The sequence below is a fragment of the Hemicordylus capensis genome, chromosome 1, assembly GCF_027244095.1.
Source record: "Hemicordylus capensis ecotype Gifberg chromosome 1, rHemCap1.1.pri, whole genome shotgun sequence".
Classification (NCBI taxonomy): Eukaryota; Metazoa; Chordata; class Lepidosauria; order Squamata; family Cordylidae; genus Hemicordylus; species Hemicordylus capensis.
In genome coordinates, this window is record NC_069657.1 from 199,613,543 (window position 1) to 199,757,721 (window position 144,179).

General features: G+C 44.5%; 1 long non-coding RNA gene across 2 annotated transcripts; it reads right to left on the bottom strand.

The window, feature by feature from the left end:
• Positions 1-11,428: 11,428 nt before the first annotated feature.
• Positions 11,429-66,732, bottom strand: LOC128340068 (uncharacterized). Of its 2 annotated transcripts, XR_008313441.1 has the most exons (4): positions 66,664-66,732; positions 14,867-14,981; positions 13,632-13,993; positions 11,429-11,732 (listed from the first exon to the last, which is right to left on the bottom strand). It is a non-coding gene; the product is annotated as an uncharacterized LOC128340068 (long non-coding RNA). The 2 variants fall into 2 exon arrangements; XR_008313440.1 differs by lacking the exon at positions 66,664-66,732 and having other exon boundaries at positions 14,867-15,657.
• Between the last annotated feature and the right edge of the window lie 77,447 nt (positions 66,733-144,179).

The following is a 144,179-nucleotide window of genomic DNA, read 5'->3' on the forward strand; positions in this document are numbered from 1 at the left end:
GGAGGGACCTTTCTTCAATTTTTGTCCTAGCCCCACCCCCGACCCACCCCCACACACCTTGCTACATTCCTGCAAAAGTCCTGGGATGTTTTTCCCTTGAGACATCACCAAAGTGAGCATGTACAGCCGCCCTGAGCAGCTGGGCCGTGGGGATCAGAAGCACTGAAGCAGCACTCCTGATCTGAATACTGAGTGACCTGGAAGAGCTCCTCCTCCATGCTTCCTAATTCCATCCTGACAACTCCTTCTCCAAGGCCTTCTGCTTTGTTTTACATGACTTCTTAAGGCTATTTACATCTTCCACTACTGTTGCTCTGATGTGGCCGGCATGGAAGGCAGAATTGCAAGCAGGGCCAGGTTTTAGGAGACTTCAGCAAGCAAACTGCCCTTGAGCCAACAAAAATCCCCTAAAATATAAGCTGTACCCAGCTTATTTGTTTCTCCTTGCCAACAGCAAGGGTGGGACAACATACAGATCAGTGCACTCCTGTTTGGCAGTCATGTCCACTCTAAAATCAAGGTAGGAGGATGGGAGAACAATCATGTGTGAGATGGGAGCTATGCAAATTATCTCCCCAGCATTTTACCAAAGGTGAAGGAAAAACCTGCCCTACCTGGATCCTGCTTTGCACATGATCACTCTCCCATCCTCCCACCTTGATTTTATCCTCCCACCTTGATTTTAGGGTTCACACGGGTGAACGTCTCTCTTACCAGGATTTCAGTCATGTAAACTAGCCTATTATGTTGTACGAGAGTATGGATGTCTGTACACAGGTACATGTTTTTGTGAGAATGACTATATCTGTGTTCATGTTGAATGTAAATCTGGGTGCAGGCTCCTCAAATGCATGGTGCAGATTGAAAGTGTACTGCTGTACCTGTGTTCATGTGAATAACTATACCCGTGTACAGCTCTGTACCTCTGCACACTACACACTCGTCGTACGAGTGTTGAACACAGTGTATGGACAGAGGTTTTTTCTTTCTTTTCCAAAACCCAGTTGCATGGGTGATGCAAGTTAGAGCAGAGGGAGCATGGTAATGAGAGAGGGACTCTAAACCTTTCGACCGAATGCTGAGCTCCTTATCCAGATCAACCCTGAAGATGTTTTTTGCCATGGAGAAAAACTCTTACTAGCTAATAGCACTCAGCTGGGTTGTGATTTGGATCTGGACTGTGGTGTGTGATCAAAATGTTACTCCCTGCACCCCAATACCAATACAACACCCCCCTGCGGCTTTTTGATAAGGAGTTCTGATGACATAACTCCCCCACTTAAGCCTAGTTTGTCCCTTCCATACAGCTGTGTACACACACGCCCATGCAAAACAGGAATGGCACTGGTCAGCTGCTTGGTGGAAAGAGGGACCAAATCTAGCCCTACCACTCCACTGATGAGCACAATTCCTGCTTTTAAAAGAGGGCTCCACTCCATAGGCATACAGCCCTAGCCGCAGGGCGATAGAAGTGGACCATGTGCACAGCGTCCATTTGTACATATGGTTCTTCATCCAGCTAGGAATGCTCATGTAGAAACTTGCCAATCTGGATCTATATCTGCATATCTTTATCCCTTTAGAGTATTTCAGCTGTTTGGGGACAGTTTAGAGTTAAAGGCTGCATGACAGAGGCATCGTTGCCCGTGGCGTATACACTCATCCCACCATTGCCTCCGGTAAACAAATTTTGCAGGGATTTGTATTGCTCCCAAATCCTGCAAACTCATTTTGACTAGAAGCTACAGTGAGACAAAAAATATGTGTGTGCATCACATGGAAAGTGATGCTCCATTGTGACACATTCTCTTAAAAACAAGCATCTATTTCCAGTCTATTATTCAGATACAGCCACTAGCAGAAAAATTCAAAGCACAGACAGTTCCTATACATTCACAAGGCTATTTTGTTGCTATTCATCAACTTCCATAATGCTGGGCTGCATCTCACAAATACATATAAATTGCAGTAGTTCCTTTAATCTCAATGTGACTGTAGTATACAGTCGTTTCTCGCCAATCACGGTTTTCCCAATTGCAGATTTGAGTATGCATGACTGGGAAATTGTGACCACCCTCGCCAACCATGACCTCAGTATCCGCGGTTTGGCGATTTAATTTTGGGGGGATAGTTTTGGGGGCTAGGGGGAGTCATTTCTGGGGTCAAAGGGTCATTTCTGGGGGTCAGGGGTTATTTTTGGATCTTGTGGTGATTTGGGGGGGTCATTTCCAGAGGTCAGGGGTCATTTTCAGGGGTCAGCGGGTAGTTTTTCAATTTTTAAACTGTTTTATTCAGTCTATTTGTGACCACAACCCCCCTAACCCCATTTCCCATTGCTTTCTATGCCTTGTCTACTGCAAATTCACCAACTGTGAGGGTTTCCATGAACAGAACCCTCGCGGTTGGTGAGGGACGACTGTATATCGGCCGCACTCCTCTTGTTTGGTATTCTTTCATCCCTCCGCCAACCCTTTTCCATTATTCTTTTTGGACTTCAACAGTGGGACCCAAAACTGTTGGAGACCTCCTAACATGGGCACAACTACCATATTCTTCTTGCCTTGGCTCTATGAAGTTCTTTAAAAGAGGATGTAAAATGGAAAGATGGCAGTGATAAAGAGAAATAAGACGAAAGCATGGGGTGGGGATGCAAGCAGGAGGACAGACATAGGTCGTAAAAAATTAAAAGTGGGTCCCATGTAGCAGCTTGGAGTTAAAGGTGGGCCCCTGTCTAAAAAGGTGGGACAACTGCTGTGCTGTAAACAACCTATTTCCCCCACTTCTGGACTATCTAGCTGTAGCTCTATAGGGTTTAGTGCCATCTACAGCATACTACTTAGAAAACAGAAAAGGAATTGGGCTGAGGACAAGAAATTACAGCCTTTCCTTTCTCATCTCTTTTGTCTGCTTCTGTCCCTTTGCAGTGATTGCTTTTGCCTGGTTCTTGGTGGCACCAGCAAAGAAGCATCAGCAATGAATTTAGTATGTCTGATGAGATTACATTAGAGCCCAGCAGCAGCAGCAGCAGGAGCAGAAGCCATCTTCAACAGAGCCTTGACAGTGCTAACCCTTAATGCAGGCATTTCTGCTTGTTCAGCACCCCCACCTCCGCCGCCCTGCCCCCACTGTGTTTTATTTTCTCCTCTCAAAATGGACGGCCTCCTTTCACAAGTACCCTGATGGCTTGGTGCTCTGAGATTTGACTCAACCAGATCTGACCCAAACAGCAATGCTGACAATTAGACTGCAGTCTCCTGAGTGCATTAAGATCTACAACCTACTGTAGCTCCATTAGTCTGTTGAACCACAAGAGTAGCCCTGATTGAAATTACCATTTTGATGCTCTGACCTTCACATCTATTAATAAAATAGAAAACTACCTATCCAGTTGTCCTCTTTTCCTGCTGCAGTGAAACAATGTGTTGTCCAACTGCTGGGAAATACAATGTGACCCATAGGGGCGCCAGAGCAAAATACCAGATAAAATACAAAAAAGACAGAATCTGGCAGAACAGATCTAATTTGCCAGACACAAATACACCAGCATACAAGCTTGGTGTATAGTAGCATTGTCTTAATCAAGGAATGAGTGTGCACTCCAGCCCAGAACAGAGCTTGTCAGATAAAGAGAATTTAGTTTTAATTATTTGTTATAGTGTTAGTAATGTAATACATTTATGAGGACCAACTAAAACATCGCAAAGGAGTGAGCAAGCTTCTTCATCTATTTACTACATTTATATTCCATTCTTCCTCCAAGGAGCCCAGAGCACTGTACATGGTTATGTTTATTATTCTCACAACAGGGAGCTGTGAGCTAGGTTAGGCTGAGAGAGAAGTGACTGGCCTAGAGTCACCCAGTGAGTTTCATGGCTGAATGGGGATTTGAACTCAAGTCTTCCTGGTCCTAGACTAGCACTCCAATCATTACACCACACTGGCTCAGGCGGGATGTTAAACAAAAAGTACCCCAGCTTTCAGAGGGGAGGCAGATGGTGCTGGGAGCTATACACGTAAGAATATAAGAACAGCCCTGCTGGATCAGGCTCAAGGCCCATCTAGGCACTTTCCTGATTATATGCTACAACAGTGTCACTTCAATCCATTAGGTGTGCTTCCGTACTGCCTGGGTTTCGGCATTGTAGTTCCCGCGCTGTCAGCAAGGTGCCGTTCACATTTCTGATGCCGCCTTTTGGATTTTATCCTTCTTTTTTCATCCTACAATGTTGCATGTGCATCGTAAAAAAATAGATGTGTTTTCCCATTGCAGGAGGGTTGCTCAAGCTATTTAAGTTTTCAAAATGATCTCGCCAAGCCAACACGTTTTACTGCTGAACAGCATGTAATCTGGGAAGCGCCCTAGTCCAGCATCCTGTTTCACACAGTAGCTCTGTCTTCAAGAAGCTCACAGGCAGGGGGTGAGGGCTTGCCCCCTCTCTTGCCATTGCTCCCCTGCCATTTAGTGGCATCTTGCCTCTCTGAGGCTGGAGGGGCCCTCTAGCCACCAGACTAGTAGCCACTGCCTTCTTAGCCATGACACTCAACCTTTGGTATGACCTCCCCAGAGAAATTTGTTGGACACCATAGCCCTTGTCACACATTATGTTCAACACTCATGCAGTCTCTGTATACAGTGTAAACAGGTATAGATCTGTATGCAGATATAGTAATTCACACATTATGTGTGGCCATGGTTACCCATGCCTTAGTCACGTCGCGGCTGGATTACTGTAATGTGCTCTACATGGGGCTGCCCTTGAAGAATATCCAGAAACTGCAGCTAGTGCAAAACGCGGCAGCGAGGGTGCTAGCCAGTACACAGATAAATTCAAATAGCAAAGTATGACTCCTACAGAGACAGTGAGGTCATTCACACAAGCGAAAACTGTATTCTACCCAGATTTGGAAGTTGTGTGTCATCCCTATTTTTGGTTGTGTGGGTGAAAACAACTAGGAAGGAGGAGGGAGAAGTGATTGTGTGGAAGCAAGATAGGAGGAGAAGCAACCCTGGTTTTCCTTCTACCTTGCTTCCACACAATCGCGTCTCTCTCCTCCTACCTAGTTGTTTGCACCCACACAACCAAAAATTGGGTACACACAGAGCTCCCAAACCTGGGTAGAACACAGTTTTTGCTTGTGTGAATGACCTCATAGAATAGTGCACTGGAATATATAAAGAGGAACGTCTACATGGGCTCTATACTTCCAAATACCACTATTTGCATTAAGGTAGGATAATGGCATTTCAAGAGAGGCCAGCCTATGCACCTTGTATAAACTGTTGCTGTAACTACCCCAGCCCTGTTTTAGATATGTGTACATTGATTTCGCTTCATTAGAATTAGCCCCGGGCTACAATTTGGGCCATAATTACTGGACTAAATTACTGGATTATTGCACACTAACATAGTTACGTGTATCTGTGAAGTGATTTACATCCAACTTCCTGTTTCATCGTCTGTTGAATAGGTTGTTCTGTGAAACTCCTTTAAGCCGTGTTTATAAAGCCTTTTATCAGTATTAGCCTATATATTATGTGCATGGATCCATTCACAGTATCACAGCACAGCGGCAGCTCAATGTGCACAACTTTTAAGTCTCAAATCCCAAGTGAATTTCCATCATGTATAAAAAGCACCAATATTTGGCACTCACTATTGCAGAAGTACCTGACTGCGTGCAGGATTATTCACAATTTAACAAGTTCTGGTTCTGCCACCTTTATGGTAGCTTAGTACATATGATTAAATATAGACGTATCATCTTCAATTATCTCACCATTTGTAGTTGGACCTTTTGAAAGCCTGATCAGGAATAGAGACAGAGAGCAACAGAGACCCCCTTCTCATTGTGTGTCTATGCTGACTGGCAGTGGCTCTTGGGATCTTAGGCTGAGATCTTTTCCAGTCCTGCCATGTGGAAGCTAATGGCTAACACTACATCTTGCGGTCATAAATCCCATATAACTAATACCAATGGGTCCACTGGCACTGCAATTCAGTTTGCCCAAGTCTCCGTGACACACACACTGCTCTACATGCAGTATCAAATTAAGCTTCATAAAGTGCTTCATAAAGTGCCTCCTCTCTGTGGATGGAGGCAAGGCTGGAGTCTCTGGAACAAGGTAACTCAGCTTCAAGTCTCAGAAACATGGGTGTAGCATCTATTGGACGAGGGGGTGCAAATGTCCCTGGGCCCAGAGGGTCAAGGGGCCCCCTAAGGGCCCTGCCCCCCTGCCCTCCATGCCACCACCTCACTGCCATTTCCCATTTACCCTTGTTGTTGGTTGTGGTGGTGATGGCAGTGGCAGGTGGGCTTCTCACCCTCCCTGGCCTCTCCCCCCCTTCCCAGCTTGTGCGCAGGCCTCCCATCCTCTGGCCGGTTCATAGGCCTCCCCTTTCCCTGGCTGGCATGCTGGCTTCTCTTGCACCTGTGCACGGGCCTCCCCACTGAGTAGGGAGAGCGTCACGTGCCGTGACATCATGGTGTGCAATGGCATGGCATGCGACACTCTCCCTACTCAATGGGGAGGCCCACATGCAGGTGCAAAAGAAGCTGGTGCACTGGCCAGGGAATGGGGAGGCCCATGCGCCAGCTTCTCAGGCCAGAGTGCTGAGAAACCCACCCACCTGCCAGTGCCACAGGTAAATAGAGGGGAAAGCGTGGCGGCAGGGCTGGAAGGTAGGGTGTGTGGCTTCAGTGCTGGTTGTATGGGGAGCTCCCAAAACAACATTGTGCCCTGGCCGCTGGGAGTCTCCTATGCCCCTAATGAGAAACTTGGTTTTCTTAAAGGACAAGGCCCAGGGGGCACGCTCATGAGAACCAAACCATCCCTCTCGTGGCTAGTGGCAAGTAACTGGGATAGACACCCAAGTCTATTTCTCCATGTCAGTGTTATCAGAAGAAGGCATAACCTCTGTAAATGTCTGCCTGGAGGCAGTGATGGGCTAGATGAGGGATCACAAACTGAGACGGAATCCAAATAAGATGGAGATACTTATTGTGTGGGGTCAGGAGACAATATTGATCAGCTGGTTCTGGATGGGGTCACACTTCCTCTGAAGGAACAGGTATGCAGTCTGGGGGTGCTTCTGGATCGAAACCTCTCCCTAGTGTCCCAGTTTGAGGCAGTGGCCAGAAGTGCCTTCTATCAGCTTCGGCTGATATGCCAGCTATGTCTATATCTTAAGATAATCAAGCAGTGGTATATATGTTGGTAACCTTTGGACTTGACTACAGCAATGTGCTCTATGTGGGGCTGCCTTTGTATCTAATCTGGAGACTGCAGTTGGTACATAATGTGGCAGCCAGGTTGGTCTCTGGGTCTTCTCGGAGAAACCATATTACTCCTATACTAAAAGAACTACACTGGCTATCAATACATTTCCAGGCAAAATACAAGGTGCTGGTTATAATCTATAAAGCCCTAAACAGCTGAGGCCCTGGGTATTTAAGAGAACATCTTCGCCATGAGCCCCATTGCCCATTGAGATCATCCAGCTTGTCTGGTGGCTGAATAGGGAGAGGCCTTCTCTGTTGCTGCCCCGCGGCTCTGGAATGCACTTCCTACTGAAATAAGAGCCTCTCTATCTCTGACAACTTTAATTATGGTTTTAAATTGTCTTAAGATTTTCATTTTCGTTTTGTTTTATGTTGCTGTTAACTGCCAAGAGGCAGACATTTGGGGCGGCCTACAAGAAAGGAAGGAAGGAAGGAAGGACAAAAAGCCTACTTTTTACTGAGGCATGCTGGGATACCGGATCCTGCAGTAGTCGGTTCCATTTTCTTACTTGGCAAAAGCTCACACATGCTAGAGCTCATCTCACGATCAGTGAGAAAACTTTGCAGACTGTCTGTCAAAGAGAAGGAGGGTTAAGACGATCTGTCGACGCTCGGTTGTCAGTCCCTGGGCAGGCAGATCCCGCTGCAGCTCCCTGGGTCTGGGTGCCAGGACATGTCACCCTGCCCCCCAGAGCCCCAATAATGCACCACGTAAGAGGTGCACCCCCAGAGCCCCAATAATGCACAGGGAACCCCCCCCGAGTGTGCCAGCCAAGGCTGCAAGCAGCCGTGGCTGAGACACACAATTTAAAAAATGCAGTTAAGGGCGTGCTCACTCCCTTAACCTCATTTTAGAGGGTTAACTTGCTTTGGCAGGTTTGCTGCCACGTAGCCACTGGGATCGGGTGCAATCCCAGCGGTTCACATCAGTGTGCCAAACCGGGCTGGGCTCCTTTAGACTGGTTTTGCATACTCATATGAATAGCCTCACTAAATCCTTGTGTGAAAGCTGACATTACTGTGCCATTCATGTTCTGTTACGCAATCAGCATCTTCCTATATCACTGCTGCCTGATATAGGTGTTAGGTGGTGAAGAAAGAAAGAAAGAAAGAAAGGGTGAGTAAAACCTTCCAGGAAGAAACAGGGAAATGCAGACACACTTGCCAAGGCCCGTGCCACTTGGGTATATGTTACCTTTTGTAGCTGAGAGCCTCTCTCATTATAATCTGTGTGGGACCAGTGTTGGTTTTCTCTGGCAGGTTTTGTACATAACAGCAAGTTCCTGGACCTTGTTAGTTCAGGGCAAAAAGTCATGCATTGGTGCAGTTGCCCCAGCAGGACAATAAAAGATGATGGTTGGTAATTACATCGGTTTTGCACTGCTGAGCAGATGTTCTTGCAGATAGATTTTGGCTGGCATTTTACAGAACATCACTAGTGAATCTCATGGTACTGTTGGAGTGCTGTTGCTACCAGCCCACTAGATAGAAAGATTATAAACGAGCAGTGGAAATATCCAGTGAAAACGGCACTGCCCTCTCAAAGCAATGTAAGTACTTCACTGCATTTGAAAAGATTATGAAAGAGGTTAGTAAAAAGCATGCATACTTTGATTTATCTAGGTTTTTATAAGTGGGTGCTGCTTTAGAAAAAATAAACAGAGAGAGACTGAGGCAAAGCTTAGGCAACGTTATAAACCACACAAAATGCATATTTTGAAATGATCCCAAACACCCAGTATTCAATATTTATGGGAAGGAAGACGTTGAAAGGATGCCTTGGTAAGTTTATGGATTTTTTTTTTAACCTTTCAGTTGAATTAAAATAATACTTTGGATGTTCTTGGAACTTTGCAAAGGAAGCTTTAACTGGAATTCTGAAAATCTAGCTTCAGTTAGGAGATGTTATTTTCAACTGGGTGGATTCTCACAATGTTTTTAATCCTTGGAAAAATCTCACTAGCAAAATACATGTAAAAATATGTCAGAATATGGAACTGAAAGTGATTTTGCAGGAAAAAGTCGGGAGAAGAGTAGGGACAGATTCTGACATACAATTAGTTTAGCACAGAGTTATACCTGTGGAAGAACACATATGATCAGTTTTACATCAGTATGCAATGGCCCAGAAGACCCACTAGTGATAAACTGTCTCTTGCCTTTTTAAGAAGTAAGTCTAGAAAGCCTCAGGACAAGAAGACTAAGGGTGCCTTAGTGGTTAGAGTGCTGGACTAGGACCGGGGAGACCCGAGTTCAAATCCCCATTCAGCCATGATATTTGCTGGGTGACTCTGGGGCAGTCACTTCTTTCTCAGCCTAACCTACTTCACAGGGTTGTTGTGAAAGAGAAACTCAAGTATGTAGTACACTGCTCTGGGCTCCTTGTAGGAAGAACGGGATATAAATGTTTTTTTAAAAATGCAGGTTCAACTGAATTGAACCCCAGCGTGCTCCCAGACGATAACTATCTACAGTCTGGAAGACTGCAAAGGGGGCAGAACTGGCTGTATGGGCTTCCTCCAATCCAGGATGGAAAGCCACACCAGCCAATTGAGTTTAAGCAGTGGGAGGAGCTTTCTCTCTCCAGTTTGGGTGAGTTGCCCCAACCAGACGATGCAGCCTCTGGACCCTCGGTTTGGTATGTGTACCTTATTTCAAACCAAGGGTTCATCCAGAGGTTGGAGGGAGGAATCAGAACAGTGGCTGAGTCCTACAACCATGGTTCCAATAATATGCATGTCATGCAGAGCCAACCTGAGGTGGTTTTACCTCAGGTTCCATGTGATGTGGGTGAACAGGAAGAAACTGATTTAGTTTTACAGCAGACGTCTGTGTGAGTGTTTGGGCCTATCACTCACACATTGATGAAGAGTTCTAGCTCCAGATGTCTAGAAACTAGAGACAGTCACCCAGAAAGAAGTCTTCCTTCCTTCCTTCCCTTCCTTCCTATATCTGCTGCAGAGACACTAAGAGTCCAGAATAAATCACCACGAACCACTTTATACATTCACCTATAAAATGGCTTTGTCACCCACTTTACACAATATACCATAGAAGAATAGCTAAACAATATGATATCCATTTGACTTCCTGATGCAACAGAAAGTTGTTTCTTCTCAGCATGCCGGTGTGTGTTTAAAATTATTATTCCTGCTCCAGCCTCTTGTCCTGACTCTGTCCTTGTACTCTCCTCCCTTGTCTGTGATATCCTGGCTCTCAACCCATGGTGCTTTCTAATCTCAGTTACAGGCTGTTCTTCAATTTTGATTAACGTTTTCTCATCTGGCTCCTGGCCAATATAGCACTGAGCTTGGCTTACACCCAGCAATGTTTACTGTCCTATCAGCCTCTTGGTTGGATCCTGAAACTAGTTCAAAATGTCTTTGGTTTTGCGTAGACATTTTGACACCTTCTAACAGGAAGTATTCCTAACAAGAACAGTTATGTTTCCCACAGGTACTTCACAACACTTAGCCATTGACTCCTTTCTCTCACCAGTTCTCGGCTGCAACCCAACACATCTCTTAACCATCACACAACTCAGGCAACAATCTCCTGGAAGCGCTGCTGAGCTCTACTTCCCCTTGTCAAAGGACTGGATTTCTATCCAGCTGAGTTATGGTTCCATGGATGCAGATGAATGTTTCATGAGTTCTGTGATGTGGTTGAGAGATCCCCTGATTTGTAGCAGAGAATATGGGGGAGCCAAAAGGAGGGGAGGAATTTGTTGGCAAGGTTATGTGCAGTGACTGTGAAAACCTTAATAGTATTCCCCTTCCTGTTGGTGTTTGGCTTAAGGGTATGCATAGCAACCTTAAAACTAAGGTGCTCGAAGTGGTGGGGGTTTTGTGTGTTTTTAGTGAATGCAATTTGCTTCCTGCACATGTAGCTGGTGTTCAAATATCAGCCCCTTTCTGACTGAACCAATCCCCTCACTTTCTGGTCCTATAAATAAACTCTGGTTCTCCTCTCCTCAACATGTTGAGGCTTGTAAACAATGCCTTGTCATAGCATCAGTGCTTGACTTCTCTTTTGTCTGCACCACGAGCAATCAGTATGCCATGTGAATGAAGGAATCTATTGACAAGGAACATTTTAAAAAACCAATACATTTGCAATTAGATTAGAATCTAGCCCACTTTATTTTAGCTGCTTGTGAAAATGCTGACTTGGGGAAAAAAAGCTCACCTTCTTTACTGGGCGACTGTTTTTAATAAAAGACACAAGTCCATCCAAATTGGCAGGACTTGCTTGCTGGAGAAAAGCTTGCTTGATGTGTTGATCTTGCAGATTACTTTCCAAAACAGGAATGTAGAACGATGCAGAATGGCTGCTCACCTGTATCTAGGGCTGGAGGTAGATGATAGTCTCCCTTGTGTCACTATCTGGATTGAAAGTCCCTGTGTGCTCATTCCTTGAAAAGCACAATGTACATGGAGGGCACTATATAACTAAATAATAACAAACAATAATGTCACAACATGGGTAGGTAAGGTCAGAGGAGAAGCAGGAGAAAACAGCAAAGGTATTCAATTTTCCATGGCAATCCTATGTTGAGAGTAACATGTAGTTCTACACTAAGCTACCTGGATGCTAGCCTGCCTGTGAAGCATATATTCACAGGCAGTCCTGTGAATATATTAGACTACTTTTATTATTAGACCACTTTTGAAGAAACCCGCATTGGATCCCTCAGAGTTAACTAATTACAGACCTGTTTCCAATCTTCCATGGTTGGGCAAGGTGATTGAGCTGGTGGTGGCCTCTCAGCTCCAGGCAGTTTTGGATGATGCAGATTATCTAGACTCATTTCAAACTGGCTTCCATGTGGGCTATGGGGCTGAGACTGCCATGGTTGGCCTGATGGATGATCTCCAACTGGCTATCGATAGAGGGAGTGTAACTGCTGATCCTTTTAGATTTCTTTGTGGCTTTTGATACCATCAACCATGGTCTGGACCGCCTGAGGGAGGTGGGATTGGGTGGCACTGTCTTACAGTGGTTCCATTCCTACCTCTTTGGTAGATTCCAGATGGTGTCACTTGGAAACTGTTGTTCTGCAAGGCGAGAACTGAAATGTGGAGTTCCACAAGGCTCCATACTATCTCCAATGCTTTTAAACATATACATGAAACTGCTAGGAGAGATTATCAGGAGGTTTGGTGCTGGATGTTATCAATATGCTGATGACATTAGATCTATTTATCCATGTCAACCTCATCAAGAAATGGCATATCTTCTCTAAATGCCTGCTTGGAGGTGGTATTGGGCTGGATGGGGTATAACAAACTGAAGTTGAATCCAAATAAAATGGAGGTATTGACTGGGGCGGGGGATCAGGACCCAAGAGATGGTTTAGATCTGCCTGTTCTGGATGGGGTTACACTCCCCCTGAAAGATCAGGTATGTAGCTTGGGAGTGCTCCTGGACCCAAAAGTCTCCCTAGTTGAGGTAGTGGCCAGGAGCACTTTTTTCAGCTGATACGACAGCTATGTCCATTTCTGGAGGTGAATGACCTTAAAATAGTGGTACATATGCTGGTACCTCCAGGCTTGATTACTGTAATGCACTCTCTGTGGGGCTACCTTTATATGTAGTCTGGAAACTACAATTGGTACAGAATGCGGAAGCCAGATTGGTCTCTGAGACAACTCGAAGTGACCACATAACACCAGTTTTGAGGGAACTGCACTGGGTGCCGATATGTTTCCAGGTGAAATACAGAGTGCTGGTTCTTACCTATAAAGCCTTTAATAGCTTGGGTCCAGGTTATTTAAGAGAGCACCACCTTTGTCATGAACCCTGCCATCTGTTACAATCTTCTGGAGAGATCTGGTTATGGTTGCCACCAGCTCCTTTGGTGATGACCCAGGACTGGGCTTTCTCTGTGGCTGCCCCAGGGCTTTGGAATATGCTCCCTGCTGAAATAAGAGCATCTCCTTTTCTGTTTTCAGAACTTACCTGTTCTTACAGGCTTTTAATTAGAATTAATTTTAATAATTTCTTTTAATAATTGTTGTATGCTACTGTTTTTATTTCTGTTTTATGCTACAATTAATTGTTTCATGGATTTTAATCTGTGCTGATTTTTAAATATTGTTTTAAATTTTGTACACTGCTTAGAGATGTATATATCAGGTGGTATAAAAATATAAGTAAGTAAGTAAGTAAGTAAGTAAGTAAGTAAGTAAAAATATAAGTCACTGTCAGCTCTTCAGGGAAAGAGCAGAGTATAATGAAGAAACAAATGTAGGCATGATGTCAGGGAAAGATCAGAGGAGACTAACAACCTTGGGAAGACAATTGACTTTCCTAAGGATCTTATACAGGTTTTGACTCTGCTGACTTACCTTGATATCCATTAAAGCAAAATAAAATAGTTTGCATGGCTTGCTGCATTGACTTCATCAAGCCAGTGCCCATCTAGCCTAAGACTATCTGCTCTTACTGGAAACAGTTCTCCAAGATCTCAGCTAGAGCCTTTTCTTCCTCTTCCTTTTCAGATGGGGGATGCCTGAGTTTGACTGAAGGCTTTATGTATGCAAAGAATGCACTCTGTGACTAAGTGGTGGCCTTCTCTGCAATCACAAAAGCATAGATTGGGGCTGGAAAGAAGAGCAGTTGACCACAAGCAGAGTGGTGGTGTGCATCAGCCCTGCTAGAGTGATCCAGCCTTCTTTGTGGGTTGCAGCCTCTGAGTCCTTGTTACAGTCTGCAGAGTAATGACAGAAAAACAAATGCCACTTATTTAGATATTGACGTTTACTGGTTAAGTGATTAAACAAGAATCATTTGTATGATTAAATGCTGGAAGTAAAGTGCTTTCCCTATGAACCTATAGCACAGATCTCATTACCCAGAAGTGTTGCATATTAGTTGAGCAAATTAACATTCAAACATTATCTGGAGTGGCTGCTAATCACAAGCTGTTAATTACTGTCATTAGGTTCCACTGCTGAGGAGACTAACCGAGGAATCATCCTCATGATCTTGGTATTTGAAAGTGATCTTCACCAATAATAAAAACACACGTCAGACATACAGAAATTGCAGATTACCGAATCTGCTGATGCAGTTGAAAATTCCGCTGACTATAAATAGTGTAGTGATGGATGCATTCTTGACACAGTTTCAGTGTTTGGACTTAGGAAATAATGAGTATCAATGTCCTAGCAAGGGAATATGCAAAGATGAAGGAGCTCTTTGTATCTTTAATTAAGGAAAGTAGTAGCACAGCCTGTTCATAGATAAGTGACCGTACATAATAATCATGTATTTATGTAAAGGACTGCTATGCTGTACTACCGTAGTAGCAATTAAGCTTTCACAAAGTAGAGTTAATAAAGGATGTACTAAAAGAAGAAGAAAAAAGGCACCCAATTACCCTGTAGATTAATTGTGAAGGGAAACAATTTAAAATATTTACAGTATTGAGAGTCTGGGTCTTAAAACTGTCCACAGATCTTTTTCATTCCAGTGGGCCCTGTGCAGATGGAGTGCTCTTTAAGTCGGACTTGAAGGGTGAATTTATACGATAAGCTTCTCATGTGTAAGGTGTATGATTAGTGTGTGACAAAAAGACTACCTGTGAGCTCCAACATGTGATGGAAATGGCAAATGATCTGGCTGTGGGATGTTGATTGCAGTCTTGGTATAAAATACCATAGGTTCATGAATCAATCCCAAATGCAGAAGTATGGCTGAAGAAAGAAAAGAACTGTAGATTAGAAAGAGAGCATCCTTAAATTCATTTTATACACTCCTGAGGTCTGTGTTGGCTGCAAACAGTCAGGAAAGTGACTGGATCACACTAGAAAGCCCAAGGAAAACGTTACCTTAGTATACTGCAGCAATGGAAAAGACATAATCAGTATTAGGGATCTTTAGGAAGGGAGTTGGAAAATAGAACAGAAAGTGTCATAGGCTTTGTACTGTTCTGATAACAGGGCTCCTTCTCCATGTTAACAATTGAAGCATATCTAGTGGGAGGGGACAGGCTCCACCTTCTGATGTGTTAATACAATCTGCAATGTGCCTAAATGTGTACGCTTGTAAGTACATTCACAGCTAGGGGTGTGCACGAATTGATTTTTTCATTTTGATTTGTACCCCAATCAAAACACCCCTGATTTGTTTTGGAACCAAACCTGACCCCTCTGAATCACTCCTTATTTGATTTGTACCTGAATTTTCTGAATCCAAATAGATTCAGATTAAAAAAGGGTCACTGGGCCAAAAGAGTGTGGGTGGGTGGTAGTGCCCAATGAGTGGAAGCCACCACCCAAATTTCAAAGAAATTGGGCAAAGAGGTGATTTTTAAAGAATTTTTGAAGTTGGCATGTCTTTAAGCTTTTTCCCATAGGGAATAATGGGGATTTCAGCAGCCTTAGTTATAACGCCCCATGGGGGTGGCACCAGGGTGGCCCAGGGTGGGTTGTGGTGGGTGGTAGTGCCCCAATGCATGCAAAGAAGCTATCACCCAGATTTCAAAGGAATTGGGCAAAGGGCTGATTTTTAAAGAATTTTTGAAGTTGGCATGTCTTTGGGGCAGATTAGGGGGCATAAAGGGGGTTTTGGGGGCAGAAGAGTGGGTCAGGTGGTAGTGACCCAATGGGTACCTGCTACCATCCATATTTCAAAAGAATTGGGCAAAGGGGTGATTTTAAAAGAATTCTTGAAGTTTGTGCGTCTTTAAGCTCCCCCCACATAGGGAATAATGGGGTTTCAGCAGCCCCATAACTCCACTTGGGGTTCACAGGGGTGGCGCAAAGCAAGTGGTGGTGTAGTGCACATAAGGTGCCAACTACCCCCATACCCACAAGCCCTTGGGGTACTGGTTTTTGTTGTTTCTGAGGTATTCTGAGTGTAGATTCTCTGGTAGCAAATGACAGTGGATTCATTTTCAATAACAAACATTGATTTTTTTTAAAAAAACCACAAGACTATGCTACCCTTCTAACCCACCTACTAGTACTAGCTAACAGGGATCCTTCCCACAGACAGAACCCCTATTTAAACCCCTATTTAAACTTCTAAATAAAATTCAGTTGCAACCCAAAACCTCCCTCCAGAATACACAATTCCAGAGACATGTGTGGGAGTGTGTGTGTGTGCGTGTGTGTGTGTGTGCGCGCATGTGTTAATCTGGGGCGGGGGGGGTGGCTGGCTGGCCAGGTGGCCAGTGGCTGCAGGTGCTCCGGGTCTGGTGGCTGGCACAGGTGGCAGGTAGTGATTCTCTCAGCAGCAGGAAGGGGTGAAAAAAAGAATCAGATGGAATTCTCTTTTTCCCCCTCTAGAATTCCCTGTTTCTCTACAAAAAGCAATTAATACAGGAGAGAATCCACCACAGGATGGCACAGACACTAGCAGGCTGGGTGGCACTGGGCAAGCCAGGCAGTCTGGCAAGGCAGAACAATAGGCAACAAGGCAGAGCAAAGCAAAAAGCAAAGATCCCTCCCTCACTCTCCTCCCACAAGGCAGAAAGGAAGAATGGTGGGCTGCTGCCTCTTTAAATCCCCTTGAAAATCCCTCCGTAAACTGGCCCCCACCCTTGCCCCTTCTTTGACCTTCCCCTGGCCAATGCGGGCTCATTTATCACTTGCAGAGCCAAAAGAGCCAATCAGGAACAAGGAGACAATTGCCAGCAGACCAGACCATACTTTTGCTTACCAATCTGAAGGCTGGAAGGGCGGGAAATTCAAATCGACGTCAAACACAAAATGGAGACTACAGAGTGAGATCGCCACAAAATGGAGGTCCAAACAACAAAACCTTCGGAGCTAACATTCAGGCAATTTGTTTCATCTTCAAAACTTTCGGAACTAGCAATCGGGCAATTTGTTTTGTGCACAAATTGCCCGCAACGGCCTGATTCGGGTACAGATGGTTCTGTACCCTAAACGTTTCGCACATCCCTATTCACAGCACTTCACAGGCTCTGCTTCTTTATAACACCCCTGCTAACCAGGCAAAGAGGCACCTTTTAACGTGGTGATTCTCTTTAGTAAGCAGGGGGAGAGCAACTGGCCCTCTCCATCCCCAGCACAGCAATCCTCCAGTGGCTGTTGTTGGTATCTGCCCTAAGTTGTTGTTTTTTTTTTTTTTAAATTGTGAGTCAATTGGGGACAGGGAGCCATCTGATTTATTTGTTGTTTCTCTGTGTAAACCGCCCTGAGCCATTTTTGGAAGGGCGGTATAGAAATCAAATCAAATCAAATCAATCAATCAATAAGTGCATTCATTATATGCACAGAGAACAATCCTTGTTGTCTCAAGAGCACCATTCGGATAAATGCAAGATTCCTATCCACACATTGGCTGACATACTGCACAACTTTATATTCACCTTGCAATGTTACATTTGCACCGTTTCACAAGAGTGCAATTAGTGCCAGTGCAACAAATATACAACTGGAGTTGCACAACGATTCAGCCACTGGAAATAATGATAATGTCATTGCACAACTTGGCTTGCAATATTTTAACACTTGTGCACATCGTGTTCTTGTGCACCAATGCAAACCCCGTGTTACAAGGTGAATGTAAAGTTGTGCAGTATGTCAACCAACATGTTCAACTCATGTGCAGTACCTTGCAGTTTCTATCTGTACCCTGCATTTGAGGAGGCCTGTTCCCAGGTTCACTTTTAAAGTGAACACATGTACTATCATTCACACAAAAACATGTACAGGTGTACAGAGACTTGTAGCACATCCAACATAATGAGCTCAGTCACAGGAGTTGCCCAGCCCTACCCGGGTAGGGCTGCTTGTGTGGAGTGCCAGGATCAGTTCTGACCCTGGGGCTCTTCACTGGGGTAGCCCGACTTTTTTTACCTGCGCTACCCCAGTGAATAGAAGAGCATGAGCATGCCTTTTCACCCCACTCCCCAGTCGTGTTAATGCTTGGGCTGCACAAAGGTGGGCGGCAAGAGCGCTTGGCAGTGGGGGAATCTCCCAATGCACTGTGCTTCTGGCATGGTGCATTGTGGGATGCCAGAGGACTTCCTCCTCCAGCTCCTGGTTCTGCTGCTTGCCATGGTGCTGCTCATGTGCTGCGGTAAGAGGCAGAGCTGTCAGGGAAGGGTGATCGTGTGCAAGGAGCCAGGTAGGAGCCTCCTCCCCACCTGTCATCACATGTGTTCGTGTAAACTACCTTAATGTCTGTCTGAATAAGGCAAAGGAGAACCCCCATTTGGAATACTGTTGCTGTTCTGTGGATCTCCGCTCAAAGGCTGTGTGTGTGTCATTTCCGGACTGAAGGGTGAGGGAAGTAGAGTTCATTCCATAGCAGCAAAATCATACTCCTCTTTGATTTAGGAGTATGGAGCCTAAATAAATAGTTTAGGAAAAGGGAGGAAGACGTGAGATTTATACCATTGTAAACAGTGTGGGGAGTGAACAGAGAGCAATTGTTTATTCTTCTCGGTTGGTCTCTTTCCCAGAACATTAAGGCTGAGGTCATAAAAGAGTTTCCTCATTTTATGTATTTAAACCTTTTCATGAAGAATTCCAAAATGATTGGCAAAAATAAAAAGCTTAAACACACAAAACCAATTCAGGGAAAAATAATTGGTTGATTAACAGTGGTTTCTGGACAAATATATGTATGTCCTCGTGCAATGCAAACCAAACTTAATAGCTGTCATTGAATCAATGGATGAATTTTGAAAAGTATTAGACAATTATGTGGACCATGACACCCAAAATCTCTAACAAGGTCATATTAAAACAACTTTGTTAAGAACTTGATGCAACAAGCAAAATTCACTTGGACCCTTATACATGCAGTTGACTCTATAAATAACAATACTTTGGAGAGTCCTGCCTTGTCTAGGACACAACAGAATCAAGCTGAACAAATTCAGACTAAATCCACTGTTAATCTTGAATCACATAAGAACAGGCCAGATGGATCAGGCCCAAGGCCTATCTAGTCCAGCGTCCTGTTTCACACACTGGCCCACCATAGATGCCTCTGTGAAGCTCACAGGTAAGAGGTGAGGGCATGCCTTCTTTTTTGCTGTTGCTCCCCTGCAACTGGTATTCAGAGGCATCTTGCCTCAGAGACTGGAGGTGGCCTATAGCCATCAAGACTAGTAGCCACTGATAGATTTGTCCTCCATGAATTTAACTAAGCCCTTCTTAAAGCCATACAGACTGCTGGCTGTCACCACACCTTGTGGCAGAGAATTCTATAGATTAACTATGTACTGTTTGAAAAAGTACTTCCTTTTATCAGTCCTAAATTTCCCGACCCTCAGTTTCATGGATGACTTCGGGTTCTAGTGTTGTGAGAGAGGGAGAAAAAATTATCTCTGTCCACTTTCTCTACTCCATGAATAATTTTATACACCTCTATCATGTCTTCCTGTTGCCTCTTTTCTAAACTAAGGCCCCAGGTGTTGTAGCCTTGTCTCATAAGGAAGGTGTTCCAGGCCTCTGATCATTCCGGTTGCCCTCTTCTGCAACTTTCCCAGTTCTACAATATCCTTCTTAAGATATGGTGACCAGAACTGATAAAATTAAAGATTGATATGATAAAATTAAAGATTGTGCCGTCAACTCCTGGCGACCACAGAGCCATGTGGTTTTCTTGGTAGAATACAGGAGTGGTTTACCATTGCCTTCTCCCATACAGTATGAGATGATGCCTTTTAGCACCTTCCTATATCGCTGCTGCCTGATATAGAAGTTTCTCATATTCTGGGAAACACACCAGCAGGGATTTGAACCAACAGCTTCCTGCTCTCAAGTGGTGTGCATGGTCCGGACGCAGCGTGGTCCGGCACTTGCGGGGGTGTGACTTTAAGGGGGGGGTACTTACCAACCCCCCCCACCGCTCTTCCCCCTCCGGTGCTGGTGCATTTAAGAATCTTCTTGGGACGGCAGAGCTCCTCTCTGCCGCCCCTGTCCCCGTCGTTGTCCATTAATGCCTACAATGCAGAAGAGCTGGCAGAGCACAAGCGCCCTTCGCAGCGGGCGCACTTGTCTGCGCCGCGCGCGCGCACGCCACGTGATGTATTCCTCTAGCAGGGAACCCTGGCTATCCTCAGCAAAGTAATGGAAGGGCGTGAGTTGCTGAAGGAACTCAATCAGTGTCTCGTCCTTGTCCTCACCTGAGTCCATGGACTACAGCCGGGACTGGAGGCGCTGCCCTATGGCATCCACAAACCATAGGGTGCACCGCACTCTCTGCCTTCCCTGGAAAGTGTGGTGGCAGCAGGCACACCTGTATGCTGCATGGTGGATTGAGGTGCCCGTGATGGGCCTTCCACTCCAGAGAAGCTTGGAACCTCTGTTGCCCTAGCCAGGAACGTGGGCACAGCTGTATGAGGTGCCATGGCAGTTGTTGCCCCTGGACCACCAGGATGGGCAGGGGAGGCAGTGACAGTGGCTACAGGGCTGGTGGCTGGCACAGCTCCCTGTGGAAGGGGCCTGTTGCTTCCCTGATTGCTTGTCACTGCCACCAAATTATTTATTTATTTATTTGTTTGTTTGTTTGAAATATTTGTATACCACCCCAAACGTACAATTCTGCTTGCCCTTTGCCTCTTGCCTTGGCAGTGGCCCCGGGAGTAATATTTCTCGTATCCAGGAGGACTGATGCCAGCTGGTCATAGTGGGCCATGCTCCTCGGCTCCACTCCCAACAGCTTGTTACGGGTGGTGACGTCCTTGAATTTTCCCCCTTGCATTGGGCACCGGTGTATTAGAATACCCTCTGTGACATCTGCCAGGATATCCAACTGAATGTGGACTCATTCCTGAACAGGTTCTGTGGTGCAGACTGCACACTAACAGAGGTCTGGAGGTCCATGGACATCCCTGACTCCACATCCGTCCACAACTTGGCATGGACCTTCTTGCCTCCATCCCCAGCCTGGCTGCTCTCGGTGGTTCTGGCAGTGGCAGTGCCAGTAGTGGATGGCAAAGCGGTGGAAGGAAGCTGGGACTTTATGGCTGGTGTCAACTTCCAAAGTAGGATGTTGGAGGAGCGGGGCATGGGACACCAACCTGTTGTCTTCACATGAGGGAGAAGGTGGATGGATGGGGGCATCTCTCGTGTGCACATTTGGCCAACCCAAGGCAGGAGGTATATGGCCAACTAGCTCATGCATGCACAGCAGTTCTGGTGTGGAGACCGGCCCTCAAGGCCTTTTCAGAAGTATCAACTATGCTCTACCTGTGAAAGCCTTATTGAAGATATTGTTCTTACAAGCAGCTGCCAGGCAGGAGACAGCACCAAGATGTATGGACAGTGCTAAAACCGCAGATAGTATAGGATGAGGGAGTTGGGTTGGGCGCAGAACCAGGTGCTGGTTTGAAAACAGGGAAGATATGTGCCACCCACGTGCCTCCTTGAGTTTCCCTAGACAGCTTGCATCACCAGACTAGTCCCCCACAAGACCCCCATTTTTCAAAATGGGATCCAGTGGGGATCCAAGAAACTACAGGCCGGTTACCTTAACTTCAAACCAGGCAAATTGATGGAAAGCATACTTACGAACAAAATTGTTAAACATATAGAAGAACAGGCCTTGCTGAAGGAGAACCAGCATGGTTTCTACAAGGGAAAGTCTTGCCTCACTAACCTTTTGGAGTTCTTTGAGAGTGTCAACAGGCATGTGGATAAAGGGGATCCTGTTGACATAGTATAATTTTTGGAAGTCCAAAGCTTTTGACAAAGTTCCCCACCAAAGGCTCTTGAGTAAACTTAGCAATCATGGGATAAGGGGACAAGTACATGTGTAGATTGGTAATTGGTTGAAGGACAGCAAACAGAGGGTAGGAATAAATGGGCAGTTTTCACAATAGAGGGAAGTAAGATATGGGGTATGCCATGAATCTGTACTGGGACCCGTGCTCTTTAACTTGTTCATAAATGATCTAGAAGTTGGGATTGTTAATGGAACTGCTCCGGGGTGATTGGCGAACACCCCTAAATGCATTTGGGCTTTGTGTGGGGAATTAGCGAGCTGGAGTCCCACATCAGAATAATTCTTGCGCAAAGTTTTGATCATGGGAAAATAAACTGACAGAGAGGTTGAAATTCAAAAACAAAGTAAGGTTTTATTTGGGGTACAGGGGTACAGCAGAATAAGAAAGCTGATTAAAGCAATATTACTCTAAAAAGTTATAAAGATTAACCAAATAACTGCTTAGCTTAGTGTCCGAACTAAAATGACTTCCAGGCTAGCTAGAGAAAAGAAGGCTTCAGAGAAACAGGCTTTTGGATCAAAGAAGAGAGCAGGGATAGGGAGAGCCCAGAGGATGCAGTGATTATCTTACAACCTCGTCGTTCCTGTAGTGAGAATTGAACCCTCGTGGCTCAGGTGCAACCGAAGGACCTCTTTCCTCAGGAGTGGAACCAGGCGATGAAGAACTAAAAGCAGCTTGGGGGTTAGGCAGCAAGGGTAAATAAAAAAGGTGTCTGTTTTTATGTAGCCAGCTTCTAGTAGCAGCAAGGTGAGATAGACAGATTGGGCCAGCAAGGAAGGCCAATCTGGAGGCTGGAAAAGTAAATGGCATGCAGAATAGGAAACAGCCAGGAGTTATGGCAGATGCCAAGTCTAGCGTCCAAGCTGCGGGTGACTCCAAGGTGTAAAAACCAAATGAAGCACACTGGTTCAAGAAACCAGGGGTATTTATATTCCAAAAGGCAACAAGAATGTTGCCCTAACATTCAAGTTGCTCTTCTTTCCTGGCAAGGGCAACTCTGGTGAATCTCAAAGAGATCCATTGTCTGTGTTTGTTGTGCTAGAGTACAGCACAATGATCTGAATGGGTCAAGAACATCCTGTATGTAAATGGACTGAATGAACGTATAAGTATGGTATCTCTCAGGTTGGAAGGACCTGGTAAACCAATCAGTAATTTTAATGAGTGCACCTCTGAGTTCCTATTGCTGACTCAGCACTTTTGTGATGGGAAGGGAATTGCATTTGCAGTAATAACTTTTCTGCTGAGGTGATTATGGTTAGCTTGGTTGAGGCAACTGCAGAGGAGGGGAAGTAAAGGGTCAGTCTTCAGACAGAAAAACCTTGAGAGGAAGCTAACAAGTTAGACCCCAGAGTCTACTTAGACATTTCCAAACATAAGGGAAAGTGTGAGACTAATCCCCTTTCAATTCGCTTGGCAGCTGTCGAATTTGAGGGTGACTGTCCCACTGCCTGCTAAGTGACTTGTCCCCAATATGCCAGCCAATGGGGAACCCATGATCTTGTGAGACTCCTGAGCATGTTGAGAGTGAGAACCACAAAACTGTGGTCTCAGACATAAGCAGAGAGGCTTCTGGGAGCCTGCAGAATAGCAGTGCTAGCAACAGGGTAAGAGCAAGTGGCCAAATTTGCAGGTGACACTAAACTATTTAGGATAGTGAGATCCAAAGCTGATTGTGAGGAGCTCCAAAAGGATCTCTTCAAAGTGGGGATTGGCTGGCAAAATGATGAATGCAGTTCAATGTTGGCAAGTGTAAAGTGATGTACATTGGGACAAAAAACTCCAACTTCACATATTGGGGTCTGAGCTGTCAGTGACTGACCAGGAGCCTTGGGATTGTGGTGGACAACTCATTGAAAGCGTCAACTCAGTGTGTGGCAGCTGCAAAAAAGGCAAATTCCATTCTAGGAATCATTAGGAAGGGGATTGAAAATAAAAATGGTAATATATGTGTAAATATGTTTCATGGTGGACTCAGCCTTCCATCCTTCCGAGGTCGGTAAAATGAGTACCGAGAATGTTGGGGGCAATATGCTAAATCATTGTAAACCGCTTAGAGAGCTCCGGCTATAAAGCAGTATATAAATGTAAGTGCTATTGCTATTGTTATTGCTATGGTGATCAAAACTAATAATCCATTTGGGCTTTACTTATTATAAAAGCATCTTAGGTGCTTTTATACTGACCTATGTATCTATTTTAAAAACCACTTTAGAATTCAAAGATGTAGACGGTTTAGAACAGAAGTAATGCAAATAGTTGTAAGACCTGTTTTTGTTATTGTGAAATCAGATTAAGCAAACTCACAACCTAAACCTAAATATATTTACTTGGAAATTAGTTTTATGACATTTCAAGTAAGAGAACTTAAGATCAGAACCTAAGCTCTGTTACAAAAGAGGTCAGTCTCTCATCGAGGTATTCCCACAGTAATATACACAGAATAAGGCTTAACGGTCTGGGCCCTGGATATCTCAGGGACTGCCTGTTCCCCAGGGTTTCTGCCCACTTGACAAGGTCATTGGAGGGGGATCTGCTCAGTGTGCCAACAATGAGGGGGGCTCGGCTGTCATGCACACAGGACAGGGCCTCCCTAGTTATTGCCCCCAGACTTTGGAATGTTTTTCCGGTGTACATCTACAATTCAGTTTCCATCCGTTTTTAGAAAGCAAGTGAAATCTTGGCCTTTTACCCAGGCTTTTTTTAAATGAATGTTGTTTTTGTTGCTGCTGCTCTATATTTTATGGTCTTATTGTATATGTTTTTTAAACTTTTGATTAGATTTGTATTTTTATATTCTAATTTAATATTTTTTATTGTGTAACTGTTTTATAATCTTATATTATTTTAAATGTTTTGTAAACCGCCTTGAGATTGTTTTAATGAAAAGTGGTATAAATTTTTTTTAAAAAACAAACAAAGAACAATTGGAATATAAGCATTCCAAAGAAGAAAGTCTATTTAGAGAAACAATTATCAGAGAATATGATAATGTATTGTGATTATGCTGTATTATTTTGGGGAATAACTAAATGCCTCAAATGAATTCGAAGATCTAAATCTTGAACACACAGCTCTCACTTTATCCATAATTAACTAAATACCCTATCTGTACTATAATTGATCCAAGGCTTCTTCAAAGAGCTTTGAAGTGAATTATCTACTTCCACAAGGTAGCAAATCCACACCTCCTCCTACATGTGTTCTATCTAAAACTGTTGAGCTTACAAGTTGAAGACATGGACTGCATTCTCATGTAATATGGAACCGCGGGTCCAATGGACCTGCGGTTCTTCTCCCCCTCCCCCCACTCTCCCATCCAAATTTCTATGTTACGGAGAGCAATCTCACTGAAATCAATAAGACTGCAAAGAAGAGTGGGAGCTGGCTGTGTGGGCTTCCTTCCTGACTGAAGGATGGCCTGTACAGCCAATCATACCAGAGTTGAGGGAGGAGCTTCCTCCCTCAATTCTGGATCCAGGGGAAGCAGCCTGCAGTTCCGAATTTGGATGTACCTCAGGCTGCCTGGAGCCTTGGGTTGCAGTGATGAAACTCATTACAACCTTAGGGTTCAGATTGGAGTTCCAAATCTGAAACCTCAGTTTCATCACCGTGCCTAACCCCATTTGCCTGCATTCGGATGTAATGTCTGCGGAACCACTGGCCCATTAAACTGCGGTTCTGCATTACGTGCGAATGCAGCCATAAGCTTAATTTCCCCCACTTGAGAATAGGAAAGATGATACATATTTCAGTGGAGTAAGATCGGGAGATACTGTCAGGACTTGACACTGAACTTGATGTGCTTTAGATAAGAAATTGTATGTATATCTCTTGCACAGGGGTATCAAATATAGCAAATGTGGATAATAGTTAATATCTGTCTTGTTTGCTTTTCCTATAAGAGTGTTTTGAGCATGATTTGACATATCCATTCAGAATTATTTACTGCATAAGCCACAGATGGTTCTACAGATCTAACATTTGTTGTTGTTGTTATTGTAGAAATGGATTCACGGTTATGTTAAGAGTGGCCAGCACTTTCTGATAGACTCTTTTGGAAGATCAGGGTGTAGCTGCTCTCTGGACCATGATATGTGAGGCTAGTTTATTTTCTCAAGTGGTGATTTGTATATTTTATTATTATTATTTTTAAAAAATATTTATATCCCGCTCTTCCTCCAAGGAGCCCAGAGCGGTGTACTACATACTTGAGTTTCTCTTTCACAACAACCCTGTGAAGTAGGTTAGGCTGAGAGAGAAGTGACTGGCCCAAAGTCCCCCAGCTACTATCATGGCTGAATAGGGATTTGAACTCGGGTCTCCATGGTCCTAGTCCAGCACTCTAGCCACTACACCACGCTGGCTACGTCATCATAGATCTACACACCACAGACAGAACTTTCATATCACCTCAAGCACAATACAGAGGCAGTTCAGACATTCAATTATGAGTCTTCAAGGGCTGAGTAGTCAAAGTAATGAAAAACAATGAAATAATGTGCATCCATGTGTGAACTAGACCATAGAATAGATATATCTTCTAATGGACCAACTCTAGCTGTGAAAGACATTCAGCTAGCTTTTAAATGAGACCGGTTTAATCTGCACATATAATACTTTTGAAATGAGTGGAATTTCACTTAATTGTACTCAGGCCACACTTCATCTTAGGTTTCTATGATGTGGAATGCTACTTTTTCTTGCTGTGTTAAAGGTTCTGGGGTGATGGGTAGCATGTCTAGGGAATAGCATGGCATTCTCCTCCGTATTTGTACTCATATTATTTTACTCATTGCCCATCATGGGAAGTGCTGAAAGTGGAGCAGCTTCCTGCATCACTGGGATGCTGGGATCACTGAAATTCTCTTCCCAATTCTATGTCACTTCTGTCATCAACTCTATTCTGGGAGCAATTATCATGTAATTGGCTTTCAGGCAGATGATGATGGTGTTCAAATGGCTACACCACTTATCAAGCATTAAGTGCATGGATTGATCCCAGTGCATATGCTCTATTCCTTTCTTCATGTTCCTGTCCAATTTCATATTCTAAACGATAAGCTAATCTTTTCATATACCCGACCCAAATAAGTGTCTGGTAATTCACAGTGTTGTCAGGCTCCAGGTCCACTGCATCAAGGAAGCAGAACTAGATTGCTGATGAGACACATCCTTGGTTCTTATATATCTTAACACAACTAATTGTCATTCTGAGAAAGATTCTCAGAGGTCATTCACACAATCAAAAACTGTGTTTTACCCAGGGTTGGGAGCTGTGTGTGCTCCCAATTTTTGGTTGTGTGGAAGCACGGTAAGAGGAAAACCTGGTTAGAAGTGATTGTGTAGGAGGAAAGCTACCCAGATTTTCCTCCTACCTTGCTTCCACAGAACAAAAAATTGGGAGCACATACAGCTCCCAAACCCAGGTAGAACACAGATGGGCTATTCACACAACTGCACAGGCGGGCAATGGAGTGGGTGGATTGGGGGGAAGGCTGCAAAAATTTTACCTTCCCCAGACGCAGGGGCGGAGGGAGACCAGTGGCAGCCTGAGTTCAGCCCATTGCTGCGCCCCCTAGCCCCGCCCCCTGCATCAGACATAAGCGTCTGACATCAGATGCAGAGTGTGTAGTTAAGCCACGCCCCCTGCATCTCAGACCTGCTCTCCTCCTTGTTAAAGGGGCTGTGGAAGCCTTTGTTTTGAAAAGGATTGTGCCAGCGATTCAGACACCGAATCGTGTTTTGGCACATCCCCAGTTTGGTATGCACAGTTTTTCTGTATTTATAGTATTTCTGTTGTATGATTGCCATCTAATATTTACTCTTTAGGTTATCTCATTCTTCTAGGGAGATAACAGGGGTGGGGTGGGGGGGGACATAAGGCCATCCCAATTATTTCTTATGGTCATATTTCTTTCCATTAGCAAGTTGATGAGTGAGGAAGCTAATCTGGGAAGGTGATACAAATGTTCTCCCCATCGAACCTTTCTACACTCCTGTTCTTGATCTAGTCCCCAACACACACACACACACACACACACACACACACACACACACACACACGTCTCTATTAGGGGTTGACATGTTAGAAATCAGAGTTCTAGGAAGCTTAGATAATATTTCCCTCCCTTTCCTCAGGTTCACCACCACCACTACTACCACCACTACCACTACCTCAGTTTCCTGCTCACAAAGACAGGTTATAATGGCCATTCTTTCTTCTGAGCATGGAGTGCAAGTGTCAACAACCCATAATGACAATATTTAGTCAGGCCACAGGAGCGCTCACTCTTACAGCATCTCTTTGTCCTTGTGTCTTTCACAAGCTAATGCCCAGAAATTGAAAACTGACCCCAAATCAATTTGTATTTTTAGACAAACACCACCACCTCTGAGCATCTATGGGCTTCTGCAATGAATTGCATTCAGACTCATAGCTGAGTGAGTTCTTGCACTACTTTTCTCCACTATTTTCTGTTCACACCAATGTTTGAGTGTTGGGGAGCATTGCAGGTCGGGGTCCCTCCTCTGTCTCTCCCACTGAAGTTAATGTTTAAAAATTTAAATATTGTTGTTGCATACTTCCAGTTTACCAAACCTTTGCAGCACCCCCACCTGTGCATCCAACTACTTCTGCTGAGGCTCAAGGAGCCTACAATGAAAGCAACCATGTTTCTTGTGGTTTTCAGTGTATTTTGGTTCACTGGACGTCATTGCTTATCATTGTCCAAACCCCCGCCCCCCCATAAATCCCTCTGGGTTATTTTTTCATCCTTTCCCAATTGTTCCCCTTCAATGACTTGGATTTTATCCTATGCACAATTTCCTGGGAATAAGCCCCATGGAACTTATTGGGATTTAAGATGCTTACTTCAGAGTAAGCATGCATCTATTGTGCTGTTTCAACCACAATTTCCTTCTTTTTAAAATGAAACGCTGGAGAGCCAGCGTGGTGTAGTGGTTAGAGTGCTGGACTAGGACCGGGAAGACCCGAGTTCAAATCCCCATTCATCCATGAAACTAGCTGGGTGACTCTGGGCCTGTCACTTCTCTCTCAGCCTAACCTACTTCACAGGGTTGTTGTGAGAAGAAACTCAAGTATGTAGTACACCGCTCTGGGCTCCTTGGAGGAAGAGCGGGATATAAATGTAATAAAATAAATAAATAAATAAATAAATAAGAATGTGAAATTGTTGCTCTTTCACTCTTTTATTTACTGGGAGGAAGCAAGCAATATAGTGCAAATACTATCTATCTATCTATCTATCTATCTATCTATCTATCTATCTATCTATCTATCTTCACTGTGGTTGTTTCAATTTATGTAACCCGCCTTGAGTCTAAGGTAGTCAGGCAGTCAATGAATCTGCTAAATAAATAAAATACTGTTTGGGGTTTTTTTAAACAATATGGGAAGGAACACTGCTTGTTTTTTCCTTAAACACACACACACACACACACACACACACACACGGTGCAGAGGAAGGTAAATCAATTAGTTGCAGCAGTCTGAAAAGGAGGCTGCTGCTGTTACATTTGGCAGCCCTTGCCTCATTTCTTGATGCTTGCGCTACAGCTGTAATGGCAAATCACTCAAATGCTTATAACTATTTTGTTTCTTGTCAGAGTGGGATGAAAATTTCATGCATAATAGAGCCTTATGAGGTCATTCTATCATCCCAATTTTATGCAAAGATGTGCTGTGGTTTCTGTGCATGCACAAAACTTTAAAGTTTAAAGTCAAGAGGCTTAGCCTTTGCCACTTACATTCCCATAACATTGGAGCTGTCAGGACAGAAACAATGTTCCTAATGCCCTTTGACATGATTTAGAGTGGTTCCTGATTCTCTGCAATATTGAATAAAGAGGAGCAACAAACATTTGGAGGGCACAGAGAGAGAGGCAGGGGAGGGGAAGATCTAAGGACTTTCCCTAATGGCTAAATAAAAAGAAAAAGAACTAATATCATAGGAAGAGCAAAACCCCCAAAAGAAAGAAAAGAAACAAAAGGTCAATATATCATTTTTAAAAAGAAAAAGAGCTCAATACATTTTAAAAAAAAGAATAGGGGACTGAAACATTGCAATATTGGTCAAGCTGGCCTTCATTAAAAGCAAAAAGAAGTGCACAATGTGAGAACTCAAAGAAAAGTGTCCTCAGTTGTGGAAGTGAGAAGATGTGCAGGCAGAGGTGGATTACTGCATAGGCAATAGAAGCAATTGCCTATGGAGGCAAATCTTGGAGAGTGGCAAATCTTGGGGGAGGGGAGGGAAAGAAATCATTTTCTCCCCACTTTTAAAACTGCCGCTGCCGGTGGCAGCACAGCAGGGATGGTGGCGAGACTCCACCCGCCTCCCAAACCATGACAGGTGAGGTCAGACACTGGAGGCGGCAGAGGCAGTGAAAGCTCTCACACCAGCTGCCTTCTTCCCAAATGACACAGATCGGATGATTTCAGCCCATTTGAGGCCTCTGGGCATGTGTGCACATGCCCAGAGGCTTGAAATTGGCCCGATCTGTGTCATTTGGGAAGAAGACGGGCCCGTGGGAGGAGGTCTCGCTGCCGTCTCTGCCATCCGGGTGGTAGAGATGGCGGTGAAAGAGCTCCTCACATGAGGAAGTCAGACCGGGCTGATTTCAGCCCTCTGTGTACGTGCTCAGAGACCCCAAATGGGCCGAGGTTGCCCCATTTGTGTCATTTAGAAGGAAGGTGGCCCATGTGAGGAGCTCTTTTGCTGTCTGTGCCACCTCCAGAGCCCAACCTCACCTGTCATGGTTTGGGAGGCAAGCAAAGCTCTCGCCACCATCTCCGCTGCACTGCTGCTGCACAGCAGCAGTTTTAAAAGAGAAAAAAAGATTTAACTCCCCCCCCCCCCACCAGCCCTTTACTTGTAAAGGGGAACCCTTGCCCCTGAGGTGACAAATCTTTGGCTGCCTATGGGTGGCAAAACGCTTAATCCTCCCCTGTGTGCAAGAGGAAATCCTTTGGAGGAAATCCCCAAGTGCATTGCCACCTACACAGATAAGCAGCACTCGTCTTCAAGCTGCGCTGTGCTCCATCTACAGCTTTCCTTGCGTGCACGATGTATCCACCTTCCATTATCAAGTTGTAATAAAGACACTGTATCTTCCATTATCACATTGTAATAATGTGATGTCCAGAATGTCATCTGGAACACCCACAAACCCACCTGTAAGCATCAGTGGGCATGTTGGAATAAGCCACCATCTGGAAAGACACCATGACTACAAAAACAGGCTATAAGTGTAGCTTGTATTAGTGAGGCTGTACTTTCCTTTCCCTCACCAGATTCCAATTTCGCTTTGGATCTTGCATTTCTCATGATTTTTCTACCATTATTATGATTCTCATCTCTTTATAGCCCCACCCTCCGCTACTATTCAAACTCTCAGGCTTTCAGCAGTTTATATGGTGACATGTTCCATTTCTAATAGCCAAGGTGTGGAGCATTCCTCATATTGTGCCCTGCATGCCTGTGGCACTGAGCAAGCCCATGTCTGATAACTGAATCTGTCCTGATCTTGGCAATTGTATGCTATTGGAATGCTTATCCCTGCTCGAGTTGCCCAGCTACTGCAAAAGCTACTTGAAATGATTCATGGGTCTGACAGATGTCTGGTGCAGCTGGATGTGTCCTTGATTATCCCAAAAGTCTGGACAGCACTGTCATTCACCATTGCCCAAATTATCTCTGTATTGACTGCAGAACCCTCTGTGACAGTACTGTAATGGCTAATTACCCAGGATACCTTTGGTACTTACTTTATAATGGTCTAGAAGGGTTCGCGGGGGGGGATAGCATGGAAGAGAAATAGAGGAAAAACACACCAATAAAAGTCCCATCTTGTTTCCTTTGAAAAAAAGGATAGATGCTCTCTTGGTCTTTTTTTTTTTTTTAAAGCACTGCGTATGCATATCAGATCCAAAGACCTCCTTTTAAAAGAGACAGATTTCCAGTGCAATAGATAAGGAAGAAATAAAATATGAAGAAGCCTGACATTGATAAATTGTGGACAATAGAAGGAGCTATTAGCTGGGAGAGTATTGTCTGTATAACATACTTGGAATAAAAGCATGATGGACAGCCATTTGCCTGCTTCATATATTGCGGAAATAAAGGAATTCATACTGTTTGGCAAACAATGCCGGAAAAGAGCAAAGAGAGGCGGGGGTGGGGGGTGGGGCGAGGGAAGGAGGTCTTGAAATTCTAAACATTTGTCTTTTTTAAAGATTTAAAATTAGAAGAGAAGGCTCAAGTGCAGCGTTTTCATCCCCCGCCCCTCCACAATGATATAAATTAGTACATTTTGACAAATGTAGTTTCAATGAAGTGGATATGTATTAGGAATAAAGGTGAGGAAAGAGAGGGTACCAAACCCCATTTTGACTTTTAGTGAAGATGATGAGTTCCCAGGAGAGCAGATGAAGCAGAGTTAAGAGCAGCCTTTTTACACAGAGAATACAGTAATTTGCCACATCCTGTCCAAGCTGCGTTCGAATGTCATTCCTGCCTTAATTACCTAGACTAACAAAGCTCCTCTCTATTATACTAGGCTGACTCCAGCATCATTTCTCAGCTATAAGAGAGCAGCGTTTCCATTCCACACAGCCGCTGATGGTGGCAGACCACTCAATGTGGCGCTGTGGATGTTGAAGCCGCTGCCATGATGGAAGGAATCAGATAGGAAAGTGGAAAGCACCATGAGATGGATCCCAGATAATCTGGAAGGGCATTTAGCAAAACACACATGTTTCTTAATTACATCTGAGAGAAGTATGTGTATTGGGGAGAAAGCTTTGCTTACTAGACATGCATTTATGCATTTCATGACATACATGAAAAATGAACAGACTGTCTGATTTTTACCGACTGTCTTACTATTTTGGATGGATCCAAAATAGAAAACACCAGTTTCAGACTTTGGATTTCTTTACTCAGGACATTCTCATGCCTAGAGGGGAAGCAAGGAACATTTAATTACAGAATCACACCATTACAGAACAGTCTCTGAGGTCATTCACTCAGTCAAGAACTGTGTTCTACTACCCAGGTTTGGGAGCTGTATGTGTTCTGTTTTGAATTGTGTGGAAGCAAGATAGGAGGGAAACTTGTTTTTCCTCCTACCCTAACTGTCGGCCAACTTTGGCCATCCTGCAGGTGTTTAGACTACATCTCCCATCATCCCTGACTACTGGCCACTGTCTGGGGATGACGGGAGTTGTAGTCCAGCTGGAGATGATGGGAGTTGTAGTCCAGCTGGAGGGCTGATGTTGTGCAGCCCTGCTGTAGGTCCAACCTACTGGGAAATTCTACTGCACATTGACATGAGTGGGAGCATGATCATTGATAGGAATGTGCATGAATGGCTTGTGCAGCTGTGGGTGAGGTGGGGGGTTGGTTCCTTTAAAAAGGAGGTGAGCAGGACCTTACCTGCTCCTCCACTGCCCCACTGCTCCTCTGGGCATGGTGCTTGATGTTCAAAAGGCCATTCACAGCCAGGGGCGCACCTAGGAGATTTTGGTGCCTGGACTTGAAGGGCTTTGGAGGGGCCCCCACCACCGTGAACCCCCCCCCATGAGGCCCCCCTTGATTTTTTAAAAATAAAACCTCAATCTTGGAGGGGCTCTGTCCTGGGGGTCCAGGCCGCTCACCATTTTCGCCATGTGCATGGCCAGGGGGTGAGCTGAGAAGGCCTCGACCTCTCCCGTGGTGGCAGTGACGGTGGTGGCAGGCACAGCAGATGGTGGACCTGTCCGTCTTGGCCACGAACGTGCCTGCGCAGTGGGAATATGAGCGTCACAAGCCCACCACCATCACCACGCAGGAGGCCAAGGCCTGCTCAGCTCACCCCCATCCCCTCGCAGCCCAGCCACGCGCATGGCGGTGGCAAGAATGGAAAGGAGCAGAGTGGTGGGGCAGGGGTGGCACAGGCAGGGGTGGGCAAAGGGTGGTGGCAGAAGGCCCCCCAGGACATTTGGAGGCCCCCCAGACTCAGGAGGCCATGGGCCGGGGTAAGAGAGCCTCTGTGCATAGCTGCAGCACTGCTCCCCGCAGCCTATGTGTGGCATTGGCACACACGTGGCTGCCACACATGCTTTTTAATGGAACTGACCCCTGCCCTGCTAAACCGGTTTGAATGCTGGCACCTGAATGGTTTGGTGCGTCCCTAAAGAGGCACCGAACCAGTTTGGGAACGACCCTAATCACTGAAGCATGAGCATGAAGGCTCCTGTGATGCACAGTTCCTGTTCATTTCTTGCATGAAAGAACTTTCTGATGGACTGCACTTTTAGTTTTTATCTCCCCACAAACAATTTCATACCTAATGCAAGGACATCTCCCACTTTCTGACCACTATTGCTATTCTGAGAACCAGTTCCAGGCACAACTTGTTGCATCTTTTTAGTACCTATAAAAAAGGAACTCAGACAAAATAAGACTCTAGATTTATCATGGGGAAAGCTATCAGATTTAGGTTCTGGACATAAATAATGTATTTTTAAGAAATATGCCAAATTACAGACTATGAATTTAGGATGCCACTTAGGAGAAGAAACATGGATAATTTGATCCCTTGGTGCTATGCACATGTCAAAGCAAATAATTCCTGAAAAATAATATATTCCAAGCATTTTTCTTTCAGTATGAAACAACTCAATTTTTTTAAACAAACAAACAAACAAAAACATTTGTTTCTTGTAAAAATATACATTAAATACAAAAGCTTCTACAAGTTGGATACGAACCGGGCTTCCAGTGACACCCTGTTCTGACAATAAGTCTTGGTTAGGCTGCACATGAGAACTGTTGGGATCGGGCCCAATCTTGGTGGGGCAGCGCTGCTTAACTTGACTTGTTAATGCAGCCATTAGCTGAGGTTGAGGGAATGAGTGCTTCCTTAATCCAGGCTTGCTGCTCATGTATGAGCCGGGCTGCTTCTAGCCCAGCCACACACAGAGATGGTTGCGTCCCTAGAGTGCCAGTCTCCTGGGGGAATCTCCCCATGCACTGCACTCAACACACAGTGCATCATGGGATTCCTGGAGGCCAGGACATGTCACCCTGGCCTCCGGAGCTTCGTGCTGCAGCACACAGTGCGGATTGTCTGGGATCATGGTCTGTACTCCCAGCAACAACCAGTGCTCATCTGGGGGGAAGGTGAGTACAACCAGCCTCCCCCACCCACCCACTCACCACCCTGCCTGCCTGGTAATGTGAACGACCTCAACGAGGTCATTCACACAATCAAAAACTGTTCTACCCAGGTTTGGGAACTGTGTGTGCTCCCAATTTTCAGTTGTGTGAAAGCAAGGTAAGAGGAAAACCTGAGTAGAAGTGACTGTGTGGAAGCAAGGTAGGAGGGGAAGCTATCCAGGTTTCCTTCCCACCTTGCTTCCACACAATCTCTTCTACCCAGGTTTCCCTCCTACTTTGCTTCCACACAATCTCTTCTAGGTTTTCCTCTTACCTTGCACAACCAAAAATTGGGAGCACACACAGCTCTCAAACCTGGGTAGAGCAGTTTTTGATTGTGTGAATGATCTCATTATGTTGTACAATTATCCAATGTCTGTACACCTGAATGTTTTTGGATGAATGACTGTACCTGTGTTCATTTTAAAGGTGAACCTGGGTAAAGGTAAAAGTAAAGTGTGCCGTTGAGTCAGTGTCGATTTCTGGCACCCACAGAGCCATGTGGTTGTCTTTGGTAGAATACAGGAGGGGTTTACCATTGCCATCTCCCGTGCAGTTGAGCTGATGCCTTTCAGCATCTTCCTATATCGCTGCTGCCCGATATAGGTGTTCCCCATAGTCTGGGAAACATACGAGTGGGGATTCGAACCAGCAGCAACCTCTGGCTTGGTGGTCAAGCCATTTCCCCGCTGCCCCATTAGGTGGCTACAGCTCTTCAAATGCATGATACAGATAGGAAGTGTACTGCCGTACCTAGGTCATCCGAATAACTATACCTGTGTAGAGAGCTGTGCTTGCATACACTGTATACTCTTTGCAAGCGTGTTGAACATAGTGGGGCTATTCACATGGCTGTGTACACGCACGGTCAGGCGGGTGGGGGTGAAGGCAGGGTTCAACCTACCCTCTCCCAGACGACCGCTTCAAGCCCCTGTGGCATGCAAACTGTGCTCCGGCACAACCGGTGCTGCCAGGAGCAGCGTGGATGAGTATCTGCTGCACTCCTTCTGGCAATATGGGTAAACATAGGCTGACACCTGAGAATCTCACAGTGCTCCAGGTGCTGAGTGAAGTGCTCTGGGAGATTGCCCCAGGGGATGGGCACTCTAGGCAACTGTCCCGGTGTCAGCACGAACTGCAAGCTGGCACCCGCCTCTGTGTCAGCAATTGAGCTGCACGATCCTGGAGCCTGGGTTAAGGCCAGGGTGCATTTGTACCTTTAACCTCGGCTAAGAGCCGGACTTGGGCGCTGGATTTAGTGCCGCAGCACCTCCGGGATCTGCGCAGATCCTGGCAGTTCTCACGGGCAGCCAAGCCCAGTCTTAGGTGCTCCTGAAAACAGCCTCCAAGTGTGAATAGGGCTATGCAATGAACTGGATTAAAGTGTATGTTGCTGGTACGTATGGTAAACATTGCTTCACCACACACCCTCATCTCAGATTTTCAGTCCACGTCCACTGATAAGCTAGGAACTGCTTTTGGTTTTTTTGTTTTTTGAAGTGACACGGTGAAATAATACTGGGTGCATGGTAGAACCCTCACACAAGTACTCACCATTGTGACCCCTAAATTGGGTGCATTAGTCCTGGTTTTCCAGTTCAGTCAGTTTGTGGAGATTTGCTGCTTGAAGTTCAGGAGCTATAGCTCTATTATGGCTAGGTGGAAGGAAGGGGAAGCCATACAGAGTAAGATTGTTCACAGTACGTTTCCCTTAAATGCTCCAAGCTAATGAACCTAGTCACACAGACTTTCAGGAGCTGCCTGGGTTGAGGCTGAGAGTCATATACTGCTGCCCCATGTGGCAGACCAGTGAACTGCAGTAACTTTACCAGAACATGGAGCTCTCTCATGCCTTGCACCTGTCCTACCCAGCTGGTCTAATGAGTGGATTCTTCCTAAGAAGGAAAAATATAATAAAGGCTTCCTGTTTGGGCTAAGGGCTTTCGCCCTATCCAGATGTTACATTGTACTTGTCACACATGTACTTCTTTTTGTGTGAATTTATTTATTATTTATTTATTTTATTTGTATACCGCCCTTCCAAAATGGCTCAGGGCGGAATGACTCAGTATAGGCCCTCTCAAACAGAGGATACAGATAGGAAGTGGTTTACTGTATGTGGTTTGGAGAGAATGTGTGAATAACTGTAGATGCATACAGATCTATGGGAGTAACTTGTGGCATGGCTGCTTTGGACCCAGAAGCAGCAGCACTGCTGTAGAGAACCATGGTTGCGCTACAAGCGCGACTGTATTTCTTTCCATTGTGGTGAACAGAAATGGAAATGGGGGGAACTGAAGTAACACTTGTAGTGACAACACTTGTAGCATCTCTACAGCAGTGCCGTTGCTTCCGGACCCACAGCAGCGGAGCTGTAAGTCACCCCCGTCCCCCATATAGGCTGTGCATCATGTCAGCCACTGCACTCAGATTGTGTATACCTTAAACACAGTCTCTGAATAGGGCTTTTGTCTCACTATCGAGGTCTTCTTGATCCTGGTGTGAAGATGTATGTTGGTCCCGGTTTGTCTGCTCAGCTGGCATTCACTTTGATGCTTGGCCTGCCTCCTGATTCCTGGTTTGTCTGGTGGGCTTTGAACCCAGCTTCATCTCATTCTCAGCCTGGCTCCAGCCCCCAGTTCCTGGCCTACCTCTGATACCCTGCTTGGTCCTCTTGGTCCCAACTTCGTACTCTGAATTATCCTATGGTCAAGCCTCGACACTGACGTGGCAGGGTCAGTCAGTCTTTATTACAGTCCTTGACCAATACCAGAACATCTAAAACTAATGTATAATTTAAACATAGCCATATTAATAATATATCTGTACACTGGATCTAACCGTCAGCGAGCAGAGTGTGTCAAACTCGTATTGCAGAACAGCAGAATTTCACAACTGTGTGATTGATAGAATCACATCTATTAACAAATATTTGTCATAAAATTCATCTGATCATCCTGGCAGGTTTTGTAAAACAGTGTCAATTAATCTTCTCCTAAGACTTATGTGAAAGACACACCACAGGAGCACATGTCCAACCGACTCAATCTCATCTGAATTACAGGGGCAGTATCTCTGCTCATTTGGAATTCTGCTATATCTACCAGCCAATAGTTCCAAAGGGAGGGCATTCATATGGGCCCTCAAGAAGGCCCATCTATGTTTAGGGAAGGTGAAGAGGAATAGATAATCTGCTCTGTGAATTCTCATCACCCCACTGAGCAGGTGGAATGTAGATGTCCTCGACAGGTCATTCTGAAACTCAATATCCCAGATCCTTTGTTGGATAAGTTCTTTGGCCCTGACCAATCCCACAGAGGGGATTGCCCCAGGCAAAAGACCATAGGTACGGAGTGTCCTAACACAGTTCTCCCACTAACTCGAACAGTGCCTACCCAATTATAAGAGAAGGATACATTGCTGATTCTTGCCCAGTTTATTAGTATTAGATACCAAGCTGTGACTTCTATTGAGAGAACACTCGATTCCAGTCTCAGAGTGGCATTAGAAATACATTTGGGGGTCAGAAATAATGTTCTTAAGAACCTGACTTGGACCCATTCCAGGAGGGAATAGTTAACATAGGGTCCCAGCTGTGCCCCATATAACATTTGAGCCATCGACTTCACCTTGAATAAGTTGATGGCAGCTGAAATGAACACACCTCCTTGCCACTTGTGGAAGCTGAAAGTTGCTGACGTACTTCTCTGTGCCCGAGGAGCAGCATATCTGATTTGGGCAGCCTTCCTTCCAGATTCCTGAAATACCACCCCCAAATACTTAAAACATTTAATCTGCTCTATATCATGATTGACAGTCCTCCATTTATATTTTTTCCTCCTATTAGAGAAGGCCAAGATTTTGGTTTTCTGAGAGCTGATGTCCAATTGCTCTTGCTTGCAATAGAGGGCTAAGGCCTTAAGAGCTCTTCTCATCCCCACTTGTGAATGGGGACAAAATGACCACGTCATCTGCATATAGAAGTAAAGGAAGCTGTCTGTCTGCCAACTTCGGGGTGTGTATATCTAAGCCCTGCAGGCACTTGATTAGAGAGTTAACATAGATATTGAATTGAACAATGAATGGGCCAGAATCTAATGGGTCCTAAAAGGCCTAGATAAATGGCCCTGCTGATTGTATCTCATTCTAAGACTCGTAGACATGGCAGGGAAAATAAACTCCAGGAGAGTGAAAAACCAAACAAAACTGCAATTTGTCAAGAGAAGAATGTCAACCAGTCAGGATTGAAGTAGTTTGGTATTTAGGAATATAGGAACATAGGAGGCTGCCGTATATTGAGTCACACCATTGGCTCAGTATTGTCTACCAGGAGGAGTCTCTCTCTCACTCCTATCTTAGAGATACCAGGGAGGGAACTTGGAACCTTCTGCATGCAAGTACACAGATGCTCTTCCCAGAGTGGCCGCATCCTCTAAGGGGAATATCTTACAGTGCTCACATGTAGTCTCCCATTCAAATTCAAACCAAGGCAGATCCTTCTTAGCAAAGGTGACATGCAGTCTAGTGCCAGCATTCTGAGGATGTACATCCCATGGCCAAAAGAACCTGCTAAGGTCTAGCAGCAGAAATCTAGAAAAACGAGGCAGGTTTTCCATGCCTCTGCTTCCTACTACTACTACTACTAATAATAATAATAATATTTATATACTGCTCTTCAACAAAATTCTCAAAGTGGTTTACATAGAAAAATAAATAATACATAAATAAATGGTCCTCTGTCCCCAAAGGGCTCACGATCTAAAAAGAAACATAAAGGCAGATACCAGCAACAGCCACTGGAGGATAGGGCAAGTTGTTCTCCCCCTGCTAAATATAAGATAATCACCACTTTTAAAGCTGTCTCTGTGCTCAGCTAGTAGGCGTAGCTAACGAAGCAGTTGATAAGAACTGACACTGTTATCACTTATTGGGAAGCAAGAAAATCAAAGGTGCCCCATTTAACCTACATGTATGCCCATATCAGCATCAAGGGATTGGAGCAGTAGAAAGTAAGAAATTTATTCCCATTGTCTCAGTATGTAGCTGGCAGATAGGAGCTAGCACCAGCAGGGCCAAAAAAAAGAGCCAAGTGAGTGATTGAGAGAGAGAGAAAGCAAGCAAGCACTTCCTCACCTTCAGACTCTTCTTTCTCTAATCCCAGGCCAGTTGCAATTCTTGGGCGTCTTAGCCATTACAACTGCTGCAAAACCACCTGCACTGTACATTTTGTGTCACTCATTTGATTTGGTTCCAAGAACGAGTGAATGCATTTTTAAAGGGCGTGTGTTTGAAAACTGGGTTGAAGACAAGATGTAGAGCAAGAAGCATGCATGGGGAAACGTAAGCTTGGACAAGAACTCCATTGGGTTGCAATGCTTTGGGGCAAGCTTCTCCATCCAGTTGTAAAAGCCCTGTGCAGATGTTTGCATGTTGGTCATATATCTGCATAGGGGCCTACATATGTTGACCTTTGGTTGGCAAGGCCCATCATATGCCGCTCAATTTCATGATGCATCATATGACTCAGGACTATGTGTGTGCAGGTCTACTTGTGTAGGCTTCTATACTAAAGCAAATGTCACCACTAGGGCCATCTCTGTACTCCATGTCCATCATGAGCTTTCCTCCATTGCCATTCTAGCTGTCTCCTCTATGATTTCATGGTTCCCAGCTTCATGATAAACCACGTAACTACCTAAGTTCTGCCAGAGAGAAGAAAGTGCTTAGGAGCACAGGTCAGCTGCATGAGGAATCTCTGTATTCTAGCAGCTGACTGGGGCACCAACAGAGCTGCCTACATGCCAGCAGGAAAATGCCCCAGAGTCCCTGGAAAATAGGGGTGTAGCTATAATTGAGCTTCGGGGGGGGCTGCACCACCCCTCCCTATTTTCTTCATTATCTCCCTCACTCCAAGGGTAGGGGTGTGCAATTCGGGAATTCGGTGATTCGGTTCAGGACCCGAACCGAATCACCCCTGTTCTGTTTTGTGCCCGAATATGGGCCACCCGAATCACCCTTGATTCGGTTCGGATTCGGATTTAATCCGAATCAGAATCAGAATCAGAATCGATTCGGGGGTAAAAAATGGGCCCAGGGGCAAAATTTTGAGGTGGGGTGGTAGTGCCCAATGGGTGGAGTCTACCACCCCAATTTCAGGGGAATTGGGCAAAGGGCTGGTTTTTGGGGAATTTTTGAAGTTTTAGTGACTTTGGGGTAGTTTGGGGGCATAGCATGGGATCTGGGCAAAAGGAGTGGGGTGGGGTGGTAGTGCCTAATGGGTGCAGGCTACCACCCCAATTTCAGGGGGATTGGGCAAAGGGCTGATTTTTGGGGAATTTCTGAAGTTTTCATGTCTTTGGGGCAGATTGGGGCAGAAAGTGGGGCCTGGGGCAGAATAGTGGGGTGGGGTGGTAGTGCCTAATGGGTGGAGGCTACCACCCCAATTTCAGGGGGATTGGACAAAGGGCTGATTTTTTGAGAATTTTTGAAGTTTTAGTGACTTTGGGGCAGTTTGGGGGCAGAAAGTGGATCTGCCCCAAAAGAGTGGGGTGGGGTGGTAGTGCCTAGTGGGTGGAGGCTACCACCACAATTTCAGGGGGATTGGGCAGAGGGCTGATTTTTGGGGAATTTCTGAAGTATTCATGTCTTTGGGGCAGATTGGGGCAGAAAGTGGGGCCTGGGGCAGAATAGTGGGGTGGGGTGGTAGTGCCTAATGGGTGGAGGCTACCACCCCAATTTCAGGGGGATTGGACAAAGGGCTGATTTTTTGAGAATTTCTGAGGTTTGTCTTCATAAGGTGAAGTGTGCTAAATTGATTACTTCCTCATATTCATAGTAGTAGAGAGTGTGAAAAAGTGAAAGTGGGGTCATGAGAGTTATCTAATTGAAAAAAATCTCATTTGCTATGATAGAATGAGAATTCACACCTCAGAACTGCCCCAAAGTCACTAAAACTTCAAAAAATCCCCCCAAATCGGCCATGAGCCGAATCACCTGAATTTTTCAGCCCCGAAATTCGGGTGATTCAGCTCGGCCCTGAAAAATATCGGGGGACATCGGGGGTGATTCGGTTCGGCCCCGAATCACCCGAAATTGCTCGTTTCGGGCACAGATCGTTCTGTGCCCGAAATTTTTTGCACACCCCTATCCAAGGGTCCACCAGGGAGAGGAGTGAACATGGGCCCCTCTCCCCTAGCTATGCCCTGCTGGAAAACAAATTGGATCCATCAAAGGCCAGAACATCATTACTGGTAGGGATGTGCACGAACTGTTCAAGATACACACCCCTAGGTGTCTTACTAGCAACTATGAAGTCCTAAGTCATCCTGGTGCCTTGGCATAGATGTTGAACTCTCCCAGGACCAAAAGTCTGTAGGTCCTCAGCATTAAATACAAGACCACTTCAACAGGTTCAGGCAAAGGGATCATTAGAGTGCAGGGTGGATGGTACACCAATAGAATCTCTACTCTGTCCTTATCTCTTGCAGCTAGAAATAAACACTTGCACCTGGGGAGGACAAATTGCAGGAGGCCCCAACAACCAAGTTTATGTTGGTGTAGTACTAAGTACCATCAGTACAAGCCCTCAGAATCTGCTTTCATGTTGAAATGGTGAGTCCAAATTCAACTGCATTGACCAATGTATGTGGGACTTGATCTGACACATGCAAGAGGAAACGCTTTCAGCTTATTGCCATGGGAACAGGGCCAAGGCTGCTGGCAAGCGCCCTTAGAAAGACCCACTGCTGATCTGTGAGACCACCTTTGTCTCTGTAGCCTTTGTGTAGTGATGGTGGCGTGACACTCCTGGTCAAGAGAGCCACTCTGTCATTACCTTGTCTCGCCTATTCCTTCCCTTATGCCAAGGTAAGCCCCACAACTAATCTTAGGAGAGCTCATGTAGGAAAAAGGGGGCCCACAGAGGACAGATGCCCAAAGACCCCCTGAAACCTGGAGTGGAATTTGCCTGGAATAATAAGAAGTATAGAAATTCCACAGAAGCCATTTTCTTTCCTCCACCGTATTATCTAGATATGGCTAGTTAATCCAGGACATCAGAGGAATGTCTTTTCATTTATCTAATAATCAAGATAATATAAATTTCATCATAATTTTGTAGCAAACAATAGTTCATTTTAATGGTTCGTCTTCGTTTATGCCATTGCCTATTTATATATACACCTAGAATGAAACACCAAAGTAATATATACACAGTACATATAAAATTTCACGAGCTTATAACTTATGTAAATCCAATTAAAATGTATTAATTTTTTTAAAAGAGAGAAGGGGAAACATACCATAATGAAAGATTATTTTCAGTTTTGGGTGCCCTACTTGTGAAACTTTATAAGGCCGAACTTGGGATTATAGATGCTTTGGCAATATTTGAAAGCTAAGGCAATATTTAAAATATCATAATAAACATGCTGTTTCCCGGGATAAAATCATTCGCTGACATGATGTGGAAAGTATATTGAATTGAAGTAGTCCTGCTGAAATTAAAAGGACAAGTAAGGTAATGCCTAACTTGCCCTTTCAATTTCAATGGGGTTACTTGGAGTAAATGTCCTCATCATGTCAGTCACTAGCTACTGGAAAATTGGCCCAGATGACCTGCAGTTCACATAGAATAGGGCTGGATCATATACCATCTGACTGGCCCACCCCACTCTGTGATGCAGAGGTGGCATATGAGTGTGCATTTCCTTCTCTTCTCCTCCCCCCCCCGGTTCACTGACCTGCATTCTCATAATCAGGTGTGAAGCAGTTCGACCAAATGGCCCTTCGTCTGTGATTTGAATGTTACTTCAATGTAGTATATAAACCATGTGTGTGTGTGAACCACCCCCATGTGATTATGAAGCTGTGAGGTACTCACACTCTGCATTGTGTTATGGTTGGGACTAGGCAGACATCTAATCTGAAATGGCCTGCAGAAGCATATTTCTGACACTTGTGTAAGAGATCATAATCCTCTATAATAAGATGGTAAGTGTGCGTCCGTGCCTTAGAACGCTGGGGTCTGCATCCGTGTCTCCCTGGGCTGTTCTGGGCATGCACAAAGCGCATGCCCAGAACAGTCCGAGGGAGACACGACCGCCGACACCAGGCGGCCATGCTGGCCAGTTCTCCTGTCGCCGCCTCTGCCCGCCCGGAGAAAGGCCGGAGAAAGGACGCCGGGAAGGGAAAGACGGCGGGGACGGCCAGCACTCTGGGTGGCGGGGCTGGCACTCTGGCCGGTTCTCTTGCTCCTGCCTCTGCCCGCCCGGCCGGAGAAAGGATGCCGGGAAGGGAGCGGGGGCGGGCAGCACTCTGGCCGGCGGGGACAGCACTCTGGGTGGCACTCTGGGAGGAGGGAAGGGAACGGACGCCAGGGAAGGGGAAGACGGACATCGGGCGCGGATGCTGGGAAGGGAAAAACGGCGGGGGCGGGCAGCACTCTGGGCGCCGGGGGCAGCCGCAGCAAGGCAATGGCGACGGCGGCACAGAGAAGCCGCAGCGAAGGGAAAGATGGCGGGTGCGGGCGGCACTGTTGGCGGCGGGGCCGGCACTCACCGCCCAACCAGGAGCCCAGAGGCAGTGATGGCGCACCCGGCCCGGCAGGACACCAGCTGCCCCCGCCGCCCCCCACCTGATTAAGGGCCACATCGGCCCAAACTACTGCCGCCGCCGCAGCCGCCGACTGCCCGCCCACCCTCCCAGTTGCCCGAGTCCTCCTCACCACTGTCTTCGGCCCGCGTCAGTCGGGCGATCAGGGACCATAATCGGAGAAGGAGAGAGGAGCTCACAAACAGAGCTCCTCTCTCTGCAAAGCCTCAGCCCGAACTGGCGCTTTGGGCGCAAAGAACGCCTGGGAGTTGCATCCTTTGCGCCAAAAGTGCCAGTTCGGGCAGAGGCTTTGCAGAGAGAGGAGCTCTGTTTGCGAGCTCCTCTCTCCTTCTCCGATTATGGTCCCTGATCGCCCGACTGACGCGGGCTGAAGACGGTGGTGAGGAGGACTCGGCCAGCTGGGAGGGCGGGCGGCGGCGGCATTAGTTTGGACCGAATTGGCCCTTAATCAGGTGGGGGGGTGGCGGGGGCGGCTGGTGTCCTGCCGCCCCAATTAATCCAATAATTACACAGCAAGTGAGAGAGCGGCGGGAGGGGTAAGTAAACCCTCCCGCCGCTCTTAAAGGTACCCCCCACCCAGTGCCACTAGCGCCCGTTATTTTAACGGGCTGAAATATACTAGTTAGCTATAATAATGTTATATCCTCTCAATCAGGCCTGCACCACTTCAGCCTTCCAGCTGATGTTGGATTACAACTCCCATCATCCCCAGCCACAGTAGTTAGGGATGATGGGAGCTGTAGTCCAACAACAGCTGGTGGGCCAAAGTTGTGTAGTCCTGCTCTAAGCAGACTTCTCTTATGAACCTATGTTTCTTTACAGAAAAACAGTTGCCATCTCAGATAGTTATTAAAAGTTCTCTTCTGCCAGAGCTGTGCAGATGGACAAATCACTTTCATCATGTCATCATCAACATATAGCTACTGGAATATGAAATTACAAACCACTCAGACAAACCATAAAACATTTGTTTTAGGTGTACATCTAAGAAGTTTTCAGTGAACAACCGAAAAGGTAACGTGTGAACATGATAAACATGTACATCATACCAGTACTGGGCACTGCATTTGAAGAAGGGCATTGATAAGCAGCAATGGATTCAAAGGAGGGCAACAAAGATGATGAGAATCTGGAAACCCTCCCCATCTTTGTCCTTGAATGGCCTGAAGGAGATTTTCAGCCTGCAGACAAGAAGGTTAAGGGGAGATATGACTGAGGTCTTCAAATATCCGAAGGCTTGTCACAATGAAGGAGGTACAGAGCAGATGTTCTCTGTTGCTCCTGAGGGCAGGACTAGAATCAACCAGTTGAAGAAGATTCAAGGTAGACCTTGGGAGGAATTTCCAAGCTATAAGAGCTGTTTGACAGGGAAACAGTTGGCTCCATGTGGAAAGAAGAGGCCCACCATGACATGAAGCAGACTGTTTTCCTGGCTGATGGCTGTCCAGCCTCTGTTTGAAAACCTCTAGAGAAAGAGAGGCTTGGAAGCCGTCTGTCAGAGATAGCTACAGCAGATTCCTGCCCTAAGCAGGAGGTTGGACTAGAAGACTCCCCAGATCCCTCCCAACTCTAAATTCTATGATGCTATCATTCTATGCAGGTGCCCTGGCCAGCTACTAGTAGGGATGTGCACAGAACCAATTTCAGCAGTTTGGTTCAAATTTGAACCGAATTAAAATTGGACTGCTGGTCCATGAGCCAGTTTGAGTTAACCGGCCTCCAGTTTGATTCAAGGATTGAACTGGGCTGAACCAGTTCAGAACCAATTTGATTCGGTTCAACGGGTATGCTTGTAAAGGGGAATCCAGGCGGGATTCCTCTTTACAATCAAAGTGGGGAACGCTGCCCTTAAAATACTTCTAATGGTGGCCAGGAGGGGTGGTCTCTGGCGCCAGTGGCAGCAGCTCCTCGTCTAAACTCCAGACAGGGTCTAGTGCTCCAGCGTGGCCCAGTTCAGGCCTCTGTTCATGTGCAGAGGCTGGAACCAGGATGCACTGGAGTGCCAGACCTGGTCCAGAGTTTAGGGGAGCGCTGCCACTACTGGTGGTAAGGTGCCATCTTGCTGCTCCTCCCCCCCCCACCATTAGAAGTATTTTAAAGGCAAGGTTTCCACCCTTTGCTTGTTAAGGGGAATTCTTACCTGATTCCCCTTTACAAGCATACTTTTCAAACTGCTGAACTAGTTCTGAACCGGTTCCATTCAAATTGGGGCTGGTTTGGCTCGAACTTGGACCGATGCCCATTGGGGGGGGGCAGTCCAGTTTAAGTTCGAACCAGCTGAACCGGCCTGGTTCTATTCGAACCAGATTCAAACAGAACTGGTTCTGCACATCCTTACCAGCTAGCTGGGATGGGCTGAACCTCCCAGTCAAGCAAACAGTTGGTGGAAAAACCTGGTCTGATGCCAGGTTTTTGGCATCAGTGTGTGAAGTGGCCCTGAGATAACTTTGCATTTGAAAGATGCCTCTAGGAGACAGGCAATATTAAGATATCTGGCATATCTAGGCACGAATATGACCTTTCCCCCTACTCTAGCCAATGAGGCCCCATTATACATCACAATGATATTTTATACTTCACGTACTATAATACAAGGAGTATCTGAATGAATCATGCAATAGTAAATTCTGAGCACTTTGTATTTTCTGATGGGAGCAAAAGGGGTACTTAAACATGTTGCAGGGAATGCGGGCATCAAATGATCTGCACTTTCTCTTTGTGCTTTCTTTAAAATGACGTGTAGGAAGTGACCTGCACATTGATTTTTACAACAGGATTTCAGAACGGTTTAATCACAGCTTCCTTTACCCTGCAAGAAGTTCCTTCCATTTCAGCCCACAGGGTTCATGATGATTTAAACTTAATGCCTTGCACTGGGCTGCCTAGCAAAAGATTACAGAATTGGAATTGACCTGGGCTTTAAATGGGGGTAAATGGGAAGCACTACTATTTCCAGCCCCCCACCTTCCCATCCCAAGTTTGCAGTTCATATTGCTGTGTGCCGCATCTATAATTTCTATAAAAAGCCTCCCTGTAACAGAAAGGAAATTGGGTTTACTTCTCCTATTCAGCTCGGATTGCACTGACTGTCCTTTTACCAGTTTGCTCTGAAACAAGCTGGACCACCCTTTAAAAATAGAGATGTGCATAGTAAGTCATTTTGATGAGGATTGCTACACTCAGCACACACTAAACATTTATCAGCACCAGAGATTCTCAATACGTTCCTAGAATTTGCTCGAGCCCAATTACACTTCCAGTGTGAAAAGGATGCAAAGCTATTATGAACCTTGTACAGGATATTTGCAAGTACTGAGACTTTGCAGCTCAGTTAACACGAATTTAAAAAATGATTAATATTGTTGAAAATCAAATGAGAAGAATGCTTATTTCTACATCAATGAATGAAAGAAAAGAACATATCAAACTCCTAAGTAAGCAGCCACAAAAGTCCTTTAAATAACCCAACTTTCTACTAGCGTTTATTATCCTTCTCTTGTTTTATAGCATGATCTGCCAGAGAAACGGAAGGAGATTTGTAAAACACTATAGCATTTAAGTCGTTATATTTTATAGCTAATTTCTAATGTGGATTTGATTTTTTATGAGCAGAAAAAGAATCTCATTTGCATTAGTGACAGTAACTAGAGAAATTTAACACCTGGCACTGGTTGTCGCAGAAATTGAATATTAGCTACTTGGGTGCTAAAAACTGCATTACATACCTTCAAGGGAGATTTTTCATTTATTTATGCACTTTTCTAATGTTATCATTACAAAACTGTTCTTCCATCATGATGGAAGAAAACTTGCAGGATTGTAAATATACAGACCCACAACCACACAGAGTGAGTTTCACAAAAAAGACCCTTTGGAGCAACAACAGCAAAATGAATCATTTATGTATTAAACAATATACAATCCCACCCCCCAAAAAAATCTCCAGTGAGATATAAAATTACAGCAGCAGCAATAGAAAGTCAATTGCTTTTCTCCAGGCCTTTAATATGCATGTTAGATGTCACTGGGTTTGTTATCCCTTCCACCCAGGGCGTTGTATTCCTATAAATAAAATTAAATCTGGGCCCCTTCCCCCCCGCAAAAAGAGAAAGCATGCAACTGACATAAAAGAAAATTGCACACACACACACACACACGAACAATCCATACATTTGTAAAGTATAGGAAATCAGGGACGGGCAGAATACGTGAGGCTAGAGTCAAATGATATGGGAAGTGACACTTTACATAGCCGGCTACAATTAACACATTGATGGCATTTTGCTAGGCTCCTTGCAGTGATAATGCTGTTGTCAAATGTGTTTAGTGCACCAAATCTCCTGGAGCCTTCAGCTAGGCAGCAAGCTTTTGACAGATTGAAGGTTCGGAGATAGGCTATCATGACAGATGGAAACTGGCACCGATGTTCAGCTTTCGCCAATCACTGGGGACCTGCCCCCCTTATTCTTCAGGGCTCAGCTCCGCAACCTTCCCCCTTCTGATGAAAGCAGGGGATGGCATTGTTAAATAGTGCATCTGTGTGAGTTAGACTACTCTGATGAAAGCATAAGGCAGACGCTCTGTGAAGCAAAAGACAGCCTCTGCTCTAACTGCATTTGAGATAGACTTGAGAAAGACTCTAGGGAGCTGGGATAAAACTTTGGTAAATTTCAGAGAAAAAGTGGGGGGAAAGCCCACACGAAACCATTAAATGTTAGCTCTTATAGATCTCCCTTCCCTGCCCCCTCTTTTCTCTCAGCCTCCATCTGTCTAAAGAAATCCATCCTTGTAAGCTACTATGATCAGTTTCTTAAGGAGACCTATGGTATTTTTTTAAAAAAACCATTTCGCACTGATAATAGTTTATGAAAGTTAGTATATTCCTGAGCATCAGCAGAGGCTGAGATGAGCTGGAGAGAGAGAGAGTTTTACTCCTATGAGCATCCTGCATAAGCATCTTTCCCTGCTTCAGAAGCTCACTCAGTTATTAGATGGGGCTGACTTGGATTCTTGGATGAAGTGTTAAAAAAATCAGTGCAGGGATTTTGTGATGCTGAGCTTCACACAGCTGGGCATAAACATGCAGATAATAAAGTTAATTAACCTTTCACCCTCCCACACCTTTGGATGAAAGGCACCCATCATTCGAATTCATTGGCCCTGAGATGCTCTAAAAGCATTTCTCTGGGTTTTCTTGTGGCTATGTTTGCATTTCTCTCAATCCCTGACAAATGCCTCTTCGGTTTCTTAAAACTTGGTTGTAAAGTATGCCCCCCTCCCACTTTTTTTTTTTTTTTGCTGTCTTAATCTTCAATTCTGCTCTCGCTGATACAGTATTTGGAGCCCGCACACTGCAGCCCATTTGAGGTATGATAATCAGCTGATTAGCTGGCAAAGTCGTTTTCCCTGAGGCTCTTTTGTGTGCAAAATCCTCACACTCAATTGACATGTGGACATCATAAAGCTGATGAAATGCAATTGTAATGAACAAGAGGGAGAGGCATCTGCAGCAGCCTAAATGAAGGGCCCTTCCCTCTCGACATGCTAATTCAGAAAATCTGCTCTTAACTTGTACTCCCTCCGGGTTCCAAATGGAGGCGAATCTCCATGAATGCATATTCAAACAATGCATTAGCCGCAGCAGCAAGAGAAAGTCAAGCCTGCCTGGGCCAATTCTAATTTCAAGACAGATTATACTGCATCAAACGTAGTAATGATCTGACAGTTCATTTGTGACGAAAGTCCTGCAGTCAAGGTTTAATGCATGGACAGAAGCAGGTGCACAGCTAGCACCACCACCGTCAACAACAACAACAATCTGGCAGACACTGCATGGGCTGCTGTCACATTACCCCAGGTAGGAAAGGTTGATCCATGAAGGAAGGTGGAACACATGTCAGAAAGTAATGCCTTCCGATAAGAAATGGATTGCAAAAATGGCTCACTAGGTGGATCATTGTTTTTCCAAGGTTCCTTGCAGCCTGATCCTATCCATATTTACATACTGGCAGTGAGTGCTGCTGATTTTACAGGGAAACCAGGGCAGCTGTGCACCCCAACATTCAGAGACTGTTAGAAATATCAGACAGGATCCCAAACAGCTATTTTAATCAAGCATGGAGACTTGTACGTTATTTTTTTAACATAAATTAAACTTTCTTTCTTTCATTTATTTATTTGATTGATTGATTTGTAGACAACCCCAAACTTCCATCTCTGGGCATTTTATGATGACATAAAACAGATTAAAAATGAAAACCTTAAAACTGTGATTTTAACACAGTCAAGTTAAAAAGCCTGGTTGAACAAATAGCAATAGCAATAGCAATAGCACTTACATTTATATACCACTTTATAGCCGGAGCTCTCTAAGCAGTTTACAATGATTTTAGCATATTGCCCCCAACATTCTGGGTACTCAAATGTGTCTTAACTGCCTTCTTAAAAGTTGTCAGAGATGGGGAGGCTCTTATTTCAGCAGGGAGAGCATTCCAGAGCCTTGGGGCATCAACAGAAAAGGCTTATCCCTGCATAGCCACCAGATGAGCTGGTGGCAACTGCAGACAAACCTCTCCAGATGATCTTAACAAGCAGTGGGGCTCATGGCGAGAGAAGACGTTCTCTTAAATACCCAGTTCCTAAGTTATTTAGAGCTTTATAGGTTATAACCAGCACCTTGTATTGTGTCTGGAAACCTACTGGTAGCCAGTGTAGCTCTTTTAATACAAGAGTAATATGGTCTCTCAGAGATGACCCAGAGACCAACCTGGCTGGAACATTCTGTACCAAGTGCAGTTTCCAGACTATGTACAAAGGCAGACCCACATAGACTGCATAGTGGGTCTGGAGGTCACAACATATGTACCACCGTTCTGAGGTTGTTTATCTCGAGAAACGGATGCAGCTGGCATATCAATAGAAGATGGTAGAAAGCACCTCTGGCCACTGCCTCAACCTGGGGCACCAGGGAGAGGTTTGGATCCAGAAGCACTTCCAGATTGCATACCTGTTCCTTCTGGGAAAGTTTGACCCCATATAGAACTGGCAGATCAAAATCATCTCCTGGGTTCTGACCCTGCACAATATGCACCTCTGTCTTATATAGATTCAGTCTCAATTTGCTATATTTCATCCAGGGGTGCACCAAGGTAATCTGGGTGCCCGGACCGGTCCTTCAATGATCACAACTGCGCAGGCACGCCTCACAGTGGCTTAAAGATGCTGGCCTGAACAGATGGGGCCAACGTTTCTCCTGCTCCCACCCCACCACCGCTGGGAGTGGGGGGGAGAAGGGAAAGGGCTGCTCTACTCCCCCGCCCCCAGCCACCCTTTGGCCATGGTAAGACTTTTTTTAAAAGCGGAGCTTTGACGGGACGGACATGGGGTGGCTCAGCTGCTGGAGACTCCCACCCCGGCCATTTGGAGGCTCCCCCAGATCTTGGAGACCAGACTGGTTCCCCAAGGTCCGGGGGTTAGTGCGCCTCTGCTCTCATCCAGCCCATCACTGCCTCCAGGCAGGCATTTAGGGAGGTTATGCCTTCTTCTGATGATGTTGTCATGGAGAAATAGATTTTGGTGTCATCAGCATACCGATAACACTCTGCACCAAATCTCCCAGTGATCTCTCCCAGCAGTTTCATGTAGATGTTAAAAAGTATTGGAGACAGTATGGATCCCTAGGGGACACCATACAAAAGTTCAGATTTTGAAGATCAGCAGTCTGCAAGGGACACCATCTGGAATCTGCCCGAAAGGTAGGAGTGGAACCACCACAAAGCACTCGCACCCACACCCCGCTCAAACGCTCCAGAAAGAAAAATAGGCAGATAGACAGATAGATAGATATATGTGTGTGTGTGTTTTATCTATTGTGATTTTTATTTGTTTTTATGAATTTTAAATGTTTTGTTTTATATTATGTTTTAATCTGTATACTGCCTAGAGATTTCTATACTAGGCGATATAGAAATGAAATCAATCAATCAATCAATAGTATCAAAAGCTGCTGAGAGATCCAAAAGGGCCAACAGAGTCACACTCCCTCTGTCAATTCTCAACTGGAGATCATCCACCAGGCCAACCAAGGCAGTATTCACTCCAAAGTCCGCCCAAAAGCCAGTCTGAAATGGGACTCGATAATCAGTTTCCTTCAAGACTGCCTGGAGCTGGGAGGCTACCACCTTCTCAATTGAGTGGGGGTGCCTCGACCTTGCCCAACCATGGAAGGTTGGAGACAGGCCTATAGTTACTTAATTCGGAAGGATCCAATACAGGCTTTTTCAGAAGAGATCTAATGATTGCCTCCTTAAGCCAAGGAGGCATCTTGCCGTCCCTCAGAGAAGCATTTAAAATGTCTACCAGGCCTTCTACAACAACCCTCTGCCTGATAGTATAAGCCACATAGGACAAGAGTCAAGACAACAGGTGGACCATTCCAAGCAGCTTGTCCACATCCTCAGGAGTGGCAAACTGAAACTGATACAGGCTACCCACATAAGAGGAGTTGCTGGACACTTCTGCAACGGACACTGCAGTAATTGCGAGGTCTGAGTCTAAGTCGGCCTGAATATATTTTATCCACAAAGAACACAAAGAAAAATATCACAGTGGTTAATTGATGGTTCCAAATTCTGATTCAAGGGAGAAGGGGGATGTACTAGCCCTATCACAACCCTGAACAACTCTGCTGGAGGTGAGCTTATTAATACAATACGTACAGAAAAGAACCACTTCTTTGCTACATGTATTGCCTGAATATAGATCTTTAAATGTGTTCCATGTTGTAATCTGTCGGATTCAAGTCAAGTCTTTCTCCAATTGTATTCCAGTTGTCTACCTTCTGCTTCAGCCCCCGTAGTTCTTCTGAATACCAAGGGGCCAGTTTTGAAATGGGTCAGAGAGGATGCTTAGGAACGATCATGTCTACTGCCCTGGTGAGTTTACTGTTCCAATTTTCCACCAGGGCATCAACAGGATCACCAGCAGAGTCAAAACTAAATCCTTCCAAGGCTTCTTGGGATCCTATTGGATCCAATAACCTTCTTGGGATACCCTAATAAGCTCCTCACCTCTGCAGAGGTGGGCAGTGGTGCTCTTACCCCTGGACTTTGGGGCCAAAGTTCAGGGCCTCCACAACCACTGGCGGGGGGGGGGGCATATCCTCTTTAGTCTGTCCTGGGTGGTGTGGTTGCCACTGGCCCGCACTGCGCTGAACAGCCGAGTGTGATTATGACCTGCGCCGGATACTTTAGAGACAGATTGGGGAGTGGAGAAAGAAATATGTGGGATGGGAATATGTTAAATTGTGTATTGAAATGTTTCTGCTACTGCATATTTACATAAATATACCTGTTTTATATTCTTACATTCTTGTGATTTCAATTGCTGTTTGTGCCCTCAAGAACTCACATGTTAACAATACTGTATTTTTCACTCTGTGTGTGTTGGGGGATGATGCTTAACTCGTGGAGGGGCAGGGGGCTCCAGCAGGGAGGCCTCCAAAGGCCTTTAGGTCCAGGCTCCAAAATTACCTAAGTGCACCTCTGGAGGTGGGATGTGGTTGTAAGTCCAACCTTAACCATGTGGTGGTCTGTCCGTGACAATGGGGAAGTCACGGGAGTCCCCACCCACGGAACACCACCCTGATCAGAGTAAAAGACCAGATCAAGCCCATATAGATATGCTCATAGTTGTCATGGCTGCTATGAACTAGCTGCCCTGGAAAAATTGGTCCCAAAGTGAACATTGAAGTCCCCCACTACACAAGCCTGAGGGACTCTAATGCCAAGCCTGAGATCAAGTCCATCATCTCAGTTAGGGACTCTGTTGGGCAGCAGGGTGGTTGCCACACCAACAGAAGTCCCAGCCTATACCTGGTCCCAAAACTTAGTTCACAATTCAATATGGTCAGACACTTCAACAGGGATCCTGGTAAGGGAGATGTTGTTCCCAATGGGATGTTTGACTTTTCTTGTTTAAATGTAGACCGCCATGCTGTATCACAAGCTACTTTTGAAACTCCTCTCAGTTTTCTTCTAAAAGGTCCTTGCCATGTGATTTAGGGAACTGTTGCTCAAGAGATCCAACCCTAGTTGGATCTCAGTGGGACTAAGCCTCAACGGGAATAAGCTTGCGTGTTAGAGAGGGTAGGATGGCCACTACGGCTCCAACTTTAATCATAGCTATTTGTTCCACTCTTGGGCAGCTTCCATTCATGTTGATGAAGCTTGTGTAAGGAAAATTCTTAATGAATGATTTTATCCAGGAGTGGCTGTGCTATAATTGTCGTTAGTGACCATTTCCTCTTACTTAATGGCATTGGGAATGGGGAGCACCAATTCAAAAGTATGGACTCCCGTTTAGCTTCAGCAATATTTGCTGCTGCTGGGCGTATAATACTACTGGCAGTTTTGAGGAATTATATCTGAGTGCATGCAGATTAGAAATCCAAGCTCCCCAACACTTCTTTGAGTACCTAGAGATGTATGTATGTATGTATGTATGTATGTATTACATTTGTATACTACTTCATACAAATGTCTCAAGGCAGTTTCCAAATAAACAATAAAACCAGAATTAAAACCCCAAACAGTAAAACAGTTAAAACTAAAAATATTAAAACCATTCAAAACAGCCAATTAAGTGAGAATAACAGCAGCCATAAAAACCAACTTGCTGCGGATTGAACAGCTGGTTTTTACTTATAGATGCAAAATGCTTGCTGGTTTCCCTAGGAAACTGCCCTATGCCGAGTCAGATCATTGGTCCATCGAGCTCAGTCTGGTCTACATGGATTGGAAGGCAGCATCTCTCAAGGGTCTCAGACAGAGGTGTTTCCCAACCCTACCTAGAGATGCCGGGGACTGAACCTGGAACCTTCTGCATGCAAAGTATCTGCTCTGCCACTGAACTAGGAGAGCTAGGGGGTGTGAAACCTTTTCTCTGACAGCTGTTTTTTTAACCTTTTTAACCCCCCCTCCCCCAAACCCCCTGCTTTTTCCTCTGCAAAATGCCGTTTGAGAGGGTGATTTTGAGAGGAGCAGGGGAAGTGTCAGCCTTTCCCACCTTATTCATAATCTTCCTCCACTCTTGCTTACAGCCTTCATAGACTGCTTTTCATTAAAAAAAAATTGGTGCTGGTAAGGTTGCACAGAAGTCAGTGTAATGTGAGTTTGATTCAGCATCCTATTGAAATCAATGGAACTTCACACCCAACAGTGCAAATTAGTTCTTTTTATTTTAGTGGGATGTAAGTGTGCTTAATTTTCACTGCATTGCACGGATTGGCATTAGATTAGTATGTGAGTTGTTTTATTCTTTTTTGGAACACATTCTCTCTCTCTCTCTCTCTCTCTCTCACACACACACACACACACACACACACACACTCACCTTTTGCCTCTGCTGTAATAATTGCATGCACATAATCATTGGCCAAATGTAACCCTCTTATTTTCACAGTTGTGCTGTGACACTGAATGCTGCAAGTGTAACTACTGTAGACGACAGAAGTTAATGGTCACATTTGCATTATCTCTGGATGCATTTAAATAAGTGTGTGTGTGTGTGTGTGTGAGAGAGAGAGAGAGAGAGAGAGAGAGAGAATGTATTCTTGGTTGTTTAGCATAAGCAACCTAGCATGCATTCTGGTACTGAGAATGCTATAAAATTTAAATTGGCATATCTTGTAATTACCTATGGTTTAAGAGTTTATAGGCAACTTCAGCTCAGTGCTTCACTATATTAACAGTTTCACAAGGGGGAAGCAGGAGGAAAGCAAACAAGCACTTCTGTTTAATGGCAATGAAATTCAAAGACGTTGGATTATAGTCACCTTATTTTAATGCACAGCAACAGATTCATAAGGAAAACATTGCCTCCTTCCCCTGCAAAACAAAACTTAAAAAAACAACACTCAGCAGTGGCAAATGCCAATTATTTGCATGTATTTCATTCAGTATAAAATATGCAACTTTAAAAAGCTTTCTTTCTTAGCACTAGAAGTTTCTTTTTCCTCAATTTTATCTGTGTTGCCCATTTTATTTTATTTGGGATCCATCTTATCTATCTATCTATCTATCTATCTATTTATTATTTCTCTGTAAACTGCTTTGGACACTTGTTTAAAAGCAGTATATAAATATTTGTTGTTTATTTTATTTATTATAACATTTATTTTTATTTACTATTTATTATTATTATTTATTGTTTGTTTATTATTATTTATGCAACAATAAACTTTATTTATTATTTCATTTTATTGATTTAGTTGGTGATTCTTTACTTTAAACGTCTTAGTAGGTAGTGAAAGAAACACCACAGAACCAGAAAACATGACTTACAGAATCTCCCGTAAGTACAGAAGAGATCATATTTGCTAGTGGTGTGATAGTGCTACTTTGGAAATATTTTATGCAGTTGTTAGATCATTTCACCACATGGCATCAAATGCACAACAATTGGATCTGTTTATAATTGTGTGATGGCTTCTTTAAAGAGTAGTACAATGGGGCTGTGAAGAGATGGTTGTGTTAAACTATTGCATTTTTAAAAATGTATGTGAAAGATAATCTGAAATGTCCAGCCAGATAAATGTCACATGTCAAGCAAGCCGAGAGATTACAGCACCTCTCCTTGTACAGGGTGCTGCACAGAAGTGTAGTAAGGCTGGAGTGAGCCCTCAAACAAGAAGTGAAGATGGGCCCCTGCCCCCCACCTCCATTCTTCAGAGAGGTGTGAGGTGGAGAGCAAAGCAAAAGCTGTTGTCCAGCGTCCCTCAGGGGCCCTTGCTCAGTTGTAGCTATCCCCTGCTGCTATAGGTAGAAGGCTTCCACTGAAAATCCTTAGGCTTCCCAAGGACAGTGATTTGAGTCTTAGTGCAGGAACCATGCCTCTGCAGGCAGTATCCATGCCACTGCACTCAACACATTTGCACTGCTGTATTTCAGAGAGGAACCAGCACTTTGTGGGGATGCTATCTGGCCCCTGAAGACTGATGAATCCACTTTGGCTTCTAGAATTCTCTGGGGCTTCTGACACTACCATAGTGGAGGTCTGAGACAAGAGGTTGACAGGGACAGGGACTGCTTCTAGTGCCCTCTCCCCGCATCTCATAAGAATGGTTTTCTGAGAAGACGGATGACATGGACTGGTTTCTGAGTGACAGTGCTGAGAGACTTGAGCATGCCACAGCGTGCCTTGGTAGGCTGATGAGGTATCAGTGAAGATGGCGGCCAAATCTTTCTTATCCACCACCATTGTGTCAGCTAGATCATGACCAAAGGAGCTCTTTGGAGTGGTGAGAAGTCTTAGGGCCCCTACGTATTCTCCACCAGAAGGTGAGTGATCACTAGCTTACTTGCTGTGCCCTTTTTGCTCAGCTCTTTCCTGATAAAATCACTAAGCCCACTCTAACATGGACACCTTTTTTTCAAGCAGAGTCTGTACCATCTTCTTGGACATAGAGGAACTTTGCAACGCTAAAATAGGCTTTTATAATCCCCAGACTTGGCTACTATAATGTACTCTATGTGGGGGCTTGCCCTGGAAGACAATTTGTGCCGTCACTGAGTACAAAATGCTGCCGTGAATCTCTTGGTGGATGTGAGATGGTGCAAACATATTCAGTCAGTCTCATTCCAACTGCAATGGATGCCGGTGTGCTTCCATATCAAAGTGTTGATGCTTACTTTTAAAACCCTTCATGGCTCCTCATATCTCAGAGGCTGTCCTTCCTTATGCTGTCCTCTGCACCAGTTTCAATCATTATTTTAGGCCTTGCTTCCATCAATTGTCCTGAAGCTCTGGAATGAGCACTCCTCGCAAATCTACAATTCCCTCTCCCTGTTGGCTTTCTGAAGAAGGTGCAAACTACATCTCTTCCATTCGGCCTTTGGTTTAGATGTCTGGTTTGGTTTTTTGTTGGTCCTGATCTTTTTGCCCATTGTCTATTTGTTTTTAGTATTGAATTATTTTTCTTGATTCTTTTTGTTATTGTGTGCCACCCTGAGCTCTAGAAAGTGGGCTAGAAAGTGGTTTAAATATATAATAAATAGGAGAAAGCATCCTGCCGATAGGAATGGTTCTTCACACCAACAGTGTTTTCCCCCAGAGGCTATTAAACAATTTGCTTGCTGTGAATCATGCTTGATTTGATGCTGTTAAAAACAACTGTGATACACTTACATTATTATGAATAAATAATTCTCTCACCAACTGAAGGCAGACAGGGCATCAATTTCTGGGAGCTCTTTGCAGTAACAGGTTTTCTTTGTATACTAGTATGCTTATAGAACAGACACCCCCCATAAAACCTTTTCCTGACAACTATGCACTCTCTTTAAATTCCAATTAAAAGATCAACGGTTTTAAGAGCTCCAAGACACTTACCACCCAGAGTTCAGAAAGAGTCTGTGATTGTGCATAGTTCCTCTGTGTCCTTCTCCACAAGTTTCAGGAATATATGATCAGCACATTCTGACTGAGACCCATCAAACATGTCTGGACTTGAAGGACAATTAAGAACATAAGAACAGGCCTGCTGGATCAGGCCCAAGGCCCATCTAGTCCAGCATCCTGTTTCGCACAGTGGCCCACCAGATGCCGGTGGAAGCCACAGGCAGGAGTTGAGGACATGCCCTCTCTTCTGCTGTTACTCCCCTGCAACTGGTACTCAGAGGCATCCTGCCTCTGAGGCTTGAGGTGGCCCACAGCCCTCCAACTAGTAGCCATTGATAGACCTCTCCTCCATGAAGTTATCCAAACCCTTCTTAAAGCCATCCAGGTTGTTGGCTGTCACCACATCTTGTGGCAGAGAATTCCACAAGTGGATTAAAGCACAAAGAATTATTTCTTAAATTAAAGAGCAGAGTTATTTCTGATCTCTTAAGTACTTTAATCACTGCCTGCTTCTGCAGTTCAACAGATTCAAACAGTTCTTTGCTGGGTTTGTTGTTGTTGTTGTTGTTGTTGTTGTTGTTGGTTTTTTAGTTGCTCACCTCAGATGAACCTGGAAGCTAAGCATCTCCATCATGAAGACGTCCTTGCTGAACTTCAGCAGCAGCCACTGTGTGACAGATGCCCATCTTAAGTTGGCTGCCATAATATCAAGCACGAATGAAGGAAATGTATTAAACTGCATCTAGAAATCCTGCCCAGAGCAGAAGTCTAGTTCATTGATGAGCAGTGTTGTCTCTAAATTTTTTTCATCTGTGTACAGAATGACTTTTGTTCTGGGAGGCAGTATCAAGGTAGCATGTGCACACCTGCACTCAGAATGGGGCATTCCTGATTCAACCTGAGCAGAATCTAAAATTAACTGAGCGGACATCAAAAAAACTTGGGAGCAGGCACATGTGCACATGCCTTAGAGGGAATACTGCTGATGAGCTATTTTAACAAAAAGCAACAATGCAATCATTTATCAGAACCTTTTAACGGCAGCATTTCCTTTATACCCAGGATTGCTTGGCACAAATTCCCTAGTTTTGATATGGCCTTGTCCTTTCCCAAGTGGCAAATCCAATTGTAGCTGCCTGCTTTGGGGAGTTATTGTAGAAAAATCATTAAAACCATCAACCTAGTGCACAGCAGCAGAAAGAGAGGCAAACATGGTCTCGAGCTGTATTAGCAGGGGGATACAACGCTAACCAAGAGGTGAGCGGGGTACTGCTTAAGAACCTTATTAGCTGGAGCCTATCTAGACCTCTCTACAGGGGTGGTCACTGTATCACGGGATGGATATTATTGCTTTGCAGGGGAGGCAGCACAGGGCAACAAAGATAATATCAGGTCTCTAAAATCTAAGTTATGAAGAAAGGTTAAAGGAGTAGAGCTTATTCTCCCTGGAAAATAAGAGACAGGGAGGTGACATAAGAGAAGTCTTCAAAATTGTGGAAGTTATTGATAAAATTTGCTACAGATATACTTTTTACAGTGATAAAATGCTCAAAAAAGTAAGAGATGTAAAAATGGCAAAACTAGCTTTAAACAGAGGTTTCAGGGTGGCTACCCAACTAATTCATACCGATAGTTTCTTAGATTGTAAGCCTTTAGCAATCTGCAAATGTAGAGCTCTGGTTTCTGACAGCCCTCTGAGCTTGCATATAGTTTAAAAGGAAAAGACAAACAAATCCCACATTCATTTTTAGTGTTATTTTACGTGAGATAATAAGTAAGCGTTACAAGGTGGATTACGTAGAGACCCTATGAGTTGATCAATATAGTACAGAAGAACCTTGCAAGTGCTAATCATCTGATTCTGTCTGCGGAATTCTGACACTGTTGTCTAATAATGTCATTTATTATTATGAAGTATCTAACAATTAAGTACTGCAAAATCCTTTAAATATTATTATTTCTTGCAATTTAGTCTTGAAGAGATCGAAGTGCAGGCCTTTGAGCTTTCTGTGAATCTTTATAGGCCAAATCACTTGTCCACCTCCTACTGAAACTGGTAATTTTCACCACATTTCCCTGCCACCTTCAGTCAAGACCAATAGATGCCATGCATCTATTCTATTTCCTTGATATGATAAATAATATAATTGTGAAGGGGGAGAATCCCAAGGGCAAAAGGCCCCCTCCAAAAGCCCTACATGTTGTTGTCATGGCTCTCCAGGAAGGATTGCTTTCAAGTCCATACCAAATTTCTTCTCCAGAGCTAACTACAGAAATTAGAATCCAGCAACAGTAAAATATGATTAGCCAATGATAACAAATTACATACGTTTCCAGGCAAACAGCAGAAAGTCTAATTATTAAGATCAGTTCTGCAGTCAGCTGTATGACCCGACATAATATGACTGAATAAATTTAGCCACAGTATAGTGATTATTTCAGAAATGAAGAAAGCCAGAAGTAAGTGCACATGAATCAAATAGCAATAAGTTACTGGAGAGTAACAGGGGGCTAAAGGAGGCATGACCCACAAATAGCTTTTCATTGAGAGATTATTCTAGATATATGCGCTTGCATTTTCAAGCTCATTCTCCAAACCAGAATTTACATGCACAGGCAGTTTGGCTTTTAGCCCACACTTTCAGGAAGCCTCGGCTATGGAACAATACCTAAAAATAAAACACAATTAAAACAAAATACTAATTAAATGAAATGTATGCCAGGGGAACTCAAACTGTTGAATACCAGCCCAAAGAGCTCTTCCAAATGTATGATATTGATTTAAACAATCTAAGGTTGAAGATTAATTCTCATCTGGTCTTTCTGTAGTATATGAAGAGTTACTTTTTGTGGAATCATGCAAGCATGCACCAATATGGGATTCAGCACCAATAAGGGTGGCTTTAATGATTGGCCAGCAAGGGAGGGATTTGTGCCAGGGAGGGCTCCTGCAAACTTGAAAGGAAACTCTCCGTGAGTTTGCACCCAAAAGGACTCATTTACAAGCTCATGATACATAGCATAGAGATAGTATAACTCAAGAAAACGTTGCTCATTTCCCTTGTAATTTCAGTTCAGGCATGGGTGTCTGTAGGACTTCCAGCAGGGGGTGGGGTGGGGATGCTGCAATCCTATACCCATACCCATTTACCTGGGTGTAAGCCCCATTGAATTTAATAGATTTAATCTCAATCCAGGTACCTGCCCACTTCCCCCCGCCCACCCCGGTTTGCCCCAGAATATCTTGTCGGTGCCTGGCCTAAGTCCACATCATTCCATCGCGATATCAAACCACCTCAGTCAATGGCAGTCAAAAAGGCACGACACTTCTGTCTATCCCAGGCCCATAATTACATCAGCACAGACCAGCTATTTGTTGCCAAATAACACTACAACCTGTAGACTGTGAATGTGCTACATTTGTCATACAGGCCATAATTCATCAGGTGAGTATCAGGATAATGACCGACTTTGCCACTGCAGGCTATGGCACTGCTTTGTAAGTTTAATTTTCCACATCTGATAATGGCATCTAGCTGGCTGCACAGTTTGCCGAATCAGGCCATTTCTATGCCAGGTTCCTAGTTTCAGGGAAGGAATCCATCGTGAATTTTTAAGACCACGGTCCTATGCACACTTTCCTAGGAGCAAGCCCTAGTTAACACAATAGGACTTACTTCTGAGTAAACATGAAAAGGATAGCACTGGACAAAAATGCATGTGTCGGGCAGCCATCCCACACAGTTTTATACACATCTTTGAAGCTAATTTACGAAAGAATGAAGAGCCGACTGTTACAACCTTTTCTTCCACTAAAGCAGAAGCCTTAAACTTTGTCCACAAATCAAGAAACAAATAGTTTGGGGCTCCTTACACCTAACTACAAAACAAGGACGACTCAGCTGTCAGAACTCACTCATCCGAGGCAAAGTGACCTTGCATCTTTATGGAAAGGAAAGGAAACTATCTTTCAAGTTACCAAAGGGAGTTATTCTGTAAAAGATAAGGCATTGCCCAGTTTGCCCCCACTGTAGATATAATCCCAGCACTACCAATCAGCACAATAAGTAGCAAGTCAAGTCATTTTTCTTAGTATGCTAACCCAAAAATGGAAGTTGAGGGAACCAGAGTTACCCTCTACAAAAACATTAACAATTCTGGGTTGAAGGAACAAGGGAGAGCGCATGCCTCTCCTAGGAACCATCCATGCAGTTTACACTCTGAGAACCCTGGTCCTAAGGCATTAATAAATATCTGTTGGCTTCAACAGTGGAAATGATGGCGAACTTTTTTTAAAAAGTTCAGAATATCAGAAGACAAATTGAAAGACAGCAAGGCAGTTCACACCATCATAATTAGGGTGGAATAAAGTAAAATAAAGTTCTGTCATTGAATCGGTGTCAACTCCTGGCGACCACAGAGCCCTGTGGTTATCTTTGGTAAAATACTGGAGGGGTTGACCTTTGCTATCTCCTGCGCAGTATGAAATGATGTCTTTCAGCATCTTCCTATATCTCTGCTGCCCTGATATAGATGTTTCCCATAGTCTGGATAAACTACCCCTAATTTGGAATTCAGGAGCTGTGAACACTCCCATTTGCTGATCATGTGCAAATTAAAACCAAAGTCAGAGGCGCCGTCCATGCTCATCTGCTAAGCAGCGGTTGGGTGGGGGGACTTTCCCTCCTACCTCATTCAGCAACTGGGTTCAGCAGCTGGGTAGGAGGGAGCCCTCCAACCCAGCTGTTGCTTAGCAGACAATCGCAGTCGCCAACGCTGACCCTGGTTTTAACTCACACAAAATCGGCAAACGGGAGTGTGTACAGCTCCTGAATCTTCATTCAGGAGCTGTACACACTCCCGTTTGCCGATTTTGTGTGAGGAGGCTGCTCCTACTCCAATTCTGATCACCTAAACTATCCTAACGTGTAGAACCAGTAACCAAATCACAACACAGCATCATTATTATCCCTGATTTTGTTGACTACCCTCAAACTCCAGAGTGTTTATCCATCCAGGGAAGCAGAACACCCAGTAAAGCCCATTAATAGGGGTGTGCACAAATCACTTTTTTCATTTTGATTTGTACCCGAATCAAAACACCCCCGATTTGTTTTGGGTCTGACACTCCCCCCGAATCACCCCAGATTTGATTTGTACCTGAATTTTCTGAATCCGAATCTGAATTGATTCAGATAAAAAAGGGTCCTGACGCCAAAAGAGTGGGGTGGATGCCAGTGTCCAATGGGTGGAAGCTACCACCCAAATTTCAAAGAAACTGGGCAAAGAGGTGATTTTAAAAGAATTTTTGAAGTTGGCGAGTCTTTAAGCTTTTCCCATAGGGAATAATGGGGATTTCAGCAGCCTTAGTTATAACTCCCCAGCAGGGGGCACCAGGGTGGCCCAGAGCGGGTTGTGATGGGTAGTAGTGCCCAATGGGTGCAAGGAATCTACCACCCAGATTTCAAAGAAATTGGGCAAAGTGGTTTTTAAAGAATTTAAGCTGGTGTGTCATTAAGCTTTCCCCCATAGGGAATAATAGGGATTTCAGCAGCCTTAGTAATAACTCCGGGGGGTGGCACCAGGGTGGCCCAGAGCGGGTTGTGGCTACCACCTAGATATCAAGGAAATTGGGGAAAGGGGTGATTTTAAAATGATTTTTGAAGTTTACACATCTTTAAGCTTTTTCCCATAGGAAATAATGGGGATTTCAGCAGCCTTAGTTATAACTCCCCAGGGTGGCAGCACAGGCCCAGAAGAGTGGGTCAGGTGGTAGTGCCCCAATGGGTGCCTACTACCATCCAGATTTCAAATAAATTGGTGAAAGGGGTGGTTTTTAAATAATTTCTGAATGATGTGTGTCTTTAAGCTTCCCCCCCAAAGGGAATAATGGGGATTTCAGCAGCCCCATAACTCCACTTGGGGGGCACCAGGGTGGCCCAGAGCATGTGGTGTGTAGTGCACATAAGGTGCATACCACCCCCAAACCCACAAGCCCATGGGGTTCTGGGTTTTGTTCTTTCTGAGGTGTTCTGAGAGTAGATTCTCCAGTAGCAAATGAGAGTGGATTCAATGTTTGTCATTGAATCTTCTGCCCCCCAAACCTCCTTTCTGCCCCAAATCTGCCCCAAAGACATGACAACTTCAAAAATCATTTAAAAATCACCCCTTTGCCCAATTTCTTTGAAATCTGAGTGGTGGCTTCCTTGAACCCATTGGGGAACTACCACGCACAACAACCCACTCTGGGCCACCCTGGTGCCCCCCATGTGGAGCTATATATTTTCTGAAACCCCCATTATTCCATCTGAAAAAAAGATTAAAGATGTGTAAACTTCAAAAATTCTTTAAAAATCACCCCTTTGCCCATTTTTTTTTTGAAATTTGGTTAGTATCTTCCACCCACTAGGCACTACCACCCAACCCACTTTGACCACAAAATGGAGGTTTAAATCGCCAAATTTTTCAGATACGAATCGGGGATGATTTGTTTTGTACCTGAATCTGGGCAATTGAGAACAGGGGTGACTCATTTTGTCTACACATCACCCAAATTGGCCAGATTTGGGTACAAATCATTTTTATCTGAATTGTTTCACACACCCCTACCCATTAACCATTTAATCTGTGCGTAAGGTCTCTTTCTCTATAAATGTCACCATTGGGTTGTTTGTTAAGACCACTTGGATGTCGCAAAAGAAACATACGTCATGGAAAGGCCTCAGACCATTCTGTTTGCTTCACCCAATGTTCTGGGTTGCCCATGCTCATTTGAGTAGGAAGCTTTTTTCAAGAAACCATACTACCAAGTAATTTAGGCAGCCTGTTTTGTAAAGTATGGGTGCAAAATTAAATCTCTTTTAGACAAAACTCTTATTAAAATAAAGCTAGGGTTTTGGTTTTTGGTGGGTTTTTTTAAAACAAAGAAGCAGCAAGCAGAAATAGCATAAAAGTACGCCCCTCAAACCCCACCCCCCCACTACTTAGGTATTTCAATTTCTTTACTGCTTGGCTATAATAGACTTACCAAGGTAGGACCCACATATTTTTTTTTTGCCCATTCTGAAAGTCCGTGTATTAGGCCATTTCACAGAAACCAAGATGGCCCTGAACGCAGGCCACTGGGGCCGCTCCTAACCTAGAGCCATGTGTCACACACCAAGTCGGATTTAGTTCTTCCGTTGCGAGCACTAAATCACTTGGAAAATTAGACCCACCTTTTGATAGCAAAACACCTTCAGGATTGTAGGTGGGGAAAGGGGGATTAGTCGCCCTCTGTGATTTGGACCAATCAGTATCTTACATACTCCAGCAAAAACAACAAAAGCCAATCAAAGAAACTTATCAAGTTTCCATTCTCCATGCTAATATGACTTAAGCACTCTAAGTATTCAGCTATTTCTTAGTAAAGGAAGGATAGAATTTCCAACTTACAGTTCCCTGGGGTTGTCTGACCAGTTCCTTCCAAAGTGTTTACGGGTACTAAAGGTTGATCGAATAGCCATTAACGAGGTAGGATAGAAAGGGGGAAGAGCAGGGTTTTGGTTACCTAGGTGACAGACAGGAAATACACATAGGACTGACTGCTTTGCAAGCTTTCCTGGCTCCCAAAAGGAGTTCAGGAACCGTAAAAAGGCAGTGGCTGTGTCAAACAAACTCAGGATGATCACACTTACCTCAAGGAGATCTTTCTCTCCTTCAAGTTTTATGTGGTCTAATCAACATGCCTCATGTGGTAAGATTACACTTTTGGACACATTTTCTAAGGCTGAATCAGCAGTGAAATTATTGTCTGATTGCTTCACCCTGAGCAGCATAGTCAATCCCCCCTGCCCCGCGCCGCCAAATGCAGGCATTCACATTATTTAAACTGTGTTCTAATCTAATCATTATCTACATTATGTTCACATGTGTATAATTATGATCAGGATTGTTATATACATATAACAATTTGGATTATGGTTTGACGGCCATTCATCTCATTGCAGAGATCTGCATGTGTGTTGTCCACAAAAACATCTCTAGTACATCAGGAGCCAGCTTCGTTGGGTACCTGCCAAGGTCTACACCCCAAAGGTGGCCACTGCTGACCACTAGAGTGACAGCTTCCCTGCTGTGTCTCCTTGCTGTCACTGCCTGCTTACCTCCCCTATCCTAGCATGCAGCCAGTGACATGAGAGAGATGGAGCATCAGTCTCCTTTCACCTTGCACGCTCCTTCTGGGCTGTGGTGTGGATTGTGCCCAGAGGCAGAAGAAAATGGAATGGATGGCAATGTCACAGTGGTGACAGGAGGTGGACCAACTCAGGGAGGGGGGCCGACTGAGAGCCCAAAGTCCCCGAAAGACCCTCCAAGATCTGGAGCTGGCTCTGTTCTTACACATGTCCAAGAGGATTTCTCTGAGCAAAAAGCAAATAACAGTATTTATGGGTTGGCTATTTCCACTGAACTGTAGCCATTCTGGGTAGTGGACCTTTCCGTGCATGTAGAAGCTTCTGAACATGGAACACAAAAATGAGAAGAGTGGAACAATTTAATATGATCTCACTACTTGTATTCAACTATGCCACTAAATGGTTTACAAACAAAAAATGTAGTTTTGGAGGAATTTTGGAGGAATAAGGTTTACATGTACGTTACATTAGAAACGTTTATATCCCAACTGTCCTGAAACCAGCTCAGGATGGTGTCCGTGGTTCTCTGCCCTATCACAACAAACCTGTGAGGTAGGTTAGGCTGAGAGAGAGCGAGTAGCCCAAGGTCACCCAATCAGCTTCATGTCTAAGTGCAGATTTGAATCCACATCTCCCTGATTCTAGTCTGACACTCTACTACACCACTCCAGTGCATGTGGTGTACTATATCACATCAGGGTTTCTCTATTTCCATTTTTAATACCTATTTTCAGAGCAACACTTGAACCATCACTACATCACATGGGCTTTCAATAGCCATCTTGTGAGGGCAGATTTAAGATGACATACTTCTAAAAGTGATGCGATGGAGATTACAACCACAGAATCATACAAACAAACAAAAAATCTACATTTTAGGCACTGGGTGAAAGAGCTCTGCTTTCCCCTTTGCTCTGGCAGAAATCATCATCATCTAGTTTAAATACCATAGGAAATATAGATGACTATAAACTGGTCTCAAATTAATTTGCACAACAGGTAATCATGAAAACTGAAGCAGCATTTGGTGACAAGGGAAGCCATTCAGGCCACCATGCTTATGAGCATGCATTCCCAGTCACTTACACATTCTGTCACTGACAGCAAAAGATGCACTTCAAAAATGATATGCTAGGGAGCGAGGGGGAGGAGGAGAGTGTAACTCAAATGCACAGGTAACTTAATTAGTAAATACGATGCATGCTGTGTGATGTTGCTGTCTCTTTGGCAAGTGTATAATAAAGTCATCGGAGGCTTTCAGGTCGAATAAATAATCCTGCTTGTTTTCCTATCATAGTTATGTTACAATTATATTCACCACTAATGGAAAAAATCATGTTCCCACTAAATGAAAGAGGTATATGTAGCTACCAAAGCAATGTAGGGAGTGGTTAGCACATGCACATAAATCACTGGTCTGACTCTCATCACTGGTTGATGACTTGCACCTGAATGTGTGAACTGGTGATGTCAGGTGAAATGAAGGCTCTCAGGGGCCTCTGATCTTGGGTGGTTCATTGATACAAGTTAGTCATCACTTGATTCACATGCTTATGTGAATCAGTCCTGTGATTCACTCCTATGATCTCTGGTCTCAGTTTCCAAAGTGATTATTACATGTAGGTGCATCTGAAGGCTTAGAAGGAGATGTATCATCCAATGCATCCAGACCCTAAATATAAGACAAGACATGTAATATAGGTTTTATAATTGTACAGAAGGACCTGCACCATAATTCTTATGATCACCAGGAATGGGTGTGGAGGCTATGGCGGATTAACGTAGTAGCAAATGTAGCATTTGCTACAGGCCCCACGTTTTTTCAGGGCCCTGCATGCCTGGCTTCCAATAAATATCCCTTTCCTGCTACATGTGCCTTTTAAGAGCAGGCCCAGCACAGCATCTGTCCAGTGGCTGTTGTTGGTGCCTACCACATTTTTATTTTTAGAGTGTGAGTCCTTTGGAGACAGAGAATCATCTATCCACTCTTTATTTTTCTATGTAAACCACTTTGAGAATTTTAATTGAAAAATGGTATATAAATGTTCACTGTTGTAGTAAGTGTGAGTTTGTGGCTTTGTCTCCCATATTCCAAAATATAGCAGATGAAAAAATTGAATTACTTTACTATGCAAGTAAATAATTTATATTTTAATATATATGTGCATTTTTAAAAATTTTGGGCCCCTTTATTACATATGCTACAGGTCCTGCACTAGCTTAATCCGGCCCTGCGTGGAGGGTGTGGTTGGGAGGCTGCTTTCAACTTACCTTTCCCCCAGATGACCAAGTGGACCATCTTCAGTGCACTTCCCATGTCTCCACACATTCTGCGCTTCACAAAGGAGCACAAAGGGGTCTCCAGCCAGAACTCACTGTTCCCGTTGCCCATATTGCACAATACACTATACCACATGCATGTTGCATTAGGGGATTCTCTGTGTCTCCTTGGGCTGAACTGAGTCCGATGAGACACACAATATCTGGTAGCCAGGTTAAGGGTGTGCTTCCACCCTTAACCTCGGCTAACAGCTGGGCTGGTTTGGAGGGTTAAGCAGGTGGGAAGTGCAGAGATCCATGGGGATCCCACCTCTTCTCACCACCAGCTTAACCAAGCTGAGCTGCCCCGGCCTAGTTTAGGCTGGTCATGAGAATAGCCTCAGTGAATACACTGAAGTGTTGGTGGGAAACCTAGGGTGGAGGGAGATTCAGTAGGTGATTACTGCTTCCCCTCCCCACTTTGTCAGGTGAGCTAACCAGGCTCTGAGATTGGTAGCAGTCATATGACTGCTTACACTCAAGGCTACACAGTTGACTGTGTTGAGAGAGGAATTGTCTGGGGCAACATCCCTGGAACTTCAAAGCCCTGAGTGGGTCAAGCAAGCAATTCCCCAAAGGGTCGCATTCCCAATGCCCATGCCCCAAGCCCTGAGAAGCTTTTCAGTGGAACTCCACTTCACTTTAATAGGGCCTCCAGTTGCCCAGATGATACTAAAGCTATTCCCCTGTACCTACACTCACCTGCAAGTGTGACCAGGGATTACACTATTAAAAAGCAACCACCACTACAAGATAACATTCCCAAAAAGGCATCATTGTGAAGTAGGTGTGGTGGGGAAAATCCCCATAGTGGGAATAAAAAAGCCCTACTTGGCCCCAGCTAGATGATTGGCTAATCCCACACTGAGAAAGGAGCAAGATGGTGGGTGCTGAGCTAACAGCAAAGAGGGGACAGTGGCAGGGAGTGGAGCAGGCTTATAAAGCCTCCACTGAAAACCACACTGGTTGGGCATGCAAGGCCTTCTGTCTTCTGAAATGGCATTGAAAATATGCCCCATCTCCACTGAGACAGAATCCAACTCCATCCTCTATGACACCACAAGGATACTGGGAAAAGGAGCCGTATTACCCTAGGGCATGGGGTGGGCTGAATTCAATCTTGTGTGTGTGTGTATTAGAATCTGTGTAGCCAACCAAAGCATTTTCAGTGTACAATTCAGACTCAAGATCTCTTTAGCTGCTAAGGCACAACTAATCTGCATTGCTTAAAGCAAAAAGTCCTTTGTTGGATAAGGCCAAGTCCACCTAGTCCAACATAATCTGCAGGACTGCAGCAATTACTAGGTGGTAGACCTGTGCAAATTCCTCTGGATTTTATCCGAATTTGCCCAAAATTGGTAAAAAAAAATAGTTAAAATTTGAATCCAATTTTTTTAAACAAACAAACAAACAAACCCCAAAGCAGTATAGTTGGAATTACATCCAAAATATCTAAATTAATTTTGGAAATACTTCAGACTTTTGAAATTAGCAAAATGGAATAGGATTTTCCCCCATAGATGTGAATGAGGAAATTTAGTTAATTTTTGAAATTTTTGTTTTAAAATAATGCATTAAAATTGTGAAATCTAGCTTGTTTCAAGCCAGAACTTTACAAAAACTTCTGAAACCTGACCATCTTTGGATCATCATTCCACCAGAATGTGGAGGAATTTTCCATTTGCCTTCATGAAAAAGGGTAACAGCATGCCCCTTTTGCTGCCCCTTTAATATTTCCAGAATGGATGGGCTTACATTTATGAAATCTGGCACACATGAAGTCCACATTGGCAGGACTCTGTGTTTTCCCCCAAGACTATGGGTAACTCCTCTAATTTTTGGAGAATTTAAAGAAAAAAACTAAAAATAGGAGGGAAAGGCTAAAACTGGCTTCTTTCAAGCCAGCACTTTACAAAAGGTTTTGGATCTTAAGCTAAAGGCTTCTTTCAAGCCAGAACTTTACAAAAGGTTTTGGATCTTAAGCCCTTCCTAGGACCATCACTCCACTCTAATGTGGAGGAACAAGAACATTGTTTTAATTTTATATTGATTTTGTCTTCCCCATTGCAGAATCACATAGCCAGTAAAAGTGAACGTACTTTAAATGTTTCTGTTTTTGTGGTTAGAAAGAATTTCTCATTTTCCCTTCTAGCCATTAAGGGATTAAAAGGTGTGACATACTTTTAACCTCTTTCAAAAAGTCTGCCTCTCCTGCAATGGGGAAAAAATGAATATAAAATCAAAGGAATGTCCCTTTCCCTCCACATGGGAGTGGAATTATGGTTCAAGGAGGGGCTTCAGCTCCAGAACTTTATTTTTGTAAAGTTATGGCTTAAAACAAGCCAGATTTCACTATTTTTAGCCATTTTTAAATTTTAAAAATTCACTAAAAAATCAGGAGATTGATCTATAATTTTGATACACACACACACACACACACACACACACACACAGAGTCCTGCCAATATGGACTTCATGTGTTCCAGATTTCATAACTGTATACCCAACCATTCCAGAAATATAAGTGGGAGGAAGGGGCATGTTTTTTTCCATGCAAAGGAAAAATTCCACTTCATGAAGGCAAAGAGCAGATTCTGCCACATACTAGTGGAATGATTGTCCAAGGAGGGCCTTCAGTTTCAGAAGCTTTTGTAAAGTTCTGGCACGAAACAAGCCAGATTTCTCCATTTTAGCCATTTTTAAAAACAAAAAGTTCAAAAATTCACCAAAAATCATAAGATTAACCAATTATCTTAAAATTCACTACAGGGGCCCCTGACCTCCTTCCCCAAATATGTGGCAGGGTTCTAGGCTCTAGGAGCAACTGGTGAATTTTGGTGATTTTTTTTTCATCTCCCCCATTAACAACTATGGGGGGAAATCTGAATTTAAGTTGGAATTTGGATTCGGATTCCAAATCTGATCTGATATCCAATATCACCAGAGCCCATAGAATCTGAATTTGATATTGTCAAAGTCAGATAGGGACAAATCAGTATCTGAATTCAAATTTTCTGAATGCACACAGGCCTACTAGGTGGTTCACTAGAAATGCCATTGCTATCCTAGGGCAAGGAGATAAATACATCATTTTATATTGCTTTTGGCTATCAATACTGGCATTCTGTTCTTGATGGTAGGCTACACAGGCTACATGTTGCCCTTCCAACTGGGATTTCTCTCCTTTTTTTCCTCTAGTGCTGACCTCACTGTCCCCACATGCATCCTTGCTTGCTAGCCTGAGTTGAGGCCAGCAAAGGTTAGCAATCTGGGCTGTGTGTGGCATCTGTGGAGTTAGTGGGGCCACTGTAGAGGCAGCAGGGGAATGGCATAGGGCAGGGAGGCAGCAGATGAGTGGCACTTGGCAACCCCTTTTCTTGTGGGATCCGGGACAGCTCTTGTTCTTAGAATATGTCCACCCAACTATAGTTATGCCACTGATGCTGGTAGCAGTGGAGACAATGGTAACCAATCAGTGATATGGGAGGAAGTAAAGGTGTATTCAGGGATAGCCGAACATGTACTGACCCAGATAACTCGAACCCTGGAAGCCCTTCTCTCCTGCAATAAACTGACACGAGTTATGTCATACATTATGTTGCATGCAGGTGTCTATACACATGAACAAGTTTTTGTGTGAGTGGCTGTACTACATGCATCCATTTTAAAAGTGAGCTTGGGTACAGGCCCCCTCAAATGCAGGGTACAGATAGGGAGTGTTATTTTGGAGGGGCACTGATGTGTGAGTAGGCTATGGTTCTACCAAATCCCTTGGGAACCCCACTCTTTTATCTGCATGGACCTATTGCCATGCTGGAGTGTAACAGAATCCAAAACTGGCCGCAAACCTAGTAGTTCTCGTGATGGGGGAAAACCAGGCTGGGATCCCTTAGCCTGGTTTTCTCCCATCATGAGAATAGCCTCAATAGCTTTTTTTTTTTTTTAAGAGCAATAGTCTTTAAGCGACACCATCTGGAATCTATCTGAGAGGTAGGAGCGGAACCACTGCAAAGCAGTGCCTCCCACTCCCAACCCCCTCAAGCAGTCCAGAAGAATATCATGGCTGATGGTACTGAAAGCCACTGAGAGATCCAAGAGGACCAACAGAGTCACACTTCCCCTATCAATTCCTAACTGGAGATCATCCAGCAGGCTGACCAAGGCAGTCTCTATCCCAGAGCCTACCTGAAAGCCGGTTTAAAACGAGTCCAGATAACCTGTTTCCTCAAAGACTGTCTGTATTTGAGAAGCTACCCTCTCAATCACCTTGTCCAACCATGGGAGGTTAGAAACAGGCCTATGATTGCCTAACTCCAAGGGATCCAATGCATGTTTCTCCAGAAGTGGTCTAAGACAAGGAGGCATCTTGCCCTCACTCAGAGAGGCATCTCCAATAACCTCTTTGCTAGATCATATGAGCTATGTTGGGCAAGGGTCAAGAGAACAGGTGGTAAGGGGAAGCTCTCCAAGGAGCTTGTCCATGTCCTCTGGAGTCACAAATTGAAACTGATCAAGTCTAACCGCATAAGGGGGGGTTGCTGGATTCCTCCATAATACTCTACAATAATCGTGGAATCCAGTTCGGCTCAAATCGGAGATTTTAATCTGCAAAAAACTCATTTAAAATGTCACAGCAGATGACTGATGACTCTGAGCTCAGGTTCAAGGGAAGAGGGTCATGTAATGCCTTCTCACCACACTGGACAATTGCAACTTGCAGATGCAATGCGAGTGGAAAAGAACTGCTGCTCTGCTTCTCTGTAATGCCAGAGCATAGGCCTTCATATGTACTCTGTGTTGTAATCTATCTGATTCATGCCAAGTCTTTCTCCACCTAGCCATCTAACTTACCACTTCAGCCCCCGTAGTTTTTCTGTATTCTAAGGGGCTAGTTTAGAAGTGGGTTGGAAAGGGTGCTTAAGAGCAATAATGTCTATCGCCCTAGTAAGTTCATTATTCTGTCTGAACCAAGCAATCAATAGAATTGCTGGCAGAACCAACCTTAAAACCTTGCAAGGCTGCTTGGAATCCTATTGGATTCAATTACCTTCTTGGGAAGAACATTCTTATAGGCCCTTCACCCCTGAAGAGGTGGATTGTGGTTGTAAGTTCAAACTTAACCAGTTGGTGGTCTGTCCTGATAATGAGGAAATCACAAGAGTCCCCACCCATGGAACATCTCCTGGATCATAGCCGAAGACTAAATCAATATGTGACCAGCAACATGCATTGGTCCCAAGACCACTTGGGATAGGCCCATAATTGTCATGGCCACTATGAACCCCTGAGCTGCTCCTGACAAATTGGTCCCAAAGCTAACATTGAAGCCCTCCATGACTATCAGTCTGGGTGACTCCAACGCTAATTCCACAACTAAGTCTGTCAGCTCAGTTAGAGATTCTGTTGAGCAGCAGGATGTGACCAGCATGTGACACCTTGTACACCAACAGAAGTCCCAATCTATCCCTGGTCAAAAGCTGTAGGTACACACATTCTGTATAGGCTTATTCCTGACAGGGATCCTGGTAAGGGAGATATTATTCTTGTGGACCACAGCCACTCCATCTCCTTGCCCATGTTCTCTCACTTGATCCACAACAGAATATCCTGGTGGGAGAAGCTGAGATGAAACTGTACCACTAGCCTTCCCCAACCAGGTCTCTGCAATGCATAAGGGATTGGCTCCTTCCATCATACACTATCAAACCGTGGATAATTTCTGTTTTGTTTTGAAATGACCTGGCATTACAAAGAAGCAAGGTGCGGCTCTGTGGGTAGTTGGTACTGCTCCCCTAGAACAAAGAGCTGGCAGAGGAGCGGGAAGGGGTAACAGCTATTAAGTTTCTGATCTCCCTTCCCCTGAAACAGCCTGCTGCCCTGCCAGTGCCATATCTCCATCTGTCCCCCACCCCCAGGAGCACCGAACACCATATCCCCATCTTCAGGTGAACCAAAACATACACCTATATCAGACCTAAACTGCATATAGCAAAAGAAGTTATTTCTGGCAACATGTCCTGCCTAGGGATATGTGAATCGGTTCGCCCTCGAGCCAGTTTGCCTTCGAGTTGGACTGGCTCGAGGGCTCATTGGTCGAGTGAACCCCCTCGGATCTGACCATGCAAATGGCCAAGCCGGCCTCCAAAATGGCCACCACCAGTGCACAAAGGTTCAAAAAGGCCCTGAAATGGGCCAAATTTGCCCTTTTAAGATCAGGGGAGGCCGGCAGGGGGAGGGGGAACCACTGGAGAAGCCCCCCCCCCCTCCAAGGCCGCACCCTCTGAGGCCACTGGAGGCAGTAAGTTCCCAAACCAGTTCAGACTCAAGCTGGACTGGGCTCAGCTCAACATGCACAAAACTGTACTAGGCCTGGTTTGACTCAAACTGAACTGGGTTTTCCGGTTTTGTGAACCGCCCCCCCCCCCCCCACCCAAGGCACAGGTCAGGACAAGAGCAACACAAAATGGCAATATATTGGCAACTATATTGGCACCTTGCTCATAAACACTTTATACTCACATATCAGTCTATGATGTTAATGCCGTCAGAATGCCAGAGCAACTTAATGTATTGGGACATTGCCCTGCAGTCACAGCACTGGTGAGCCCCAACCTAAGGATTTATGTGTTGGTGCAGAAAATGTTCCAATTGGAACGTTAAGCTAATGCTGCAATACACAAACCAACTAAGCTGCTTTACTCTTTAAGCCAATTTATTTGGTAGACATCAAGTTTTGACACCTTTGACTTAATTGGTTTGATTTTACTGTTATTGAGTTGATATTTATTAAAATATATAGTCTAAAAGCTGCTATTTCCATGGTGAATGCCAAATCCAGCATCAAAGCATGTCCATTGATCTGTATATGGGATGTAAAAAGTTATTGTGTGTGTGTGTGCGCGTGCGCTTTTAGAAATGTATTGTTTGGCTTCTGTTTTTAATGCCTTTTCATGCCACTGTGTTTATGACAGAAGATAGCCTAGTATGTAAATGCACCCTTCCAGGAGCTCTCTGCAGAATAATAATAAAAAAATGCTTTAGGAATAGAAACTGCATTTATATTTATCACAACTCGGTAAGAGTAGAGTGTTTATTTAAATACCATAGTGTTGTTTCTTTCCCTCCCTCCCTCTCTCTTTAACAACAGGCAGCCCTGAAGTGCAGTTATAAGTCTGTTTACACCACACAGATATCAAATTGACTTGCTAATGGTAACTTTTATTCGGTATCCATGGGTTACTGTGTCATGTGATTTGACATCAAGTACAGACAGTGCTGATTAGTAGCATCCAGTTCTGTCCATCTCTGTGCATCACTGAACCATCTGGTCATTTATTCACTAATAAGCCCCTAATGGCCCAAATATTCACCGGCCTGTCATTGTGACATGGCATAAAATGCCTACATCTTTCAACTTGCTTTGACATGTTGCTTGTTTCACATCAAAACCCGTCATTTACAGGAAAAGAGCTCAGAGGGGTAAAATCTTGACCTAATCTGCAGTGTTAACACAAAGACAGAGGCTTTGTTATCTGGTAGCCTGACTGAAAGCATGTAAATGGGCATGAATTCATTTTGTACATTTTTCCTCCATTCTCATTTTACAACATTCTTTAAGTTTGGTATCATTCCTAATATAGCTCTCTTTTTTAAAAAAATTCAGAGTATGCTTGAAATCTCTTTTCTTTATCTGTTTATGTGTTAAGAAAAGCTCCGGGAACCTGAGCTTCACATATCTCACCACCTTTTTACAACTAAAATGCCCAAAAAGAAAAGGTATGGTTATGAAGCCATGGAGCTTTCCAGGTTTATTAAAATATTCATGATTACCTTGCTGGGCTTTCAGGGATCTACATTCGTTCCCCCCCTTTTTAAAAAAAACCCTCTGGTTACCAAGATAGTATTTCATTTCAGCTTTGGACTAGTGTGATCACTGTCATTTAATTTGCCTTTCTGGATACATCTTTAGCTAGGAAGCCTGTTCTTGCTTGGAATACATGAATGAGTGCCTAGTAACTGGGCAATCTTTTGTCTGTTTCAGCCACAACATGGCGAAATCATCATTCATTCATTCATTATATTTGTGCACTGCCCCAAACTTCCATCTCTGGACAGTTTACAACAAGAGGTCACATGATACACTTTTTATTTACATTTCCCCAAAGATACCTATGCATAGCTCACTTAAGTTTGTTTTTGTGCGTTTTTAAAATCCCATTAAACTAATTGCTGTTGAAATCTTTATTAATACTTCATTAAAATGTGATTAAAGCATGATGTAATTGATTGTAACTGAACAATTTGAGGGCTTTTATGGCCTTGGATATGAATGGAGCACATAATTCAAGCAGAATGTTGTAGTCTCTTAGTGAGTGCTTTAAAAAGTACACTAGACTACTGAAGTCTACCAAAGCTCTGTTAATGGTGGCCAAATATTTCCCTCTGCCTTTGTGAAGAGGTTGTAAATTATTTGCTGGGAGTTTGGGAAGAAGGAAAGGCATTTCGGATTTCACTAGGGTGTGTGGGTGTGTGACAAAATTCAGAATGGTCCAATTCAGAATGGTCCAACGTTCTCCCATGGGCACATGCAATCAAGGGAGGAGTAGTCTGCCCATAGGCAGCCAAAGATTTGCTGCCCCAGGGGCAAGAGTAAGGGGGCTTGGTGGGGGGAGGGAAATTTAACTTTGTTATTTTTACCTTGAAAAGTGCTGCTGTGTAGCGTCGGAGGCTCTGCCCACTTCCTATCATCACAGGAAATGAGGTCAGGCACTGGAGGACAGCGACGAAAGAGGTCCCCCCTCACGCCCAGCTTACTCACAAATTACACAGAGTGGGAGATTTTGGGCCTCTGTGTGTGGGCGCGCATGCGCAAATGCCCGAAATTGCCCACTCTGAATCATTTGTGAGTAAGCCAGGCTTGAGGGAGGACCTCTTTCACCGCCATCCTCCAGTGTCTGACCTCACCTCCTGTGATGGTTTAGGAGGTGGGCAGAGCCTCCATAGCAGCATGTTTAAAGGGGGAGGGGGAGAAGAATTAAGTTTTCCTCCAGATGCCACTCCCCAAGATGTGCGTCCATAGGCGGCTGCCTATATTGCCTATGTGGTAATCTGCCATTGCATGCAATATTAACATGTGAAAAACGATAGTCTAATCTAAGAGTGTTTGTTGTGGTTATTTTATATCCTTTTTAGACTTCAAAGAAATGATAGCAATATTTATCCAGGTGGAACTGTTATTCTCTCTTGGAATCAAAAGGATTTGTGTTTTTGGCATGTATACCTGGTAGACAGGCCCATTGAAATTATAAGAACTACTCAACATACAGAACCACTAAACTGGTAGTCCAGAGGAATAACAACATGTGGTCAAGGACAAAAGTGAAGGTGTGTGTGTACACACACACACACACACACACACACACACACACACACACACTCGTGACCATACTCCTCAAACCATTCATTGTGGAGAAAATACATTGAAATGACTGTGAATTTGTAGCAATTATTGCCCTCATTAATAGATGCTAGTCAAATAAAATGAGGGCAATACATGATCTGACCAGCACATTGCACTCTCCGTGAATATCATATCAAAGCATATGTCAGACTCAATCAAATTACATTCCATGTTTACATTTCCATATTTGTCATCTTAGCAGTCTACTTCATTACCTGGTCTTGTAATGTAAAGGAGACATTAATAATTGTAAAGCTGTAAAGGAGACATTAATAAATGCACTCTAAGGCTTATAGTTGCTTATTGTTATAGTAAATGTCTCTCAAGGGTGCCAATGAATGTGCTGAAGACAACCTAGCATCATGTGGAGCGCATCTACTCCCAGGACTGTTCCCCTGCCCACAGTTTTGAAGACAAAGAGTACGGATGCAAGATGTCTCTTGGTTCCCAATGCACAACTCTGACATTTGACTCTTGACTTTGAAAGAGATAGAGAGAGGTGGTATACTCACCTATACGGTTGTACTTACAACTCGGCCTAGTGATGAAATTCCGCGGTTTACGTTCCTTTTATAATACTAAATTCCACAAATAGTTTCCAGAGTCTGGGCAGCAGCCTCTGAGGATGGGGATCTGTGCTCATACCAGCAGGTATTGTGAGGCAGCAGCACAGAAAGAGGGGCATCTGAGTCAGCAGTAAGTGGGTGTGTAGTGAGCTGGCCATCTCTGAGGGCACAGGGCCCCTTTCCCCTAGATCGCCACTCTTTCTACAAGTGGCCCTTTCTACAAGTGGTCCACTACTACTTCAATTTCCTCTTGTAAGCAGATATCTATTACAGCCTCTTAACTAGATACCCTGGAATAGTCTCTTAGAAAGGATTTCAAGAGCAAGTGATAATTATACAGCATAGGAGCTGTACAGAACTGTACACAGCTGTAAAGGTAAATGTGATCTTACTTGTATCTAATAACATGGTAGTGCTAGCATTTTAACAGTTCTGCCTATACTTTCTGTTATGTTTTCTGCTTTATGTAGTATGCTTAATCCATCAGTCCTGCAAAAGTTTTTTTGACCGTTCGTGTCGGCATGTACTTCAATGGGTTTAATGGGATAAACTTTTCTAGAAATGGGATTTCCTTTTAAAATCTAATGCCAGCATAGATGTAACAATTTCAATAACTAGTGCGATAAGTGATTTGGGGAAGCAGGAACTATGAGTGGCAAAATAAGATGATGTGACATAGAGCCCTGGATAATAAAGTAACAAAGAAAGTGGCTTCAGAAACTTCTCTTCAGATTGCTCTGATAGACAAGGGGAAGTATTGGTGTAACAGAGATGGGAGGGTGCTGCGGTGCCACCACTAGGGACATGGAAACAGCAGCGCCATTGAGGAGGATGCCAGTTGCGCTGCCACTGTTACCATAGTTTCTCCCATGTGGCAAATGGGAGAAACTGTGGCAACACTGGTAGCATAACTGATGTCCTCCCCAGTGGCGCCAACTCTTCTGTGTCCACAGCACTCAGTAACCTCCTGCCCCATTACCCTTGCGCATCATGTCAGCCACCGTAATTTATTGCAAATGAGAGTCAGTGTGGTGCAGCAGTTAGAGTGCTCGACTAGAAGTAGGGAGACTTGGGTTCAAATCCTCACTTTACCATGAAATGTACTTGGCGACTCTGGGTCAGTCGCACACTCTCAGCCTAACCTACCTTTCAGGATTGTTGGAGTGGAATTGTTGGACTGGACAGTGGGGTGGGAAAGAGCCACGTATGCTGCCCTGGAGGAGGGGTGGTTCAAATATAATAAGTAAACTATAACCAGCTAATGAAAGCCTTCTCCCATATAAGGAGATAATGTATTAAGCTCTTCTCTGAAGAGTCTTCTCTACATTCCACCAATATCTGAATAGTTGGGAGAAGTTCCTCTGTAGTGGCACACAGACTTTGGAGCTGCCTTTCAAGGGAGGTCTTGCCCTTTCTCTGATGGCTTCCCATCACTGTGGAAAGAGTTCACTATGGTCAGGCTTATGGTCTCTGATGTGGAATGTAAAGATGGGATATAAACATCTGGAAAGGAAGCAAGCAAGATTTTTCTCAGATATCCCACCTTGCTTCACTTACAAATGCATACCATGCACCAGATTTGTTCAACTTGTGACTCATCAACCTGGACAGAATCAACCAAAAGGGCCAACTTGAGATGCTGGGGCTTGGGGTAACCTCCCCTTTCTCGCTACTGCTGCTCAGTGAAGGATGGCAGATAAGTAGGCTAGCAATAGTAATTGCTGCTCCTTCTTGCTTCCATTACTGCTTATTTCTCTGTTTAGGTTAGATGGGTATCATGAGCCATCTGTCTCCAACAGATGGGAATGCCAGATTTCCCACTCAAAAGGTACCAAAGGACCACATCTACAGAGTTTCATCAAAACCCTCCCCCTAGCTCAAATGCCCTTTTTGTCATCCAGTCACTCTCAGATTGCGCCTCCTATATAGACCTCCTGCCCAAAAAAAAACCCTTCACCATCTCCACTGTTTGATCCAAGCCTGAGCATCCCCACCCCATACTGCTCAAGTCTGCAGCATCTGAGCCCCCTTTCCACTGCAGGCCCAAACATCTTGTCACTCAAGTCTCCTTCTCTGCTAGTTCTCCTCTTCCGTTCCAATAAAAAGTACTCCATCCCAGTCCAATGCACTGCATTCTGCTCTGCTCTCTGTATTCAGGAACCTATATTGCTCCTAGAAGGAAGTGGGCATAGGACAGCTGATGCTGTGACATACAATAGCATCTGTTGATGAGTTGATCTTTTTGCCCTCCTAAGGGCATCATAGGTTGGAAAATGGTTCAGTAATGTGTGGGGTGGGGATGCCAAAAAGGCCAGACAAGGCCTACAGACTTTGTATCTGCACTATTGCTGTAGAGTACAGTAGAATACTGCTTGGGAATCCTTTGAGATGAAAGTGTGGGCATGAAATAACAACAATATCACTAGGTATTGGCTTTTATATCAATTGATCCTAGTTAGAGCACTGTGATAATGAAAAGTAGATTTTAAAAGAGAAAAAAATAAACATTCTCCAAAACTCTAATTTAAGTATCTATCGAATGTAAACGTTGTTTCCTAAGGCTTCTTGGCTAATATCAAGTGTAGTAATGTAATTACATGTACAATTTTGCCAAAGAGTTTTTTTGATATATTTTTAACAATTTAACCTTCTATGTCATAATTGTTTACATGAACAATAAAGATATTGGTGGGCATGATGAGGAAAATTACTCAAAGTAGTCCTACTGAAATAAAAAGGACAAATTAAGACTTAACTTTTTCCTTTTAATTTCAATGGGACTACTTTGAGTAATTTCCCTCATCATGTCAACCAACATGTTTATGAGGAATTTTTTTAACAAAAACAAAACCTGTATGCTGGCCCTGAAGTTTAATCAAATATATAATTTCTATTGTTTTATGTCTTTGAAAATGTAACAGTTTGAGCAGGTATTATTTTCCTGTTACTATAAAATAACATTTAGGTCTTATCTTTACAATATAATAGGCTTAGCTTCTTGTTAAGAAATGTGGCACCTTCAAGTGGGCTTTGTAATGTCAAACTGAACATGAATGTATATTAAAGGGCAAATTGTACTGTGCATAAAATCAAGATGTAATATTATCTCATAGTATGAACCATAAATGGTACATCTCTCAATTAATAATTCTTAAACTATGACCAAGTACTTATCATGACATGGGGCGTACTTCAGTACTATCCATGTGTAGTGATGGTAGGGCTTTGGGGGAGGACTAGGCCTCACTCAGAGCAACTGTTGGCAGGCTAAGCCTTTCCTAATAATGGGAAAAGTCTGGGAAATTCAAAACAGAAGGACCAATCCCGAGGACTGCGCAAGAACTACCCACACAGCCACCTATTGAAGAAGAGAAAGCTTTGTTTTCTTAGTTAGTTCTGTCCCAAGAGTGCCCCAAGAAAGCAGCTGACTGAGAGCTGCTGGGGAAATGGGAAGTCTGCAGCCTGTGAGGAATAAGTTAGGACCAGTTCAGTTAGATGTGTGAGGAAACTCATTTTTCTTTACTGTATTGCTTGGAATCTGAGTTGCCTGGTTTAATGAAAACTCTCTCTTACAATATGCTTTATGAAGACACAATTATTGTTATCACCTACTGTTGTTTTTCTTTTAATCTAATAAGAAATCCTTATTGGTGAAGTGTGCTACTTTTCATTTTGTGTCTGCCTTAGTCACATGCCTTTGGAGGCCTAGGACTGCTCAGCCCTTCTAGGGAGGGTTTTGCCACTTTAACCTCCCCCAGGAATCTTATGTGGAAAGAGTGGGTTTGTCCCATATTAAAATAAAGCGGATGGTGGCAGCCTACTTGTATCCCTTGCAGTCAAGGATTCACTCCAGTGAACTCCCACGCCCCTCCTCTGGCTCTGGTAGGAGTCATGACACCATGTCTTGGTTATATCACACCACTCATGTTGTGACTGAAGTATTTGTGATTTGTTCTCAGAAAATTGCCTGTTTTTCTATTGCAATTTGGGAGATTCTTTTTGAAAGAGATGAAACGTTATCAGTACCATAGCAATATTCCAAGGCACCAGATACTTTATGTAAAAGATACATTAGTCACAGCTATCACTTGGATAAGCTACCAGTTACTCAGAAATGATTAGATCATGTTTGTTTCCTCAAACAATTAACCAATAAAGGTGATTTATGTTTGGGGCCATCAGCTGGTTTCATTCATTCATTCAATTTGTATGGTGCCCAGCTGGCCAACATCTTGTGCATGCTTATTATCATACAAGCAGACCATGGAATTTCTTTTGGTGTTTGACCCTATGAACCAGTCTTTGAGCTGGTTTGGACAATACTTTATCCACTGGCCCCAGCACACACAATAAGGTTGTGTGCATGCCATTAGTGCATGTGTCCTTTCCCTCACTGCCCCAGCACCCTGGGATGTCTTTCCCTCTATGCATGCTACAAATGCTAGTTTGAACTTCTCCTAGTGTGGAGGAGTGGTTCAAATGAACTGCCCGCCTTGTGCAATTAGGGAAAGGTGTCCTGGTGTGCTGGGAGGTGGCACATGTACATCCTTGTTAAATGTTTTTGCACTGGCAGGCAAAGTATCATTTGAACTAGCCCTCTGCCAAGTAAAATGAAGACATTCAGCACACATATATTAAAACTAGTTCTAAAACCTAACATATGCAGGGGCACGTGGTGGTAGAATCCTCCAGGGAAAGTGGACTTTACTGCTTCAGACTACAGGTGAGGAATGCAGGTTTTTTAATTGCCTTCTCATGTTGAAAACAACAACACACCACTTCTCTACAGGTAAAACTATCCAATCAGGGAGAAAGATCCTAGTCTTGTCAGCTCCCTGGTGTTTTCCCCATGCAGTATTAGTTTCCTACTCACAGAGACTCTCCCCCCCCGCACACACACACACATGGGGAGCATCCAAAAATGTGAGCCCACACCTGCACTTTGGAATGGTACAGTGCATTCTAACACAGGACTCTACCCTTCATCCACCACCCACTCTACTGCTTGTATACGCCTGGTCTGTCTGTTCCAGGACTTAATCTGTTGCTTAATCTACTCATTTTACCATTTAGCTATTGGGGTCTTTCTCCTAGAATCCATGTACTTTGCATATTTTTAAGAACTATGATAGGAAGTGGTATAATGGAAGCATTGTACCAATTTAGGAAATTGGATGGCAGGTGCCTCATCAGGTGACAATTTCTGCCAAGATAGTTACATTTAAAATATCACATGGTTGGCTGTAGAGGGGAGGGGGGAATGATGCAAGACTGTGGGAAATGGCAAGAAGTTGCTTGTATGGATGGCCAAAACCTACAACTAATCTAATGGTAATCCCCAATCAGGGCCAGTCTATGAAACCAGCAGAATCGAACTGACTAGGATGGTCAGTTTGGAGGAATGGTGGGTTTTTTAAAGTTATTTTAGAAACCCCCAAGAAGGTCATTGAGTCTTCCCCTCTCCGCTACCCTGCCCCTGCTTGGCTCATCTTACCTTGCCTCCTCTCCTCTTCCTATACTAGGGATGTGCATGAATGGGTTTGTGCACTCCTGGGAGGCAGGGGAGTTACCTTTAAGGAGCAGGGAGTGTGCTCATCCCCACCTTGCTGCATCCTCACCTCCTTGCCACCTAGTCTCCATTGCACCAGAAGTGGCTGCCTGCATACACACTTCATGCATGCGCACCAGCCACTTCCAGCACTTCGCTGACTGGGGCGGCAAGAAGATATGCTGCTGCCCCGTGCCAGCAATTTTGGGGAGAGTGCCAGCAGGGAAAATGCAGTGGGGCAGGGGTGAGCACCTTTCTTGCTCCTTAAAAGAAACCCCCTCACCTCCGAACTGGTCTGAATGCTGGACCTCCAAACCGGTCCGGAAGTCCGTAAAAGGACCGCCGAACCGGTTTGTGCCCATCCTTATCCTATACCTCCTCCCCTGCAGCTTAATACTGAATGCACACTATTGGCCTGGAAGAAGAGGGGGCAAGCAGCAGAACAAGCCAGAGCAAGTCAGGTGATTATTCCTGATGCTTACGGAAATTTCTGGATTAGGCTCACTCAGTAGTGGCCAAAGCGGGCGCCGCTGCAGGGGCGGGGGTGGCGATGAGAGGCACCTTTAAGAGTAAAGCAATCAGTGCTTACCTCTGCTCTCGCTGCACCTGAATGCTGCTCGGAGCAGCAGTGAGCTGCCCAGCACCCCCTGTGGTGGTGGGGGGTCACCTCTGCCACTCACCTGGCCTCTGCAGAGCCGATCCCCAGTAGTGGAGGTGATCCCCCAGCGCAGGGGGTGCTGGGTGGTGCACTGCTGCTCCAAATACCATTCAGGTGCAGGGACAGCGGAGGTAAGCCCTGATTGCTTTGCTCTTAAAGGTGCCTCTTGCTGCCCCCCGCCTCCTGCAGCACCCACACCAGCCACTACTGGGCTCACTCACTGGTCTGAGTAAGCAGGGGGCCGGTTCTTGCTGGCTGCAGACTGACTATATCTTCATAGGAGCCAGAACTAATAGTGAGAATGACCTCATTCATAGTCATAGACTTTACTCTTATCTTTCTTTTTTATTATCAAATTGATTTTATTGCTAGATCTGGCTGGTATTTTCTTTTTAATTGCTTTCTTTCCCCACTCCTAGTACACTGTTCCAGGCTGTCATCATTCTTTGTTTAGATACTTGAATGCCTTGTTTCATGGTCTATGTCTCTCCCACCTTAAACTTTTAATTTCTCTTCAAAATTATATATTTTCTATCTTGCACAGCACTTTATCTCACTCCTCTTTACTGTTCGTTCCACTGGTTCTCTGTTATCTTTTGTATCCAGTTTGCATTTTTGCTTTATACTTTTAGAACCTTAAATGTTTGGCTTCTCCATACTTGTCATCTCTCACCGTTTTCTGTGGTATTTTTTGTGGGTTTCCCACACTACTATATTTGTTACATTTCTTAGCCTCAGATTTCTTGCTCCTTTTCTCATTGATGGGTATTTTCTTCATTATTATTATTATTATTATTATTATTATTACATTTATATCCTGCTCTTCCTCCAAGGAGCCCAGAGTGGTGTACTACATACTTGAGTTTCTCTTTCACAACAACCCTGTGAAGTAGGTTAGGCTGAGAGAGAAGTGACTGGCCTAGAGTCACCCAGCAAGTCTCATGGCTGAATGGGGATTTGATCTCGGGTCTCCCCGGTCCTAGTCCAGCACTCTAAACACTACACCATGCTGGCTCTATGTACTTGGAATGTTTTCCATGTTAATATCTTACAGCTTCACCTACTTTTCTTATAAAAGCTCCTTAAAAAACATACATATATGCATTTCCCTTTGGCTTTCTGTCCTCAACTTTTAAAATTCTAATTAAATTGAAAAAGAAGGGATATTTACCTCTTGTTATCAACAGGTTATGATGTATCATTTTACTCCAAACAAGTGTACATATTAAATAACAACCACCCCAGCTGGCATTCACACTAACACTACATGTGCTTAAAAATATTCTAGTATCCAAAGGGGAGTGGATGTCATTTCTCCAGAAAATATATCCCTGGGGGATTTAGCACCCTTAGGGACATGCTTCTGGGGAGCACAGAAGGCTGCAGCAAGAAGGCAAAGATTGACAAAATTACTCCTTCTACATTGCTCATTTGAAATATTATCTGGCACATACAATGTTCTGGACAGCCAATAATAATGTTTATCTCTAAAGCAACTCCAACAGTAGGTGGAGTATAAACAAGCCCGGTCTTCAGGCTTGCAATCTAAACAGCGGGGGGGGGGGCTTCATATTTTTGCCTCTACCTCTCTATTGCGTCTTGTCTGCCTGAAATGTGAGCCACTTAAGCAGAGCCTCATGTTTAATTTTCATTAAGTAGTTAGTAACTTTCTACAGTATATAGATTGTAATCCTATTGTTCTTAAGCATCAGTAACCTTCCTGTGAAATATATGTTGTAGTGCAAAAATAAAACTGATCGCAAGCATTTTCTATAATATCTTGGTTTGCTTGTGTTGTTTTTGTATTTTAAACAAAAATAAATGGGAGTAAGCAAGTGTAGAGACAACGTTTTAAATTACCATTTGCTGATTTTTTAAATAGTTATTTTAAAAAAATTACTTACCCCAATCCTTAGATATTGAATTCAGATTAAATTAGAAATTAAGATTACATATACATATATTGAAATATATAAACATAAAACATATAGACAAACATAGACAGAGTTTCTCTTGTCCTTATCATAAGAAACAAAACAGCTGCAAATGTGTGTTAAAAGCACAGCTGGCCACCAGAGCTGCTGGGATATATAAAACATTTAAATTCAAGCCTACCAGATATTTGCAGCACAGTTCATGTTCATCATGTTTAGCTGCTTCAGGTGGCATACATCCAAAGAACTATTGCAAGCTTCATCACAAAAGCATTTTTGGGTGTTCTCCAAATGAAATGGCTAAATGAGTAGGTCCAAATGGTTGAATGGCATGACCTAAGAAACCGGAAAATGATTGGAATTCATCAATACGCAAATTACAATTGGTTGACTCTCTCATGTTTTCAGCTTCTATGGTACATTTCAACAAACTGAACCAAAGGAGGATATGTAGCTATGTAGTTGACATCATAGAATTACTGAAGAGGCTCTCTCTCTCTCTCTCTCTCTCTCTCTCTCTCTCTCTCTCTCTCTCTCCTGTCTTTCCAAACAATAGAAAGTAGCAGCAATGGAGAGGTGAGTCCCACACAAGTAGCAAGCCTGCAGCCCACTGGAGTGCACAGTTCACCAAGCATAGAGGTGTGCGAGCCAGCTTGATTTGAACAGTGGTTCAAATCGAACCAGCCCAATTTGGGTGGTCTGAGTTTGTGGGCCAGTTCAGGATACCTCTAAAAGGAAATCTTGAGGATTCCCTTTTACAAGTAAAGGAGACATCCCTAATAGCTATGCTAAAGGCGTGGGGGAGAGGTAGAGAGAGAAAGTGGCCTCCATACCTTTAGAGGAGGATGTGGTGGAGGTGGTGGAGATCCATTGGAGGTGGGGGGGGCTCCTCCAAGCCCTCCGTTGGTCTCCCAAATGGCAGTCCGGCCTGGCTGCAGCCTGGTTCAAGCCTGTGCACACACACAGAGGTCATTTTCCTGATTTGTGTCATGTGTGGAGGTCACAAAAATGGCCTCTGCGCATGCACACAGGTCTGGACCATGCCGCAGCAGGCCTGGGCTGTCATTTGGGAGGCAAGTGGGAGGCTTGGAGGAGCAACCCCCCCCGCCTCCAATGGTTCTTTGTTGATTCCTGGAATAAGGGAGGCTGGTGGGGGGAGGGAAAACCTCCACAACCCACCCCGCCACTTCAGACAACTCCCCTGGAGGGGGTAAGTGTTTAAAAAAAACACAAACCCCACGGGGCGGTGGCGGCAGGGGGGGAGGGGTTAGGTCCAGGGTCAGACTGAACAGGCGGTGGTTCAGTTCGACCCCAAACAGTCAAACTGAACTGGTTTGACATCGAACACGTTCGACATCTAACCTGTTTGCACATCCCTAAAGCACAAGCCTCAAGGCCAGACATGGAGCACATGTCTCGAGGCCAGACATGCAGCTCATCTCTTACCATGAGAAGAATTCTTTTTTCTTCTCTTCTTCTCCAGCGTAAGCATACATCCCTGCTTGCTTGCCTGCCTGCCTGTGTCTGGAAAATACACCATGACCCCAGATTGGTGCTGGGCCCCAGCTGACCGCCTGACACATGAGCCAGGGCACCAGTCCATTTCTCATCATTGGCCATGGTGGTGGTCTGACAATGTTGTTGCTGTGGGTGGGGGTGACCATGAGACATTCACCGTCCATGGCCAATGATGAGAAATGGACTAGTGCCCTGACCCATGTGTCAGGCTGCCAGCTGGGGCCCAGCACCAATCTGAGGCCATGGTGTGATATCCGTCTACCATCCTAACCCAGCAGGGGGAGGATGGCCTTCAGGAAGACCAGCCGCTCCCAGATTTCAGCATCCAAGTATGAGCGATGGGTTGTTATCACGCCCCCGGACGTGGAGAACACCCTCTCACTCTGGACGCTGGTTGGCAGGTATGGGAGGAACTGTCTGGCACCTGTCACCAGAACTGAGCAGACTTGGTGACATGTTGCCCAAAACTGGATATGCTTTGTCTCCCAACCTGCCAACAGCTCCTGCAGGTACTGCAGCACACACTGCTCAGCACTGCTGCAGGGCTCAGTGGGCTCCTTCTGTATCCCTGGCAAGTCACCAAAGAACCACCCCCCCCACACACACACACCCATGAACTACTGGGTGGATCACAGAGGTAGAACCACTGGCTCAGTTGGCCCTGCCAGGGACCAGAAAGCGGCAGTCATAGTACTGCTGCTAGGGCAGACCGCAGTAGCAGTAAGTGCTCCAGCGCCCTCCTCCTGGTTGTACCCTAGCCTTCTGTTCTGAGCCTGCCTAACCGCTTCAACCAGGAGATCCCCTCCACCTGGGCAGTTTATCAGGGATGACTGCTTTGCCTTTCATCCTTGGGTCACATAGGCAGGACAAAACATGCTCTGCTGGTTTACCCAAGGGTGTCTTGAGCAGTTCCACCACTCCAGTCCTCAGCCAACCTGCTAAGGCAATTGCTTCCTCAGTGGCCAGCATAGAATGGAGCTCACCCATCATCTTCTCAAGAAGAAGAGCAGTGGGCAAAGCCTGGCTCAGTGTTGCTGTCTCAGCACACAAGCTGCTCATGGCAACAAAGAATGGCTTGAGTGTCAAGACAACCTCGAAAAGGAGCACCCATTCCTAGCTGGATAGGTCGCACACTTCCAAGCCACACCTCCTTGCCAGTGTATGGCTGGCTGGCTCTTGATCCTGCAAGCGCTGGAACAAGAGAAAGGTGAAGTTCCATTGGGTCTGAACATCCTGAGGGATCAGGTGTTCAGGTAGGCCCAGCTAAAGCTGCCACTGCCTGAGCATATGCCTACCCTTTTTGCTCCGGTGGAAGTAAGCTGCTATCTTGTGACACTTCTCCACAAAAGCAGCCATGGCAGCATCAGGATGCTGGCCACAACCACAGAAAGGCCAAGTGCATTCAACATGACCAGGTTCAGAGTGTGCACAACAGATGGACCCAAACTGACCCTGCTCAGCTGACTTTGTGATGTTGGCCACATTGTTGGAGACCATGAACCCTTGGTAAAGGTTTGGCTGCCTCGACAGCCATTCCTCCACTGGATGATTCATGGCTGTCAACAGCTCACCTGCTGTGTGCTCAGAGTCCAGCACCTCCACATGCCGCACAGCCCATCTGGACCTCGCTGCATGGAAGGGGCTGGCCATGCCACTAGCAGCAGATGTCCCCTCACTCTCCTGCCCCCACCAGTGCACCACAAGGGAGAGGAAAGCAACGTGCAGCCCACTGCGGCTGGTCCTCAGATCTGCAATGAAGTGCACACTGTGTGCAGTTCACTGTGTGCAGTTCACTGCAGCAGCCCTGACCTCCATGCCTGGTACAGGGAGGGCACCACCTGCCTGCTGAAGGTGGTGCACGAGGGGATCTTGTTGTTGGGGGCAAGCACTGTGTCAGAGCAGCGGGCAGAAGCCAGTGTTCTCTACTACCTGGAATGGCTGGTCGTCCAAAGTGATGATCTCCCCAATGACCCGAGTGATGAGATGAGGCTCTGGGTGGCCAGACCACTTGCCTACTGACTGCACCCACCATGCGAGCAACTTCCTTTGCTTAGGAGCAGGTGATGCTTAGGAGCAGGTGTTTCAGCATCTTTGTTGAAGGGTCCTAACCCCTGCTGACCTGGGTCCTGCAGTGGATGCAGACAGCATGGTGTGGGTCACCATGGCAAAACACAACGTGGTCCCACACCATGCTGCTTTGGTCAGAGACCATTTTGGTGGTGGTGGTGGTGGTGGTACTGGGGCTGCTGGTTTGTTCTGGGTGCTACCACCACCACTGCCCTCCATCTGGGGCTGAGAAGGTCCAGGAACAACTGGAACAATTTTCTCCTGCTCCTCCTCAATCTCAGATGCGGGGGAGGGTGTCGCACTGCCAATGGGGATGGGGAGGATGGAGAGACAATCTGTCTGGGCTATCAGCCAATGACATCTCCTCCTCCACTGCCACAGGAAGAAGAGCTTCTTCTCTGACAGGGGAGGACCTCTCCGCTACTTCTACCTCAGCCGCCACAGGCAGCTGCACTGTGGGGCCAGGCTCCTCTGGATATAAGAGAGCCTGGGCACATCCACATTAGCGGCAGGCCCACCATGACCAGTAGCATCACCCCTCTGCTTGCCACTCTGCTCCTGGCTCTGCTTTGCACCCTCCTGACCATCTCAGGTTTTTTTTAAAAAAAATAAGCCCTAACTCTGATGTGTGGGGAGAGGAAGCACCATTAAGGGTGTGTGAGGTCAGTGGTGCTCTTATTGACAGTCTGTGTGCCACACACAGTGCTATCTATAGCACTGGGGTGCACACACAGAAGCTAGACAAATTAAATCCCACCCCCAAATAAAGAAGCAGTCTTTATTTGGGGTGATGGCTGTTTTGGGGGAAGGTCCCATGCAACAATGGAGCAGGTCTAAGTAAAGGGAAGGCAAAGAAGAGCAGAGGACTACTTTGGCCTCTCTCTCACCCACCCCTCCTGTCTTACAGTCCTTCCACCTAATCCCTCCCTTCCCCAAATTAGGCCCTATTTCATGAACTCTAATTCCTAATAATCTGATCAAGCCCGGGGTCTCTCACCTATCTGATGTCTTCGGCTGGGAGCTTCCAGTGGCATCTTTGGCTGGAGTCTGACAGGTGTCATTGTCAGAGGTACTCTTGGGCCAACCTGAAACTGGAACTTGACAGAGGGGAGCGCAGGTGAGCATCAGTCGTGCACCCATCCAAACAATCAAAATAACACAAAAAACCTGAGGAAGAAGTAAACAGAGGGAGCCTGGCAGGCTGGGCACCACACACTAGCCTACAAAAAAAAAGTTTACAAGGCACAGGCAGCACAGAAACAGCAGCAGCAAAGGTGGCAGCAGGACTGCAAAAACAAATAAACAAACAAATAAAAATAAGCACAGCACCCCAGTTATTAAATCCACTCAGGGCTGGCACAAGTAATGAGAAAAATTCCGAGCAGCACCCAGTTAAAGCCTGGGAGCTCCTGGTACAATTTTTAAAAAATTAGGGGGGAAATTACATCACCCCACTTATTAAAGGGGGCTGGCTACAAGCAATGAGAGAGAAAAGAAATCACAGGAAATAAATTCCAAACAGCACCCAGTTCAATCCACTGGGGCTGCTGTTTACACACACACACACACACACACACACACACACACACACACACACACACCTCTGGCTCTCTCTCCACTCACAGTGGGAGGCAGGCAGGCAGGCCCAGACCACCACCACCAATGCAACTATAGTCTCTCAGATTATTCTCTCCTGAGGCACAAAAAAGCAATAGCTCTTTTAATGACAACAAGCCAATCAAGAAGCAAGGAGATCTCAAGCCAATTGGAAGCCAGCACCAGAAAACCAATCAGCAATTGAAAAACACGGAGAGAAAATGGCACCAGGGATGCGAATCACGTGAATCGATTCACAATGAATTCACAATGAATTGATTGATTCACAATGCATTGGGGGTGATTTGATTAACCCTTGAATCAACTCCTTCATTTAAGGGGCAATTTGATTTGCAGGCAAATCCACAAATCGCACTCGGTTCATCGTGTATCGATTTGTGTGCAAATTGAATTGCACATCCCTATCAGGTAGGTAGGAGACTTCTCTAGTGTCCCAGGAATCAGGCCACCACCTTAGTTTCCTTCCTGACCAGGAACTGGGCTGGATAAAAATCACGTGTGCAGTGGGGTACAGAGTAATCTCCTCTGTAAACTTCAGTTGGACTGAACTGAACTGTTGGACTGACTTCTCTCTTCAACTCAGTTTTTTCCTGCCACACAGGGGCATAAACTTCGTAGGGGCAGTGGGGCTCAAGCCCCCTCCAGGATTTCCCAGAGGGGACAATGCCCCCACTAGGCTGCCAGGTGGGGGAGGGGCGGGCTCAAGCCCCCCTCCTGATTTTCTGGGGGAGGCAATGCCCCCACCCCCAGCTGCCAGGTAGCATCTGCAAGTTCTCATGCTCAAGTTCACCAGTCAGTTGAACAACACAGTCCTGTGTTTCTTTGTGGCAACTCAGCAAATTCTTAGGATGCACGTCTGTCTCTCCGGGCTCTTCCACTCTATGATTCTCTGATTAGAAGTAGTTTAACAAGGTGAAAAACTCAATGCATGCAGGTGCTCTGCCCAGAGCGACCCCATCCCCTAAGGAGAATATCTTACAGTGCTCACATGTAGTGTCCCATTCAAATGCAAACCAGGATGGGCCCTGCTTAGCAAAGGGGACAGTTCATGCTTGCTACCACAAGATCTGTTCTCTCTTGTGCCCCATGCCCCCTCTCCAGAAATTAAGAAGTCTATGCCCCTGCTGCCACATGGTCGTGGATGGGAAGCGAAAACTAGCCTGAAAAGCAGACTGGAAGTTGTGGCTTAATCCAAAAAGACAGTGTTTTCTAAGAGGAGTCTGGCCCAATTCTGAATGTTTGAAATACTTTAGCCCTTCGGGGGGCCTGCTGAGGCTGTGTGTGGGGGGGTCCGTGCGGGTTCCCTCTCCCCCTGCTGTCCGTCCTTATTACTGCTGCGGCCTGCCGCGGCCGGGTAAATCAACATTTTCGGGCCTCCGTATGAGCACGCGGCCACCATTTTGGCAGCCGCCGCTCATGCACCAATGCCCTCTGTGAGGCCGTGGTATAAAATTAATTAAAAAAAAATAAATAAATAAGGAAATTCGCGGACAGGTCCGGAACTGGACCAGGCGGGGTGGTTCGATTGGGGGCCGGACCGAACTGGCCCAGTTAGGTTCGAGGCCAGTCCGGCCAGCCGGTTCCATGCATACCCCTAGAGAGCCTTAGGGGTCAGGGATTCATTTGCACTGGCTGCCTCCACGAGGGGTCCATAAATTTAGGATTAGCCAGCCATTATTTGTGCTCACCATCTATTTCCTCTCTTCCCATATCTTTTTTTTTGGGGGGGGGGGCACACAGGCAAAGGGCTTAGGAGAGAAGCAGAACTTCTCTCATTTGCACTGGGATATGAAGAGGGCAAGAAACAGTGGGGCCCTCTCCTACTGTTTCAAAAGGCCTTTCCTGCTGTTTCTTACCTTCTCAAAAATAGCACTGGAAATGAAACCTCTGGGGAGGAGATCTGTGTGGTGCGAGGAGTCCAGAGAGTCGGGACACTCAACACTGGGGAGCTGGCAAATGGGTTTGTGGGTGCCTGGCCTCTGCCCAGTTTCAGTGGATCCCCTCATCCTCCTGCAACCCACCATGCGACCTACCATCCAGTTCCTCAGTGTTCCTTGGTTTTCTAAAGAAACTTTGGGAGTGGGATGGGCACAGGGGGTTGCAATGGGGAGGAAGGAATGGGAAAACCCAATCCTCCAGGCTTCCTTCCACTTGTACATCTTTGGATACAACCCTTTGTCTGTTTGGGCTAGCTATAATTTGAATTGTTCCATTGTACGTTCATGTGCTCTCCATTTGTGTTGCTTAAACATTCAGCGTTTGTGCAGGATTCTCCCCCACAGAGGGCAATGTTCTTGTTACCACACAACTTGCCAAATAAAAAATAAAAGAGAGACTTGCTTGGATCTTATCTCTAGCCTTCCTTCCTATGCAGATTCCAGATGCCTTCTTTTAAACAAGCCATTCTTCCTCACAGTTCAGGCTGTAACACTTTTATAAGAGGCTAAAGATTTTTTTATGGTTCTATTTTTGTTTTAGTAGCTGCTTATAGAATCTGCTCCCTCTGCAAGAAGGGGGTCTCATCTGTTGCAACAGACACAGTTAGCTGTTATATTGAATTTGTTCATACAAGATCTAGCGCCAGAAGCCTGGTGGAATTAAGTAAACCAGTGGGGGGTTCCTTAAGCAAAGACGTGGTTGCTGACCAGTTTGAACTACAGTGCCTTAGAAGGAAACCAATTGGAAAACTTTAAAACATCTTAATTTGCTACTTCACACTGGCTCTTGTCTATCCAGAACTCCAAACCTGGTTATTACTAGTTGCCACCCTAGTAGGCCCTGAGGGAAAGCTTTCCAAATCTGAATAGCATTTTCTGAGCAAGCCAGCTTGTTAAAAAGCCTGTCCAGTTGCAAGAAAGAGCCAAGGCTAGCCAGAATAATTCCACTATCCTGCAAGATCTAAAGTAATCTCTGCTAATGAAGGATTTGCCTCAGGGCATGTCCAAATGGCCGCTTTCCTCACTATTGATTTAGCATTGTAGCACTAAACTGGAAGTACAGATAATGCGTGGGAAGAGCCTTGAAGGGGGGGGGCATTTTTCTTCTCAAGCAGAAAGAACGTGTACAAGGATGGAAGCATCTCCCTGTGTCAGAACTGCAGCACACTTGAAGCAGGCCATGGAACCCACCATCTTTCAGCACTACAAATGTAGCAACAGAACCACTGCTGTTACAGGGCTTCCGTGAGGTGACTACTCTACGATAAAAAGCTTCAGATGTGTGTGCTACAGAACTGAGTGTACTGAGAGCCAGCATGGTGTAGTTAGAGGGCTGGACTAGGACCAAAGTGACCTGAGTTCAAATCCTGCTTTAGCCATGAAACTCACTTGGTGACTCTGGGCCAGTCACTTGTCTCTCAGCCTAACCTACCTCACAGGGTTGTTGGGAGGAAAAACATAAACCATGTGCACCACTCTGAGCTCCTAGGAGGGAGAGCAGGAGAGAAATGTAATAAATAAATAAATATTAATAACATGTCCCGCTTCAGTGGGGGAGCAGCAGTGCTCATGGCTGCTTCTGGCTGTCATCAATGAGACATGAACATGGCAGAGGGAAGGCACATTCACTTACAAGTGACCATTATGGGGTGGGTAGTGTGTGAGGATGACAGTCCCCATGATCCAACCCCACATGGTGCAGGCACAGGTGCTTGCTGTGCCTCTAGTCAATGGCACCTTCGTGAACCAGTGACACATTGGCAACATCCGCTCTTTACAGATTGTCTATCTATCTATCTATCTATCTATCTATCTATCTATCTATCTATCTATCTAACATATTTTTATACCGCCCAAAACTTATGTCTCTGGGTAGTTTTCAACAAGATAAAAACAAAAAGTAAAACATTAGTTAAAAACAAAAACCAAGAAATTTAAAACAAACCATTTTTAAAAATTTAAAACAATATTTAAAAACAACATTAAAAACAATTAAAACAATCTATCTATATATAATTCTCCTGGGTGTGCCTTTGGAACGTGCGTCCTGGCAGCCCAGCTGATTGGCTGGGCTGCGGGGGCACCTGATTGGGTAAGGCACACCCAGGAGAACCAGCGGGCCAGGCTGTGGGCGGCCATGGTGGCCGCAGAGCTGAGGCGGCGGCGGGCCCAGGCAGAGCCGCGGGCCTCGGGCGGCGGTGGGCCCGGCCGGAGCCGCGGGCCTCAGCCGGCAGCCTGGGCAAGAAGGTGGGGGAGAGGAGGCCGGCCGCAGAGGCCAGCAAGGAGCGGCAATGGCAATGGCGGGGGAGAGAGGTAGCTGGCCCCAAAGAGCGCACAGATGCTCTGTGCGGGGTCGGCTTGTATCATATAAAAGCCTGGGTGAACAGATGCGTCTTTAAAGACTTTTAAAAAGCTGTCAGAGATGGGGAGGCTCTTATTTCATTCTTTATGTTGGCTGGCATCCAGACGAACGCTGCCCTGGTGCCACAAAGGAAGGGCGATCTCTCCTTCCCTCTGAAGCCCATTGTGCTCCCCCCCCAAGGCATGGGGTGGCTTCAGGAGGCATCCTGGGCTTCAAAGAGTAGGGGAGATTGGCAGTAATTGCCCCTCCCTTGTAATGCCAGCACAGATTCGTCTGTCTGGATATCAGCCGTCGTTCATGGATTTTAGTCCTTTCTGACCTTTAGATCCTGCCTTTCAGTCGTTAGATACAGTGTTAGGCTCTCCTTCGTTAGAAGTTTTCAAGCAGAGGCTGGACAGCCGTCTGTCAGGGATGCTGTCGTAGATTCCTGCACTGAGCAGCGGGTTGGACTAAGAGACTTCCAAGGTCCCTTCTAGCAGTCGTATTCTATGATTTTATGATTCAGTTAGCCTACGCAAAAAAAATGACACATAGTTTGATATAAGAGGCATTGCTAGTCACATTCATGGTTTCAAACAAAGCAGCCATCGAAAATGTTTAAAGCAGCAATGACTGGCTGTAATAAAAAGTTATTTGTAGCTCACTGAAAGGCTAACAGCAATGGGGCCAAGTGGGCCTTCCATGGTAGGGCATCCCACATTCTTGGGGCCAACATGGAAAAGGCCCCTCTGACCTTCCATGATATTTACCATCCAGCAGGGATAGCTGGATCCTGACTCCTCTTCAGCTGCTGTTGGCAATGATGGCCAGAAGAAGCAGAACACGGATACTGCTGCAAGGCCTGCTGCTGTATTTTTGGCTTGCCGCCATTAACCACAAGGGCAAGCCAGAGAACAGAGTGAAGTCATGCACATGACCGAAATAGCAGTGGGGAGGGTGGGCAGAGGAGAAGGCAGGGATGAACCTAGCTTCCCATAGATGATCGTCATGCTCCTCAGAGCAGTGTGGATCAAGCAAATATCACACCAGCCACACTGCTTTGAGCAGCATGGAATGCCGAAGTGCAGGGAAATGAGTCCCAGCCTCCAGGCATCCCACAATGCACTGCAAGACATGCACAATGCACTGGGAGAATCCCCCATGAGTTGGGTGCTCTAGGTACCCAACTCTGTGTGTGCTCGGTCTGCATGGAGCCCAAGTACAAGCCCAGTGCCAGGGTCAAGGGCATGCTTGCGCCCTTAATCCTGGCTAAAGGCCAGATTACAAAGAGGCTATTCTTATGAGCAGTCTTACCCAGGGTAGGGCAGCCCAGCCTGGGTTAGGCTGCACATGTGGAGTGCCCGGAACGAGGCTGATCCTGGCACTCCCGCCCCACCTAACCTGACTTTGTAACCTGGCCTTTAGCCAGGGTTAAGGGCTTGAGTGTGCCTTTAACCCCGACACCAGGGTCTTGTGTGTGCTCGGGCTGCACACAGCCCAAGCACACACAGAGTGGGCCCCTCGAGTGCCCAACTCATGGGGGATTCCCCCAATGCATCATACCTGGAGGCCAGGACTCATTTTCCCGGCCTCCAGCAATCTGCACTGCTCAGAGCAGGATGGACAGTGGCGGCTGGTGACTCCTGGGACTGGGTGGGCACCAGACAGGGCAAGTGGTGAGCAGAGCCAAAGTGGGTAGCGCAGAGGTGAAGCAACCCCCCCCCCCTCAAAACTAACTTCTGTAGGCATATAGAAAGTAAAGGTAAAGTTGTGCTGTTGAGTCGGTGTCAACTCCTGGCAACCACAGAGCCCTGTGGTTTTATTTAGTAGAATACAGGAGGGGTTTACCATTGCCTCCACCCATGCAGTGTGAGATGATGCCTTTCAGCATTTTCCTATATTGCTGCTGCCCGATATAGGACTTTCCCATATTCTGGGAAACATACCAGTGGGGATTCGAACCAGCAACCTCTTGCTCCCTAGGCAAGTTACTTCCCTGCTGTGCCATTAGGTGGCTTGGGCATTTAGAAGTGGATGCCAAAAAACTCCCCCACCTCTCTTCCCAGCATCTCCCTGAAAGGTCACTTTTGGGGGTTGTAGGAACCTTGGGAACAAGTTGGGATGGGACACGGGAAGATGAAGGGGACACTCCTCAAAACCAATGCAGGAATATTTCACAAATGACCTTATTAGGTATGTTTATTTCCAGCATACTGTATATTAGCAACATGCCCTTCACAATAACAACTAGCTCCTGCAATAAAATAAAAGTCTAAGGACAAAACACACAAATACATTATTTGCACAAATTGGAGAAGGAGGTGCGCTGTTCCAAAAAGAAGAGGAATGCCAGTTCCTAAGGTCTTTGATAAAAACCAGTGTTCCACAGGTGCAGTTTCCCTAACCCTTAAGGGCATGTCTACACTACACATTTTAAGCCAGATTCAAACCTGCTTAATCATTATGGTCCCTCACCACCCAGGTGCTGGGAGCTGCAGTTCTTTGGTGAAAGGGTTCTAATAAAGGCTTCTCAGCATTTGCACAAAATTGCAGTTCTCTCTCTCTCTCTCTCTCTCTCTGTGTGTGTGTGTGTGTGTGTGTGTGTGTGTGTGTTTTGGCGGGTCAGGAGGCCCAAAATGATGAAAGCTGTTTCAAACTAGTTTAAATGTGTGGTCCATTCTCTTTTGGAATATGATCACCATAGCACAACCCACCACATAACCCTTCTCATTCACTAGTCAAATTACTCTCCATCTCTCTTTAACAAGCCTCCATCAGTTCAAGATCTACTGTGGGAGGTAGACAAAATAGTTGAGTGGTCCCTTTTTAATGGAAATGTAGAAGACCTTAATGATGTCTGAATAAACAGAACTGTTAAGGAGGCAGGAGAGAACCATATGCAACTCAAAGGGGGGAAACATTCCTCTAGTCTTCAGAAGGGAACTATCAACTTTGGGCTAACAGGTTGAAAGATTTACTACAAATTAATTAGGAAAAGTAGGAATCCTCAAGACCAATAGTTGCTAAATGTTAAATACTGTATTTGCAGTTATAAAAACTACACAGCCAGGAGACACAAACAAGTTGAAGCACATTCATTCAGGGCAGACAGGGAGGCAAATTTCAAGGTACAACAAATAAACTCACCACCACCACCACCACCACCAGTCAAATGTTGTCCAGTCCTATATTAACAATGGAGTTTGTTTCTTTGCTGAACTGAGCATCTTATTTTCAAGTCCATTCCTCACACAATGCAAGAGGAGCTGTTCCTACAAGCACTGCAGTGCTAACCAAAATGACGATTCCTACGCTTTTTGCCTTGCCTCTCTCAAAATAGACACCCTCCCCTCTGGCCACTCTGATTGGCTGATAGGTAGTCAATCAACACGATCCCATCAGGTCATTTCAAGGTCGTTTTAAGCCCTGCCCACTTTATGAAAACAAAGGCAGGCCTTTTCACTGGCTGCTGCCTCATTAATATTTAAATGAAGGGGGAACACTGTTCAGCCTTTTCAATAAGAGCCTGCTACCGGTGCCCACTCTATGTAAACATTGCTGGGCAGGCAAGCTGCAGGCAGGGAAGTGTAAAGGGCAGCCACACACAGGGAGGCAGTGAGTTATCAAAAATGGTAGTGGCATTGATATTTTGGGAGGGCACCGCCCACTTTGCCCTAAGTGAAGAGCCTCCCCTGAGTGTGGATTGTGTGGGTGTTCAACCCACACTGTTCTGAGTAGTGCAACAATAATCTGGGGGGAAGGTAGGTTCATCCTCACCTTCCCCACCACCTGCCCTCCCAACGGCTCTTTACGTCATGTGAATGACCTCACTGTCAGGTTAAGTGAGATGGGAGCACCAGAATCAGCCTCGATCCCAGCACTCCACACAAGCAGCCTAACCCAGGCTGGTCTGCCCTAGCCTGGGTTAGGCTGCATGCATGAATAGCCTGATATTAAATTGCTCATCGAGTGGGGCTGACAGTTTGAGCATCTGCATTTGTGTGCAAATATTTGGAGGGCTGCATGGCAGGAACTGAGAATCATATTATGTGCTGAAGCAGGCACTTCCAAAGCTCTAAACTGAGGCTAACAACCATCACCATCACCACCAGCTGCAGCAGCAGCTATGAACTAACTCATCAACCATACTTCAGTTACATAACCCAAAGTAATTAAACATAAATAATTTTATTCTTTAAATTGCTTTAATCACTCTCAGCCACATTGCAACTGGGGAGTGAGTAGGCGTAGCAAAGCTATTTATTTATTTATTTATTTATTTATTTATATTTGTATCCTGCTCTTCCTCCAAGGAGCCCAGAGCCCTATGTCCATGTACATAGTTAAGTTTATCCTCACAACAAGAGAGAGAAGTGATTGGCCCAGAATCACCCAGCAAGTCTGCTGGCTGAACGATAGCTTGCTGACCTGACCTATATCTCTAGGTCTATAGGTGTAATCTACATTAAACATTGTATGAAATTAGAGAAGGGAAATTAAGTTGTAAGCACTGATCTTTGAGTAAAGGGATATGAATAAGGATAGCTGTGGCCTGGCCAAAGGTCTGTTGCTATTATCTAGTAATCCAAGGGCTTTAGAGAGTGAGATCCTCTTTGAGATGTGGGAGGTAAACATGTGCGAGGCTTCTAAGTTTAAAAAAATAAATGCACAAAGTTTTCAGTCCAGATGTTGCCAAAGAATATACATAACATATCCTGGCATGAGAGTGTGCAGGAGAAATGGGGAGGAAGAAGCTTTCAGATCTGATACAATTTTGGAAGTGGAATATTTGCCATTGTTGAAGCATTCCTAATATTGGCAATTATTTGGGATGTCCATGTGGTAGAGCATCCTTTTCGGAAAGGTATCGGTCCCTTTTTCTATTCACCCATGAGCTCTTAAATACATGCACTATGCTGCCTGCCACCCACATTTGAATGTTTGGGAGGTTTGAGGGATGCCTTGTGTATTCCTGTTATATGTCACAGATTTAAAGGTTGCAGAAGGTTCCCAGATTTTTACAACCAGTGAAAATCGGCACCAGATCCGTAATTCTGGCACAACATGTCTTCTCTTTGAAGTCTGCTTACTGCTTTTTACAGTTCTATTTTTAAAATGTATTAAAGACATTTAAAAGTGGCAGAGACTTTCTATAAAAGCCATGCTGTCCAGAATCAGGATGCTGGTCCCAATTTAAAATGGCTGTTAAACACAGTATATCCAAATAAAAAGGAGCCTGACTTACATGGTACCTCTGACTACGTTCATTTTTATTGCCAAATTCTCATTCTTCAGGGCCACAGAGGTCAGTCTCTCTTTATCATCCACTATCTCCAACCTTTCCTGTAACTACTGTGTGGGAAATTGTAAATGAGATTCTTTTACACTGACCATTAAAGTGAAAATATTAAAACAGAGGAAGGGAAAGAATCTCATAAATGTTCCATATTTACTACGGCTTGTGTGTATGATTTAAACAATAGCTAACACCATTGCCAGCCTTTGGAATCTGAAGTGGATTCCAGAATGGAGCCTGCTGTTTTGTAACTGGCCCAAATTTGCATGTTTATTTTCTCTCTCTCTCTTCAATGTAGATCTTTATCATAAACAATACATCAACTGCATATTCGATTGTTTACGCAAGAGCACTGAACTAGTGTGGCACAAACACAGCGGCGAAATGTAATGGGTTGAATTATTTCTCATTGGAGCAATATGAAGAGTCTATACATTGTGGAAATGTTTCATTTCATTAAATGGTTAGTAGTTCCAGGAGCGGAGAGGGAGAGGACAAAATACTGTGACATTTAAACTCCTGACCTTATCCTGCTCCACAGCTCATGGAGATGGCATCTTGCAGCACATGTTCTCAGGAAGTGGATGGAAGAGGTCAGTGAGGAAGCAATGAGAGAAAGAACCCTGTTGTAGCACCCTTTTCATAGTACTGCTGTATTTTGCTTAAAACATTCATATCTTGCCTTTCATGAGAGCCCTTTCATATGACTGCTGTCTGGCATTTCCATAGTGGACATAACCAGGCTTAGTTCACTCACAAAGACGGTAGAGAAGGTTAGAGGCCAGCATTTGAAACATCAGCACAGTCACCAGAATAGTGCCTGTGCAAGTCCTGGGTGTTATATCCAAGTGTCAGACCCACAGAAAAAGAGACATCAAATACCTGTTTATTCCTTCCACTGGAAAAAGTAGAGGCTTAAAGATGCTGAAAGCCTCTGTCTTACACAGAATTCTTCACCATGTGCAAATACACATTCAGAGCAGGTGTGGTGACATGTGAGAGCCAGCGTGGTGTAGTGGTTAGAGTGCTGGACTAGGACCGAGGAGACCTGAGTTCAAATCCCCATTCAGCCATGATACTAGCTGGGTGACTCTGGGCCAGTCACTTCTCTCTCAGCCTAACAGCCTAAACCTTCACAGGGTTGTTGTGAGGAGGAACTTAAGTATGTAGTTACACCACTCTGGGCTCCTTGGAGGAAGAGCGGGATAAAAATGTACAATAAATAAAAATAAATAAAAATTTAAAAGTAGCCATTTTGAATTTCAGGCACAAAAGAGGCAAGCAGACACCAAGGAGGGCTGCCGCTTCACTAAATACATCTGATTAAATTAATCATATGAATTTTAGTCAATCTATCAATTAATCTATCAATTAAATTGTGCTTATCTTTTCTAAAGCAAGACGATGCATGCATCGGTTGTAACTGGCATCATCTTAGAAGAGGCATCGGAAAAGAAGAACAGAGGAAGCTGCCCTATACTGGGCCACTCCATTGGTCCATCTAGCTCAGTATTATCTACACTGACCGGCAGTGGTGTGCGCTTTCTCTCTCTCTCTCTCACACACACACACACTCACTTAAACAGTGGCACCTTGTTCATCAGTGTCCTAACTTCTTAATTAAATGTTGCTTAATTACATGTATAGTATTAAATATTATAATCAGTTATTTGAATTGCTGAGCATGAATGGGCAACCTGGAAAAGTTACGAACACTGGGAACAGCATATCTCCTCTAGCTTCCTGAAATTGTAAACACTGTCAGATAGTGATGCAGCCATAGTGGAGAGGGGCCTACTTGAGACAGTTGGCTTGCTTCTCCATACAAACTATACCGGACTATGTGCAACTTGTTTGTCCCTTGTGACTGGCAGGCAGGAAGGTCTCCTGCTGTGACCCCCCTCTCCTGTTTAAGATGTACAAGACTGGTTGTGAGATTCAGCTCACACTACTTGCTGCTAACTGCTTTTCCCCTCTCAGGGCCACTTCTCAGGCTACATTGTGCAGCCTGCCTCACAAGTGATTCCAGGCTCAGGGAAACGTCGTATGTGCTTGAGTTTCACGTGTGAGTCTAGGCCTCCCACAGTCCTAGCTAATTCATTGAGTTCCTTCTGGAAGTTTGAATTGTGGGGTCTGCCAGGAGACAGAGATGTGCAGTTTTATGATGTTGCGACTTGTCAACATTGATGTGTTTGGACACATCAGCATAATAAGGTACATTACATAAGGTAGTTCACTTGATCTGTGAACTGTGTGGGAACTGTGATCTGGGAACTGTGTGGGACAAATATCCTATCCAGCTTCGGGAACTGTTCATGCTCCGGATTTTCAATAGTGTGTGACCAAATAACTAGGTAGGAGGAGGGAGGCAGGAGCTGGGTGATATGGTGCCATCCTTACCCAGCTCTCGTACCCAGCATTTTAACAAGGTTGGAAGAAAAGCTGTCCTACCCAGCTCCTGTCTCACAGATGATCACTCCCCCTTTACCTAGCTGGGCTTTTGCTAACAGACTATTGGAAATTGGAAGCACACACAGCTTCCAAAGCTGGGTTTGTAGGACACTTGTCCTACCCAATTAATGACTGTGTGTGAACTTCCCTGGAATGTAGAGAAAGTTATGCAAATGGAATCCTATCCATAGAACACACATCCTGAATTTCACAACACTGCTAGTCTGCACCAGATCTTGGAACTTCTGTTTCTCTGGTTTCCCAAACTTTTCTGAATATATTCCTAGATATATTCTGATTAAATATATTCTAGGAATGTCATTGTGTGCTCAGAGGCTCCTGAGCAAGTTGCCAAGGACATGAGCTGTTGTGGGGGAAGGGGGAGAACTCTGGAACCCTTGTCACAATGCAAGATTTTGGCTTCAGTGTTTTGTCTCACACTAAGCATGTTCAGGATTGGGTGTTAGCTAACATGACTGCCTGTCACGCCAGTATAATGGTCTACTACACTATTAGAATTCTGATTTGCAAGTGGTGTGTGTGTGTGTATATATATATATGAATGATGATGTAGCTGGTTCTAGGATTAAGTGATTAATTTAAAGATCTAACACAGTAAGCCTTAAACGTACAATTCTGAAAAAGCTCATTTTTGCATGTTGTGAATGGGGTGGTGGCGGCGATCACCTAGGCAGGTACAGCAAAGTATTATTTCTGGATTGCAGATTTATCTTTAATATACAGCTGAGGATACTGTTAGAGCTGTTGCATGTTTGCCTTTCAAGCGACTGCTGCAATAAACTGGCGTTTTGTGTTCAATATCCACATGCAATCTTCCCAGCCTGTATAGGCAATCATAGCACTTCATTGTCCGGTGCTATCATTACAATATTGTTATCATCTGAGCTTGAGTCTGACACTTTCTCTAAGACCTTTCAAATAACCCCTTTACTAGGCTTCAGTACCAAACCATTCAGGGCAAATCTCTGCTTTGTGCTTGTCAGCCTTAATAGACTGAATGTCACTTTTGCCTGTAAAAAGTGCCCGCTCTTCAGCTGTCAGTCAGTCCTTGCGGTGTCAGCTGAGAGCGTGGCTGGAGCCGGCTGGATTAGAGGGTAGTTACCATAGCTGTCAGATTACTGACAACCTGACACCCACATTCCCAACTTCCTTTTACTGTATTTGGTTTCCATCTAGCTCCTTGGACCTTTCTTAAGGTGGATCCATCTGCTGGAACGAAATGATACATTTCATAGACAAAGAGGGAAAAGTTTTTGCTATGCGCTCTGCATTTCCCTTCTAGCTTTGAAAATAACTGCTCACATTCAAATTGCTTCTTGTAAAAGCACGTATTTTACAGTACCGTTTTTTGGAGGAAATAACAAAGAAAATATACCAAAGGATTGTGCATTAGTGCAATTCACTCTTCAGGACAGTGATAGGATGGGTAGAAACATTCCAGATAGTAAACCCTCCCTACTCCTGTGCTCCATACATTTGCCGTAGCACTCGTGAAATGTGCACTTCCTCCCAAACAGGAGCTCACTGACAATGTATAACATTGGCACTTACTGAAATTAAACATGTGGCCTGAGCAATTGCACGGCTATTTTGTTGTCTATAGCTTTTTTCAACTTATCTTGCTCATCCATAAACTAAGAGTAGGTCAAGTGATCTAACCTAATTAAATGTTGTTGTTGTTTTTAAATCTCCATAACTGGTTTAGCAGACAAATTGCTGACCCTGTGCCTTCTGAGTATTCTGGGATCAGGGCTACAAGGTAGGGCAATCCTCTCAAGCATGTCTACTCAGAAGTAAGGCCCTTTACGTTCAAGGGGAATTATGCCCAGGTAAGTTGGGATGTGCACAAAACTGGTTTTGCCAGTTCGATTTTGGTTCTGGTCAAACCTGACCCGGTCCAATTTGACTGCTGGCCTTGTTCACACCACTTCAGAGCTCTACTGGTAAAGGGGAATCTAGTGAGGTCACTAAATATTTTAACTGCAAACCACCCAGAGACGCAGGTTTGGGGCAGTATAGAAATATTTTAATTAAATGAATAAATAATAAAATGATCTGAACACATGCGTGGAGGCCCGGACCAGTCCAGAGAAGGCTCAAACCAGGCCACTGCTGACCCTGGCTATTCTGGAGGAGGCCGGAGGGGGTGGGGGGAGCCACCAAACCCCCTGCGGCCACCACCAATGTTAGTAGTTGTAAGTAATGACTGACTCTCCGCCCCCACCCCTTCTAGGCTTAGGGAAGCCTCACTGGATTCCCCTTTAGCAGCAGAGCTCTGAACCAGTCCGGTTTGACCCCGAACCTGTTGATGTCAAGCCTTTCAATAAGGTTTTTAGAACTTATCTGTTCTGCTAGGCTTTTAATAGCTGATTGGAGGAAGTCTCTGTAGGTGATGTTTTAAATGCTATATTTGTTATTTTATGGCCCACAAGTTTTATTATGTGAGTTATTTTATTGCCCACAAGTTTTATTGTGTGCATTTTTAATTGTGATTTTAAGGTTTTCTGTTAGTCGGCTTGGGCTATCATAAAAGATGAGGTATAAAATTAAAAAATAAAATAAGACATAAAATAAATAAAATTTGAAGAAATAGCTACTTTGGCGTAATTTATGGCAGCAAAATGACATCAGGAGAAAGAGTTAAGCTCCCCCTTCATGTGTGCTGTGGTCCTGCCCAGGATTCCCCCATCCTGTGATTGTTCTTTAAGTTAAAAAGGCGCTTTCAGTTAGAAGCACACATCTTCATTATGAGCGCGGGCAGCTGTTGCCTAACTCTGAGGCCAAGTGAGGCAATAGCCTCAGATGGTGAATGTGCAATGGGGTGGTGAGTGCAAACCCCCACCCTGCATCCCCCATGAGCCTACCACTGCCACCCCTACCTCAACTTGTCCCTCACTCCCTTGCCAGCCCCCCACCTCCCTTACCAGCCTCCCCCGATCTTGCTGACCCAGACCACATCTCTCTTCATCTTGGCTGCTGGCCTCAGCTTCAGGGATGCACCACCACAGCTTGCAAGCCACTAGTGCAAAGAAGCACAGAGCCTGTCTCCAACAATGCCAGCTGGCCTCTCTTTGTCACATCTGCACTACTAAGCCAGCGCTTGCTTCTTCCCCCTCTCCCTCTCACCTATTGCCTCTCCCCTGCTGAAGGGACCATGAACGTGTAGCTTAGCCTTTTGCATGTAGCTTCAGGGACTCCTAGAATCCTACATTTCCAGGTCAGCGGAGGAGCAGTTGTTGCAAATATGGACCATCAGGCAGGGAGGCTTTTCAGACAGCAGGCTTTACCGCAGGTTTACGGCCAGGCATTACTGTGAGTTCAGGGGCATAATGGATACTCCAACGCAAAAAGAGAATTTTTTTTTTACCCCAGACATAAATCGTGCTAAGTTCCAATACAGAGGGGGAAACCTGGATCGTGTGTGAAGTGCTCTCTGAAATATCACACGGACTTCGGGGTAAATCTGGCCAATATGTAAATGCACACCAACCCTCCCAAAATAATTTTGTGATAAAGTCACCATCTGAAAAAGCTCAGGGAGGCAGTTTAAAATTAGCAAAAGGGAGAGAACTATGAAGCAAAAGGGAGAGAATTATGAAGCAAAAGGGAGAATTATGAAGCAAAAGGGAGAGAATTATGAAGAACTGAAGGGTGGCTAATTTGCCATGTAACTTAGAGTAGCTTACAACAACTTAAAAACACAGCAGCATTAATACATCAACAAAACAATACAAAATCCAACTGTAGAAAAGAACTGACCAGCAAAACAATAGTAGGAAAATGTAGGAAAACAATACCTCAAAGGGACAAGTTAATTCAAAGCCTTTTTTAAAAAAAAAAGTCAGGGCTTGGCCAGGTTTCTGAAGGTTGGCAGTGAGCAGGCTCCTTTAGGGAGGGAATTCCACAAAGTTGGTGTCACCATAGAAAAGGCCCTGCTCCTAGTAGAAATCCACCAAGCCTCAGTCAATGGCAGGACTTGGTGTAGTAGGGTCTCAGATGTTGAGCAGAGGTATGAGGGGGTACATACGGAAGACAGCAGGACAGCAGTCCTTCAGGTAGTACCCAGGTCCTGAGCAGTTTAGGGTTTTAGAATTCCTACTGTACGTGTAGTGCACGTAATGACCATGCAATCTCCCTTCACTTGTTGCTAGCTGGTGTCTAGAAGAGCCTATGAGGTGATTCTCACGATCGGCCAAAATTGGGCTAAGGTAGCCTAGGCCGATTTTGGCTGAGCATGAGAACCACCGGGCTCGCAGGCGAGCCCAGTTTCTCCAAAGTGGGTTACTAGCTTTTGTAGCCCTCCCCTTAAATGGGGTTAGTGGAGCGAGTGCTCTGCTAACCCCATTTTTGTGATCATGTATTGCTGCGGCGTGGCTCCACACCACAGCAACACACAAGGAGACCCCCACTGGGAGGCTGAAACAAGCCTCCCGGCCCTGGCTCTCCAGGATGCCCCGCGCACTCACGCTAAGCCCATTCTCCCCACAAAACCCCTTCCAGCGAGTCTCACTGATCATAAGTCTCACCTATATGTGTTTAGAAAAATGTATTTATATCTGCAGCACTTAAGCTTTTTCATGTTTTTCAATTTCTTAAGCAATTTTCATGGCAATCTGACATGGATTGAAATGAAGTCAATTTCAAAAAATGTAGCCTGCTTGTTGCTTCATAATTCAGTGAAAGTCTGTACTTTCTGTCTTGAAAAAGACCCCCCAAAAAACTCCCAAAGTTTGTCAGAAGGTATCTTTCCTCATGCTTTCTCAATGGGAGCTTTCCCCCCATTTCCCGGCAAGTTAATCAATTTTCTGGCAAGTGAATCCGGGATTTTCTATTTTTCTGCTAGAATGGGTGAGGTCTGGGACCTACCTTTGAAAACTGCATGTTTCTATATTTTGTGGTTTGGTCTGGGAGTTTCATGTCAGTCAATTGAGTGAGTGAGGTCCAAGCAGCTATTGCTGCTTGGGCCTCACTCACTCAATTGACTGCCTCTCTCTCCTCCTCTCCATGTGATTGGATGGCTAGGTGCTCAGGCTCAGCCCACCTGTCTCAGGCTGACTGATAGGCTTGGCAGCAAGGGCAATGCCAATGCTGAGCATGTTATGTATACACTGTGTACCCCCTATGAGGCTTCAGAATACCCCCAAGGGTTCAAGTACCCATGGTGGAAAACCCCTGTACTAAAGTATTATTCAATAATTTTGACAATTTGCTTTGGCTCCACAAGTGCCCAGTGTCACCTCAAAATATGTCTCTGACCCCCCCCCCAAGCCCCTGCACAGCCTTCAGGGGTATTTTTGGGGTGCCAGAGAGCATTTTTGGAGCCAGAACAAATTGTCAAAAATCCTCACATACCCTGCTGCACGCCTGAAGCTGCATGACCACAGCAGTAGTCTCTGTCACACAGATGCATCTTCCTGGCATGTTAGAGATAGACTGCTCTGGATTATCTGTACCTTACATTGTAACATAACCATGTCCATTGTAGACTGTAGTTATTGTAGTCTGTAGTTCGTTGGATGAAGTCTACTGTAGTTCATTGTAGACTCTGCCTTACATTGTACCATAAGCATTTGTAAGCAACTTGAGAGTAACATCAGCCAATGTGTCTGTGACCCATTGAGCAGGCAATCTAAATTTTGGCATTTAGGGGAGGAAAAGGAGATGCATGGGAGAGAAAAGATCAGTGCGAGGAAACTGCTGAGCTCCATACCTTCACCTCTCAAGTGTCCTGAACTGTAAAACCTTTAGAGCATGATTTAGCCATATTTAAGCACTCTGAAGTTAAACAAGTGTGTAACTCTTCCATTGAATCCAATGAGGCTTAAGACTATTAAATTTTGGCTGGATCATGCCTTTAGATTCCAAATTCCAGTCAGTAGCAAATAAATATGTTATACATGGCTTTGAAGTATTATTCCCTAACTTCTGGAGTAAGGAGGGGGCAGCTAGAAAATCTTTTCATTCAATGGAGAATTACGTTAGGAGTCAAGTGAAATCTACTTGAGCCATTGCCTTCTTTCTCTTTGTACACCCCACCCCGTTCCATCCAGGGTCAAACTAGATGTTCACTTAACTGAATTTTTAAGAGGCATGCTTAAATTCAGAGGCACCTTTTCTTTAAGAAAAAGCAGCCATGGAAAAGCTCGTGACCAGACCATGGTGTACAGGCAGAGGTCCTCTTACCCCTGGACTTACAGGCCAAAGTCCAGGGCCTCCATAGCCCCTGGGGGGCCCCAAATCCTCTTTACTCTAAGCCGGATGGTGTGGTCGCCCAGCCAAGCATGCTGATGCTTAATTTGCAGGGGAGGCAGGGCCCTCCAAAGGCCTTTAGGTCCAGACTCCAACATTGCCTAGGTGCACCTCAGTGTACAGGGAAAAATTGGTTAATTCTTTCCTCTTGCTTCCCCGCCCCCACTGAACATTATGCACCCACCCCCAGCTTCTATTTGCCCCTGAAGTGTCTGTCTGTTGCAAACAGCCACTTCAGGGTCATAAAGTTGTTGTGGTGAGGGGGCGTGACTTGGCAGGAAAACAGTTGTGATGTAAGGGTTAACTCCTCCCTCCCCATAAGCCAAAGTCCAGTCTGAATCCGGCCCCCACAGCTGTTTTTATTTAAGGGGGGGGGCTTCCATGCTTAAGAATACCTTAACAATGCAAGTAATGTCTTGCTTGATCTTAAGTCTTGCAAGTGCAGGGTGCTTTCCAGATTGCAGAACAAAGTGGTGTAAAATCCCAGGGCTTTTGCCCTAATGTCTGAAGCTGCCATTGGATTTAAAACCACTTTCTCAGAGAGAGAGAGAGAGAGAGAGAGAGAGAGAGAGAGAGAGAGGAGGAGGAGGAGGGGCCAGCTGACTGACGTCTTTCCCTCACCTCCTTTCCATCAATGAATTTGCTCATGGCCAACTTTCTTGCCACTCTCTTCCCTTGACTAAGGGGCTTGCTGCCCACCATGCCTCACCACTGCAGCCAGGCATGGGTGGGGAGACACCCCCTTCTCCTTAGCAGTTCCTTCTCACAGTCGTGTCACTGGGTGGACCCCACCAAAAGCCCCCCCCCTTTGTGCAGGAGGCAGGGTTAGGGTTAAAAAATTGGCAAAAAATAGTCTGCCTCTGTGCAATCCTACGCATTCTGACTTGAGAGGAAGCCCATTGAACTGAATCGTTTACTTCTGAGTAAACCCAGCAAGACTGCAAATTGCTCTCAAAACCCAAACTATCAGCTACTCTTTTGGAACACAGATACAACACTTTAAGCCTGAAACATCAAGGTAAGATCCGAGTACAGGATCTTGCTGTCCAAATGGCATCTTGCTGTTCCCGCATGCAAGACAATGTCAATACCCAGATTGTTCGAACACACACCAAGCCTGTATGTTGTGAAGCCATTTTGAGTTGCCATCTGGAAACCACCCAGGAAACAAATACAAGCCATTTACTCACTTATAAGGAAGATATAAGGCCTTGCTCATGTGACCACCAATGTCCTGGAAATGTGCATGTATCACAATGGCAGGGGAGAGGCAGTATCACAATGGCAGGCCCCATCCCAACTCATTCCATTGGTTGCATAAGCAGATCCTATCTGCATACAAACAGTATACATATACTGTAGTTTTATCCATGAGATGAGAGAGCCTGCTTTTTGATGGGCTCCCCACCATGCGAGCACATACTATGTGCGCACAATCTGTACACACATATGGCCTGCTCATGTGACCACATGAACTGTAGGTCTGGAGTGGAGCCTGCCAGTGCAATCCTGCCTCCCTCTCCCACATTCATATTCCCTTTACACTGATGGCTGCATAAATAGGGCTTAAGAGCAGCATCATTAGCTGTTCTGCAGCTGACTTTGTTCTGATCTTCTGTGAGGTTTGAAAGAACCGTAGGATGACATATGCACTGTGCTACCTTTCCCCATTGTGTTCCTGCACTCTCTCTCCCTGTCCCCCACCCTTGTTAGATTTCATGGTTGTATAACTGTTGCCTTCCAAAGAAGACAGGTGTGATAATAGATACTCCACACCTCATCTAACTTTGCTGGCTTCCCATCAGTTTGCAACTGCTTGCCTGTAAGGAACAGCTGAAACATTAAGAAATACCCAGCTTCTGAAGGTCAGCTGAAGAACCTAGTCACAGTTTTAAAAAATCTCCCAACCTCCTGCAATAGCAAGGTAAAGAACTGTATTATACCCTCATTTTGGTGGCAATCCTCACTTGGGTTGGAAGGGCACTGTTTATGACCAATATCTAGATCCTCTTTGATTGTGTTTCTTGTACTATTGTGACTCTCTGGTTTATAGCTGGATATTATCAGAAACAATCATAGATAAGAACAGTTCAGAAAAATGTACTGAGCTTCTGATGGAGTGGCCTCTGGTCAGATTCATCATCTCCATGCCCAGAGTCAATAAGCTGAACACTCATTACTTCCCTGAGTACTGAGATGTTCCAGGGGCAAACTTTCCAGGCTTAGGGCTAATCTACATGTTACATGAACCATCCCATTCACCCTAATGTGCTTAACTTTTGCTTTCTAAATAACAGCCATGGCTTGGGGCAGGGTACTGATCTTGACTGGGACCACAATGTGATTGAGGATTTTATGTATTTTTTAAAAATCCTTTGTCCCTGCCATGGTCCGTGTTTGGATCCACTCCCTGTGGCTGATCTTTGCTCTGAGAGGGAATATAAGAATATAAGAAAAGCCTCGCTGGATCAGGCCCAGGGCCTATCTAGTCCAGCATCCTGTCTCACACAGTGGCCCACTAGATGCCTCTGGGAAGCCCACAGGCAAGAGGGGAGGGCATGCCCTCTCTCCTGTTGTTGCTCCCCTGCAACAGGTATTTAGAGGCTTACTGTCCCTAAGTCTGGAGGCACCCTATAACCATCAAGACTAGTAGCCAGCCATTGACAGACAAATTCCTGGAGGACAGGTCTAAGCCTGCTTTAAAGTTATCCAAGTTGGTGAACCATCACCACATCCCATGGCAGAGAATTCCATAGATTAATTACATGCTGTGTGAAAAAGTACTTCCTTTTGTCAGTCCTAAATTTCCTGGCAATCAATTTCATGGGATGGCCCGTGGTTCTAGTTCTGTGTGTGAGAGAAAAGACTTCCACTCTCTCCACACCACGCATCATTTTATAAGCTCCTAATGGTAACAAAGGGAGCAAATAGCAGTCATGGGAGGAGAGGGATTCAGATCAGGACCACAAAAGGGAAGGCTTATGCCCCACATGTGGGCCTGATTTGGATTGCTCCCCCATTCATGACTGTCCTTCAGTAAACAAATGTTAACTGCGCCGGGACCAATAGTACATTCAACATAATGTGCAGTTTGGCCATCAGTTCGCTTTGAAGTAATGAGCACTGGCTACTTATAGGGTCTTTATAATCTTGTTGTTTCAAGATACAAACAGAGTTGATTTCAAAGAGAGAAACAGACCTGATTGGAAGCAAATAGACACACCACAAGCATCCAGCAGCTCCCCATAAATTAGTGTGTGCATTTTCCTGCCCCCCTCGGCTGTACCACCAATTTCCACTAATTCCGCCTAGAACATTCTCTCTCTCTCTCTCTCTCTCTCTCTCTCTCTCTCTCTCTCTCTCTCTCACACACACACACACACACACACACACACACACACACACTTCTCTACCCCACCTGTAGCTGAACTGCCCACTCAGTAAATCATCACTTACCATTTGTACCCACTGAAGGAAATTCACTTCTAACTATAACCTCTAACTATGACCAAGCAATCAGCTTTACAAAGGATGGTCTGTCACCAGCCACAACAATACGTTGAAGTGCTCAGGTAAGCAGTCTGATACTATTTAAGATTTGTTGTTCCTCTTAAATTAACACTTCACCAAAGTGCAAAACTAAGAGCAGGCATTTTAGCTCATTAGCATCCTTATGGGTGATATCTAAGCAAAGTGCCAACCATTAGGACAGGCTCAAGAGGTGCAAATAGAAGCCTTGAAGTACTGCACTTGGAGACCCTGCTGAGGTAAGGGCAAAACCAAAATAAGGGCAAAAAGTGTGCAACCGTTATAGACCCGTCCAGTGATTTCCTGCATACGTCCATCAAGTTGCAACACTTAAGAGATCTCCCTCTGCAGAGATGTATGCAAGCCAGAGCCCAGTGAATAGACTGGAAGTAATGCATACAGTTGCACTGTTGAAGCTAAACAGCTGCCCATGGAGACCTGTTTAGAACCTAGACAGGGAGTCACTGGCACCCACATAAGTAGTGCTGAGCTTTCTAAAGAAAATATGTCTGATGAAGAAATAATTATTCTTTTAGAAATAAATTTAATAGAACAATAAATGGTTTAGTATAACACCACACACACCACATGATTTTAATTCTTAATAGATGGTCCAGGATCTCCCCACCACCACTTTCTATTACAATGAAGAAAAAGTGATATACCATGATAATTGCTTACCAACAGTATTAAAAAAAATCATTTATACCCAACTGCATTTAAAAAATAAATAAATCAGAGACCTGAAAGTTGGAGGAGTAAACGCTAAAATTCTTGTTTAGTCCTACTGTTTAAAAAAGGAGATAAATCAGTAGTAGTAGTAGTAGTAGTAGTAGTAATAATAATAATAATAATAATAATAATAAGTTTTATTATTGTTATTATTTTCACTCTAGGGTGAGAATTTTCCACATATTTTCCACATACTGGGAAAAGCAATCTTCAGTTTGAAGTGAATTTATTTTTTACAGCTGCATTTTAAAAACCTGAAAATTGAGTTTATAATGGAAGTGCTGACACAACCTTATCTACAATATATTGGTATGAACTGTATAATAAGCAGTTATTATGTATGTGTAAAAATAATGAGAGAGCCAGTGTCTGAAGAGAGTTAATGTAAAATGCTAAGCAATTATAGTTAGTTACACAGTCTAGGTTAATGTTCTTTCATATAGCTACACATTTTTTCCTTCTTTTGTCCTCCAGATCTCCTAATGAAAATTTTGAGACCTGGCGGTAATGATAAGCAGCCATTCACATGTCCTCTGTGTCAAGGCTGGAGCATTAATGCTTTCCTTCATATAACATTTTGCATAGCCTAAAGCATCTATTAAAATCCTTTGTAAAATTCATGAAACAAAAGTGGTCGGTTGAGTCTAGTGGGAGAGAAAGTAAGCTGCTTATTAGCAAAAAGTCAAAAACACAGGGCCAATTACAGAGCCAGAGAAGAAAGGCTAAGGAACTGTATGGGGAGTAATTCTTTCTTCAGCCCAACAGGCTCAAGTGAGAGGCAATGTAGATTTATATATATATATATATATATATATATATATATATATATATATATACACACACACACACACACACACACACACACAGAGAGAGAGAGAGAGAAAATATTCTAAGTAGTAATTAAACTAAAATGTTTGGTGTTAGAAACAGCTCTATAACAACTGAAGCAACTGCTTAAATCAAAACAATTGCCGGGTTTCTTACATGGATGTTAAATTGGAAGGATTTAGGGCTGCTCCCTGAAGAAACGGCTAAGGGGTAGTCAAGAGCAGCTAGGAGCTCAGGAGATATGTAAAGAATCTGTTTGGTATTTCAAATGCTATAAATTAGATAAAAAAACCGAGCCTTTCTACTGAACAAGCAACATAAAACTGAATAAACCTACAATAAGATTGCCCTTTTTCTGTTATAAACTTGACATTAAGCCTGTCATGTTCAATGACAACCTAACAGACCTCATTCTTTACCCTTTGGAATTTGAAAGATTGGCAGATGCCATGATTTCCTTAACATAAAAGACCTTACAGATAATGTTGGCTGTGCTTACTTCTGGTTTTCTAACTTCACTCCCGTACTTTCGGAATCATTGGGTGAGATTTGCAAATCGGGCTGGAGATTTGCCTTTGGTCAATAATTGCTTCTGACCGTGTGGAAAATCTTTCCCTGACAAAGGGGGGAAACGTGACTAGAGCAGCAATTTTTTTATATGATTTGCTTTACTCGTCAAAATATTCCCCTGTATTCATAATAATGAGATGCTTTGCACAAAACAGCTCATTATTATGAAAGAAGGGTGAATTACTGTAAAGTTTGGAAAGCTAAGCCAAAGCAGAGCTTCACTTTGTTGACTCTAAATGAAAAAGTGGCACTTTCTTTAAAACTACTCTCTTCCCACTGATATAGACTATATAAACACCATTGATTTAGTCACACACTCTGGCCCAAACTAGGCATTCAGAGCAAGCATGCATTTGTTTGCCTTGTTCACCTATGAAGTGGGTGTAGTCTATTTTCCATACAAAAGGACCGTGTGGGTAAGATTGAGGAAAATCTGTTTAAAAGCTGTTAACAAAACAAAACAACAGCATTATTCATATAGCTGTCCCATAACAATTGTTCTCTGGGTGACTCACAATGCAAAACAATAGAGCAGTGAAGTAAAACATATGGTTAGAAACAAATTTAAAAAACAAAAACAAACCCTTCAATAAAACACAACTAAAAATAAAACAAAAACATTTTTAAAAGTTTGGGTGAACAGAAAGGTCTTCACCTGGCATTAAAAGAACACAGTGATGGCACCAGGTGAACCTCACTAGGGGAGGCTATTCCTTAAATGAAGTGCTACCTCCGAAAAGGCTATCTCCCTAGTAGCTGTTGGAGATGCAGCTCCTCTTAGCATCAGCAACCCTATTTACCACTAGGGGCATTAGGGGTAGAGACAGCCAGTAAGAGTGTTCCCCCCACTAACCATGCGTTCTCTACTGTGATTCTCCTCCATTAGACTGATAGTCTCAGGTTTTAATCTCTCATCTGGAGAGAGAGACTTCCTTCTTCTCCCTTCCCCCTCTTCCTGTATGAAGCTAACAATCAAGCATGTAGGCCTTATTCTATCTTCCTGATGGATATCCTAAATAAACTACTTTATTTGAAACTTTAACTCCATATCTCCAGACAATATTAAGTAGCAGCACTCCATTACCTGTGAACGTTTGCTGTAGCTGGGGCAGATAGAGAAATCTGCCCCCATGAGCGCTCTAACAGGGTTATGGGCAAACTGAACCCAGAGAAAGCAGACAAAAAGGCACAGTAAGTAAGTAGAAAGCCTGCTTGATTGGAAAGGAGTTCCATAGAAATACAAATACGATGAATATTTGTATACTCAACCAAAAAAGCTAAAAACCCACCAGACATGAGCAGTGGGGAAAACACTTAAAAGCTTAAAAAGATGGGCCTTTAGTTGTTTTTTTAAAAACCCAGAGGAAGGGAGTATATATTCAAGATTAAACAAGTTGTTCTAGTAAGAACTAATCAGCCTACTTTCCTTTCACTGTCTCTACAACTGGATTAATTGTGGTTCAAATTGAGGTCCCACAAGTTAGATCTCTTGCACCCCAAATGTTCATGCATCCACTATCTTGGATCGGAGTGGATGACATCATTACAAATGACACCACTGAGGTGCCCCCATGTGTCATTCACTACAACTGTATCAAATTTGGTTCAAATCAGTTAGACAATCTTCAAGATAGTACACTTGCGCCTCAAAAGTTCACATGTCCACCATCTTGGATCAGGGTGGATGACACCACCACAAGCGATACCATTGGGGCATCCCTATATGTCCATACAGCTGCAACAAATTTGGTTCAAATCGGTTAGACTGTTTCGTGGCCCAATTACTTTTTGGAGTCCCGCTATGGATCCAGGGAGTAACAGCTGAACTGGAGAGAGTACAGTCTATTTTTCTAAGAGCAATCTTTGCAGTGCCTAGGTGCGTGCCTTATTCTGCTCTATGCTTGGAATCTGGGCCTTTCTCTATTGTCTGTAAAGCCTGGGAGCTTGATTTTGCTAGATGGAGTAAACTCTGTTCAGAGATTCAGGAATTTTCATTTTTCCAATATTTATGGGTGGATTCTTATCCCAACCCTTGGCTAACATATGTAAATAATAAAATTATGCAACTGGGCCTTTCTCCTTCAGAACTCCTTACTTGGGAATATAATAAGGTGAAGGAAATATTATTTCTCCGGTTGCACGATATTGAACGGCAGAAACTTGTGTCTTTGGCCAATAGGACTTGCTCCCCTTTACATGTTGGGATTTTGAGATAGAGGTGCTAATTACTTAACAATGCTGCATTTTTCTAAGTTTCGGGTTTCATTTGCTCGGGCCTGGTTTAATGTGTTGCCCTCTTCTCTTTTGGAATGGAGGTTTGCTAAAGGTCATCCTGTTGCGGTTTTCTGCCCTTGTGGCATTGGCCTCCTGGAAACTGTCACCCATGTATTGCTATATTGCTCTTTATATCGGGATGCTAGAGAAGAACTTATTTCCCCTCTGTTACTCAGATTTCCCGGAAGGTGTGAACTCTTTTATACATATTACTGCTTTGTGGATTCAAGCCCCGGGATTACAACAATTGTAGCTAAATTTTTCTTCATTGCCATCAGGTTAAGGTCCCTATTAAGTGCTTAGTTGCGAGAGCTGTTTATTATTTTTAAGTAATTTATTATGAGTTATTGTATTCTGTTTTATTGTGTTTTAGCATTGTTTATTGATCGTTGTATTGAGTATATTTGTTACTCCTATTTCTGCTGGCCAATGGCCGTAATAAAAATTGATGGTTAGACTGTTCACAAGTTAGTGCACTTGTGCCTCAAAAGTTTACATGTCTGCCATCTTGAACTGGGTTAGATGACATTGTCACAATCTAGGCCGTTGTGTTGTCCCTATGTATTCCTACAGCTGTAGCAAATTTGGTTCAGATCAGTTAAGTGGTTCACAAGTTAGCCCACTTGTGCCTCCACAGTTTATGTATCCACCATATTGAATCGTTGTGGATGACATCATCACAGAGTATGCCATTGAGGTGTCCCTGTGTGTCAATCACTGCAACTATACTCAGTTTGGTTCAAATGGTTAGGCAGTCCACAAATTAGCCTGCTTGCACCTCAGATGTTCATGTGGCCGCCATCTTGAATTAGAGTGGATGACATTATCACACACCATGCCATTTGGGCATCCCTATGTGTCCCTACAGCTTTAGCAAATTCAGTTCAAATTGGTTTGGTGGTTCACAAGTTGGCCCATATTTCACCTCACAAGTTTACGCATTTGCCATCTTGAATCGGTGTGGATGACATTACAACAAACTACACTGTTGAGGTGTCTCTGAGGAGATTCTCATGATCAGGCAAAAGTGGGCTAAGGGAGCCTAGCCCACTTTTGCCCACTCGCCTGCTACCACAGAAGCAGCACGGCTCCTGGCAGCAAACCCTCCTAATTCCCCCTCCCCTTAGACAAGGTTAGCTCCGTGCCGTGGCAATACACAAGGAGACCCACACTGGGAGGCTGAAACAAGCCTCCCCGTGCGCTCACACCGGGCATCCTGGAACTTGTGGGGGCCGCGTGGCCCCTGATCCCCGCAGCCCCCACCAGCTCCATGACAGAGCCGGCAGTCATTTGGGTGGCCGATCTGGCCACCCAGGGCTGTCTGGGGATCGTCTGCGGGGAGGGCGGGCTAAGCCCGCTCTCCCTGCAAACCCTCTTAAGGTGAGTCTCACTGAGACTCACCTCCCTGTGTGTCACTCACTGCAACTTTATGTAATTTGGTTTAAATTGGTTAGGCAGTCCACAAATTAGCCCGCTTGCGCCTCAGATGTTCATGTGGAAGTGGGAATCTGTTTTTCTATGGAGGTGGAGCCAGGACTAGCCAGGAGCAGCACTTTTATCCACAGAAGCGGCATACAGATCAGCTAGCCAAGCATGTCAGGAAGCCACATAGCTACCCCAGTTAGTGTTGGGTTTGGGAATTGATGAGTTCTTTCTGCTCCCTTCCCCTATGTCCTGTATGAAGCTAGCAACCAAGCATGCCGATCTTATCTATCTCTCTGTTGGATTTCCTAAATAAACCACTTTGGAGCTTTAACTCCACGTCTCCAGGCAATACTGACAGTGCTCCCTTACCTGTGCACTTCTGTGTAGCTGGGGCATACAAAGTAATCTTCCCAACCCCCTGCCCCAGGGTCTCTAACAGTAGTCACCCGCCACATCCCTTTTGGTGGGGGAACTTGGAGCAGAGCCTGCAGAGAGGATCTTAGAGTCCAGAGAGGGACAAATGGCTTAAGGCATTCTTTCAGGTAATGTGGTCCAAAGCCATTTAGGGCTTTAAAAGCTGAACTCAGCACTTTAAATTGGGCCTGGAAATGGACTTGGACCACTCTAAAAGCTGTTGAACATGGTGAGGTAAGGTGGAGGAAGGAGAAATATTTTCTTCCTTCCCCCACTGTTAGATATAAAAAGAGGAACCCCTCCTTCTGCTTTATAGGCAAAGAGGCGGGCCTCACGATCCGTGAGACCTACTTTTTTAGAAACTGCAGGGAGAGAGGGCTAAGCCTGTTCTCCCCGCAGATGAGCGGGCAGGGAGCCCTGGGTGGCCGGATCGGCCACCTACACGGTTGCTGGCTCCGTGATGGAGTCGGCGGGGGGTGGGGGAGCTGGGGCCGTGTGGCCCCCGCAAGCCCCAGTATGCCCTGCGCGAGTGCGCAGGGCATACTGGGGAGACCCCTGGAGCCGGGAGGCGGATTTTCGCTTCCCGGCCTGGGGTCTACTCATGAGTAGGCGCAGCACGAAGGCGCGGCTACTCACGATTGTAAAAAGCAGGTTTGCTGAGCGCTCGCTCCACAAACCTGCTTTTTACCAGGGGTTCCAGAGCAGGTTAGCAGCTCCAGAACCACCGGGCTTGGCTGCGAGCCCAGTGGTTCTGACGATCAGCAAAAATCGGGCTAGCGGAGGCTAGCCCTATTTTTGCTGATCGTCAGAATAGCCTCAAACAGGGCAAGGATATAGGCTGGTTCACACAATTATTTCAATCTAGGTTTAATTAATTGAAGTGATTGTGTGAACTTATGCCAAGGTGGGAATTTCAGGCCATAAACCACCTTGCCATGAGTTCACACAATCACTTCAATGTTGGTAACCCACATTAAACCTAGATTCAAATGATTGTGCGAACAAGCTTTATAGTGTGAACAAGCAAACATGCAATTGTCCTAAACACTTTTGCTCTCTCTTCAGCCCTGTTCAGGCATTCAGTTACTGTGGGGGTGGGGAAAGGTTTGGGAGTGCTTCAGCATGGGTGGCCGGGCCCTACAAGCATGTTTCCATGGAGTCTGTACCTGAGTAGAATGTCTACAATAAATGAACACCAGAATCGGGCTTTCAAGAATTTGAAACATGGCAGAATATTGGTTTAGTGAACTTTTAATAATTATGTCTTGACTTAGAATATTTTTTCTAAGGGATTCAACAAGGTTTTGTTGGGTTATGACATTTTATGAGGGGATGTGTTTACTTTTGGCTTTTGGTGACAGGAAGATATAGGCTGAGATGGAGTTTTAATCATTCTAAGTGAGGTTCTGTGTCTAATATTAACTAAGGCCCATCATTATGACAGACAGAGAGGTCAACCTCTCTGAGGCTATTCTCACGATCGGCTAAAATCAGGCTAGGGGAGCCTAGCCCAATTTTAGCAGACCAAGAGGAACACCAGGCTTGCAGGCAAGCCCGGTTGCTTCACAGCGGGTTACCTGCTTATGGAGCCCTCCCCTTAGCCCAGGTTAGCAGAGCGAGTGCTCCGCGTGGGCTATATGATCATGTGCTGCCACGGTGCGACCCTGCGCCGCAGCAACTCACGAGGAGACCCCCGACTGGGAGGCTAAAAAGCAGCTCGGGGGTCTCTCCAGCATGCTCTGCGCACTTGCGCAGAGCATGCTGGAACTCCCGGGGGCCGCGCAGCCCCCAAACTCCAAGCCCACCCCCTGGCTCCATGACGGAGCTGGCAGTTGTGTGGGCAGCCGATCCAGCTGCCCAGGGAGGGCTAATGATTGTCTGCGGGGAGAGCGACCTTAACCCGCTCTCCCCTCAAACCCTCTGGAGGAAGGTCTCAGCGATCATGAGATCCGCCTCTCTGTCTGTCATAAAGTTGGGCCTTAGTTAGTGCTGGCAGTGTGGGGGAGGGCTGGTGGGGAATGATGAAGAAAAATTCCACTATCCCCTTTCACCTAGTTCTGTTACCTACTTAAGCCCTAAAAGCCACAAGTTTCTGCACCCTGTTGTTACAAGGCCCCTTTTCCTGGAAACAATACGCTGCCCTGCCTGACTAGAGATAAGCAGCTGTTGACCATACCTTGCCCTGCCTGACTAGGGATAAGCACACCTAAAGCTGATTGGGGCATTATGCTGCTTTCTGCCTTGTAATTGGTTCACCTCGTTTACCAATGGCTAAGTTTTATTCTGCTTGTACTAGTATGATTGGTGTATACCATGGAACTTTGGCCTCCAATAGGCTCTGTACTCAATCCTATAACCTTTAAAGAGTAAGAAAGACACTTGCCAAAAGCCTGAGGGTATGCTCTTGAAAGAGAGACACCCAGCATGTCGTGATCAATAAATGCTTGGACCTGATGGACGATTTGGCCTCTGCTCATTAAATGAACCCAGAATTCCTTGAATTTCTCCGTCAGGCTCAGATATTGGTCAAACAGCTGCCCATTATCCTCCAATTGCAGGAGAGGGGAGATCCTCCCTGCTGTCTGGCCACCGAGGCTGATCCCAGCAATTTCCACAGCCGGACTGTGGGCAAAGCATCAGCACATCCGCAGAGTGGCCATGATCTTGAAGGGGGCATGCCAAGCATGACTGGACATTATCGGTCATCCACCCGTCCACGGTATGGAAAGGGCATTTTAACCCCTGTAAATGCCATGCCAGCTCCTCTTCTAACAGTGATGGCACCACTGTCCCCCAAGAGCTCTGCACCCACATAGTCCCACACAAACACGCTTGTGAGGGGGTGTCTCAGGAGGTTACTGTTACTCAGGAAAGGGAGGAGAACATGAAGACATCCTAGGAGGGAATATGTAGGTAAGGAATGGCAAAAGATGCTGGCAGGTCTGATGCGAAGGATACCCTTGGCAAAGCAGTCCATACAAATCCAACCAACATCCAGCTCCACTGGCAGCTTGCTGCCAGTGGCCTCACCCTCTCATGAGAGGACCAGTCTACTGGGGAGGACCATGCGGGCTGTGTGCCCATGAGTTGATCCGACCCACTTAAGGGGGCCCTGCATGAGTGTGGCCCCCAACTCTCTATGGTAAAAGATAGAACAGAATGTCTGCAACCCTGCATGAGTGTGGCCCCCAACTCTTTATGGTAAAAAATAGAACAGAATGTCTGCAACCCTCCCCCTTCAATTCTCTGTGAAGCCTTGCATATGCCCCCGGGCTGGCTCCCCCAGTCCGGTTCGAGGGCAAGTCTTCAAGCTGAGCCCTAGATGGGAGAAGGGGGTGTTTTGCTCTTGGGCATCAGTAGAGTTTTTGCTCGGCAATTCTCTTCTCTTCGCTCCCCTCTGATGGTTCTTCTCATGAGTTGTGTGGGAGTGTCCCCATGACCTTACACTCTCATGATTGGAGCAGTGTGCCCTGGGTTGAGTGACTCTGTCTTCACAGTAGTGGGGTACTCTCCTAAGAGTGGAGCACTATTCATCCTGGCGATGCCTAAGGAGCACCCCGCTATGTGTTCCCCTTCTGGTGCTGTGATAGGGTGCCTTGCTTATGTTAGGGGTGTGTCCGAACTGGTCCGGAGGCCATTCTAAAGGCCTCCGAACTCTCCAGACCGGTTCGGACGTGGCCGGTCCGGGTCCGGGTGGGGGGTCTTTCTTTAAGGGCGGGGAGGGCTTACTTACCCCTTCTGCCTCTTTGCCCCCTCCAGCAGAGGCCCAGTCTACCCGCCGGGATGAGGCCGGGTAGGCCGGGTAGACCGGGCCTCCGCCGGAACTCCCAGACGTCCTTTGCGGCGCGCGTGCGGCGCGCAAAGCCTCAGTAGCGTCTGGGATTTTGCCGAGAGAGGAGCTCTGTTCGCGAGCTCCTCTCTATTTTTAAATCAGCATCTGGTGAGGACTCGGGCTGGGCAGCTGGGAGGGAGGGAGGGCAGGTGACGGGGGCAGCAGTAGCTTTGGCCCTAATCCGCTCGTGGAGGGGCAGCGGGGGCGGCTGGTTTCCAGCGCCCCAATTACTCGGTAATATACGGGCGCTGGAGGGGCCAAAAAGGCGGGAGGGGTAAGCAAGCCCTCCCCGCCCTAAAAGAAAGGCCCCCCTTCGGTGCCGGTCCGGACTGCTCCGGACCATGCACATCCCTAGCTTATGTAGCCACTTGAAGTATTTGTGCTTCTGAACATAGATCTCTGTCACTTTCTTGTCTGGGAGCAAAGCACTTGTTGCCTTTCCCGTCATCCTATACCCTTTCCCTCCTGCTTACTTGGTGGGGGGTAGGGGGAGCATGGGACAGAGTGGGGAGATGGAATGCCCCTCTTGAGAGGATGAGAAGCCTGCAATGGGATGTAGCAGCATCTGTGTTGCCGGGCAACTCCACAGCTGCATTGGTGACAGGAGGGGCGGGCTGGTTCTCTGAGAGGTGGCCAGCGAGAAGTGACTGCCAAATCCCTGTAGGGGTCTACGCCATTGCCTCTAGGATTGCAGTTTGGAAATCAGCACGAAGCCTTGGATATGGAGGTGTCGGGAGTTGATGTAGCACTTCAGTGGCCAAACCGGAAGTCTCAACAGCAAACCTTTGTGCAAACTGGAGGTTCAATTTGGCAAACTGGAGGTCACTTTTGCTGCAAAACCACGGTTTCATGCATTTGAATGTACTGGAGTTCCAACCTCTGCCCCAGTTAACTCTGGTTTCGTGCTACATCTGAACCTGGGGAGAGAGGGAGAGAGGGAGTGTTGTGGAACCCATGTCAGCTGAGGGTGAACCCCTTAATGTCAGGGACAGAGGCTAAAGTGTTTCTGAATGTATCCCTTTAATTTATCCCATGACATGCTTAACATGCATACAACAAGTGTACAGTGTACACAGGTACAGTCATTCACACATTATGCTGAATGCAGATACAGAAGCACACTTCTGCACCATACTTTTGAAGGGCCTGTATCCAGGTTCAATTTTAAAATGAACACAGGAACAGTCATTCACACAAACACGTGTACAAGTATGTGTGTACAGACAACTCTAGAGCCATACAGCATAATATCTGAATTGGGCTAATGAATGTCAGCTATTCACAGTTATGTGGGGGAAAGCAAAGAGGGGCATTTAGAGATTCCATGGGGGTGGGGCCTAAACCAGCTCCTAGAGACTTCAACCACTAAGAATGAAGACTTCCTCCACATGTATAGCCATATCCTGTTCCTTAATGATTGAATGTTGGGGAGAGGGAGAGAGATTGTTACCTACTCTGAGCCCTTGAGATTTTTGGTAACATTTTAATCTTCATTTTGAAATTTTGATTTCCCAGTCAGTTAAGTTCACAATTCAAAAGTATTACATTTTGCACAATGAAGAATGTCATTAAAAGAGCTCCCATGGTGCTTAAATAAGGTGCACACCAGAGATTAGCTCTTCATTGGCTTTACTGATGCTTGTCTGTGAAATGGATTTTGGTGAGATGGTTTTTGAGTTTCCCCGATCTAGAAGACCTGGAGTACCCACAGAATGGGTCCCAGGAGCTGCCTTGTTCAGATGTTCATTTTAGGATGTGGCAGTTGGAGGCTGGGTCAGAATGCGAAACAAGGCTGTATATTACAAGCAATACCACCAGCCCATTGTTTTGGGTAGGCGGACTTGATCAGTCCTCTGCCTTTAGTTTTCTCCATGATGTATTCTACACAAGGGCCTAAAAAAGGAGAAAAGATTGCAAAGGGCACCTACATTTTACTGAGCATAAGGTAGCATTATACCCAAATGTGTCCCTTTTTTAAAATGCTACTTCAGAAATGGACTTTTAACAAGTCGGTGCTGCAATTGTGTCAGCCTCCCTTTCTGTTTACATTATGCATATCAACTAGTAATTTCACTTGCAAATGAAGGCTGTGATACTGAAACCACTTTTGAGCTCATAAGCCCCATAGATACTAATGGGAAGTCACGCGTGGCTTCTTGACTGCAGCCCAGATGCTTAGGCAAAGACATGTTTTTATATATACAGGTTTTGCAAGAGCACATAAAGGTCAGAAGTACTATGGTCTAGTTGTAGTTTTAAAAACATACACCTCAATCCCCAGACTTTCTGTGCCAGAAAAACAATGTGCTAAAACTAGGGTTACAAGCTAGGGTCCCAATTTTAATTGGCAAAAGCATGTTTTAGTTGATGGACTGAAAGTTAAGTACACACTTTTCAGTCTTTTGGAGCTAATTTGGTTCTGATATGCTACTGAAAAATAAAACAGGAATCATGGATTCCCCCCTAATAATGAGTGATAGCTATTGTGTATTTAAATTGTACATCTTCTCAGAAAGGTACCTATATCAAAGTGGTAGCAATATATGATTTTATTGTAAACTGAATTGATTAGAAATAATCAAACTCTTCACTTGGTGAGCAGCTCTACAGACAAAGTTAGGTGACAATGGCATTTCTTGTGATATTTCAAAGGCATCTCGGACAGAGAATCTGATTTTAGGATCAGGATGTCAGAAGAGATATCCTATATGAACCTGCTCTGAATTTCAGATCCGCTCTGGAGGTCTTCTTCCAGAAGCCCATACTTTCAGAGGTTAGGCTGATGGTGCCAGGGATAGGGTCTTTTTGTTGGTGGCACAATAGTCATGGAAGATCACCCCCAGGCACGTTAGGTTGACACCAAGAAACACTTCTCATGATTGGTGAGAAGGGCTACGCTCTTTTGCGGGGGGGAAAGTGTGCCCACCACATTCCCCCCAAGTGTGCCCAGCACGGCTGCAAGCAGCCACCGACAACCCACAGTCATTTAACACGGTGTTGGGGTGTGCTCATGCCCAAAATCTGGGTTTAGCAGTGGGTTACTTTAGAGGGCTCACCGCCGTGCCACTGCTGGGAGCCACGTAGCTCCTGATGATTCTCACGCGCAGCGGAAACTGGACTGGGCTTCCTTAGCCCGGTTTCTGCTGCATGTATGAATAGCCTCCAAGTCTTTTAGGGCTTCATCTAGAGGTCAAGACCTTTTTGTTCTCCCAGTATTTTAATGGGTGATTGCCGACTCTTGCTTTTATAGCTTTATTTTATTCCTTACTTTGTACATAATTTCATGGTTCAATCCTATGCATGTATATTCCTAGTTCAGGGAGGCTTACTCCCAGCTAAGTGTGATAGGGATGCAGCTTCAGTCTGCATTTTGCTGCTGAAAAAAAATATTTATATAGAATTTACTTTATATTGTTGTTGTTTTATGTTCAAATTGTGATAAATTGCATTAGATATTTTAGCAGGAAAGAGCATCTATATGTTTTATTTCTCTCAGCAGCTTTCAGTACCATGGCTTTCGATACCATCAACCATGGGGATCCTTCTGGAGTGCTTGAAGGGGTTGGGAGTGGAACACACTGCTTTGCTGTGGTTCTGCTCCTACCTCTCTGGTAGGTTTCAGATGGTGTCAGTTGGAGATAGTTGTTCTTCAAAATTAGAGCTATTGTGAGGGTTCCCAAAGGGCTCCATTCTATCTCCAGTGCTTTAACATCTACATGAAACTGCTGGGAGAGATCATCAGGGGATTTGGTGCATACGAACATAGGAAGCTGCCATATACTGAGTTAGACTATTGGTCTATCTAGCTCAGTATTGTTTTTACAGACTGGCAGCAGCTTCTCTAAGGTTGCAGGCAGGAATTTCTCTCAACCCTATCTTGGAGAAGCCAGGGAAGGAAATTGAAACCCTCTGCTCTTCCCAGAGCAGCTCCATCCCCCGAGGGGAATATCTGCAAGGTGTTATCAATATGCGGATGACACCCAAATCTATTTCTCCATTTTAACTTCATTGGGAAATGGCCTAACTTCCCTAAGTGCCTTTCTGGAGGCAGTAATGGATTGGATGAGGGATGAAGTTGAATCTGAATAAGGTGGAGGTACTGACTGTGTGGGGTTGGGACCTGAGAAATTCCCAGGAAATTGATTGCCAGGAAATTTAGGACCAACCAACAGAAGTACTTTTTCACACTACATAATCTACTTGTGGAATTCTCTACCACAAGATGTGGTGACAGGCAACAACCTGTATGGCTTTAAGAGGGGTTTGGATAACTTCATGGGGGAGAAGTCAATCAAAGGCTACTATAAAGGCTATAGGCCACCTCCAGCCTCCGAGGCAGAATGCCTCTGAATACCATTTGCAGTGGAGTAACAGCAGGAGAGAGGGCATGCCCTCAACTCCTGCCTGTAGGCTTCCAGCTGTGTGAAACAGGATGCTGGACTAGATGGGCCATGGGCCTGATCCAGAAGGACTGTTCTTATGTTCTTATGAGATGGTTTAGATTTGTCTGTTCTGCATGAGGTTACACCTCCCACAAAAGAACAAATACATAGCTTGGGAGTGCTCCTGGATACAAAACTCTGTCTTGTTTCTTAAGTTGAGGTAGTGGCCAGGAACGCTTTTTATCAGCTTCAGTTGATACTTCAGCTATGCCCATTTCTGGAAGCAAATGTCCTTAAAACAGTGGTGCATATGCTGGTAACCTTCAGACTTGACTACTGCGATGCATTCCATGTGAGACTGCCTTTGTACGTTGTCCAGAAACTACTATTGGTACAGAATGTGGCAGCCAAACTGGTCTCTGGGGCAACTTGAAGGAACCGGTTCTGTGAACACCCAGGAGGCTGGGTGGCGGTGGCTTTAAGGTGTGGGGAAGGTGCTCTTACCTCCCCTGCCACGCTTCTCCCTCTAGAACTGCTTTAAAAACCACTGGTGCAGGGTGGCTGTATACCCTCTTGCCGCCCTGGTCAGCGTAAAACAGGAAGTGGCAGGTGCACCCCCACCCCCGCGTTTGAACCAGTTCGAACACAGCGGTTCCGAATCTGTTCAGTGTTCTAAGAATAGAACGCTGAAGGGGTTCATACACATCCCTAGAAGTGACCCTATAACATCGATTTTAAAAGAAGTCCATTGGCTGCCAATATGTTTCTAAGCAAAATACTAAGCAGTAGCAGTAGCCTTCAACAGCTTTGGTCCAGGATACTTAAGAGAGTGCCTTCTTTGTCATGAACCCTGCCACCTATTAAGGTCATCTGGGAAAGTTATCCCTGTGAAATAGTTTTAACTGTCCTTATTCTGTGAAATTGTTTTAATGGTTTTTATTCTGTTTTATATTTGTGTTATTTTAATTGTGTACACCACCTAGAGATACACATATCAGGCAGTATATAAATATGATAGATTGACAGATCGATAAAATAAATAAATGAATGAATTGATAAGCTGGCGACGCAATACACGTATTTCAAGGTGACTCCCAAGTACTCCCTTAAGACCTTCAAATTTGTTATGTAAAAACAGATGACAATAATTTGTAAAAATGTTGTTAGAAATGTTAGTCTCTATATATTGCCTCTCTAATCTTTCTTCATACTAAGCAACGCTCCACCTCCAACACATGAGATAAACTCAAACCGAGTGTAAATGGCAGGGAAGAGTTAAAGGAGACCGTGAAGTATATTGGCTACTAAGGAGCATGTGATGTAGGAACACAGACACACAGCTGTATGACCTTGGTTCCCTTTATCTCTTGTCTTCTCTCCCCACCACACACACACATCTATTAACCTCATCTGTTGATTCAAATTACTACCAGCAGTGTGTGTGTAATTAAAGCTGTGAACAAGATAAGCAGGTGATCCACAGAAGATGGAGGAACAACAATGAGGCTGGCATTTGACACCAAAACGTTTGTTTTTACTAGGTTTTTAACAGCATTTTAAACAATGTTTTTACAAGGTATTGTCATCTGTTCTTACACAATAAATACGAAGATCTTAAGGGAATACATGAGAGTCACCATAAACAAACAAACAAACAAAAGTTAATTTAAAAAATTCTATTTCATATCATTTTTTGAACTTTTCTATCAGTGTGATCCACGCAGAATGACTTTGCACAGTCGACGACGGGCCTCACCTACGAGTGATGTACATTCTTTTAAAAAAGCTATCTTACTGTACAAATGTTGAGACTCACTCAGGCCCATATTTATCTATATCCTACCTTTCTTCTAGTAGTGGTTGGTGCAGGTGCCACTGGGCAGGCCATGAGGGGCACCTTTAAGCATCAATTAGAAGGTGCTTACCTCCGCTCCAGCAGCACCCGCAGGCTGCCCCGAGCAGCAGTGCGTCGCCCAGCACGCCCTGTGTTGGGGATCGGCCCTGCCACTCACCTGGCCACCGGCAGGGGATCAGCTCCACAGAAGCCAGGTGAATGGCAAAGCTGACCCCCCCACTGCAGGGAGTGCTGGGCAGAGTGCTGCAGCTTGGATCAGCTTCAGCTGCAGCCGGAGCGGAGGTAAGCACCTACTAATGTATGCTTAAAGGTGCTTCTCGCTCCCCCCCGCCACAACCGCGGGTCCACACTGACTACTACTGCTTTCTTCCCGAGCAGTCTTCCATTCAGACACTGACCAAGGCACAAACTCACTTCACCTCAATGAGACTGCTGCACCATTATGTGCTTTCACACTAGAGTTCTGGTTGTATTGTTTCAATCAATCATCTTTATTACAGTCAAAGACCAGCACAGGATATAGTACAGATCTGGTTGTATGGTTTGCTGTCTAGTCAATATATGGCTATATTGTCCACTATAGCTGTAGCCTGACTAAACTGTGTACTACAACTGATAGTAGTAATAAAATGCTTCAGCTAGTATACCTCGATCTAATTTATGTGTGTTTGAAGGATGCTGGGAGAATGAATCATTCTTGTTAAACTGTCACGGGACCTGTCGTGGAATAAGATAGCAAATCTCACACTGATATGCATTCTCATTTCAGTTTCTCTCTCCCACTGGCCAAAAGCATCCATAGCTGGGGACCTCTCTACATGTTTCTGAAACATACTAAGAGCTAATAGGAGAAAGGCAACATAATTGTAGGGAAACATTGCAAGTGCCACTTCAAGAACATCTTGTGGTTAGTGTTTGTAGAACACCTCCCCTGCCCTCCAGCTCAGCTTTTAAAAATAAACTGTACATATCACTAAGCAGATAAAAAATTTCAAAACTGTATCTCCCTGTAGTTTCACTAACATGTTAACCTACTTACAGCAATTAGTGCTTCATTAGTAAGGCTAACTAACTGTTGCTGTGCCCTGTAATGATTTGCCAGGTTTTCTATATACAAGTGCATAATCAATGTTTTCCAATTACTGCTATAGTGCAACCACTATTTCAAATAAACTAGATAATAATACAAACCCATTACTGAATCTGAAGTAGCAGAGGCATTTAATTGCCAGGCAGTTCTTCTCAGCTTTTAAAATTTTTCACACTAATGAAGTGTCATACAAAAAAGTTGTATTGATTTTTCCACCACATGGCTTCAACCACAAATATGTAATTATCCATTTTATATCTAGCAGGGGGATTAAAATAATCTATAGTATATAGCCTTTACTTATCCCTGATGGGTTTAGTAGTACTTTTACCCTTTTCAAAATATGCAGCATTTTGATGAATGAACTTTCGGTAAAATGTTGCTTTATCTGCTTCATATCTTTAGTGGGTTTAAAAAAAAAAAAAAGCTAGCAATGGTATTTTAAATCCTAGCATCACATAAGCTCTCAAATAATGCAGGGCTATTGGAGGAACTGGAAATTTTCATAGCAATTGAAACTGAATCTATGCCACAGACAGTCAATATTCTGTGCTTATGACTAGTTCACACGGACATTCTTCATATGACCAAAGTGTTACGAACATGACACACATTATAAGATTATAGAGAGTATTTGTGGAATTTGAAATCAAACAAAAATTTAAAAGTGTATTTGGGGTGAGTGTGTGATCCAGCCTTTTCTTGTCATGTAAAGGGACATTTTATTAACCCTGTAGATATAGATTAAGCATGCATATTGTCTGTGCAAATAATGCTGTTTTGGTTGAACAGGATTAAATTCAGCTCTGTACCACCATAAATTGAGTGTTGGACAAGGATCAGGGAAACCTGGGTTCATAGAGAGCCAGCGTGGTGTAGTGGTTAGAGTGCTGGACTAGGACCGGGGAGACCCGATTTCAAATCTTCATTCAGCCATGATACTAGCTGGGTGACTCTGGGCCAGTCACTTCTCTCTCAGCCTAACTTACTTCATAGGGTTGTTGTGAGGAGAAACTCAAGTATGTAGTACTCTGGGCTCCTTGGAGGAAGAGTGGGATATAAATGTATAGCACTTAGCAATAGCAATAGCACTTACATTTATATACCGCTCTATAGCCGGAGCTCTCTAAGTGGTTTACAATGATTTAGCATATTGCCCCCCAACATTCTGGGTACTCATTTTACCGACCTGGGAAGGATGGAAGGCTGAGTCAACCTTGAGCCCCTGGTCAGGATCGAACTTGTAACCTTCTGGTTACAGGGTGGCAGTTTTACCACTGCGCCACCAGGGGCTAAATAAATATCACAAATAAATATCACAACTGTAAATAAATAAATAAATATCACAACTGTGATGAAGTGGGCTGTAGCTTAATGGTATAACACCTGCTTTGCATGCAGAAGGTCAATCCCTGGCTTCTCCAGGCGGGGCTGGGAAAGACCCCTGTCTGAAACCCTGGAGAGTTCTACCAGTCAATGTAGACAATGCTGAGCTATATGGACCAATCAATGGTCTGATTTTATGGAGTTCACTGGATGAATATAAACCAGTCACCATTTTCCAAGATGACTATCCCACCCCCCATGCCCACCCCCAGAACTGTTGTGACAAGGAAATTGTTCTCATGTTCTTCTGGGGTCCTTGGCAGAAGGGTAGGATAGAGATGTACATGGAATTTTTTGTTTTGTTTTGTTTTGTTTAATATTAGGGAAAACAAAGGAAATCCTCAGTTCAAAAAATCTTCTGAGCTATAAAGCATTGAAATGAAATGAATCCATTGCTTGCCTTTCCTCCTTCCCTCTACATATTCCTGTCATGAAATATTTGCATTCAATATTTATATAATATTTATTTCAGTCTAACTTTAGACATGATCCAGCCAAAGTGAATGCCCCATTGGTGTCAAAGAGACAAATCAGATGCTTAACCTTTCCTTTGAATCAATGGAATTTAATATACTAAATCTGACTGGCTCTTGTTCTTTAAAATAAGCTTTACAAAGGTAAGCATAACATAATTTTAATATTCTAAAGAAAGACATCTTTCTAAAACCCATTGTCCTTGCACTTCTGCCAAGTATACTAACATTACACCAGCAGAAACCATATGTAATACATTTTTCTCTGTAAACCACTCTGAGAACTTGTTTGTTGAAAAGCAATATATAAATATTTGTAAAATAATAATAATAATAATAATAATAATAATAATAATAATAATATGCACCCGTATACCCAGTGAGGCACTACCTCCCCCAGTGAGGCACTACCTTGGCGTGGTTGTGGGGCTTGCGTGCTCTGAGGAAGGTGAGAGCTATGCCAGAGGTCCAACCATACTGGACAGGTCTCACCAGAGGAGCCAGACAAAGAGTGCCTCTCCCATCAACAATATGGTGAGACGTAACTTTAATAAATCTATACCGGATCAGTCATTGCCCGGGTCAACAAGGACCACGCCAGGTGCTGGAGTCCCTGGACATCTGGTGGCAAGTGGGCAACAGGACTCAGGATCTTCAGTTGAGCAACCAGGGCTGGAGACAGCAAAGTTACTGGAAGAAACGTCGCTTAACCGAAAAAAATATACGAAAAATGCCAACAAGGAAATAATGATCTGCTATTACAAGTCTAGTCCAACTAGAAGATGTTATTTAAAAAGAATGTACCAAATTTGGAAAGAGAAGCATCCAGATACAGAAATAACAGAACAAAGTTAGCAGACCAGAGAAGATACATAATAAGAAATAAAGTATTCCCAGAAGTTGAGCTTGAAGAACTGCAAAGCGCAACACAGGCTCAAGATATGGAAGAAGAATTACTACCAACTGAAGAAGTTGCTCAGGCACAAGTGGAGGAGGTGTTGGAAATAGAGGATGCCACTGTTGCTGAACTGTTTCATAATCAAAACCAGGCAACCTCCCCTTTGCCTTCACCTCAAAACCCCGAATGCTGTTTAACAGAAAAGCAACAAGAACTAAAGCAAAAAATAACTGAGCACATGAACCAAACAACCACCAGGGTTCGACTTCCAGCTCTAAAAACAGTTGCCAAAAAACAACTTGCACAGGCATTAAACGATGTCAATGCTGCACTTGCAGAAATAACAACCAATAATTTGCAAGAAACAAACCAACTAATGTACAGTGCAACAATAATAACAACACAAGAGCTCAGACATAAGATCAGTGGACCTGTAAAAAAAGAAAGTAGTACATCACCTAAATGGAAGATTAGATTAGAAAATAAAATCTCCAGGCTTAGATCAGATGCTAGTAAATTGAAAGATATGAAAGACAAGAAGCTGAAGAATGAAAACACCAAACAGTATCTGATCCAAAAATACCACATAGATTCAAGGAAAATTAGAGAAGTCCTGGAAATAATAAAGCAGCAAATAACAGCAGTGTCAAAGAAGATTAGCAGATACGAAGCCAGAATTACACAACACAGGCAGAATCTCCAGTTCCAGTCGAATCAGAGACGTTTCTACCAAAGCATAGAAGGAGAAACTGCAAGAAACATAGAAACACCAAATAAAGAAGAAACAGTGCAATTCTGGGGAAAACTATGGGACAATCCAATGGTTTATAATAAAAAAGCAGGCTGGGTGAAAGAGGTCAAAAAATGTAACCAAAAAATGCAAGATCTAATAATAACACCAGAATTAATAAGTGAAAGAGCAAATAAAATTAAAAACTGGACTGCACGGCTTTTGGCTTAAACACCTAACAAGCCTCCATAAACATCTATCAAAACTATCAAATGAACAGAGGGGGAAAAACAAAACCAGAAGGAACAGAACTTCCCAATGGAAGCAACATTAAGAACCTGGAAGAGAAAGAACATTACAAATACTTGGGCATTCTCCAGGCTGATAACATTTCACACACTGAAGTTAAAAGAAAAATTGGAAGTGTTAGGAGAGTTAGAAAAATCCTAAAGTCCAAACTCAATGGTGGGAACACCATACAACCCATAAACACCTGGGCTATACCTGTTATCAGATACACTGCAGGAATAATAGACTGGACCCAGGCAGAGCTAGAGACGCTAGATTGTAAGACCAGGAAAATAATGACCATCAATCATGCTCTGTACCCCCGCAGTGATGTAGATAGGCTCTACCTCCCTATCAGCTCAGGTGGAAGAGGAATGCTGCAAGTGCATCAAACAGTAGAGGAGGAGAAAAGAGGCCTTGAAGAATATATCAAGGAGAGTGAAGAAGATGTACTTCAAATGGTCAATAATGAGAAACTATTCAACACCAATGAAACAAAGCAGGCCTACAAGAAAGAACAAGTCAAGAACCGAGCAGAAAAATGGAGAAATAAGCCCCTGCATGGTCAATATTTGCACAATATAAGTGGAAAATCAGACATCACCAAGACCTGGCAATGGCTTAAGAATGGCAACTTGAAGAAAGAAACAGAGGGTTGAATACTGGCTGCACAAGAACAGGCACTAAGAACAAATGCAATAAGAGCAAAAGTTGAAAAATCAACAACAAACAGCAAGTGCTGCCTTTGTAAAGAAGCAGATGAAACCGTGGACCACCTAATCAGCTGTTGTAAAAAGATCGCACAGACTGACTACAAACAAAGGCATGACAAGGTAGCAGGGAAGATACACTGGAACATCTGCAAAAAATACAAGCTCCCTGTAGCCAAAAACTGGTGGGACCAGAACATTGAAAATGTTGTCCAAAATTAAGATGTAAAAATATTATGGGACTTCCATCTACAAACAGACAAACATCTGCCACACAATACACCAGATACAGTATAACTGTAGTCGAGAAGAAAGAAAAACCAGTTAAAATAATCAACATAGCAATACCAGGGGATAGCAGAATAGAAGAAAAAGAAATAGAAAAAATCACCAAATACAAAGATCTACAAATTGAAATTGAAAGGCTGTGGCAGAAAAAGACCAAAATAATCCCAGTGGTAATTGGCGCCCTGGGTGCAGTTCCAAAAGACCTTGAAGAGCACCTCAACACCATAGGAGCCACAGAAATCACCATCAGCCAATTACAAAAAGCAACTTTACTGGGAACAGCCTATATTCTGCAACAATATCTATAACAACAGCAACAACATTGACAATAAAATTCTTGCATCCCAGGTCCTTGGGAAGGATTTGATTTCTGGATAAAACAAACCAGTCAATAACACCTATCTGACTGTGTCAATAAATAAAAAATAATAATAATATGCACTCGTATACCACTCACACATGCATTTAAAGGGACAGCAAACATATTGTCTGCACCAGCCTGAGAACAATTCTAGCCCCATACAGATGTTCAAATTGGGTTTAATGAATGCACATGGGAACACACAGCAGCAGACTCCACCCCCTGATCCAAAAAAGATTCATGACAACATCTGCAAAGAACCTATGTGGTTCCACTGTATGTGTGGAGGACACTCTCCATATTATTGGGAACTCTGCTTTTCTGATGGTTATAGTATTGCGGCACAGATCTAAGCAAATCCATTCACTTTCCAGCTTTTGTTATGTCATTAAATGTACCCTAGCGAAATAAAATTAATAGCCATGTTTGTATTTTTTTAATTAATTTTTTTGTTTAGACTTTTTTATTTTAAAAAAATGAATCAAGCTTGATTTGCAGCAGGGGAGAATTATGCTGCATGTACTGATAGTTGAACTCAACACAACTCAACCTGAGATATACACACATCTTTTTAAACATTTCTCCATCTCACAAATGGCCATTACCTTGACCGTTGACATGAAACCATCAGAGTTCTATTATTGACGAAACTTTCAGTTCCCCATCTGTTTCACTGAATGAGCATCATACAGCTGTCAGCTAGGCAAAACACAAAAGTGATGATAGCATCTGACATTTCTCTCTCACAGTTTATGAAAACAAAACACCTTGAGGTTTCTTGAACCCAGGAGCAGCAACAGTTTAAGACTTTCTTCCAGCTTATATACACTGATGTTTATGTACACTGATGCTCCTTCTTCAAACTGAGAATTAGCTTCAATTTGTTTGTAGTTTCTTTTTTTCTTCCCCTTCCTTTCTTGTTTTAAACAATGCCTTTTAAATTAGAATTATTTGTTAACAATGCTCTCCACCTGTGTATGTGGTACTGTTTGAGCAGCCAAGATCATATATGTCACAATGTGAGATAAAAGATGTGTTCATGGGATACACATATTTATACTACTACTACAACAACAGCAGCAAACAACTTTGTTAGCCACCCACTAACAAATTGCTCTCTGGGCAGCTCACAAACGTGGTAGCCACTTGCTACCATGTTGATGGGCCACCTTTTGATCTCAGAGCAGTCCCTTCCATCCTCTTTAAGAGCGGATATTGTGAGACAGCAAATGCAAGTCCACATTAGGGATGACACATTGTCCTTCTCTTGGTACAATGTGACACATCCCTTCACTGGGAGCTGTGCCCGTATAAAAATAAAATGGAAACCATGCCATGAAGTATTTTGGAAGGAGGCAATGTGTCTCTGTGAGCTCTGCAGGCAGAGGCACATTTCCTTTCTCCTCTGTTGTTCATGCTGGGCTTCCGGTGTGCAAATTTCTCATAGAGAGCAGCAGATTGCACTGCACTAGGAACATGGGAAGCTGCCATATACTGAGTCAGACCATAGGTCCATTTAGCTCAGTATTGTCTACACAGACTGGCAGCAGCTTCTCCTAGGCTGCAGGCAGGAATCTCTCTCAGCCCTATCTTCGAAATGCCAGAGAGGGAGCTTCGAACCTTCTGCTTTTCCCAGAGTAGTTCCATCCCCTAAGGGGAATATTTTACAGTGCTCACACATCATCTCCCTTTCATATGCAACCAGGGTGGACCCTGCTTAGCTAAGGGGACAAGTCATGCTTGCTACCACAAGAACAGAATGCCCAGTGTATGTACAAATCTCCTCCATGCATTGAACAGTAAACATGCACAGCTCTGTGAATAGATGAATAGACCTTATAATGCTTGGCCACATGTACTTTGTCCACACAACATCTGTTCTTTGCCAACTCAGTGGACGAAACAAAATTGCTCCATTATTGATAATGTTCCTTCCACAGCACTGTTGCATACTGAAAACAGAAAGCCAGCCACATGGGTCCCCCACTGGAATTAAGTTTCTTAACTCTGTTGAAACTCAAAGCCTATGCCTCTAGATTGACAATTAACCTTGTGCTTACAGTGAAGAGTACCAAACTAATTAAAAGGATTATTAAATGTCAATGAATAAAAAATATATAGATGAATATATAAGTGGAGCTTTGTAATGCACTGTGGCCAGAATTTAGCAGAGCTTTTTATGGCTTTGGATTCCTGGATTAAAAATGTGTCGATAATCTTCTTTGAATCCATTCCATTTGGTATGCTAGAGATTTTTAAAATTAGGCTCCTTCTTTAAAATGTTCTGCTATTATAATTGTGACAAATGCCCAGTTTTGAAAATCTCTTCTGCATAAAATAATTGTTAATACCCTGCATATGACAGATATGTGATAGCCCTGTGCACATTCAGAAAGTTCAGATTCAGATTCAGCCTGCTCCAACTTTGACAATTTTGGATTTGGGATTCTATAGGCTCTGGCAGTGTTGGATATTGGATCAGATTTGGAATCCGAATCCTGACCTAAATTTGGAATTTTCCCATAGTGGTCAATGGGGAAAATAAAAAAAAATCACCAAAATTCACTGGTTGGTCCTAGAGCCTTGAAACCTGCCACACACATGGGGAAGGAGGTAGGGCTTTCTGTAGTGAATTTGAAGAATTGGTCAATCCCCTGGTTTTTGGTGAGTTCTTTATATTTTATGTTTTTAAAAAAGGTAAAAATGATAAAATCTGGCTTGTTTCAAGCCAGAACTTTGCAAAAGCTTCTGAAACTGGAGAGCCTTTTTGAACTATCATCCCTGCAGCATGTGGAGGAATCTGCCCTTTGCCTTCATGAAAAGGGGTAGCAGTATGCCCTTTCTGCCTGCCTTTCATATTTTGAGAATGGATGGGCAGACAGTTATGAAATCTGGCACACATGAACTTCACTTTGTCAGGACTCTATGTAATTTTTTTCAAAGCTATGGGTCATTCCTATGAGTATTGGTGATTTTTTAAAATATAAAAACTAAAATGGCTAAAAATGGTGAAATCTGGCTTGTTTCAAGCCATCACTTTACAAAAAGTTCTGAAACTGAAACCATCCTTGGACCATCATCCCACCCCCATTTGGAGGACATTCCTTTGATTTTATATTAATTTTTTCTTCTCCATGGCAGGAACAGACAGACCTTTTAAAGAGGATTAAAGAGGAAAGTGATAAATTCTTGCTAACCACAAGAACAGAAACATTTGATGTACTTTCACTTTTACTGACTGTGTAAATGGATGCCCATCTATTCAGGAAATATAGAAGGGGGCAAAAGGGGCATGCTGTTACCACTTTTCATGAAGGCAAATGGCAGATTCCTCCACATGCTGGAGGAATGATGGTCCAAGGAGGATCTTCAGTTACATTTTTTTTTTTGTAGTAAAGTTTTGGCTTGAAACAAGCCAGAATTCACAATTTTTACTCATTTTAAAACAAATTTCAAAAATTGACCCCCCAAAACTAGAGAATTAACCAATTATTTTGAAATTCACTGCCAGGGGTCCTGACCTCTTTCCCCATATGTGTGATGAGTTTCAAGGATCTAGGACCAACCCATGATTTGGGGTTGTTGTTTTTTCCCCAATTTCCCCATTCACTTCTATGGGGGAAATGGCAAATTCTGAAATTCTGCTGTAATTGATTTTGATATTTTGAAATTAATTCCAACTTTACCAATCCAATTTTTTAAACAACGGATTTGGATTTTAACCATTTTTAACAATTTGGGGCAGTTTTTGATAAAATCCGAGTTTCCAAATCCAAATTTGCTCAGCCCTAATATGTAAGCCAGTGTGGTGTGGTGGTTAGAGTAGATTCAGGGTGATGAGGCTCTTGGGTTCAACTCTCTCTACACCACACACACACATACACACACTCAGCCATGAAGCCCACTGATGATATTTGACCAGTCACAAACCCTTAGCCTAATGTACCTCACAGGGATGTTGGGAGGATACAATGGAAGGGCAATAACCTTCCAACTGCCCTGCGCTCCTTGATGAAAGTGTGAGATAAAAATGCAGCAAATAATTATGGGAAGAAGCAAATGTTATGCATACTTGCAATCTAGGCTGTAATTCTGAGTAGCTATAGAAGGTTCCTGAGTGTCTTCTCAATGCCTTCACATGAAAACAATATCTATATATATTTTTACATCAGTGGTTTTTAAATTGTGTTCTAGAGAACGATGAGGATCCTTAGAAGCTCGTGCTCCTCAGCATGAAGATCAGTCATGGTGACTTCCCTGAAAGGTATCATATCATCTCCACTAATCTGCTGCTGTAATAGGTGGCAGTGGCGTGTTGGAGGTGTGTTCTGTGGCATATTCTCAGTCCACAAGGAAAAATCATGAGGTCCAATAACTAATATGAACTGAATATTAATGCCCCCAAAACATGCCCCCTCTTAGTCTAGAATATGCCCCCCTTTCACTATGGTGTGCCCACAGGCACCATGCCAAGCTGTTAATGGGACCAGAAGGGCTTGGACCCCCTCCTTTTTTACAGCTTTACATGCTAAGATTCTTGCAAGGGAGAACAGTAACTTAATTTATGGAGGAGACTTCAATGGGGTTCTGAACCCCCAATGGACAGGAGCACAGGGCATTCTGTGTTATCTAAATCACATGTTCTGTTAAATAGTTTTATGAAGGACTTTAGCCTCTACGATGTATGGAGATTACTACACCCCAAAGACAGGGACTTTACTTTCTTATTAAAATCCCATAAGACAAGCTCTGGGATTGACTTCTGGCTCTTGTCCCCAATTTTGGGGAAACAAACAGGTAACTGCATGTGATATTGGCCCACTCATTTTCTCGGATCGTGCACCTGTGGTATTAAAAATACAATTGACAGACAGTGGAGACCTGAAGCAGAAACATTGGAGACTAAATACATCCCTGTTAAAGGACCTCAAATTCATTACAATGATTGGATCTGAAATTCAAGAGTTTTTGAAGTTTAATAGAAAACCTGAGACTAGCTTGGCACTTCTTTGGGATACCCTTAAGGCTTACTTACGAGGCAGAATTATAGCCTTTGCCTCATATTAAAAAAAGGTACAGCTCAAGAACATTAAAGAATTGGAAGAGAAACTCAAAGCGGCTTGGTTGGAATACAATACCAGCCCAGCCCAGCCCCTTGTTCCTACTCTAGTCTTCTGAAGCTACAATATGAAGTGAATCTATTACATGCCAGGCAGGCTGACTTCCTTCTAGCTTGCTCAAGGCAAACGTACTGGGAATTAGGAGAAAAAGCTGGCAAACTGCTGGCCTTTAGAATCAAACAAATACAAAATCGCTCCCATATAGCAGGCATCAAAGACAGTAATGGGCATTTACATACTGATAATAAGGCAATTAATGCAGCCTTTGAAAAAATTTACTTAGCACTATATAATCATGTCCCCTCCTGTGGGTGTGAAGAGATCCAACACTTCCTAGATAAAATTCAGATTCCAACCCACTGATACACAAGCCACACATCTTGCCGCACCCATATCCTTGGCTGAAATCCAGGAAGCAATTAAAAAAAATTAAACCTGGAAAGGCCCCAGGCGAGGATGGGTATCCTTCTGATTGGTACAAAACATTCTCTGATAACCTAGCCCCACTACTGGCTGAGGTGGCCACTGAAGCTGCAAATACACATGAATTGCCTAAAACGATGTATGTAGCAAATGTGTCTCTTATACCAAAACCACAAAGGGACCCGCAGCAATGTAAAAATTATAGACCAATATCATTACGGAATGTTGATGTCAAAATCTTTGCTACAATCTTGGCAAACCTTCTTAATAGCTGTGTACATACAATTATACATCCAGGACAGGTTGGCTTTATCCCTAAGAGGCAGGGAGCAGATAATATACGTCTGGTTCATAAACTTATCCACATTATGTCCCGTAGGACCGACCAGGCTCTGCTGCTGTCCCTTGACGCTGAAAAGGCCTTTGATAAAGTACATAGAGACTTCCTCTTGGCAACTCTTGAGAAATTCAGATTCCCTACCTCTTTTGTAAATTGGGTGCGGACAATCTATAAAATGCCTTCAGCTAGGATCAATACTAACGGCCAGCAGACGGGACCCATCTCCCTTCAGTGCGGGGTCAGACAGGGCTGTCCCTTATCTCCATTGCTCTTCGACTTGGCCCTTGAACCTCTGGCTTGCGCAGTGAGGCAAAATGCAGGTATTAAGGGGATCAAGGTAGATGGACAAGAACATAAAATTGCATTATATGCAGACGACACCCTCTTGTTTCTTTCCAAACCACAGGAATCCGTCCCTAAACTTATGGAATTACTATACCAATTTGGGGACCTCTCTGGATACAACGTTAATTGGCACAAATCCAAGGCCATGGGAAATTGCCCCTCTCTCATAGGGATATGCCTTGGCCCTTTATTTGGGAAACAGACTACGTGAAATACTTAGGTATTCTAATTACTAAACAACCTAATTTAATTGTCAAAACTAACTTAGATAAAATACTTTCATAGATTAAGATAGACTTCCTCCGCTGGGCTGAACTTCTGCTGAGTTTGTGGGGTAAGATAGCTGTTGTAAAAATGGGTGTTATGCCCAGATGTATTTATACTTTAAGAGGGCTTCCGTTGCTTAGACCTCTGAAAAGTATACAGTGTACTGTGCTTGATTGGCCAGCAAACTCGCCTGACCTGACCCCATAGAGAATCTATGGGGCATTGCCAAGAGAAG